The sequence below is a fragment of the Tinamus guttatus genome, unplaced genomic scaffold (genome assembly GCF_059628265.1).
Source record: "Tinamus guttatus ecotype Peru unplaced genomic scaffold, ASM5962826v1 Tinamus_guttatus_pri_ptg000314l, whole genome shotgun sequence".
NCBI classification, from domain to species: Eukaryota; Metazoa; Chordata; class Aves; order Tinamiformes; family Tinamidae; genus Tinamus; species Tinamus guttatus.
Window position 1 is genome coordinate 2956154 of NW_028288848.1, and position 136533 is coordinate 3092686.

Sequence of the window (136533 nt, forward strand, 5' to 3'; positions counted from 1 at the left end):
TCAATTTTCTGTGTTCTGCCACTTTCTTTTATATGATTCTTTGCCAAATTAGACATTGCAATCTGGTTACATGCTTTTCCACTAGTAATGCTGTATGGTGCTAAAAGCAGAATTAGCTTCCCAGCATCTTGGATCAGAGCGTGGAATTCAATATACCAGAGAGAATTCCCTAGGGACGATACATCTTACAATGAGTGGATATTTATTTGTTGTTGTTCGGTAACAGCTGAGTGCCAGCAGGACACCAGCCCTCTGCAAGATAAATGCAGATATGTTCCTTGCCTTGAAAAGCTTAACATTTGAAATAGTATTTTTCTTGTGCAGTTTATTTGAGCTCACACAGATTGCTACATATAATGCTATTTTCTCCCTTAAAAGATCATGGTTTGGTGTATTCACCAAACACAAGGAGAATCTGCATATTTTGTTGCTTGCCTATGGCACCTTTACGTTTCTAAGGGCCCTTTTGTGCAAAAAGTGCCACAGCCCTTTTGCATTTGGAGTTGGAGAAGTATGTACACAGCTGGGTGTATCATGCATTTGTTACGGAATTCATCTCCATTTCTACTTGCTTCACTTTAAAAAACAAGCTTTGAAATCTAATAAACCCTTGTAGTCAAGAAGCTTGTTTTGCCCTTTGCATGATGAAACAAAACTGAAAAGTTGAAGTAAAGCAGAACCACAATTGTGACTGGGCAGGGAATCATCCAGTTAATTTCACACTGATAACTCTGCCCTTCTCTTCAATTCCTTAAATAAGTCATATGAGATTAGGCTAATGACTGCCCTAATACCTGTGCCAACAATCAAAACTAGCAAACTTTTTTTTGGAAAGGCAGAATTTATACACATGGGATTTGCTTTTAATCTGCACAAATGGAGTAATTTTATACCTTCATACTGGATGTTGGGGAGCTAAATTCCATCCTAAACTGAGAGCACAATTTTTCTCCACATCTTTGGTATCACATGCAGTGTGGAAGATGAGAATATTCACTTTTCTTAGCAATATTCATTAATGGCCTCTTGTCAGCCCCAGGAGGCTACACAGACAGGCCCCTATTTCAAACCTTGTGGGATATGACTGCATACCTTTCCTTAAAGGAATATCCACAGAGAGTAAGGCAGAAGTTTGTCTCCATTTCCTTAGAAAATCTGTGAAATTGTGAGAGGATCTTGACTTACTGCCATTCAAACTGGGATGAGCAGCATGTGAAACAATTAAAGAGTATTTCATAACCTACGAGCACGCAGGATCTGCATTAAGGTTTCACGGGCGACTTTCATTTGGACATTGCCTAACTTTTAAACGCTTGGCTTTGCAACCTTGCTAATGTTCCTTTCATATGCGCGGTGTTTTATGTGCTGTTAAAAAGGCAAAGCATCCGTGCGGGATCGTGTGGCAGCCCAGCACTTCCATGGGTTATCACGAGCGCTGACCCAGACCTCTGCCCCTCTTGCAGAAACAGAAACAGATAACAGGAGCGGACTGTAACCTTCATCCAGAGCAGCACTGGAGGGGCACGCGTGGAATTCGGGTTATTTGGTGGATTCATAAGACCATTCCTAAGGCTATTTTGTATTTACACAGTTGTTTCAAGCATGTTTCTGCAAAGCCGTGTGATTTATTAGGAGCCAGCTCTTACACAATGAACTAGAAACAATTAATTTGTTAAGCTTGCCTAGGCTGACCACAAGATCAGTCCAGCAGCTTGAGAACCATCCTCAACTGAATTCATGTACCTCAAATGTACAAATACGTGGATCCCTTGCTCTTTCTTAGCAAGGGAATTGATCCTTTCTCTCACAGCCTTCTCACCTGGCTTTTTCGTTTCCTCTTCTAAATTGTAAATTTTTAGGTCAGCTACCTAGACGAGAGTCCCCCCCACCTCCCTCAGGCATTCAGCAGCTGCCCTTTTGTCCCAGGACACTAAATTCTTGTCATTTCTCTATGAGGGGGTATGGTTGGGGGCACAAGAGACTGCTCTTTGGCTTGGGATTACTCACGGATGGGAAGCGGGGGTCAGGCAGAGGGAATCCCTGTCCCACTGCAGCTCCGGCAGGAAGGGTGTTCTCAGGAGCTGCCATGCCCCTTCCCACTGGTTTTCCCTTTGGCTCAGGCCTGTGTGGAGCGGCCTCCCACAGCACTCGTTTTCCTTCCTTTTTGCTTCTGCCCAACCTCTGCTTCCAGGCATTGATCACCTGCTCTGCCACTCTCCTTTCTACCTGCAAGGTGCCTCCCAGCTTCTGCGCTTCTCACCAGGTCCAGTCTCCTCTGTTTTTTTTTGTCTAACTTTCAATTCTCAGTGACCTTCCTGTCTCTTTTTGCTGGCGTCTTCATCCCGGCACACTCGGTTCCTCAGTTCTGCTGTCTTTTCTGTCCGTCCCCTGCAACATCCTGCAGGTGCCCGCAGACCTGCAGAGCCTGTAGGAGCTGGTACCCCAGGAGAGCGGCCCACGAGACGACTGGCCACGCTGAAAACCCTCGTGAAACTAACCCAGCCTTGCGACAGCTTCTGCTGAGGGTGAGGTGCTGCTGCGATAGGGAGAAGGCTACAAAGAAGAGGAACCTCCAAATGTGGTTCTCCATTGAACCGTTCTCCGGCTATGGTGCAGTAAAATGTTGCTGTTTTTACCATTAGTCTCCTTCGTATGTTCAGAGTCTGATCTGCTTATTGAGTGACAAGAATTTTTTTTTTCTTCCTGCTGGTTCTACAAAGCAAATAGGCACGTGAGAGAACAACAGAGTTTGTTTAAGGTGCCTCTGTTCTCCAAACTCAGCAGCATGAGTTAGGGTTGTAAAACTATCATGTTAAAAAAAAATATCTGGTCCTGCCAGCTTTAGCTTTCAACTCATTAGAACATGTCTATGTGCGTCAGGCCCTTGGCATGTTTTCCAACAGGCTCCCTAGGTCCTACAGGGGCTCTTCCAGTGGAAAAACAGGACACCAACTCTGAAACAGCACATCCAAAACGTCATGCATGATATTAGGGTTTTTTTTATCTACTAACACATACACAAACTCTTCCAAGTATGTTCTGTGTCCTAACCACCCCATGTTAGTAATCTTTCAGTTTACTTAGGGAAAAAAAAAAAAAACTGCAAATCCATAGGTTTCCAGGGAAGTTAATCTTCAGTTACACAAACCGAGTCAATCAGTTCAATCAGTTTATCATCTTTCAAAGTCAACATTCAAAACAATAGAAATAAGCAAGAGATTTTTGTTCATGAGAGAAAATAAATGTATACATTTTTAGTGTAGTTTTTCTAGACAGAGTAGTCTCAGCTGTTATAAACTCCTACTTTCCTCTACAGTGAAAGTCAGGGCAAATTAAAGGCTTCAGTTATCTCTGTTCTAAAGGGGAAAGGCTGGAATGGAAACTGAGTTAAACAGAAACAGATGACGGTTATTCCAGCTCCACCAGGCTCTCTGTGGAGAACCCAACCTGCCCCAGCTTCATTTCGCTCCTCTCGTACTCGCTGGCATCCCAGGATAACCAGAAGCACAAAGCAGGACCCAGCACAAAGCCCTCCACAGGAGCAGCTCGCCTGAGCCGGGCCCTGCAGCACCCGAATTTCATAGGCAGCAGCTCCAAGAGGAGATTAACTGCCCAAACTAAGGAGCAGGAGCTAGTTCAAGCCCACGGAGGTGCTAGGCTTCCTGTGGAGACCATAGGGATAAACCTACGCTTAGGCGCTCTGCCTGCAGACATCTCCCTTTCCAGAGACCTCGTGGGGGCCCTGGGGAATGGACCATTCCATGCAAAGCACCACCTGCTCCCCTGGAAGGTGTTTCCAAGCCGAACGTGGCCGTGGCTTCCCCGGCACCTTGGTCGCTGCGGCTCTGTGCGGGTGCCGGCCTGCGCGCGGGCCTGGCCGCAGTCGCGCGCGGGGGTTCCCTTCACGCAGCGCCTTGCATCCCACCTTGTAGGGTCCAGGAAGATTAGTGCCAGGCAGACTGGCGTGTAGGAACGCCAGGATAAAAGTAGCCTGGATTTTTCTACGCTGAACTTCGTAAAAGGCTCCATCCTGCCCCTGTTGTAGAAGGAAGAGGGGGCAGGTCCCTCCTGCAGGCCCTGTGGTGTCTGCAGCTGCGTAGCCAGGCGGCCTCTCGTCCAACCAGGCCGGTCTGAAGCCGGCACCTCAGCACTCTTATCAGTTGTAGCTGATAAAGGTGTGAAGCAGGAGAAAGGAGGCTCCCACGGTAGCCAGGAACGGGGAAAGGTCTCAGGGAGGGGCGTAGAAAGACACAACAATTTTATTGCATGTTTTGCTTGAGGTTACTACAACCAGCTCCGCTGCGTCCAAGCAGCGCCTGGGAGCGGCGGCACCTCCGTGCAGGGCGGCTGTGACGGCCCCTGCCCCGTGCACGGGGGTGGCCACCGGCCAGAGCCGTTTTACTGGCGACTGCAGCCGCTCATTCCCTGCCCGACATGGGAGAACGTGCGGATCAGCGAGCGGGAGAGGCCCCAGGGAAAACCAAATACAATAAAACTGCACACTGACCCAGAACAGCCCAAATTTAAATTAATTTAAAGATGTAGTTTTTATGTAAAGGGGATATGGGAGGGGAAATAAAACATTTGCCTGCTGGTCTTAAAGAGGAAGACTGAGTCTTCTCCTGCAGCCAGGAATGGAGTTCCTGAATGGTGACAAATAGCAGTCAGGCCTGAAGTCAGTTCCACAGCGAAATCATTATGTAAATTGCTCTTTCCCGCAGGAAAGAGATGGGTGAAAAATCCAGAACATAATGTGAAGTAAGTCTCTCATTTCAGTGATGGGAAGCCAAAAGCACAACCCCAGCAAAGGTGCTGGCCCAGTCCGGGCAGCGTATGAAGTCCAGCTGCAAAGGAACATTTCACGAGAGGATCCATGAGAAAAAAAAAATCCAGAAAAACTAAATGTATTCAGGTGTGGAATGATTTTCCAAAGGGACACCATGAAACTCCATGTGCCTAGAGACACGAAAACCTGGACAGGAGAGTGCTAACAACCTTAATAATCATTATTGCTGTGGCCATGTGCAGCAGCCCCATCCTGATCTTATACGCGAGGTGATGTAAAAATAGATTGCGCTGCCTCCAAGAGCCTGGAAGCTAAATGTGAGACCAGAAAAATGTCACGCGCTTGTCGTAGGCAGGGGCCGACGCACGGCCACCTTTGTGTAGGCCACGGGGGGAAGGAGAGTGTTGGAGAGAGCTGTGAAAAACTCTCAGGTTTGGGGGTTTTTTGTTTGTTTGATTTTTTAAACACCCCTTATTAGGGTTCCTTGCAAGCGCAGCGGTGTTTGTGAAACAGTGAGGAGTGGGCAGTGGAAGGGGTCTCTGCAAGGCGATTGCAAGAAAGAGGTGATAGCCCTGCAGTGAACTACACCATCAGCAGCGATGGGCGAGGGAATGAAGGATCTCCAAGATGAAGGCATCGAACACGGCTGAAAGGGGAGGGCTGCTAGACAGAAGAGAAAGAAGTGACACAGACAGAGTGACAAGCCAGGAACAGTCCTGCATTGTACGAACAAGGACTTGGTTATTCAAGAGTTTTCTTTCCCCTCCTTGTTTCCCAGGGGGAGGAGGGGTGTTTCAAAGGATAATAATACAATCATTTCACTGTGTTAAGAGATTTATGGCCCGAGTTTACCATGTGTTAAAATATTGATTCTGTTTCTAACATATGCTTTAAATATTGACATTATTGACTATATAAAAGGCTGGCTTCTGCATACAAAAGCTGGGGCTTCGAAGGAGGATCCAAAGATGGTGGATAAATACAAAGTGACGTAAGTGAAGCACAAGTCTCCGCTTTTTTCCACTCAATTAAATAAAGATAGCAAGAGAGACGCTAAGCAGTGTGTGGTGCTGAGAAGCTGGAATAATTAAACAATAATATGACAGACGGTGCATTTACGGGCAATTACAGCATGCCTCTGCTGGCAGTTCACGGCACCAGGCCAAGGACTCGAGCGATTCAAACCGCACGAGCAGAGCAGTAGCTCCTAGAAGCGCCGGTCTGGAGCAGCTGCCCGGGCAGCCCGGGAGGGGATGGAGCCAGGCGGCCGGATCGCAGCATCCACCGGACATCGCGCGTGGAGAACGGAAAGAGCAGCCAGGCCAAAAGCTGCTTCTGCATTGCCAGGCACTTGGCACCAACGGAGCAGTGAGGTACGAATCTTTGCGCTGAATAAGGATTTCTCCTTCCACCTTTTATTCTTGCATCACACATCAAGATGTGTGCAGCTTGAAAGTACGGCTTGAAAGTGCCAATAGATTTTAGAGTAAGAATATTTATCACACTGAGCTCAAAGAAACCCACTCGTCTATCAACCCCCTCTCACAAAACAAGGACCGTTTTTAATTCCAAGCTCCTCTGAGGCTGTGAAGACACCTGCAAAGTGTCCTCACAGGAGGCCCCAGGAAGCCACCCCTGCTATGTCACCCAGAACAACCTTCCTCACGGCCTGTGCCCAGGGCTGTCAGCCGCTAAGGAGACCGGTGCATGGAAACAGCACATCTCCACGTGCAGCTGTGAAAGCGCAGGCTGTTCTGTTCAACACGGCACCAAGTCACGATGCAGCGCTGCATTTCTGGCCTCCCCAGGCATCGCAGAGGTGAGAAGACTTCTAGATACTTGAAAAACAAAGCAAGAGAAAGATACCTGCTTGAAAAGCAGACACAGACCAGGGGTTATTAAAAGTTTCTTAGAACTGTCAGCAAAGTGTTTACTTAGGGCAGAAAATCACTCACGAGATGGGCAATTCTCATGAAACCAGCTTTATTTTTAAACATCTCATGTCCAGAGTTATGTGTTTATACAGTACTCTCAATAAGGTTTTTGTTTCTAAACTAATGACCTGATTCCAGACTTTCTTGTATGAAAAAAAAAGAAGAAAAAGAAAGGAAACATGAATTGACAAACTCAAAAAGCAGAGTAAAAGTAAAAAGCACTTATGTGTTTAAAAAACAGCCTCACACACCTATGGGACTAGAAATATTGCTTCACTTAAATCTTTTTTTCCCTTGTGCTTAGTAGAAGATGTTTCTCAAGACTTAAAATAAATGTTGTTTTGTGTCTGCAGGGCTTTCAGTGAGTGGCTGCCACATTATGAAATGCTCTGGATTCCAGCAGATTCCTCTCCTTGCTACCTGCCGTACTGCGAATATCTGGGAAAAGGAAAACCAGCTTATCAGTTATGAAGGTAGTGCTGGCTGCGGGGCTCAATGCAGCCAACGAGCACGACTTGTTTGTGACACCAATAAAATAAGGACAAGACCTGAAATTTTGTCACACCTAGCCCAGCTCAAAGCTAAAGTCAATTCTGTCTTCGTGAGGCTCGCAAATAAATAAACAAACAAACAAGCAAACAAACAAGCAGCCCGCACGGTGTCGGTTTGCGGGCAACGCCAACTGCCACAAGCAACGACCACAATTCCCGGCGTGCCCCTGGGCAAGCCGCGGCCTCCGCCGCGCCCCATCCAGGACTACAACTCCCAGCATGCACAAGGGGGGCGCGCGGACGCCTGCGCGCGAACGCCTGCGCGCGAGGCTCGCTGGGAGGTGTAGTTTGGTCCCGCCCGCCGTGGCGCTGCGGCGAGCAGTGCGCGTGCGCGCCGCCGCCATGCCGGAGGGGAAGGCCGCGTTCCGGGAGGTGCTGCCCAAGCAGGGTAGGGGCCGGGGCCGGGGCCGGGAGCGGGGCCGGGCCGGGCGCGGCGCTCACGGGCGGCGCCTGTCTCCGCTGCAGGGCAGCTCTCGGCCGAGGACGCGCCCGCCATGGTGCTGTGCAAGCCCAAGCTGCTGCCGCTCAAGTCGGTGTCGCTGGAGAAGCTGGAGCAGCTGCAGCGCGCGGCGCTGGAGGCCGCGCGGCGCGAGGAGGCCGCGGGCGGGCGGCCCTGAGCGCGCGCGGAGCCGGAGCGCCCCCCGTCCCCGTTAGCGCCCCGCCGCGTCCGGAACCGCCGCGTCCGGAACCGCCCCGTTCGGAACCGCCCCCGCTCCGTGCCCGCCCCGCGCTCACCGCGGGTCGTGTTCTTCTCCCTGCTGTAACGCTCAGGGCTTAGCGATCCCCGCCTTGTGAAAAAGAGGTTCAATAAAGAAGAGACAGAACGGACAGCGTCCCAAAAAACATTACTTTAATGTGTTCGACACCAGAACTTTTCACTTTTCCAGTTACATAAAAAAGACAAGTCTGGTAAGTGGTAGCTAGAAAATCTAAACCTAGAGCTGTTCTCCCCTGGAGCAGATGAATGCAGCTTATGACCCAATCCCAGTTTCCTGGGCTCTTTAAAAGAAATAAACAACTATTTTTTTTTCCTCCCAAAGCACAGTATTTCTTCAGCAGCAATGTAAATGGGGTCACAGCAGCATAACTTGACCCTTCTGTAAAGCTTTGTATAAACCAGTGATTTTATAATGAAAACACTGTCCTTGAAAGAAAAAGCGGCAGTTAGACATCGATGCAAACATGGAATGATTAGGTCATAAACATATGGCACTTATAAAAAAAGATAGCTTATTTGAAGGCACCACCCACCACAGCAGAGTGGCCAGTTGTTCTACTGCATGCCCAAAGAAAGTTTCTTCCTGAAAGTTACAAAACTATTTAAAAAATGATTTGTACCCAAAACATGTGCTTTAAAAAAATATGAACTGTGCTAAGCAACTCTAGAATTTTGGTGTAGTAGGTATATATGTGTGTCTGTGGGTATATACACACATACACTAGAAAAGTGTGTGTGTGTACACATATATACAGACACACACATATGTGTGTGTATATTTATATATCTTTTTTTCCCCTTTAAACTTTTAAGGCTTCAGGAGTTGGTTTTCACATTCAGTAACTTTCTAGTTTAAGACGACCTCCATCTCCTTCACTCACAAAACGCTTCCTGCCCCTGTAAGAAAACAGAAAGTACCTTTCTAAGAAATTCATAGTAGCATCAGTTGTATTTTCTTACCTACTTCTGAAAATCTTCACATGGTCTTGGGAGTTAAGCACAAGATGTACAAGTTCAGCAAGATGAGCTATTAAATAGTCTTCATCACTTGATAAATTACCCAAATCTGTCAATATTTAGGTACACAGAGTTGTGTTTGTAAGCAGCTTTTCAAAACCTGCACTTTCAAATACTTTCTGCATTGCTGATCTTTTAATAGCCAATGTTATCATTAACACGCACAAAAATATGTTGCAGACCTAGGAGTGGCATTTTCTAACCCAAGCAGAAGTATGCTAGTCACAAAGGCAGTTACTGGTGCTCCAGTATAATCACGCTTTTGTTGCCGAGATGACCACTTGCTACCCTCCCACACCCCATGCATGAAAACATTTAATAGCGTAACGACGGACACAAGCCCAAAATCCACAAATAGAGGCTGCCTTTGATAAAGTCAAGAAAAATTCAAACCTGAACTGAATGCCAGATGGAAGATGATAATGCTTAAGATGGCTAACAACACAACCGAACTTTTAAAAAAATTGTTTAAAGTAGTATTTCTGACACACAGACGTGAGAGCAGAAATATTGTTAACATCAGTTTTAACAAAACAGTGTTTACTTCCCACAGAAGTAAAATTTATGGATCTGTAGCAGCCAGTAAGGAGAAAACTGAATACCCAACACTTCTGCAATAGCCATCATTTGCTATAAGTAAATAATAACAAAACATAAGAACACTAAGCAAACCACATGATAGACAGATAGTAAAGGATTAGGTATTTAGAGCTTATACCATGTAAATTGCCTACTCCCTTTGATGTAATCAGTCTAATCTGATTTTAGAGTTCTATTAATGCACTTTAATGTTTACTTAAACAGTTTTGTAAAAGCAAATTACAAATGGTTGTCTGTTTTCCTACTGACACTACGTGGGTCATTGGGATGCCCGAATCTTGCACCTTGGGACTGCACTGATCTCTGTCAGCACAGTAACAAGGGAGCGAAGCAGCAGCTCTTCCTCCTCTGGCAAGGAGACAGGCACACGCTGCCCAAGACTCTCTACAGGTGGTTACTTTCCTCAACTACTTACCCCAGTGCCCTGAAAATAGTTTCAGATCAAAGCACCTTTGTAACAAACTCTTTCCCAGTCCCCTATTCCTCCATCCTCCTTTGCTCCCTATCTACAATACCCAGGTCACAAGATCCCCCCTTTCTGTTACTTACAGGGGCAACAAAAAGCTGCACCTTCACCTATGGATAATGAAACAAGTACCTTGAAGGACAGAGGTCTCTCAGTGGTTTGGGGATTATCCCAGCCTGGAAGCATTCTTCTACAAACCGCTCAAGCACAGAATAGGAGTGTGGCACATCCAGGTTAATATCTGGGATTTCACAGTAAACTCGTTCATAGCCCTGCAAGGGTAACAATTTGAGCAGCGATGTGATTATCCTGTGATTATTACAGTTTTTCTGTAGGATAAGTTTTCATGTACTTTTGTATATCCTATAAACAGTTTCAACAAACGTAAGCCAAAGGAACTGTAAGTTTGCAGAAAAACAAGGTACAATATCAGGATCATGGGATTACAGTTGCATACACACATAAAAACACTAGCAGAACTTCTAAGATTCCAGAAAGGTTATAAAACCAGGCAGGATTAGCCTAGTGGTTATCGCATGGAACCAAACTTAATATTTTTGCCACATAAATTAAACACATATATACAGGCTGCAAATGATCACCACTATGCAGCAAGTGAAGTACCTGTGCCAACCAGAGAGGACTTCATCACTTCCTTCCAGCAGGAGGATTGGGAAAAACTGGCCACGAGTGTGGTACCCAGTTTGTCCCAGGATAGCACAACTGTCCAGTATTCACAGCTGGAAGCAAAGTCATGAATCATGCTACTTTAGTAAGACATTTGCTTCTATGTACTACTCTAGTTGATACTTCTAATTAAGTGGATCTCATTATACTTCTTCAGTTATGAAGAACTGCTGATAAAAAAAAACTTTAAGTGAAGCATTAAGTGTACTTAATGTGAACTTTTTAAGTGTAGCATTTTAAATGATTCGTTTTTAATCAGTTAATTGCATAAGATCAGTTGAAATTTTTCAACAAGAACAACAACATTAAGTATCCCAAGCTCTGCTATGAACTAATGGCCAAAATTAATCTGTATTTCCTCCAGTACGTGCTAAGTATCATTACATACTGCAAACATCAGCGACTGTTTTTGCATGAGACACAGGAGTGTGGGGAAGGGGAGAGTGGAGGGAGCAGAAACAATATCCTGCCAGGTTTTTACCTTAAGAAAAGACTGCACAAATTTGGGGAGATCAAACCCAGTATTCTCCAAATGACACTTACCCTCTTCATTTGGTCCACAGTAATGACTGAAGATCTCCACAAAGATTTCAACAAATCCAGTATCATTTTAAAAGTCTTTTCCCCAGTTGATTCCAAAACCATCACCACTGCCTGAAACAAATTATGCAAGCTCTTTAGCTAAAAAAAACAGTGGTTCAAGCACATCTCATATAAGCATATGAAGTGCTAAAAGGAACAAGAGATGCAGTACTGCATATTTTCAGGGGCAGGAAGGCCAGTTGTAAGGAATCGCAATTCCGGTATATTAATTTTTGGAGGAAAAAAAAAAGACTGATGGAAAGATACTGGAATAAGGACAGAAACGGTGAAAATTGAAAAACTAGAAGACACAGTAAAGAGCGCTGCCTGACTTGAGATACATGGCCATACTCATACGGTTGCTGCACTACAGATGGAAAATTATGTTGTGAAATTAATTCTTATCTATGACCCAAAACAATGTGATTTTTTTTTAATCCCCCCAAATGCCAACAGGCAAAATAAATTTTTTACTCCTATGAGATTTGCTTAATAGAGTCAAGTTATTCAAAAGGAAAAAAATCAGCCCATTTCAGATTCTGGCTGTTCAGTTTTAGTGGTAAACAAGCACTTCCTCATTTAGCAGGTAAAAAACAAACAAAAACCCTACAATTTAGAATATCCAGTTATTTGAAATCTGTTGCAATAAGGTTGCAACTAAAAGGAAATAAACACCAAGTATGTTTTTGCTGCTATTCCTTAGTGGGGGAAAAAAAGGTTTATTTGTTGCGCAAAGCGCACACAAATGAACACAGACTATTAACTTCACTTTAGTTATTCAAGTAACATCAGAACTTGCAACCTGAGCTTCAGATCCAAGTTACAGCACATACACACCCACATCAAAACAAAACACAGTCTCCTTTTATTACTGACAGTCGTTAAAGGGACTCTAATGTCTCCTTACTTCATATACAAGTTCATGGTGGAAGTGGGGCACTTCCAGCTCCTGAAGACAACGTTCAGCTTCCAACACGTCTCCAGAAAGCAAGTATTCCTTCAGCAACATATCAATCTATTGAATTTTTAAAACAAACAAAACACAACGCTAGTTAGTTATTAAAAAAAAAAAAAAAACACTTTTAACTGTTGATAATCTGCAACCCACTTAGCAGCACGTTAGTTCCCCAAACTTGCATCTAAATTTTAAAAATAGTATTAAATTGTATATAAATTACATATAAAAAAGATAAATAGCATTAAACGCAGTATTTATCCATGCTGTAATACAGATACCAAGCAGCATTTCTAGTGCTCATGTAAGATTGCCATTACAATGAAAAGTTAACATAGCTATGATAAAGTTCTCCTCCCCAGAACTCTTCCTCTCATCTGTTATGCTCACTATCTAGATTTTTTAACATGACTGTTTCCTTTAAACCTTTCCCTCTTTCTTAGTATGGATCTCTAAACTTCCCCGATTCTTCCTCCTCCCATTTTGTTCCTACTGTGCTTTTACTCAGTGATGCTACAAAACAAACTGCCAGCTTCCCCCTTGGATCTTTTCCTCTACCTTTTCAACTGGAAACTCTTAAAGCTGTTAAGCAAAAACAAAGGTATACCAGTTCATGGTCTGTATTGCCAGCATCCTTTTCAATCAATAAAATAATAATCCAAAAACCCAGTCTGACAACATTTTGTTGCAGGATCCATGCACCTCTGCACCATCCCAAAGATGATGGGCTTAAACAGAAAACTCAGGAGTTCTGTACAAGTCAGCTACCTCTTTCACAAGGTGTTTCACAGACTGCTGGCCACCTCCTGACCCCCACACGTTGTCTATGCGCTTTCCACCCTTGGTCATGCTCAGCAACACAGTAGCTCGGTCGAGTGCAGCTCTAGAAAGCAAAATTGGGGCTTTAGGAAGCTACAAACCAAAAGGAGAATCTGTAATACCTACATTTTCCCACCATTTTCCCACTTAAAAAAAAAAAAAAAAAAGGCACAGTGCTTGTGCTAAAGTCACAGGGACCAATCTCTGGGAAAACTTCACCAGTAGCAACTTCACGCCGACTTCTTGATCAAGATGTCTGTAATATTGGTCCCAAAGTTTTCTTTCCACCCACTTAACGCTTTTGGTTATAATGTGCACTCAGGACAGATATTGGTCCTGCAATGATCGCAGGCCTTAGTCATCAGTGTAGAATCTGAAACATTTGTATGACGTAATTTAATATTCCTATGCAGAGATGAATTCTATTTGGGCTCCTCCACACATGCAGTTTGACACGTGCATCTCAAACAAACAAGGCTTGAATTGCTTCTGAGCTAAAGAACAGCTTCTCTGCTGAAACATTATTTGCTGTTTTGTGAAACCTGGGCAATATAAGTCAAAACACCACTTTGGAAAAAGCAAATACATACTTGCAAGAAAACAGAGTGAATTAAGGAAGTTGGTTGGATCATTGAGAAAAGGAAGAAAAAAAACAATTGAGGTGAGAAAAAAAAAAAAAAATCAGACCCAGTTAAGTACCAGCCAAGCATAGAAGGAATAGTTGTGTGACTATGCTCACACTAGGGCAAGCCAGTAAGAACTGCTATATGCAGGAACAGAATTACCAAGCAGCAAAGACTGTCCAAGAAACAGTAAAGGCATGAAAGCACCCCACATGTGCACTTCCCAGGCTAAAATGCTTAAAATTGCATTTTATTTTATTATTATTACTAATATTTTTCACACCTTGAACCCTCAAGTTAGGCAGCTAACTATAAACACTGCAAACAGAATAGTTTCACAACATATTTAAAGCAGTTGTCCTGATGCTATATTTATTCATTAGTCACATTAAAGTCTTTTCTAAGACAAAAACTTCTATAGTAAGTTCTTTCAGGTTGCTCCCCCCTCCCTTTTTTTTAATTAAACATAAGTTGGACAACAAACCTGACTGACTAAACTCAAATGCATTAACATATTCTTCAAGCACTTTAACATTTCTCCTCTTATCCGAGTCATTCTGATTTTTTTTGGTGATGCTCTTGGTGTATTTTTTTTCAGTTCATTTCTAACTAAGCAAGAAGAATTAATAAAGAACCACATGGTTTATTCTAAAGTCCCAAAATTACAATCTTGTTTGGCCTCTTAAACTGAAAACTGAAACTTGAGCAAGTAAGTAAATTACCGAGCTTGGGTGCAATCCACGGTGCCTTTGTAGCCATCTATGTAGGTACTGCTTAAAATCCCATCTCCAACAGCTCTAGCAATAAACTGGCCCATCAGCTGCAAGAAAACAGAGGCAATTTTGAATAAACCTTGAATTTCAAAGCAGTTCTAAATAGACAATTATACTTGGCTTTCAGGTTTCATTTATTAAAATGAATCATCTCAAAGTAAAAACATAGGCTGGGAAATTGGATAAGGGATTTTAGACACCAAGAAAATCCACGCATATTTTCCAAACATGAAGTCTTTTTCAGTCTACTTGATCAATTTAACCACAATTTAAAAGAAATAGCTTTTAAATACAGGCAGAAAAAATATATCAGATATACCTGTGGTGCTTTGGGAGAATCCAAAACCAATTCAGGTAGATCTTTAAGTAGTCTATCAAATGATTTTTCCACGTCAGTTTTGCTCACTACTGTCCCACAAAGGTCAGAGAGGAGCTTAGAGGTCATTTCCCTGTGACTAGCCTTCCCCTCCAATGCCAAGGAAACAGCCAGCACTGGCACACTGTATTTCATTTCACCAAGATTTAAATCCTTCAGCATTTCCTAAATAAGATTTGAAAAAGAAAAAAAGATTAAGTGTGAGTGTGCAAAATATATATAAAAACAAAATCATGACTTCTATGTATATATACACACACACATATATACATACATACATCTTTATTTTTACGGCATGAGCACCAGCAACTATTTAGGCATTCTAATTGCACATTCTTGCCATCTTTATACATCCAGTATCAGCTAGCTGTTAGACTCCCATGTACACTACAGGGCTGTCTCCCAAAATAAACAAACAAATAGCATGTGACATACCGAAACTTCATTAGTATCTCCATGCTCAAAATATTCCTGTATGATTGGTGTTAGAGTTTTCTCAAATGCTCTTTCATCCAGAGGCAAAACTACTGTTTCGTAGACACAGTTCTCCTATTTTTAAAGGCAAAGACATACACACTTTTTAAAACAATACTGTATCTTCTTATATGTTACGCAGTTTTACTAGCACAAATATCTTCTAAATCATTCCAGCTTTATGCACGCTCCTGGCAGTCAAGATTCTCACAGAAAGTAATAGATTTATGTCTCTACACCTAAAGTGTGGGCAGCGAGTAAAGCTAAATGTCGTGCTCCTTATAGTTTGGGTTTATTGCCAGCTGAAGTCAACCAGGAAGCTGCATTTGCACTTACATGACGGCCGGCACTGCACAGTGCTCCCAGGGCCCTGCTGACAAGGCATGGACACAAAGTACCCACGGGCCCTCCCTGCTGAAGGGAGGCAGCAGAAACTCCCGAGAGCTCAGCAGATTCAGCCGTGCCCCAGCGCAAGACAACTTACAGCACCTTTCCCTGCAAGCCCATTCCAGCTGCTGCCAGCAAGCCTGACGTTTTTCCCTTCCCTCAGGACTACGTGACCAGACAGGCACAAGCATGCCCGTATCTGCATGGCAGGGAAAAGGCATTTTCAGGATATTTGTGAGTGAAAACTTTCCCTAAGAGGAAAAAGAATCACACAGCAACTGCCCCTTGTCCTATGTCTAAGACCAGAGTTCCAGCACAGCCACCTCTCCCACCATAATTCAGTTCCCCATTCCTCACAGAGCACAGCAGTGACACTGACAGCAACACTACAGATCAAAGACATCTGAACACGGAAGTTCCCAGCTGCTTTTTTGAAAGCAGCCTTCCACAACCGAGAATTAAGAAGGCAAAATGCCTGTTCTTCCACTACACCAGCTTCTGTTTGCAACAGACAACAACCTCAGTAAAGCTAATCATGCAGAATTCCCATGGAATACTCATTCAGGTTCCTTTTACGCTATCAGCAGCTTTAATTTCAGCAGCTCTCTCTGCTAAGGCAATCTTCTGAATTGCTGGAAAAAAAACTGTGAAGTCCACATTCTGATGTACCCATAGGCAACCTCTTGGCAGTCATGGCTGCAGTCTCTGCTCAGGGGACATCGACGTTACTCTGCCTTGGCATAAAGCACTTATTTACAGCCTCACAAATGTACTGATCTTAAGAGATTTCAACAATCATGTTTGTAATTTTCCTTTCCTCAATCACTTAAGTTTTTGAGGCATCATTTGCCCAGTAACTTCTACTCCACCCATCCTCTCTCCGACCCCTTCCAATATGGCTGCAACAGACAACCTCCATGAAAACAAGTAAGTAAATAAATACATCTCGGCTATCAACTTTACACTAACTGAAAGTGTTTTTATGACAAAATGTAAGATGTGGGGAGGGATGAAAGTAGACCAAAGAACAAGTCTGTAAGAAGCTCCCTCCACCCAGACCAAAATCTCCCCTTGTGAGAAAGTCAGCTGCGTTTTTAACATGGTGCTGACGTGCAGTTTAGGGCAGCATTGCAACATTCACCTTCGCAAGAAGCAGCACTAAAAGAACACACCCTTGAAAAGGGTGCTGCCTGGTGAGACAAAGAAAGAAGAAATAAACTTAAGATCCTTGAATGTTACACTACTGCACTTTATACAGCAGTCTTGGGAGTCAATAATCCATTCTTGTACATAAAAAATGAGCAATTAGTCTGGCCAGGCCACATCCACATAACTCGCAAGACCACACTTTCACTAGTATGAACATAACAGCAACTGTAGCAAATAAAGAAAAATCAAGATGCACATTGTGCAAACAAAGTACTTGCCTACCTGGTCATCATCATAATTAGGATCCTTAATATCTACTTCTTCCACATCATACACTTGACCTGGTGTTCCCCAAACTCCTTTACCACCTGCTCCACCTGGCAAAACACAGAACAGTAAGAAGAGCTAGCTTACAAATAATGCTTTTAATTGAAAACACTACTCCCCATAGGCAAAGGCAATATATCACAGCTTGTACCCACCTCTTATTTCCCAGGGTATATGCTGAAGAGGGCAGAAGTGTTTTTATGACACATTCTCACTTGAGCAATTGGTGTTTAATCTCTTTCCAGTAGGATACCAGCAATACAAAACAACATAAGAATAACTAAAGACTGAAGCAACTACGCTTTCCAATATAAGCACACTTTTACTTTGCATTTGTGGTAGTCCATGTGAATCTATGATACTCATACAAAATTCTAGGTACTATTTGCTACTGCTGGACCTAGCAAAGAACTGAGCGTCTGCAAGAAGATCGTTGCTTACGAGAATGATGCCCACACTATGTTTTTGGGCAGAATCAATGGCACTTTCTTTGCTGGGCTACACCAACCTTTCTTTGGCAGACCCCTTCCCTTTCCAGAGCGGGATCGCCTATCCAGGACTTTCCCCTTCGGGCTTGTTGGTGCAACCACTCCAGTCTTCAGTGTCTCTCCATTGTCACTAACAGAGTCTCCTCTTCCAGAATCTCGAGAAGAATTTTTCCTCAATCGTCTTTTTGCTCTAGCATTTATTTTAGCTTCAGTAATTGAAGTTGCAGGAATCCAATTTCCATTGATTTCAGTCTTGTGATCCTCAGACCCACCATTTTCTTCATCACCAGAAAATGGAGCATCGCTTAGATTATCGAGTTCTTAAAAGACAGACACAGTAAAAAAAATCTCATTTGTTGCTTTAAACATTTTTTTATGTTTTTAAACATATTCCTTTAAACATTTTTTTTCAATTACCAAAGTCATGATGTGTTTAAAATGGATTACAACACTAAAATTAAACAGAACTCACTTATACTTCAACAGTTTTGACAGACTTCATTTTTAATAAATATATTTACACATAACAGTTATAAGGAATTCCTTATTCTCCAGCAGAGGTTATCCACAAGCTAAACATATCACAGGCAAAGAGAGGGAAAGCAAATAAACAATTTACAAACGAGTAAACCACAGAAAACTCCACCCTTGTTGAACAAAATTTATCAGAATTCCTAAGTGCTTAAGATCTAAGTGTCTACTTATCATGCCACCCACTCATCTCTTGATTTAGAAACAAACAAAACTGCCAATGCAGAGAATTCTGTAAGAACGCGCTAACGTTAACAGACTATTCACCAAACTGAAATTAATTTCCTAAATCATCAACCAACATTCCTCTCATGCACAGATTTTTAGCACAGCCCGTCCGCTGGGAAAGCAATGACTTAGACCCATAGGAATACATGTGAACACAAGTTCACTCTGATTTCTCTTGTTATCGAGGCCATGAAAAAAAAATGCAGTTCAGTACAAAGCCCAGAGGCCTGGTAAGGAAGACTCATTACAAAAAAAGAAACAGAATTGGTTCCTAGGTTCTAGGCCCCCAGCCTCAGAATCAGGAGATTTAACAGGATTGATTCTTCCTAGCCTTAAAAAGGAAAGGGAATGACAGGGAGAGAAATGAATGTGTCAAACAGTACAACAAATAAGGCCCAAGGCTACAAGCCTTCATGTAACGATTCCACCTTAACCTCCCCTGATACCCCAACAACCTGTGGGCTGAAGCCTCCAGTGTTTTTCAGTCTGCCACTTCCAGCAAACCCCAAGTACTTACTTATCTAGAAAAGGCAAACACCACTTCATACAACAAATAAGATTTGAACAACTGATGTAACAAATGCTTACTCTACAATTTCATTGGAGTTATCTTCTTAAAGAGAACACAAAACAAAAAACACCCCCCATACCAACTACATTCCTTTTTACAAGCCCAGAAAGAGCTTTGTCCTTTATTGTGGGCTGTGTGAATCCTGGTTCTAAAATTGCTGTTTATTCCCTAGCCCCTACCACAAATAAAATGAAACAAAGTAATTGCCTACCAAAAGCTTCTTCCTACACTGTGAAAGTATCATCCCTCTCCCCATCCCCCAAATCTACCTCTCACAATGTAAGGACCTGCAAGGATCTCAGGGCTTTTACTTTACAGAAAAACTCACAGCATCAACTCAGAACATGAAGAATAATTTAAGCTTATATTTGACCTTAGCTGAAATGTATTACCTCACCATTTCTATAGTGGTTAACAGTGTTCACTTAGCCACCTTTCTCAGAACTGCCTTTTTTTTTTTTTTTCCCAATTCAAAAGAGGTTCATGTACAGTTTTGAAAACAAGGTGCACTAATGAAACATTTCCAACCTCAAAGCGCTTTGCAATATCAAAGAGGACACTACCACTTTACAAAACAAAGAAAGCTTTAAGCAGTTGCCTTCTTTATGATGAAAGAAGTAACATTTAGATATTACCGTTCACAGATGTGAATGCTACAGCTGAAGAATCATGCAGTCATTCCAGTCGAAGTTTCATCTTTTTACTCATTCCTCCCACAAAACATTCATTTTATGCTTGTAGCAAGCAAAATAACGTGTGCATCATGTCCAGAAAAATATACCCACAACAAGTTTTCTCAGTTCGTCTATTATTTTAATAAAATAAGGATAGCTTTGCATAAACCAGGGGAAAGAGTGCTAAGATAAACCGAACAGGTTTCCCTCACTCACCCATCAGCGCAACCAGCTCTTCACAGAGAACAACTGAATTAAAATTGTTCTTCATGCCCCATCTTAACTTCCCCAGGTTAGACCTGCAAACTGGCTGTCCAGGATCTACATTCTCCAAAGACCAATCTCTCTGTTTTCAAAAATGCAAACTCCTACAACTAGCACAAGTCAGTCCTCAATCTGACTACTAAGTAAAAAAGGCTTTGGGTTTTTGTTTTGTTGGGTTTTTTTCCCCCAAACTGAACAAATAGATTAAATGGTCATAGTAGTTTAGATGTGTGCCACTGACACACATTTATTCTGAACTATAATCTTCCACCAGGAAAAAACTGTATCAAGAAATTAAGCAATCTTCAAATTATTTCTTTACATCATGTTTTTTTATTGTGAAAAGTTTATAAAAATCAATAGTCTCATAAAAATCAAAAGTACAAATAAAGGGAGGCTGATCTCCCCTTCCATTTCATGTTTTACGCCATGTAACATATATATAAGCACATATAAATTAATGCTTTAAGGCTTTGCTTGCTATGCATTGAAGTTACTCCTCCAAAATCTTACTAACTTCCTAAAAGCTGGCAGACATACTTAAAATCTGTGCTTATGCAGAACTACTTTAAATAACAAGAACAACATTCAGCAAATATTTATCTACACAGAAATTTCATTTGGCCAAATTAGGTGAATTTAGATATGTAGCAGTCTCACATCTTTGAACAAACGTGAGCTAAACCATTGGGAAGCAAGACATCTTCCACAGTATTTAAATAAATTCTAACAGCAATATTAAAATAACAGGCCATCAACAGCATGTTGCAGCTTCATTTGCATTACATAGTTGCTTAAAATACTTGTTTCTTTTTTTCTGAAAAAACACCATAAGCCACAAGAATTCTTTGGTATAAGGAGGCCATTGCAGATCACTATCACCCTCTGAAGGCACAGAAACATGATACTGCAGTAACACCACCGTGTTAGAAAATACATCAGCAATATGAACAAAATAGTCCATTTCAAAGCAGCCTCTAAAGTGTACTGAGTAGTTTCCCACTGAAACCTACTTCCAGTCAAATCTCTCATCATTCTATTCCTTTAATTTTAAGCTAAATTGCTAATTAAAAATGGACTTTATCCCTCTCAAATGCACCCACACATTTTACTTTTGAATTTATTCTTAAAACTAAACTAAACCAAACCCCAGGCAATGCAACTTAAAACACACAAAATTACCTGACTGGCTTGAAGCATTAAGTACAAAATACTGAATACATCACTTACCTGCAGGGTTAACATAAACTTGCTTGTTTTCTATTTCCATAGTTGCTTAACTGAACTGAGAGCAAAATGCAAAGTCTTAATGTTTTCCTTTCAAGGCCTAAAGAGAAACAGAGAGTCTCAGAGTAAGGATTAAATTCTGAAGGAGTAAAAAGCTGCAGAATCTTCACTTATGGAATACATAATTAACTGAGAAGTTCCTGGGAAGGCAATAATGTAACACAGGACAGTATCACCCTTAAACACACCTATCTAGATACCAGAATTAACAGCACAAAATTACAACACCGGGAAGAGACCTTGATGTCTTTGCAGTACCAGTTCTGTTGCTTATAAAGGAGGCACCCAAATGAAAGACGTTATTTTATGGGTAAAAGGCCTCTGTGGGCAACTTTAGTTGATAAGTCACTTCTATCACCTTAGCCTGTCCTCTTCTGCAAAGGAATTATACAGATAAGCATATAATATCAATGTCACATTTGAGAGAAATATTTCTCGAGTTTAAGTACAGTGATAAAACAATACCTCTTAATCAAGTTCAGACAGAACCTCAAAAAAGACATTATTTTTGTTCCTCTCCTCTAGGACACAGCCCTTACATTTCACTGCTTATGTACCCACAGCTGTCAAGCTCTCCCATCTGTGCTTCTGCACACTCCACCCCCATTAAGAAATGCCCATCATTCAGTTAGGAAAGGATGAAGTTGGCAACTCCTCTTTCTATGCTACTCTCTTCCTCCCTCTCTTCCTAGCAGCTGCTGTTCTACAGAGCACCATAGGTCAATGTTGGGATCATCTGTCTTTGTTTCTGCTGTGTACATAAGCAAGTGGCTCCAGCATCCATCACACACTTTTATCTGCAATGTTTACATGAACCACTCTGTAGTCCAGGGAATACTACTGGGATATGTCCCTACACTATGAGCATCCAGTGGTTCCTCTTTCATATCTATTGCTGCCCTGAAAATAGCTCACTGAGGGATGCGTGGCAAGACTGTGACATCAAGCAACATCACTCCCTTCTGCTTTTCTCCTCTTCCCTCGTTTCTCCTCTTTTGTCCATTATACCACAGACCTATTAACTGCAAATGATTCATCATATGTGGTCAAAAGTGAAGAAATCCTGGTTTGGAACACAGTAGCAAGCTGTCACAATCTTAATTTCCTAATGTTAACCCCAAATCCAAACAGTTAACGACTTTGTGTAATACAAAGTCCTTTCTGGCCCACACCATTTTTAAGGACAGGTCCTTCCTTACGTTGGTCATTCAGGAGTCCAGGTGTTCTGAGTCACTGTTGTGCAGAGGGCTTTTCTGTAGGGACCTCAGGCTGGTCTGAGCAGACTACCACATAAGAACAGTTTTATTCTCCTCACAGGAATGTGCCATCCGTTGTCCCCTTCTTTAAAAAGGGAGGAGAAAAAGGACCCAAAAGTGCATTAAGTAACAACGAAGACAAAGTATTTCCCCATCTACAATAAAGTCAAAGAACACTTTTTTCCACATAGGGCTCTACCAGTAATGCTCCACCTAAACACCACACAAAAACACCACAATGTTCCTCCATTCTCCCAAAATCCACGCTGCTCCCTACATAGCAAGGGGCACGGGATAACTAGGCTTCACAATTCATGGGCAGGCATATCTACACCTCAGGAATGCATTCTCCCAGCCTAGGATCCCATTAATACAAGGTAAAAGGCCCACTCAAACTCCAGATTGCTGGTGTGTCTCTCTGTGCGCCAAAAAAAGGAGAGAAAAAAGGAGGGAAAAAAAAGCAAGCAAGAAAAAACACTTCATATTCTGCTACACTGCAGCACAGTATTACTGATCAGCTCCAGAATAAGATCTAAAAACATGTTTAAAAAAATAAATAAAAGAAAAAGGAAAACCCAAAGCTTACAAGCTTACATCAGTAGAGGTGTAATTGGCCCAAAATGAACATAAGTGTCTGCAGAAGGAGGAGAATGGTACAACAGAACCCTGGATGAACCAGCGCTCAGGAAAGCGTTTTTAACAAAAGCGGGAGAGCCGAGCCCTCCTGGGCGGCCCAAGGCCACGGCCGAGAGCCGCTGTCGCGGCTGTCCCCGCAGCAGCAGCAGCACCCGGGCCGCCACACGCAGCCCTGCGGCACCACGCGCGGCCCCGGAACGTGCCCGGGCGGCTCCCCCGCCGCCTGCACGGTGCCCTGCCCCCCGCGCTTCGGGTCGCCACGCCGACAGCCGTTACCCGCAACGAGACGTGGCGGAACGCGACAAGATGGCGAGCGCCGGTGCCCGCCACCGTCAGCCCCGCGGGCTCCCTCACTAACGGACGCGGGGCAGCGGCGGGAGGGGAGCGCGTATCGCGGGAGGGGGGGAAATGCAAGGGGGATGCAAGGGGGATGCAGGGGAGCCGCTGCTGCCGCCGCCGCCGCCTCCCCGGGCGCGTCCCGCGGAGGGGGGTAGGGGGGTGGGGGGCCCAGCCGCCCCGCGCGCCCCGGGCGCCGCGCGCAGCGACCGTTACCGGCGGCGCCGCCGCCCGCTTGTTTGTGTTTCCTTCCCCCCAGCGACACGGCCGCGGCGGCCGCCGCCGATTGGCCCGCGCCCGCTCCGCCGCAGCCAATCGGCGGGCGGGGACGGCGGGGGAGGGGGCAGCCCTGAGGAAAGGGGGGGGGGGGCGAAACCATCTCAGCCGCGTGGGCGGGGGGGAGGGGAAGGAACCATCCGGGGCGGGGGGAGGCGGGAGCGGGGCCCGGGGCGCTGAGGGGAGCGCGGGGCCGCGGCGGCCGTTCCGGTCCCCGTCCCCGTCCCCGTCCCGATGCAGCCCCCTGGCCCGTCCCTACAGCTGCGCCCGGCCAGCGCTCCCACCTGCCGCCCGCAGGGGCTCGCCAGCGTCCCTCAGCAGTGCCTTTAACGGGGTTTAGGTTACACCCGAAACGGCAAAACGGGCAAAACCCGGGACGTGGGAGAGCGAAGGGGCTGGGGGGGTCCAGGGGCCCGGCACGTTGAGCTGTGAAAGCTCCGGAGGGGGACGGAGGCCTGCACTGAAACTGGTAGCAAACACGGTGCTACAGAGCCTTGGGCAGCCCTTAACACTTTAATTAGAAATCCTTAATTTGAAATACTTTTTTTTTTTTTTGGTAGGCAAAAATGTGTATTCCATGTCATATAGGCTACAGCAGTGTTCTGTGGGTTCTATACATGATGATATACATTGCCACTTCCTTTTGTTACTGCAGACTAACGCACAGGTGTCCCATCTCTCCCGGCCCCCTGCTCCGGCGCGGCTGCTCCCGGCGCTCGGTCACGCTCGGGGCCATGGGCACCGGTCACGGCGAGCGGCTCGCGCTCGGAACCGGAGCACTGGTCACGCAGAGCGGCTCGCACTCGGGATCGGGGGCACCGGTCACGGTGAGCGCCTCGGGGCCATGGGCACCGGTCACGGCGAGCGGCTCGCGCTCGGGGCCGGAGCACTGGTCACACAGAGCGGCTCGGGGCCGGGGGCACCAACGCGGCCTCCAGGCTGCAGAGGGGACTCGCTGGTCGCAGGGAGGCCGCAGGGGGAGGATGCTGCAGCCAAACTCATGCATTGCTAAAACAGCGCCCGTTTTGGGCTCAGCTGAGCCGTGCGTGGCCATCCAAAGCCCTCCAAATTTTCTCCTTTATACCATTTTACACTTAACCCTGTTTATTCTACACACACTGCCCAGGGACACCTGATTAAAAGTGATGGTCCCATTTCATTGTGAAATGTTTGGGCCCCATTCACAGTGTCTCTTGAAACTGCAGCTAATCCCTTGTTTTCCATCTAGTTTCTCACTCCTGAGAGCCTAAGGGGGGAATAAAAATCAGTTCTGCTTTAGCACTTCTGCACTGCAGGATTTTTCATATACCTGCAAGAAAATCCCCCTCAGCTCATATGTTATGACTTGACTTTTATAGTATCTTTACATATTACTCCACTGTAATTCTACTCTGAATGAGTGTAGAGTTGAGTGAATAAAGAGCTAAACTTTCCTTGAATTAGAGCCTATAAATTCATTTATTGGCCTGGCTCTGCATGAATCACCATAAGCAGTTTTAATAATGAAAACAACAAATGAGACTTCGCTAAAACAACTCTGCAGCATAATATTTTTACTCAGCCATCTTCTTTGCTCTATTTTAGTGATTGGAAAAAAAAAAAACCAAAACCACTCCCCCAATCAAAAAAATAATAGAAAATCTTTCTTGTTCACGAAGAGACTTAAGTCCCAGACATTTTCTAGTCAGGGAAGTTGAGCACGTTCATACAAGACTATTTTGACATAGAACCTAGAGGCACTCTCGAAAGATGTTGTTTTCCCATCAATCAAAAAATAATTTCCAGTTTGTTCTTTGCACGTCCATGGATTAACATGTGCGAGGCAAAACACCACAGTAACATCACTGGAATTGGGAAAGTAAATTCTGCCCATTAACAAATAATAATAGCATTAACTTTTCCCCCTGTTAGAAAGAAGATAAGCCTTAAAAGAACTTCTCAGTGAGGAAGGGAGAGATGGCAAAGATACCGGACTGAAACAGTAAAAAGAAACTGCACAAGAGAATGTACAGCCAAATACCACATCCGTACATCATGTGAATTGCTAGTAAATAAAGTGCAGAAAAAAAAAAAAAAAAGTGCTAGAGGGTTTTCTGGTAAAATGGGGCCTGGATCACTTCCAAGAGGCCCAAAAGTGGGGTCATTAATCAAAAAAAGATGAAAATCCCTGAGCCCCCCAGCGCACTCCTAACAAGAAAAAAAAAAAAAAAGTTGTATTTTTTAGTTCTTTGTGCTGCTAAATGTCCTTTAGCAGCTTGGCTATCAGCCACTGCAAATCCCAGCCCGGTTTGCCCGTGTGGTTTCTGAAGCGCTGTGACCTATGAGCCCCGGTGCACGATGTGCGCAGGGCTCTTTGTGCTTGCCGGCTCTGCCAGCCCGCCCGGGAGCGGAGCCCCCCTCTTGGTGCCCGTCCAGCCTCGGCGCGAGCCGCAGCCCGCGGCCAAACCGCGCACCCCGCTGCGCTGCGCGGGGCTCCCTCCGTGCCGCGTCCCGCCGCGCTCCCCGTGCCAGCAGAGCGGCGGCAGCTCCCCGCTCCCTCCGCAGCCGTGTCCCGCACCGGGGCACCCCCGGAGAACCCGCGTCCCCTCTCCCGCGGGCGGCGCAGCGGCGGCTCGCGCGTTACCTGGGCCGGGGCCGCTGCTGCGCCCCGAGCAGCGGCGAGCGGGGCCGCTGCGCAGCCTCCTGCCTCGCTCGGAGCCTGCCGGGCCGCTTTCAAAGCCTGCCCTGGCGCTGGCCAAGCCTCCCGGAACGCGCAGGGGAGGGACCCGCGGGCCGCGCTCGCCCCGGCCCTGCCCCCGGGGCTCCGGGCGGCCCCGCCGCCAGCCCCCGCTCCGAGCCGAGCGCTGCGTGGCCCGTAGCTCGTGTCACTGGCCGAGGTCGTCAGGCCTCCTGCACCAGCGACACCCGCAAAAAGCAGGAAAACAAAAATGCTCTGCAGTGCCCTAGGGCATTTTCGCTCTACTCCACCAGAGATTGATTTTTCCACCTTTTACTCCCTGTTTTAGGTATTTGCAAAAGGCAGCACCTGCGATCCCGACACCTCAGTTCTGTTTGATTAGCTGGGCCGTTACTGTGTCACTTACAATATACACTTCCACACATAAGAGATACAGCAAAAAAGGTATCCTATCTGTTAAATCAGCCTGCTCTGCTCACTTGCCTGGCTCTTGGCCCCTTCTGGTTCCTTTTCCTTCAAAGTACTTTCGTTTTGCATCTTCCACACTGGCTTCCAGGTGCAACCGTGAAATGAACTGCAAGCACAGCAGTCTCCTCATGCTCCAGCCGCTCCGGGTTGGAAGGGTACTACAAACTGCCTTTGCTCTTTTAATGCTCAGGGATTTGAGTTGCTTTTGAGCAGCTTCCCGCAGTTCCCTCCACGAGCTCCGGCCTGGGCTGCACTGTGTGCTGAGGATGGGCATTCCCATGGGATGGAAGGGGATCAGCTCCGGTTTGCCTGAGTGGCAGAACTGAAGTGCCGCTCGCTGAAAGGGATTCGGACAAGAAGCCTTTCCCAAATCACAGCTTCCTTCTCGCTGTGTGTGTCTCTCGCTCATCTTTCCCAGACTTGCTACTGGCAGTGCACAGAAACCCTTCCCTCTGCCTATTTCTGAGCAGCCCTCCTGCCAGCAAGTTCAAAATGGGGTTTGCTTGGCAAAATTGATGCAGCCTTCTCTCCCACCGTGTTACACTGGTCCTCTGCTCAATCTTGCCTAACTGAAGGCAATCACACATCCAAAAGGGCTGAACCGGTCAAATGTGCAGGAAAAGGGACTGCTCTGTTTGGCTGTACAGAATTCCAGACAGTGAGTTCATTCAGGAGCTAATAATCAGATACACGTAATACCGTCTTAACCTCAAAATAATTGTCCTTTTTACCTGTTTTACTGTGGGAGAAAATGTTAGCGAGTCGTTTATTACAACAAGGTGTGTTATTGCCTTGTAATTACTGTTTGACAAGCTGAGGTCCTGTGATATATATGTAATTAATAAATCATGTGCCTGCTTTTCTGTGTATGTACAAGCACACCTCTATATTCACAGAGGGTTACAAAATATTTACCTGTGTGCATAGGACTGGCAGGAACTTCTGGGTCACTGGGTCTCCTATCACATGCACCATGTGATACAACCCCTTTTATAAACTTATCAAGTTCTGTTCTCAAAGTGATTTCGTATTTTGCATGTGTGAGTACAACTGGGAGGCTTGTTCCTGCACCAGATAGTCAAACAGTTAGTAACAATCTTCTAATCAAAACATCAGGTACCTCTTTTTGATCCTTGGTTCTGCACCCGCACTGGCCTTTAGCATCATTAGCTCTTCCTCCTCCCTTCCTGGGAGATACCCTGAAGTCTTGACAGAGAAATCCTGGTGCTCCCAGTGCTCACTTTGCAAAATGCACAGGCTGCCTCTCCTGCCACCCTGTCTGCACCTTTCCTGCCATGTGCTAGGACCGGGTTCAGGTTTTCTCTTGTTTCCATCCTGTTGGTAACATGGTGACTGTGAGTGAAGCATGAGCTGCTGCCCAGCTTGTTGAGGGCTTTGGTTATTCATGCCTTTGACCTTCCCTTTCTGCTGATTTCTCACTTGCAGTTGGCTTAGTCCTGATGATGCCTCATATTTTCTGTCATTAGCAATTTTACCAGTTCCCTGCTAACATTTTTGCCAAGCTCATTTACAAAAACAAGAGTGATCTTTCAACACTGCCCCAGTAACTTGTTTCTTACTTAATAGCCTTTCTCGCACTGTGCTCACAGCAGCTCTTCACTGACTTAAACCTTGCTGCTAAATCACTGCTCCCTTTAGCTAAGAACTTTCCACATGAAATGTGTAACTGAAGTCCAGCGAGGTGAGATTCACCCCATTTCCTTCACTAGGCAAATCACCTTATCCAAGAAAGATAAATGGATGTGATAAACCCATTTAATGCCATGCCATTTACCTCCCTCTCTTTAAGCATCCTTCCTCCACAATTTATTCTGCAGGCTTCCATATACTATTAAGTTGAAACTTTCATGCCTGTTCTTGTCCAGATCGGTTCCTTCTCGCTCCATCTGTATAAGGCCCTTGCTTGTTCTTCTGTCCCTGAATGAAGGGATCTACTAAAGACATCCAGGCTAGTTCTTCCAGAGCTCTGGCATGCGGATTATCCCGTTCCTCTGCCTCCAGTGCAGGAAGGCTCCCTGAGATTTGCTTCCATCCTGGCTGTGCTTGTTTCCATATCCCCATCCACCCCATTATCCCTCTCATCTTCAGCCTTGTGATTAACATCCTCATCCTCTGCAAAAGTTAAGGGAAAGTAGAAACCTTTTGTGGTTTTTGCACATACCTAATTTAACACTAGCCTCTATCCCACCCTTACTGTGTAGTGACCTCTCTTGTTCTTTCCCCATTAAACTCTGTGCATGCAGGAAAAGTATTTTCTATTCATACTAATATCCTTTAGAAGCCTGAAATCTGCCTGACTTATGAGACAAAGCTTTTCTAACTGATGAATCCTACTGCTTTTTAAAAAGAGTTCCTTCTAATCAATATTAGTTCTCAGTATCTTTTCTGAGGTTGCAGTTGATTCAACTGCAGCCTCTTCATGCAAGTTTTCCCTCTGCTCGTGTTTTATCCAGAGGGAACCTCGCCTTAACTAACTGGCAGTTTATTGCCCCTGGCCGTTTATGCTGCTGGTTCTGGAGTTTTATCCCGGTGAAATGCAAAGAGCCTCTTCCATGTGCAACCCCCCAGGCTCCCAGGGAGGGCTGACTCTATTGACTAGTTCCTGATCCTTATTTAAACGTGCCCCTCGGAAGCCCGAAGCTGCGCGGGTCGCACGGCCCTGATCACAGGGCTGTGATGTTTTAGGCCGGGTTTAGACCTGCCCGGCGTTGGGCCTGAGCCTCAGAGCAGGCCCAGGGCGCCCCGTGCTCCCGAGGAGAGGCCCGAGTCGGCACCTGGGCCGGGGCTGAGTTCCCAGCTCCGACGCCGGCTCCCTGTGTGACCCCAGGCAAGTCACCGAGCGGCTTCCTCCGTTTCCTGACTCTGCTAAACGCTGGGATAATAAGTAACTTTGTGTGAGTGCTACGAGGCTTTGAAAGCTTTAGATGAAAAGACACTGTGTAATTGCAAGGTGTTTTTAATAACGCTGAGCATCTGCTCCACTCGGCCTTGCCCTTCAGTCTCAGGGAGGCTGGAGCGCTGCGAAGGCACCAGCCTGGGGCCAGTGAGCACCAGGCTCCTGTTTTCCTGAGTTTGGCTCCATTGCGACCTCGTCCTGGTCCAAAGAGGACCGTGCCCTGAGCCCGTGACCTGACAAATGCTGCAAACTTGGAGTAGCACCTGCTCCTGGAGAGCAGGGGCATTTGGGGGAAGGGTTTGCAGCGGCTCTGTTTGCAGCAAGGGCACCAGGGAGCTGATGCAGCTGCAGGGCTGCGTGAAAGGCAGCAGAACGCCGCAATGCGAGCAAGATTTGGGAGAAAAGGGAGAGAAAAGCAAAGATTGCGGAGGCTGAAGCGCTCCCCGCTGCAAACAGGCAGGCACATGTCCCGGGAGGTGCCTGGCTGGAGCCCCGCAGCTCTGCAACCCAGGGAGCCCGTTCCCAACGGGGCAGGGGCCTTCTGGGGCAAAAATCCTGGATGTGGGGATTCATCCTGAGGGCTGCAGCAACAGCTCTTCTGTGCGGTGCTGCAGCGAGAAAAGGACGGGCTTGACATGGTGAGTTAGGCCTGGAGAGCTTGTGTTTAACCACCATGTTATTTTTATTTGACTCACTAAAACAACAGTAGCCAGAGCTGGTGCCTGCAACTGAGCGCTGCCCAGCGGCTCCTCTTCCAAAACAGAGGGTACTCTGTGCCCTGCTGGCAACATCTGTGATTTTATCAGGACTGCAGCGCTTTGGGAAATGTATCCTAAAACCCCAGCAACTTGGAACAAGGGAATTGCAGCTTTCAATTAAAAGCAAAGTGTGTTCTTAGCCCTCAAGGCTGTGGATGAAAAGTTTGAAAACATGCAACTAGTGCAACCCAAGTGCTGAAACACTGGGAAGTGAATAAAGAGATCCCAGCAGCAAGAGCAGCAAAAAGCTGAGAAAAGAAATAGCTGTCAGGCTTCTCCTTGGGAAAGGGAGCAGGGTTTGGGGCCTCCCACCTTTCTGGGTTGCCAGCCTGCCTTTGAACCTTGCAGCCTTTCGGGAATCCTTCTGCAACAGCGGCAGCCGCAGCGCTTTGGAGCTCTAGAAATGCTGACAGGGGAAAGCTGTGGGAAAGGATGGTGTTAGCAACGTATGACAGCTCACACAGGAGCATTAACATTAATGCTTTTGGGGGCTGCCTTCGTGCACAGAGCCGCACTTTCTGGCAAGGGCACATCTGGGAACACAGGTACCTGCCCCCTGCACGTCTCAGTGCACTCAGGGTCTGGGTGTGCAGCCGGGCAGTGTGGTTGGTACCTACAGCCACAGAATGAGGGGAAAGAAGGGTGAAAAGGGTAAGGGATGAGGCCAGAAACTCAACCTGGGCACACACCAAGAAACTGCAACAGTGCGGACTGTAGCGCTGGTGCAGGGTGTCAGGTTGGCAGCTGTGCAGTCAGTGCAAGCGGCTCATGCACACACACACACACACACACACGCATGCACACACATGTGCACAGACACACATGCACACATGCATGCCTACACACTGCCTTCCAGCATGCCCAGTTCCTGGGAGTCTGGAGCACTGCTGAGCGCTCCCCAGGAGCACTCTTGGGAAACCAGTTTTAGCATCTCAGCAGTGACACAAATGGGCATTTTTTCCTCTCATTTCCCCTCACAGGTGTGCAAAACATCGTGTGGCGACGCCTCCCGAGCTCAAGGTGAAAGTTTGCTGCCAAGAACACGTTGCTATCTGCCAAAGATAAACTAGCTGCAGTGCAAACACAGCCAGGCCTGAGAAGAAAACCACAAACAAAACTGGCTTCCTGTGCCCTCTAAAGACACGAAGACTGTGTTTAAAGCAGGGGAACACGTCCTCAGACAAGTCTGAGGAATTAGGTGAAGACAGTTCAGAACTGGGATGTTTGCTTTCTGAGGCTCCAGGAGGAGATCAAGATAGAAAAGCTGCCTGGCAGCCCAAGGTGTCCTGCTAACACTAATGGTCTTTGCTCAGGAATATTGGCCCACGAATTCAGTCTGGCAATTATTTAAACACTTAATGGGCTGGGTTCACCCTGCCCTGTGGAGCTCACAAAAAGCTTCTAGTCATGCCCACTGTGAGCAATTCACTTGTTCAGATTTGAACCAGCTAATTAAAAACTCACGTACACTCCCATTTCTGCTTAAAGTAAGTTTTCTTCAGGTAGCTAAGGCTTGCTCCTGGCAGAGCGGTGTTTAAGCAGGACAAGCCTGGTGTAAACTGCAACAAGAGCTCAGCAGCTTTAATCAGCGTATCTGCCTGCGCATCTCGCCCGCAGGGAGGCTGATGCAATTGTGTGCAGAGGAGCCCGAGGTAACACCCCCCTCCGTGACACACGGAACGGGCCTTGCTGGCCCAGCGCCGCCCCGGCCCTCTGGTGCTGCCCGGCTCCTGCGCGGTGCCCCCGGCCGGCAGGGGTGGAAGCAGCTCTGCGGGTTTCTCTTTGCGCCAGGCAGGGCGCAGCTCGCAAGCCCGTGTTTCCATGGCTCCGTTTCCTTCGGAATCCCTGTGCTTTCCAAGGATTCGGGGCAGGTTTTGGTGCTGCAAATCACCTCCGTGCCACAGAAGTCACAGGGGACGCGAAATAGCACATGAGGAGGAGCAGGTTCCCAGGCTCAGAGGAAGGCAGGGGCTCTGCCATCCGTCCCCATGAGGCCAGGTCCTCCCGTGGCCTTTGCCCTGCAGCGAGGTGACTAGTTCTTACAGACACTTCTTTTCTGCAAGGGTGGGAGGATTTTTTTTGTTTCGCCTCTGCATTACCCAGCTACAGCATTGGTGGATGAAACACCCTGGCTCTCGTCTGGGCCCACTGGTCTCGACAATCCGGGATCGTTTCTCCCCCTGTAGCCAGCGCGTGCTCGCACGGCGTGGAGCTGCCGCGTTGCGTCAGGCAGGCCGGGCGCACGGGGAGCGCTCAGCACGCGGAGCCTGGCGTAGCAAAGCCAAAGCTGTTCTCTTGGGTAACCCTCACTGCCAGCTGGGCAAACAGCGCCGAGTCCCAGCCTCAGTCGACACTCGCAAGCAGGCGAAGCTGACCTGAGATAGCCCCCTTGGCTGAGCTCGCCAGCCCTGAACCCACCTGTGCATCGTCTCAAAACGAGACTGGTACCGCGATCCGTGGCCACCTCTCTGGCTTCCCGCACACACGGCCCTGCCTGTGCTCGTCTCCTCTCCCGTTTTGGACAGGTTTGACCTTGCTTGCAGTGCCAGATCAGACAGGATGGCTCAGAGATAACCCGGCTCTCAGATCAGTCACAGCTCTGTGGATGGCAAAGCTGGTATTTGGATGTGCCTTGTATTTGCTTTTGAAGCCTTTCCAACCTGGGAGTTTCCCGTTCTGCCAAGAAAATAAAGTGAGGCAGAATCCTGATCAGAAAGCTCACTTTGAACACTACAATTTGGATTTTTTTTTTGATTATGTATATAGGATGCAGAGGTAACTCTTACAAAAATAATTTTCCTCATTTTTAGAGCAAGACAGATTCCTAGCTGCAATGAGATATCAAAATTGCACATGTGAAAGTTTCACAACACGTGGGGCAGAAGAACTGAAACCATTTGTACTTAAAATATATTGCATGTGCACCTCCGCTGCAAAGCACTTATTTAAATAGGTTAAAGCACTGATTTAAAGACCCAGGCAGTCAGAGAGCCTAAGTTTGGGGTTTTTGTTCTGCCCGTGACTGCCGTCCCCAGCTGTGCAGCGAGGGATGACAGACTTCGCTCCCCCGCTCGCGCAGGAAGCTGAACGCCCTCCTCGAGGGCACCTTTCCCCTCCCTCGCCTCCTCTCCGGCCTGGACCTCGCTGTCTCTCCTACCTGGATTTCTGCTTTTCCAGCTGCCAGAGCTCAGCGCAGCTCCAGGGCTCCTTCTGGAGCTGCTGCCTGCAGTGAGGCCGCTGCAGCCTCCGGGAGCTTCCCGGTGGCCACGTCCTGCGGGAGCGCGACAAGCCACAGGCCGGCTCGCTCGGGCAGCTCACGCGCAGACAACGATCCCGGCCCCTGCGCCCGCTTGTTCTGCCGGCTCAGGCCTGGCCTAGACCTGGAGGCAGAAGCCTCCGGCCAGCGCAGACTCACCACATTGGCAAAGTCCTTCCGCTGCTGTTGGTTGGTGCCAACACGGCAGCGCATAAACCCGACTGGCCGTGGGTGCTTGCCGAGCCTGTGTCCAGGCTAGCGGCCGCCGCGGCCTGCGCAGGCCCTGGCTCTCCCCTCCTCTCGCGGCCGCCCCTCGGTGCTGCCCCGCGTCAGCGCCGTCCTGGTGCCCTCCGTGAGGTGACTTCCTCCCGGCCCGTGGCCCCCGGCCTCGTGGCACCCTCCAGATATTTAATGCAGTTAATACAGACACCTCTTCACACCGCGCTCGCCAGCGCTGGGCACGGGCTGGCTCCATCGCGGTTCAGGTGCCGGAGGGAAGGAGGGTCAGGAGGGCCAGGGGGAGGACGGGCTGCCAAAAAGAGGAAACAGCCCCCTGGAAAGCTGGAAGTCGCTGCTGGGACAGGCGCCAGCCCATACAGAGGCTTCATAGTTCTCTTTATTAAAATCTTTCTTTTTAAGAAACGCAAATTGAAACACTTTGCGGTCAGTTACACAGATCAGTTAATAGTGGTGACAGGTCCTACATAATTAAATAAGTACTACAAATTCCAACTGTTTACAAGCCAAAACTTAAATTAACGAGATGATAATAAGCTCAATAAACAGTGTATCTGGTCCAGTTCAAGTATAATTCAACAAATCACAGCCTTAATCCTCAGAGAATAGAAAAACCCTGAATATAACCAGCCTAACACTATTTTAGTGTTAAAGCCGATGCAATACTTTGTGAAATCCTATGGGGGAAGTATTTATGTTTATTTACTGCTACCTCAAAGAAAGTAAATTGCAAATTAAAGACATTAAAGACTATTTGAGATCAATACAGATTTTACACAGATGAAAAACACAGTCCCTATTCAAAAAGTGCAATCTTTGGTTGAGATGTGTTGAAATGATTTGTATATATTAAGGAAGCTCTTTTTAAAATATCAGTATATTTTTGGCTAGACCTGAGCCTGCTTTGTGCTATATATATATATATATATATATGTATTAATAAACAACATGTATGATAGTGATGATGAATTACAGCAACTAGAAAAAGATTTTGAATATAATAGATTGAAAGAAACAACACATTTTTACATGAACTGAGAAAGTGAAGAGGCTGCCTGCAGGGGTGTCCGTCCTCAGCAGCAAAGGTAGTAGCGAAGTGGAGGAGTCGAGTGCCCGCCGGCATTGCCCGATGGCCTGGCCGAGGGGAGGAAGGAAATTTTCTCTGGATCTCAAAGTGCATCAGGCTGACAACAGATCACAGGGATCGTTAGGAGTTGGTCAAGACTTGGGATTGCTTCCAACTGCTTTACAATGTTGGATTTTAAAGGGAGAAAGGACCTTCTCAGGAGAGCTACCTGTGCAGCCGCACGCAAAACCGTGCGGAATGCTGTCATGCCCAGAGGAGAGAGCCCAGAGGAATGAGGAATCCAGGTCCATCCCCTACAGATGTCTGAATTTGATCTCGTCTGAGGGCTGGACATCGCATCTGCACCACCCCCTTGAGTCACCTGCTTCCAGAAGAGGATTCTCCATAGAGAGAGCTGCTACCTGGAGCTTCTGGCTACCTCCAGGGCAAGGCAAGGGACTGACAACCCAAATGAGATAACTGGAGCCTGGACACTTCCCGGTGAGCCCTGGTCAAGACTCCAGCTTTTGGAGACCAGGATGGAAACACAAATTGAGGAGACCAGGATGGAAACAGAAATTGAGAAGAAAACTTCAGCCAGGGTCTGCAGGATAGCAAGGCCCACACTGTCAAGAAGAGATTTTTTTTGCCTGTCTAAAGCAACTGGTCAGGAAAAAAAAGGGGGCTAAATATGCAAGTTGTGAGTGATGGGAGTCAATCCGGTGTCAGAATTTGAAGAGGAGGGAAGTAGTTTGAATCATCTCCCTTCCATCCAAAAGCGAGCCCCTAGGCAAACACTCCTTTTCATAATTCTGCTGCTGCCAGTCAGAATCCCATGGTTTCCTTGGCTTCTCCTGCCTGCTTGTACCCAGCTGTTGTCTGTTTTCTAAAGGGCTGATTTAAAGCTCTTTGGCCTGGGAAAGTCTTTGTTGTGGATTTGTGCTGTGCCTCTAATAAAGGCAGTGGACTCGTAGCTTCTACTGCAATACAAATAAAGAATAATAACAGTGATACTTGTCTCATTTGAGGTTACCTAGGGATAAAGTTGCTGGGGGCGTATGGCTTTGATCCATGTCTCAGATCCAATTAAACTTAACCACATGGTCTAACGAGCTCCCATTAGGCCAGTGAGAGACCCAGTTTCATGGCAGGGTCAGCTTCAAAGACTGGGCGCTCGCATTTGGAGGGATTTCCTGCCCTTATGCTCACGTTGTGCCGACGGGCACGAAGGGAGCTTCACATTCACATGACACATGACCACCTTGAGCTGTGCTTTAAATGACAATTGCACAAGTTTTACTGCCACTTTCGTAATCTTATACCTTGCAATACAAGCTCTGGCTTTGTGCTCAAATTTCACTGCAATGTGAAAAACAAACTGTCAAAGAAAAACCAGTCCTTGAAGGAAAAATAACTTGTTTTGCAATATTTTTTTGCACAGAGAAAACCAAAAATAGCTGTTTAAAATGACAGATGGGCCCAAATTTTAACGCTTTTAAAGTCTGGACAAAGCAGGGTTTATGCTGTGATGTTTTTCATTTCCCCTTTTCTTTCAAAGAGGCTGTGTCTGAATTTGGGATGCAAAGAATCCCTGAACTTGTGAGAAGTACGAATTCCAGCTATGAAACCTGAACCCACCTCTGGTAAAAATGAACGGAAAACACAGGCCATGAATTGGAACAGAGCCTAATACAACAACATCAGGCTCCCAGGGGAGACACTGCCTGGCTAAGAGGTATTTCAGAAAAAGAGCGTGGCTCCTGGCACAGGTAATAATGGATCAAATACTTTGGTGAAGGCAACTTTGGCAATTTAGTCACTGTGCAATATTTTTTGACATCCATGTCATCCTTAGGGATGGCTAGAATCTCCTGGAAAACTATTTCCTCCACGCAACATCAAACAGGACATCCAACAGCAGCAATTTGCACAGAACATGCCGTGATGCATATTAGTCAGGCAAAGAACAGCAAAACGTCTGCAAATCCCCATCTGCCCAGGCCACGCAGTGCGTTTTATAAAGCCTAACTCCAGGATCAGCTCTGGCAGGGGTTTGCCTGCGTATTCACTTTACCACACAAAGCCCTACTGACGTGAACCAGAAACTTGTACAGTGAATTTCAAAGGGACTTTGCAAAATACTAAGCAACAACTGTTCAGAAACAATAGCTCATAATAATTCCAGAGCTGCTGGTGCATCCTGTGTTCTCAGTGAAGTGCTCTGTGAGGCATCAGTTGTTGTATTTGCCCAAAAAATTCAGGGAAGTTGAATACAAAAACAATATTAAAAGTCTGGCATCTTTCCCTTCGGACCAGGAAAATTCAAGGTTGCCAAATTGAGGAAAAGCAAGCTTGAAGGAAAAAGAAGAAGAAGAAAAAAAGATCCCCAAAGCAAGTACCCTGACTAATTATGTTTACAAGTAACATGGTCCAAACGTGGTACTTTAAAAGCCTCTTGTGGGAGTTGCAAGTCTGTAATACTCCAAGTTAGCACCCTCTGGATGATCAAACAGAGTTTTAAACACAAGGCCCAAGGGAGCACAGCTCAGTCACAGCACGGTAAATCCTGCAGAGCCGGTTGGCTGCCGGGGCGCACGGAGCGGCGCGCTGGGCTGCTCCACGCCGGGAGCTCCCCGCGCCAGGGCCGCTGGCTCCCTCTGCGCTCCGAACACCCGCAGTGCAGGCAGTGCCCAGCAACACACACGTTCACCAGCTCTCCTGGCTGTAAGATGGATGCTGATGGGGTTTATATTATGCCATCTACTGATTAGGCTTAGCAGCAAGATTTTAGATCCTACTTCTCACCGGGCAATGAGCGGTTGAAATATTTTAAGCAACATTGAAGACTATTTATAGTCGCGTTTCCTTTCCTTCCAGCATCCACTGGAGGATGCTAAGTCCTTCTAAATACTCTGCCTGATCTGATGTGCCACATCAGAATTAAAACTTTAAGAATCCCTGAGAATTCTGATTTAATCTAGGACACCACTCCCAGCTCACAGTGTGAGAGATAATTGCTCCACTCGTTACAGATACGCCAGCATTGCTTCACCGTGGGAAACTGTTTCAGGCATTTGGGGTTTTAATGGCACTCTGGGCATAGATGCATGGAACATGCTCTTTATTTCCCCTCCTCTGTACAGTGCAAATTGACAGTTATATCATAGAAATAAAATTAGAAAAAAAAAAAAAAGAAATATCAGCATTCACTCATTATGGCTCTTCCAGTTCATCCACGTCATAGCTTTTTCTTCTCGAAGTGAGGAACAATTCCAGCGTCCTCCTGCTGCAGACTGCCACCTCCTTCGCTCATTTTCAGGCTCTCTTCTGCAAGCTGGGATAGGTACTTCTGCAATCACACCAAAAACAAAGCATCTGCACCAAAGCTGAAGGAACTCGGCCCGGGGTGCGCACACCTCTGCAGAGCTATCGCACTCTCCTAGCAACTCACAGGGGAGGAAAACACACAGAAGCCCCATTTTGGTGAAAATTCAAGCCAGGTAATACAGCTGTGTCAGGCCATCTACTGTAATAGAGCCTAAGAAGTTCTGTGATTAACTCTGTGCCATAAGAGGAATTGATGACAGAACCAGGAGGAACACGATTCCTCATCGATCTGTGTAGCTAGACCTCACCTTTTTGTCAGGGCAAACATAAATTGACTGCTTACTACACCCCCATATACCACAGGGCAAGCACTAACACCATTAAATCAAGTGAATTTTGTTCAGATAAAAGTGTGTGGCTGAGTAGATGGAGTTTCTGAATGATATATTAAAGCATACAACCCACATTTTCAGACACACATCATGTGAATGACAGCAATTTAAGGGAAGAATTAAACTCAGTAAAATAATTAACATGGTTTAGAAGCCTGGCTCGAGTATTTACATATATTCTGTTGCTTTAAGATAAAGCATTTCAGAGCTCTAAACACCCAGTGTGATTTGAAAATACAGAAGTGTAATCGCAGGACTCCCCAAGCCTTCACTCTTGGGCATCCATGGGGAAGTGGTGAAATGAGAAATGGGTATAGAGAAAGTAGGGCCTTTCTTGGTGTGCTCAAACAGGTTGTCTCAGGTAAATACAGGTCTCGGAAGTAAGAGGTACATTGAAAGGCACTCAGGAAAGACACAAGGTAGGCGTACCTGTGAGCAAATGATGACTACACCCCTGCTGCCCTGAATACAGAGATTTGGCTATGGAAATTACACAACTCTTGATCTTGGCCTCAGAGTACAAAGTTCCACGTGGCTGAAGGCCAGAGTAAATGTTACTGCAGCACACCGAGATACAAAAACTGCAAAGCTTGGGAGGAGTGTTCCGTACTCCACGGGCTGCAATAAATCACCAGCACTTGTCACTGGACCAGATAACCCACACCTTTTGTTTTTTAATAATTATCCACCAAAACAGGATTGAACTTTTCAAAGACAATAAAGGGTTTAGCCACCACTTTTGGTGGACCTTAATGTCAGCTATCATGAGTAACACACACATACCAGTTTTGAAGTTCATAAACCAGAAATTCAGATTATAGCAAATGGCAGTAAAAGAAGAAATACTTATGTTTAAAATATAAGTTTTTGATGAATACTGTATAAAACCAGAGAAAAGCAAAATAAAATGCTGCACTGACTTGCCCAAGGGTAACTTATGCTAGACAAATCTGAAAGCTCTTTGTAGGAGACATGGCTGAATGGTGAGGTTTTTTTTGGACACTGAAAATACAACAAATCTGTAAATATGAATAGCACCTGGGAAATTATTTGTTATGCTGAAGAGAATGAAAAATTGCAAAAAGTCTACCAGACTGGTGAAGAAACAGCTGCTTCTTTGCTTGCTTTTTCCCCAGTGTTATTCTTCAGGAAGACCATACACAGATGAAGATGACTGTTCTACCTCAAGACAAAATCCTCACCTTTACAAATGAGGGTCTTGGAAAAAATCTGGCAAATGAACTGTTCAGTTTGTGTTAAATTGCAAACACTTATATTTTGGATGTGGTTCTAAGGAACCCATATGAAGGGTAACATCAAACATGAAGACTCATAGCAATGAGAGCTCTTGGGATTATATTATTGTCCCAAGCCAAGCTGCGGCAGCAGTCCCAGAGCTTAGGATAAGGTAAAAATTAGATTCCATAATTCTTAAATTGTGGGTAGACTAAGACTGAAATTTCTTAAGAGTGTATAAGTGAGCAATATTACAAGAAAAAGGTTCTAGTAGAACAATTATTTAAAGTTTGCTGTTCCTACTTGAACAGACAAAAGTCAGATGGTTATTTACCAGACATTTAACTTCCTCAATTTAGTAAGATAAGAGCTACAGCTCCACAGAACAATGTTTCATTACCACGTTTGACAGATTTAGTTTTAACTGGTCTTGTAGTCCTTGTGCTTTTATCTCAGGACAGTTTTAGTATCACAATGCTCACACGAAAAGTCTTAGAAAGGAGATTTTTTTTTCATACTGACTTGGCTTTAACTGGATTTTTTTTCCCCGTGATTTTAACAAAATAACTTAGAAAATAAACAAATAAATGCCTCTTCTACAGTGCCAATTGCCAGAGCTGGAAGTAGACTGGGAAGTTTTCCCTAAGTGCCATAAGTTTCTTGAGGACACGCTCACATGGGACACATGGCCTGCACCAAATAGCCCTACCTCTGCTGAATCCCTCTGGATTTTCTTGCATGAAACACAAAAAGGACATGCAAACTGGGCACCTGCTCTCCAGGCTTATGCTTGGAAGATCCATTACTAGCACATAGCAGCTCTTCAGGCAACATCTTCAAAAACCAGAGGCCTTTTTATGATTAGAGGAAAAGTCGAGAAGAAAATTCTCCCAGATAAATTATTTGACTTTCCATCACTTAAAGAAAACTATTCACAGAAATGTTAATAGCTACTAGCCCGCTAGGGAAAGATGGCTACTGCTTGAAGAGAAGATGGCTACTGCTTGAAGAGAACTGCTTCCACGTTCACACCCCTGCACAGGCCTGGGGCTGAGGAGATGAGAGGCAAAGTTGCCTCTTCTGACGAGTCCTCCACTCCGGGCAGCTTGTGCTGTCATGAACAGCAATGACTGATACTACCCGTGTGCATCTGAAAAAGCTGCCAGCCACAGCAATGTCTGGAGCTCTCGAGAACACAGAGTTAAATGGTCCGAGCTGCACACCATGCTCCTGACAAGCTTCAAATATAAATGGAATGATAAAATGATTTCCTGGACTCATTTTATTTATGATCCTTAAGCTGATTTCAAGGATCAAGGAGTGAGAGACTAGTGTGTAAACATTCGCACCCACTGCAGTGCCTTGCTTATGTATGCCTCTTTTGAATTCTGCCCACACCATAAAAAGTATTTTTTTTTTTACAGCACTGTGGAACTTCAACGCATTCCACCCCAACAGCTAGTTGCCAGCTAGTTTCAAGACTGATTTTACCTGAAGATTTTTGTAGTGAACAGTACTTCTGCAGTGACTTGTCTTCGCTGTCTCTTCATTTGTGTAGAAGAGTCCACAGAGCTTACAGTAAAACCCTGTTCTGGGCACCACAAATTCCACACCTATAGAGAGATTTTGAATCACGTTAGGATGTCGGTCAAAACTCTTCCCCCCCAACAATAAACTTGCTTTTAGAGAAAAAAGATGCTATTTAGTTAAGTCACATAGATTTGAAGACCGTGAATACTGGGTTCTCTTTGATTTATCTGATTTCGCAATACTGACCCACAGTTTAAAATCAGGTATTGCAAATACATCCTGCACATCTCCTCTTATGGATATAATACATATTTTAAGCCGTACCTTCTCCCACACACTATTTGACTGGAAACTTCACTGTGCAACTTCGAGGGCTGGAATAGCTAGAGTACTTATTAGTATCAAATTCCTGCTTAAGTTAGGCAAATTATCCTTAAAGACGCAGTTCTCCTAGGTTTTTCACTCATGATTGGTATTCACACAGTATAACCAACACTTTTGGTTATACTAAAAAGTCTAACCAACACTTCTATGAAAAAGACTTTTAAATTACTACGTATTGTTTATACTATATATCTTAGACTTATATTCTGTAATTTCTTAAGCGTTTACAGGATGATCCTCCAACTCCCAACATTCCTTGACATGGACCAAAGCTTCAACCAAAGTGTCACCGTGGATTGTGCTTGTGCTTGCCCTGCAGTCTCAAAGGAGTTAACAGCAGCCAAAACAACTGGGGTTAAATTAGCTCCGACAGGCTGAATTATCCTGCTCTTTGTTATTGTGGATATTCCCTGCATTAGGCCCAGGTCAGAGACAAAACTCAGTCCAAGGCCAAAGCATTTCGTGTCATCACTGATGTTAATGCGACCATATACCATTCTTTTCCTGCAATGAAATTGCAGAAATAATGATCTAGGATTGAAATGCTGGTTCTTTCATCCCCCTCTCTTATACACGCTGCCCCTCATCCTCCTCACACGGGAGCTGAGGAAGCAGAGCAAGCAGCCTTCAAGTGACATCTTGTTGTAATTCCTGGGTATTGCAGCAGGCGGCCTCTCCTGCGGCTGCGCGTACCCAGGGGAATGCTGAGCTCCGTGAACACGTCCTCTTGTTCCCAGCCTGGCGGCGAATGGCTTCGCTTGGCGTCCCCCTCCGGGTATTCCAGAGATCTCATCTCCAGGTACCTAGAATTTGCTTAACAAAGGAATAAATGCATTCAATGAAAACAGTTTATTAGAGACATTTGTAACCTTCTCAAAAGTAATTTACGGCTCCACCCAGAAGGTAAGTAAAATCTGGAAAAAATGCTTTTCTGTTCAAACAAGACGCCTCCTCAGCGCAGCTCACAGCAGCCATCCCACCCCGATGCTCACACCCCTCTCTCTCCCAGTAGATCATTTTTCTATTCCTAACTGCAAGCTCCCTATTTTTCCTGTCTTCACGTTTAAGGCTCTCTGCGGATCTCCTTCGCACAGGCCCCCGGCAGAGCGTGCTCAGCCCGCAGCTCCGCGGCCACACGCGGCTCCGGGGACAGAGCTGTCCCAACGGGGCACCCGCCGAGGACACGTCCCCCAGGTCCCCGCAGGGCAGACCCTGCTCCAGCAGCGCCCTGGCCACGCAGCTCTGCTCCCGGCTCAGCTCCCCACGGTTCTGCTGGATGGCTCTGGCCCCTCGCCAAGGTCTGGCTCGGTGGCCAGCGGGGACGGGATGTTTGCTCCCCGCTGACCCCAACGGACAGGCACGCAGGAGATCCCAGTTATGGCAAACAGTGACTCAGTTTGCTGAGGAGGATGAAGCCAGTTAAATGACAGACCTTCTTCCTTCTCAATATGAGAACTGCTTTTATTATAAAAAAAAAAAAAAGGAAAGAAAAAAGTCACTATCACAGAGCAACAAAACTGCAGATACACTTGTCTGATTCCTGTTCTTCAGTTCTTACATCAAAGAACTGGTTTCCTTACCCTCACAAAATCCCTCTTGCATTGCAAATTTCACCTAGATGAGGAATATGTTTTCTCAGAAAACAAATATATTTTTGCCCAAACCAAACCCTTCTTGCCTTTCAAGCCTGTAGTTCAAAGATCTGCAATTTCTGGCTATGAGAATTCTCTTCATTGTTTTAAATACATCTAGTACACGATTTATAAGAAAATAATGTAAAATCCAGATCAATTTGCTCTGAGGTTAACTTTAAACCAAGTGCAGGTTTCCAGCTCTGCAGAACAGATCCTAGAAACCCTGTGAGCGAAAGCTGGGTGTTTGCAGGACACCCAGGGCCTTGGTTGCAACTCAAGTCCTGCCCAGGTTGATGCCTAGGGCTCCTGAGCTGGCAGCTGCATTAGCAGAAAGCCCGGAGCCCAAAGACCCTGCCTTGCACGCAGGATCCTAGATGTCAACTCTGGGCAGAAGCCTGGGAAGCACAAGCTCCCCTGGAGCTTCCAGGTTCCCTGCCAGGAAGTTGGGAGTTTAGATGCCAAAAATGCCCAAGTTACTGTCTCTTGGGATACCCAACTCGCACGTCAGCTACTCAAGTGGGCAGCCCAGGAGAGCCAGCTGGCCCAAAGGCCTGGGGACGTGGTAGTCCCCAGTCCTGGGCAGTTTGCAGGGCTGCGGTATCTGCAAAGGCACAAACCCTGCCAAGCTCTTCTGCAGGCCAGGCAGGTGAGGTGTGAAAGCCAAGTGAGTTTCAAACCTGTCCTGGTGGAAGAAGTTTGTGCAAAGGGGGACATTTACGTAAAATGTTTCATCATTTTCTGATGGAAAATGGTACTCTCAGGAAATATTCAAAAACTTATATTCACATTTTTTTTTTCTACAGGCTACAATGAAAACCAAAAAACAACATTCCTGGCCAACATGGTATATGCTGTTTCCACTTCGTTACATTATCCCCAGTCCTTTCACTTGCATTTTATTTGAAGGAGTGACAGGGAACTGAAGTGTATTTTAGACACACAAGACTTTTTTTCTGGCAGTAAAAATACTAACAGGCAGCTATGATTACAGTTATTTGCACTATCTAACAGCACATCTTATCAGTTATATTAAAGGCAGCATGCAGAAGATAACAGAAAATGATAGGGTAAGTCCTGAAAAAAAAAAAAAAAAAAAAGCCTGTGTTTGTGTGAGGAGGGACCAAGAGGTAACAATGTGCACACAATTTCCATGATACTAACACTGCTGTACCGTGCGTAAGAACACGCAGCCAGCCAGACATGAGAGACACCTCTGTGCTGACCTTCAGAGACTGTCACTCATTTCATTGACAATTCAAAATAAATTTAGCAGGGCACTGAGAGACTTCAGCTAAACTCATGTGAACCTTGGTTTGACAATTATAGCACCTTATGCCTCGCAGAAGGCTTGCAAGCTGCTTATCATATTTCCTTTACACTATTCAGCTAAAAGCCTCTAATGATTTAGCTTGGCGAAAGGCACTGGGGTTCTTTTACGGAGCTGCTCCAAGGACAAGTCTTGATTCTATTAGCAACATTTATTCTGGTTAGCAATAAATTTCAATCTACTGTCAAAGAAAACACACGGGGCTCTCTTTGCAAGCGGGAAAAAAAAAAAAAAAAAAAAAAAAACACCGCGGTAGTTACCCTTGGCCTCTGAACACTCCTGGCCTCCACATCTTGTTTCTTCACCGGCATTTTTAACAAGCATTTCCATGACTTCTCTGCTCTCAGTTCCTTGTGATCCCATCTGTTTGTAATCATCTATAAATGTGTCAGGGAGCTGGAGGGGCTCTTCTTTCAGCTGAGCAGAAGGTATACGGCGATCCTCGGGCTCTGAATGAACGTCAGAGCTTTTATCACTTTTTCCTTCCTTCTGCTGGTGATCAGACTCCCTAGCAGGTTGGCCGTCTTTTGCCTCCTCCGGCTTCTGCTCAGGGTGCAGATTTGGGCTCGCTGCTCCAGTAACCGCATTGTCGTTCTCCTCACCCCGACAGCCACCAGAAGTGGCTACGCTGCCCTTTGCCGACCCAAAGTTTGTTTCTAGAGCCTTATGGGCAAATTTGTCTTCACTCCTGGTTAAGTGGCTATGATCGTTTTTCAGTTCTAACATAGTTGACATACAGGGACACATTTCTGAGACGGCTTTATTTTTCTGATCAACGGGGACTATTTCTTCAAGCTCAGTTATATCAGGCTCCATAATCAGATCATCCTCTCCCACTTCATCCACTGTCACCAATTCCTCCATGTTAGCAGGATACCAGGTCTCACCTTCTATCTCACTTCCACTCTCCCAGTCTCTTTCCTGCCACAAAGAGGTAAGAAATTTGAGAAATCAGTGATTACAGACCGTCACTGTTAGAAGTGGGCTTTGAACATCAGTAATCAGGGAAACTTTTGACCTGGTTATACCCAACCCCTCTTCTATTCTAGTTCCAAAGAACAACATGCCCGGTGCTTTGATTTTAAACCTTACAGGAATGAGCAAGCTTTTAAAAATAACTGTATAAACTTCACTTTAGGGAGATCCTGTAACTGCTTTGGACAATAACGTCTCTCCAGTTTCCCCCTTCCTGCTTTCCTGCAAACAGCAGAACAGGGCACAACCTATCACACTAGTCACACTCGGCTGTGTGATCCCGAGGAAATTATCCTCTCCCTTTGCTCTGCCTCCATCCCAAGGTGCCCAGAAGTAGGTACCACAGTGAGAAGATACTGAGCCCCAGTCTGGCCATTGTAGCTTTTACTTTGCTGGATTAGGTCCTTTAATTTCCTACAGTGACTGAGAAAACGTGGCTACCTTCCGTAGTCATTTCCCTCCACCAGCAAGAGCCCTCTGCCAGGGATTGTGTTGGTAGAAGTTGGCCTAGACCTTGAGAAAAGCCAGTTTTACAGTTATACTCAAAAGTTTATAAGCCGAAATACCTCACGCATGCAGTTATAGACTTAGGATTCCCAGATACTACTATTGGATTTCAGAAGAATTAGAATTATAAGGTATATATGTCTTTCAATACAGACTTGGTGCAGCTTAGATTTCAACTCCCAGAATCATCATGTGCACATAATCTATTAATAATCTATATTCTCCCTCTGTGTGGTCATTCCCACACTTCCCCTCCTAGAATCCTAAAACAGCACGAAAACTCTGGGAGTCGACACCGTTCTTGCCAGGAGATCAGTTTTCTACGGCCACAGATATCAATAGCTCCCATATCTGACCATCAACCCATGACCCTGGAGATATGAAGCTGGAGGAATTCCAAGGACATTGCTGTGCCCTACTGCGATGCTGCAGCAGGGGTGCTATAAAGACATCCTCTAATTAAAAACAGAAACAATTAAGAGAGGCTACTATCTATAGTCTACTTAGTGCCCATATTCTGAAAAGTTTTCATCATTAATCTCCTCTTTGTCTGCTAAGTGACCACGTCACCTGTTTTGAGACACAGTTTTTGCAAAGTTACACGGTTCATTTGGGCATACGTTACTTGCAGTTGGCAGTGCCAAGGGCTATGCATGTGAAGCAATATACATGGGCAAAGAGCAACTAAAAAAAGAGCTCTGAGGAGTTCAGAAAAAGCTGCTCCTGAAAGCAGAGGTCAAGATAAGGCAGGCTAATTTAGACAACACTCTTCTGCAAACTGTCTACATGACTTTTATTAGACGTTTAATACTTCAGATAGGAAAATATGCTACCAAATCTGGGTTTTCACTCATTTTATCGTCAAAGGCAAAACAACAATGTGCAACTAACCTTCTCTTTCCTTGTGCTTTCCACAATCTCTCCAGATTCTTTTCCTTGCTTATTAGCTGAAGGAGAGCTCTTCTCGGGAACTTGCTCCTTTTTTCCAAGCTAAAATAAATATAACATATACACGTATAGCAACACACAGTGGTGCTCTATTATGTTTCTATTCTGGGTTTGCGGAAGCAAAGTCACTCACAAGGTCACATTCTTTTTTTCTAAAGTTTATGCAAGTCAACAGGGCTATGGGAAAAGACCCAAGAATTGGATTCCATTAGCAAAGCTGCACAAATAAGAATTAAGAAAAAGAAATTGAAATAAAATTAGAGAGATGTAATTTATATCATAGAATTGGCTGGAGGACAGGTGGGGGGAGAATGTGATTTTATTAAAATTTCCAGACTCCTCTTTTCTGTTCTCTATTCACATTTGTTATGTTGGCTCTGATATGGCTAGGAGAGCATCACTGTTAAAACTCTGCAAAAGACCTCAGCTCTTTTGTTTATTAATGCTGGATCAATCAAGAATGCAACTACTTGCACAGTTTATGCTTTGGAAGAACAAAATCACAGTATTACCTAGCACGTGGTAAAACAGGGATGGTGCAAAAGTGTGAGTTCAAGAGCAGTCATCTCGACTGCTCCATCCTGAATTATTAGCAGTCATCCCCAGAGAGGTTTTCCTTTAGCAATGCCAATTCCAAATGTCTGGGAAAATTTACAGAGGAGTGTGCGGCCCTGGTGATTTGGGAAGCTTGGTCTGACATGTCTATACACTAGAGAGAAATATCCTCCCAAGGAGCTGTGCAGCACAGTGAAATACCAGACAAAAGAGAAAACTGACAAAAAGTGATGCAGACACATGACGGTGGCATGAGACTGGCATTGCCACCCATTACAGACACTAGCTGAGTTACATGATCTAGAGCTTTCGAGAGTTACATGATCTAGAGCCGCACGAGAAGCAAGAATGCAAGGTCAGCTAATGGCAACTGAGGACAGCCCTGACAACACCAAGTCAAACACCACGTGGACCCTGGTCAGCGCAGCAGCTCCGCAGCCGCCTGCGCCCACGGCCCCGTGGGCGGGTGGAGGGAGAGGATCCCCAGGAGGGCCTGGGGGAGGCAGGGTGGCCATAAGCCAGGAACTAGATCTGAGCAAAGCAGGGACACGAGCAGGGGCTGTGCTGGGGCTGAGTGAATGAGGCATCCCTGACCTCACGCTCCTTCTCAGAGGAGAATCTGGGATGTGACACGCACTGATACTTCACCAACTGGAAGTTTTATCCCAGGCATCTCCTAGCCTTAGGGTTAAACCAATTCAATGCTTCTGCCAAGGGGTCTCTTCCACCACTCCCTTCACTGTGCTGTTGAGGGTAGGAACATACAATTATCAGGTACCAGCTGCCCTGCTGAGCTGACTGAAATAAAATGTGTCGCATTGGATTTAAAAGTTCATTCCCCATTTTGGAAGTATGACAACCAATTCCCTCTATTTTCCTACAAATATTTCTTATCCCTGTAAAGCACCACTACACACAGGTTTGGAAGAGAGAACTGTGAGCCAACTTGTCCCTACAAACACAACCTGCATGAAAGCAGTAGGTTTTGATTTGGTTTTGTTCTGCCTTCATTATCTTACTGGTTACCTGGAGACTCTCTGCATAAAATGTGAAGATAACATCCAGCTACCCAGTCCAGGAATGCCGTAAGAGACCTGCACAGTTGAGCATGAAGAGGTGGGCGAGCTGACCTCCCACGGTGTCTTTTAGGAATATATTCCCTGATTGCATAATGGTAAAACACTGCATGCCTCCATCACCGTGCCAGTAACAACTGGTCTGAAATACTTCAGAAAATACGTATTTCAGCATTTACTTTCTTTCTGGCTAGTTTGGCATCTCTACTTACCTCATTCTCAGAAGGTCTGGTTTCCTTCGCCTCACTGCCTTCAGCAGCAGCGCCTTCCTCTTGGTCTCGGTCAGCCCTCTTAGCTTTACTCCTGTCGCTGGGTTTCTGCCTGGAGCCCTCGGGTGCTTTGCTGTGCCGTGGCTCGGCCAGCTCCTCCCTGGTGGCCTCCTCGCTGTGCGAGTGTCTCCGCTCCCTCGACTTTGCCTCTTCCTTTCTCTTCGATCTCCCAGGGAACTCCTGCTGCTGCCTCTGGAACTTGTCAGATTTTGACTTGGAGGTCTTCCTGTAGTAGTCATCTTCCCTGCTTTTGTAGCCAGACAAAGGATGTAGGGAGCCAGGGGAACCGCTCCTTAGATATTTTTCCCTGTGTCCTCTGCCTCCTTCAATCCGTTCATCCAAATCAAACTTGTCCAGCTGTCGGGAATAATGTTTCCTCTCATGTACCCACATGTCAGTCCTGTCCCTCTTCTCGTCCCCGTTCTCTCGCCAGTCTCTGCTGTCTCTTTCCTCTTCCCTTCTCGAATATGGGGACTGATCCCACGACTCCCTGCCGTTGCCCCAGTCTGTCCTGCTGGTTCCCAGCGGGCTGTGGGGGGAACTGCAGGAGGTGAAGCTGGGAGTGCGGGACCTGGGCGACAGCGAGCGGCTGATGGGGCTGCGAGAGCGGGGCCGCTCGGCGCCGTACCTGCTGCAGAGGGAGAGGCAGCTGTGACCGACCCGCTGCGGCCCACCCCGAGTGCTTGTGCTTCGGGAGGGAACCCCCGGGAACCGCACGGGTCCGCGTGGGTTTGGGGCCGTCGGGGAAACCACGTCAACACCCCAGGCCTCTCAGGTGCCAGCCCCGCAGAGCGAGCACGAGGAAAGGCAGGGCCACCCTCACATCCACAGAGCCTAACCAGCGCCCCACGGGGCCCCCAAGGACACAGTCACTCCTATAAAAAACCTCTAATAGAGGTTTAGCATTAGAAGCTTAGAATATGTGAGTAGCTTTACAAAGACAGCCTGCTTGATCATCTAGAACATCTCTGAGGCAAAAGTGACACAGGGATGTGGTAAAACGGGGATGGAGCAAAATAGTGCGTTCAAGAGCAGTCATCTACTCAAACACTGCCTGCTTGAAAAGAGGCATTTTAGGAGGATGATTTCATTCCATTTCTGCTGGAAGGTCCAGAAACTACTAATGAAAGGAGTCTGATCAAAAACACACCCCAATATATTTTAACCTGAACTGGCTCCATCTCTCTAGCTCTTCCAGAACCCTAGCCTTTACACTGCTCATTTGAGGGGGAAGAGGGGAGAATAACTTGATTTGTGTGTTCTTCAAATATTAAGTAAATTTTCTGATTAATTACTGTTAGTAGCAATAACTGGCAAAGAGCAGCGAGTAAAATATTTCATTTGTTTTCGTATCATGCACAGTTTCAATCTGATCTTATTATGCACGTCCCACACCTACTATTCTACCCACTTGTATCTTTTCAGTGACTGGAAATGAAATCCAAAATAAGAAAGAGAATGAAATGGAAAGGGAAGCACATAGACAAGAGTTATTCTATTTGCAGGCTTACAGACTTCTCTGAATCCCAGTCCCAAACTATGCAGGAACCTTCTGCATTGCCCTGACTTGCAGCCCCACGTCCAGAGAGCAGGGATACCCCTGACCAAGGCAGGAGAGCTGTCACTGCAGAGTTACCTGTCTGCCTCCCGGAGCAGGTCCCTCTCCCTCTGTGAGTGGATGTCCTGGATGATGGCGGCCACGTTCTTACCTGGTTTCTAAGCAAGACAAAGGCACTGTTTAGCATGCTGCACTACTCTCCAAGCTATTTTAGGTGATGCATCCTGTAAGAAACAGCATTCATGCATCATTTTGTTATACTACTAATGTGAAATATTTGGATTTGGTGTTCTTGTTACAGTCTTCTTTACAACTAGTATCTCAGTAAAATAATCAAAGCAGTAAAATGGCACAAAATGCAAAAATTCCTCTGTTACATTGCAACACCATCTCCATATACTTCTGTAAGAGAAGAAAGTTGTCTACCAGAGGCTATGAAAACTAGCTGGCACATCTCTGTTAGGCATTCACTATAGTATGCAAGAGGTAATGAACAGACCATTATTCTAATACCTGAATAAAATAGACATATCAGCCTCTCTCTCTGTCCCTAGGAATGAACTGCCTTCATCCCATCTCAGGGTTTAGCTCATTCTGGAGTATGGCACTAAAATAGTATGTTTAAACATAGAAGCTTCAGAAAAAACAGGTGCAAGGAAGATGTGTACAGGAAATGTTGATTACCTGAGACTGAGGAACATTTAGAAAGGCAGCACTACTCCAGAGTGGAGCCCATGCAATTCATGGAGCACTTGGAGTGTCCACAGCTGAGCAGCACAGTCATGCAAGAGCTCAGAGCATCCTGCAGCAGTAAACAGCTCATGCATGTTCCCCCTCTCATGTTTTCGTCAGTGAAAAAAAAAAAAAAGGAAATATTTCGCTAATGCAGAGAAAATAACACCATGACCCAAAAAACTGCTGTTGGAACTCTTGAAAAATCTCCCTGAAGTTTAGCTGAACTCTTGCACTCAGCTGCACAATTCCTGTTCAGCCTCTGCTCTAACATGCACAGACTCCACTGCCTTACATCTTGATGCCTCAAAATACCAAGTAGGAAAGACTGCCCTGTTTACAGACTTCTGGCAACTCTGTTAACTCTCCTTAAACTCTTAGGTGCATGCAGGAGACACAGAGATTTTCTTCTTAAGGCGAAAGCAGATTTTTCCGAGTTACTTATTTTTCCTCAAGGCTCTCGGAAAGGCTCTTAACCTCTTAATTTGGAGCACGACAGGGTTATTTTATACAATAACCTTATGCTGTGTTTGGTCCTTTCAGTTCTGCAGCACGAGTTCCAATCCAGGTCTTCATGAGCAACATTATTTCCCTAGCATTATATATAAGAGTACATAAACTCCATAAACATGCTCTCAAGAGCACAGATTTCTGGAGTTCGTTCAGGTGTTCACATCACAGAACGTCCAAAGACCAAATATTCCCCTGTTTTGAATCTGTAAAAATCCTGCTTTTTGCGTAGTTCAGTTACATCTTTTTTTTTCCTGTGACTTAGCAAAAAAAACCAAACAATTTATGTGATGCTGCCACCTCTGCCAGGCATGCAGAGTGTATTAACAGCTCAGCATGCAAGTAGGGAAAAGCACTGCATCAAGCTTATGCCTGTCTGGGAGGATAGCACCCTCTTACTCTTGCTTACCTATGGTACTTTGTACTTGGCTCCGGTTTTAGACCTTTGCTAGCTGAGCAGTTTGGGGAGCCTGCTCAGAAGAAGGCTTGGAAGGGAAGTTTGAAATAATGGTACGAGGGAACCAGAGAAAACGGGATCTCTTCAAATAGTTAACATTTGGAACAAGAGCAAGCAGCTAAGTGTATAAGATCATTAGCATGCATTGATTAACTTATCCTTCTTCATTTCTTTTTCCAAAATATTAAAGCATTAATAACAAGTCAGTGTTCAGCAAAAAATTTTACATGTGTTCTTATGGACGTGCCATGGTAATTCAGGAGTCTGATCTTACCTTCAGCTGCAACTCCTTGTATCTTTTAGACATCCTAATAAGTAATTTGTCATCATTTATCATGGCAGGTTTTTCTTTGTAGTATTGCACCATGGCTTGTGCTGCTTCACTGTAAGCCATCTCCAGAAAGGCCTAGCACAAAAGGAGAGAGTTTTAAAATCTACTACTTGTTGAAAACATGGAGTATAAGAGATAAAAGGTTGTTCAACAATTTTCATTTGGACTCTCCTTACACAAAATCTGCTGGTAGTACAGAAGTGGAGAGTTTTTTAGTCCTGGAACCAAAATAACACACGATCCACCACTCATCTTCCTTTTAACTGAAATGATTGGTTTCAGACCAGCTATGAAAGCTGATAGGCAACTTAAAAGCACAGGTTGAAGAAGCCAAAGCCAGTTCAGTTAAAATCTAAATGACTGGAAAAGTCTTTCTTGGTAGATGTAAACGTCACCAGGGGCCAGGGTGCAGGGCTGCCACGCTGCAGCACACACTGCTCCCGAGGCTGCCAGCCACCAAGGATCTGGGGAAAAGCAGAACACGAGGAGCCAGAGCAACAAAAACCAAGAAGAACAGCAAGTCTGAATGCTGTTAACTAGCACTTTTGTAACAGGAAAACTGTGTATGATATGACTTGGTTTTAACTGACCAACGAGAACTCACAGCTGTGTATTGACTGCGTTTGGAAACATTCTGGGATCTCACACGTTTCCCACTGGAGTGAATTCCACATCCATCTGTTCTGCCTGCTGCGAGTATATGAGAGAAGATTTTCCAGCTGCCATTGTGAGTAGACTTAACCTCCTGGGATCTAAAATCATCCTGAAGAGAGAGCTCTACCACAGCCTGGTGCAGAATAAAGGGGCGAGCGGGCATAGCCCTGCTCCAGCACGTGTGCTCCAGGGCATGCGGGCTGCTGCCCACCTCTGCTTTAAGAAAAATAGATTTTTTAATTCAGAGGAGTATATATCTCCTCTTAATTCAGAAATTTTTTCCTAAGCATGTCCTAGCAGGACAGTGGTCACGTTCATGCCATTACGACAGATTTGTCAGCCCTGTGGCCCCAGAGGCGCCGTACCTGGTTGGTTGATTTCATGAGGATGTAGTTGGTTACTTTCCCAAAAGGAAGTCCCAGATTAATGACATCGTTCTCTGTGCAGCTTCCCTCGGGGAGGTTGCAGATGTGAACTACTCGACCCAGGGCAGATTTCCTCTGGGGAAACTGAAAATAAAATAAAATAAAATAAAAATACAATTTTACCTTAGATAATCCAGCTCCTCAGGAAGACCTTGCATTTCTTTAAAAAAAAAAAAAAAAAGTTCTGTTGTGCTCTGCATAGTTGTTATTAAAGCTAAATATCCTTCCTTAAAATCTGACAGTTTAACATCCTAGTTTAAACGTATCCCTTCCCATCTGCATCTTTAACTGAGGCACAGCTTGCAAAGGAGTCTCCGTTCCTGGACTTGACAAAGACTGGATGGGATTTCTAGAAGAGCAGGATTAATGACATTTCCATAAGAAGCATCTACAGAGGTTTTCAGGATATCAAGGGCTGAGTTCAGGTCCTTCTTCTGTTCTCTGTCTAAACATATTTTCTTTGTTTTGTTGCACTTGCTAAGAAGTGGTATGCTAAGCACAAATACAGGATTAGGAAGATTTACCTGCTGTTCTCACAAACACTCGGCAGTGCATTAAATCAGATCAGTGTTGAGATGCTACCACCTCTTCAAAACTGGCAATGACTTAAATTAAAATGCTGTGCTATAAAACTGCAATAATTCATGATTCGGAAGTGAGCAGACACTCACACTACGGGACTGGATGAGCTGTACCAGGCAAAAATCTTGTCAGCTGATTGCAGCTAAAGGGGATCCATTCATTAATTACAGCTGTAAATAACAGCCGGGAAAGGAATACCCACCTTTCAGATCTGCCCTCAGTGAGTGAAAGGAGCTGTTGCATGTTGCGAATTGAGTGTAATTTTTAACAAGATTGTAAGTTAACTTTCTTTGCAAACAGTTTCTATGGGGGCTTTCTGCTGCACTCAGGCAGCTACCGCAAAAATAATTTGTTGAACAAATTATTTGATGCATAACACAGAAACGCACCTCTAGCTTGCTGTACTAATTCACCCCTACAAATTTTTGTTACCATTTCTTGCTTTCTTGTTATTCAGACTCCTTATCCCTTTCTTGATCTTTGCATGAATCTTTTCTAAAAGTAATGAGAAATTTGACAGTCCCATGCCCGCACTGCTAATGGCCCTCCATGCCTGTGAAGGGTTGTATCGCTCCGTTTGCTTTTTGTAGCAGGAGTTATTTGCAAACGGATAGCAGACAGCAAGCCCTTCCAGAAATCTGAATACTTTGTTTATGACACATGCAGGGTCAAGTATAATCTCTCATTGCTCAGTTAAATGGCAGCAGCTTAGCTGAAAGTGAATACTGCCGTGCAAAGGTGTAATAAATTATAAACCACCTGGGTTGTGGGGTGAATGGCAGCTGGTAAACTCAATCTTAACACCTCCAATATAGCTCCCTGTCTCCCCAGTGAGCTTCTGAAGAAAAAGGGAATTTACAGGGCTCAGAAAAATCAAAAGCTATTAGCTCTTCTCTCCCATAGCGCAGCAGATCATTCAGGAGGAGGCCTTCTGCCGGCAGCTTGAATGATAAATAGTGACAGATTCTAAGGAGAAACGATACTGGTATTAGCAGTAATTTCATTTGTTGCAGGCTTGACAGACACAATGAAAAGGAGCGTTCCTCTGCAGCCGCCACTCCACCCCTGACCTCGGCGGTGCTGTTGGATCCTGCAGGTTTCCGATATATCCTGAGCTTCATATTAACCCTAACATCTTCGTACTTGTGTGTGAGAGGAGCCCTTATTCTTGTGATTTCTATCCTTTTATAATCTCTCTGTTCCCTCAGTGTAAGCATCATTCTTAACATTCGTTTCTGTCTGGAACTTCTTGCTCCCTGGGATCTCAGTGCAAGCGCACACTAGAAGGGAGGCACCACTGTCAAACCTGCAGGGACTTCTAAACTGAAAACAGGGAAGGCTGTAAACTGCAGCAAACCCAAAGGACAGACAATCACATAAATAACACACTTAAAAAAGGAAAAAAAAAAAAGAAAAAGAAAAAGAAAAGCTAGTCCAACATAATGAACCATCCTTAATTGAACTGGGAGCCCCAAGCAAATAACAGTTAGAGAGCTGCAGCCACTGCCTTTGCTGCTATTACTACCAGGGAAAAAGATCCCAGCACAGGGGAAGGCGACAGAAAGCAACTGCTACAAAACAAACAACTGGAGAGATGACAGGTTGCTCACTGGGATCAATACTCTTGTGGGAAGGGGAAGGAGAGGGGGAAGTAAAACTACACCAAATCTTCACTTCAAGCTGAAGCTGAGCCCCTTGGGTCAAAAAGTCTCAGAAAGTGAGGAATAAAACTGTATGAGTACACACAGAGCAATATGTCCCCTCCGCCTCTACTACCAAGCAAACAACACTCAGTATGGAAAAAAATCCACAACGAAGTTCTGATATGACCCAGACCAAGAGCATAAAAAGGCTGTAGCTAAATTTAAATAATTACCTAAATATTCAGATTATTGTCTAAAAGGAAGCCTAAAATAGATGCAATTTTAATTCAAATAGTCAAAAAGAGGCTTCTACAAGGATGTAAACAGGGAGATCAGCTTGTTTAGGTACTCACTCTTACCCCTGATGGAAGAGAAGAAAAGGTAGAACCTGGCTGGCCAAAGGATCTTGCTGATGTAGTGATAAAAGATGAGCCGACATTTGGTGGATAATCTAAATAATGGATTACACACATTTCATGAGAATCTTGACTCATATTAGCTGCATTAATGTGCTCAGTAGGAAATGCTCTATTTATATAAGATTTCATTTTCGAGTTTTGGTACCAAATTATACATTGCTTTGTTATTTGAAAGAAAGATAAATTCACACTTTAAAAGGCATAATCTTGCCTTTTAGTTTCTCTGTACACATCTACTAGATGTTTATCTTGAAAGCTTTTATTACACTCTATTTAAAATGTCCAGCCAAAGACTGGATTCCTTTTAATTAAACAAAGTATTTTTAGTCATTGTACACACAACCATTCACCTTCGATACTAGATGGGTTGAAAACTGATGCATTATTTGGAGATAAATGCAATGTTCCATCTGCTGAACTTAATACGCACCGGATACCAGTGCTGAAAAAGAAAAAAAAAAGAACTTTAGGAATACGCATTACGCACCATAAACATCAGAGGCTTAATTAGCACAAAATAAATCCCTAGTGTAAAGCCACAGAAATAACGGATGCTCCATCAGAAATTCAGCTGAAAGACTGCCTCTAAAATAATACTTACTTGTCTGAAAAAGCCATACATTTCTGGATGTGAAGACTTCCCTTAGTGTGCTGATCCCAGTCCTGTGTTGAAACAAAGAGATGATGGGCATAGGGAAAAAGTCCTGAGACAAATTTACAAGCAACTCCTTCTCTATGCAGCTTACCTTATTCTATAAAAAGTACTGGTGTGGTGGAGATGAGACTAAAAAATCTTGGAGTTAAGCACACTTTCACCCAACACTTTTACAAATTCAATGCTGGTAGGTTAAACTATCAATTATTTTACAAAAAGGGTGATATTTTCTGCATAAGATGTTATCAGTTATTTTACAAAAAGGGTGATATTTTCTGCATAAGATGTTAAACCAATGTTTATTTCTATTAAATCAGTTAATTTATGATAGCTGAAGACCTCATCCTGCGAGACACTGATCATCCTCAGCTCCTTTAATGTCCATTAAATGGTATCACCCCCTGTTCATTTCAGCTGACAAGGAAAGCTGCTAAAGGAAATGTATTTAGCTTTTTTTTTCCCCCTTTAATATTTCTATGAACCAAATCGATCACTGAATTAAAGATCATCAAATGGTGCAAGCGAGCCTCCCCATGACATCCTCCCCACTTTTAAAACACCGATGGAGCAAGAAGTCCAGCGTGCCCCAAGCAGGGGGATTTCAGGTCAGGACCTGGTCATCTTCCTTCTTGCTGGCTTCCTTCCTTCCTAAATGGGTTATCATAACACACTTCTGTCAGGCCACTGTCAGCACGACAAAGAACTCGGATAACGGCTTGTGCCACGTGGCTCCATAGCTTGTGGCTTCCCTGACCAAGCTATTGAGGAGCCATGGATCCTGCATTTTCCCCAGGACTACTCCTAATTCCACAGGACATCTCCACAGGGGCGTTTTATCAAAACGTGCGATTTGGTTGGAATGAGCCATTTCCAGGAGGGTTTTCTAGGGAAGGTTTTTGGACTAGAAACACAAGGACGCAGGCAGAACCTGATGAGATGGCAGATGTGCAAGCACAGCGCTGCCCTGAGAAGCTGAGGATCAGGTTCGAGCCCCTCCCCTGCTGACTTGGAGCGACTGGAGACAAGCAAGCCCAGACCTCACGTTTCTCACACCATGATCATACTCTCCCAGCCAGGGGCAGACCCCACACATGCACATTCCTTCTTTCACGCCCCGTCCGAGCCCATTATACGAATCACCTCTCAGCGCCTGCTCCCAAGCCTGTGAAAAGTCACCCACCTTGAGATCAAAGGTCTTCTTGTCGCACAGGGCGCAGACGTGCGGGAAGTGCAGCGGGGCGATGCCGTGCAGGTCGTTGAGCTCGTGCGGCTGCGGCGGCCGCAGGGGCAGCTCGGCCCCGCTCGCGCTCAGCTCCTCGCCCGGCCGGGCGCGGGGGCTGCCGAAGTTCTGCTTGCTATTGTGCCTGCTAAACGGCGGCGCGGCCACGGTGCCGCTGAACTTTGTGTCGGGTGTCGGTTCTTCGGGGTTGTAGAGCTCGTTTCTTATTTCATACTGCTGACTTGTTGATGGCCACATGCTGTCACCGGGCAAGAGGTCAGACTTGTTTTGGCTGGCGAAATTAGGGAGGTTTTCCCACTGGTTGTTTGTACCTGTGCCATGTAAGACGGGGGCTGGATCTCCTTTCTGATGGGAATTCACGTGCAGGTCTCCGGGGAAGGCCAGTGCCGCTGTGTGCTGCCCCTTGGCACTCGCGCCATAGACGTCCTTCTGGAAGCCAGGCTGCCCGTCGTGCTTGGGCTGGCCCGAAGGGCCAAAGTGGCCCTCGTAGTGAACCCCGGCCGAGGAGGCGCCGGGATGCGGCGCACCGGCCAGGAAGGCACGCTGGCCGGGCTGGTCGGCATCGGCGGCGTACACCTGCGCGCCAGGGACGCCCTGCTTGTACTCGTAGAAGCCGCCGGGCGCCGCCGGGTGGCCGGCCTTGCTGAGGCCCATGACCACGGCCTGCTGGCTGGAAGCGGGGGCCATGACGCCTCCGAAGGGGTTCATGACGAGAGCGCCAGGCGTCTGGGCCGGCACGCTCCCCACGGGCGCCAGGCTCCCCCCCGGCGCCGCCAGCGCCGGGCTCTGCGCCGGGAACGCCAGCCCGCTGGAGGGAAACCTGGCGTTGGCGATCCCCGGCCCTTGGGGCGGGCCTGCGGCGTGGCCCTGCGGAGCGTTTATCATGGAAGGGTGTCTGAGCTGGTTAAAGAGTGGCTGGGACATAGCCACTTTGGAGAGGACCTGATTGAGGACGGTGGCAGCTGCTGGGTTGTTGGTCACTGCCGTCTGGGCCAATTTTAGCCTGTGCAGCGTAAGCTGAGCCTGGAGCTGGGCGAGCTGAAGACTTGCTGGAGAAGGAAGCAGCGGGTTCGGAGTGCTGACAGAGAACGGCGTCTTCTCCAGGAGCTTGGCAGCGCTAGAAAGGACCGGAACACGGATTAACTAAATTAACCTAATTTTAACAGTAGTCGCTTCCTCCTGGCATGACACTTCAGACACTTCTGGAGATCGGGCTTACCTGAACCCAGAAAAAGCAAGAGGGTGATTAAAAGCAGAGCTTTAGCCCGCCCCTCTGTCTAAGCACCCGCTGCCATGTCTTTGACCTATTTATCTCCCTGTAATATTTTGGTTCAAATGGATCTCTTGAAGTCCCCATATCTGGGCAAAATAAAGGTCTCTATACTTTCTAGAAAGCAGAGGTGCATTAAGTGTTCTTCTCTAAGGCTCTGAAGTGGGGTGAATACATAAGGACTACACTGCCCACTTAAATCCCGGAACCAGGAAAATAGGAGATGATGTTTCCAGCATACAGTGGTTCCCAGCTTCGGGAAGAGCCCCTAAGAATAGCAGGGATATCTCCCCACTTCTCTGCCTCCCAAGAAAGCTGCCTGTGGACATATAACAGAAGAAAAATTCTACCCAACAAAGCTATAGCAAAGCTATAAGCAAACAAAATCTTACAATGGAAAATATCAGACAACTGCCACCTCCAGGCAGCTGCAGCCACCCTCTTTGTGCTGGTGGTGCCGCATCCTTGGAGGCTGCCTGTGCCAGTGTGGCCACCCAGCCCACCCTGGGCCATCTCCATCCTGCTGGCCACCCGCTTGTCCTGACTGGGAAAGTGTTGGCCATCGCTCTCGCCATCCTCAGGAGCCGCTGCTGACGGACGGCACAACTGCCCGGCACGTCACGAATGGCCACTCGGCCTTGAAACGAGAGCAGGAGTACTCCTGAGTAACAGAGATGTGGTCCAAAGCTCAATTAATTTATATTGTAAAAATGTATTGGGTTTCCACTTAGGCCTTTCAAAGCAGCAGGAGCTAATCAAGCGCCACACAACCCTCGCTGTTAATAATTGGCCAATTTGCTAAAGCGCATGTATAAAGTTGTAGCTAATGATAAATGTCTTGTCAGCATGCTACATTTGAAAACCACAAATTAGGAAAACATCTGCTTAAATCCAAAGTATGACTAAGAGAAAATGAATGGGTTTCATATTTAACGTTTAACTTCGACGAGCAACTGCAAGGCACATCTGTCTCCCAAAAAAACCACAAAACGCCCTTTGGATAACGGTGTCATTATGCAACGACAAGGTCCCTGCCAGCGCCGCGCTGAGCTCAGCGCGCTCTGGCCGAGGGGCTGCACAGCACCTGGGGCCAATGGTAGCCCCGGCTCCCCTCAGTGCATTCCCAAGGTCAGCACCGCAGAAAGTCATCCAGGATTATCCCCCTTGCTTGACTATTTATTTAGCATTTGGGGGCACTTGGGGTACCCTAGCAAAGAAGGACAAGGGATGCTCTGTCTCTCCTAAAAAAGTGTCTCGCCCACATGCTGTTTCCATGAGGAAATGCACCAACCAAACACGTTTTTGCACAGCTCTGGGAGCGAACGGCTGCAGAAATCCAAAGATTGCCACGCTCCGAAGGCAAAGGCAAGCACTGGCAGAGCTGCATCGCCATAAATCAGTTCGGCCCATCTGCCACCCCTGTAATCCTTATTATGCTTTTAGCATCCAAGTACAGCGAGTAACACACAGCGAGGCAAAGCATCTAGGCTGCCAGATTACTGGAGTAATCCTGTCTGTGAGAGTGATGAAAAGGTTGCACACAAAACATGTCTATTAGGGCAGGCAGATAACTTGGGCCCTGAGTTTCAGCCGACAAAGTTAAGGGTTCTTAATTGTTGCCTGCCACCTTCCAAAATTAGGAAATAAAAAAGCAACTAAGAAAAATATGATCTTAGCTGCTACTGGTTATTTAGGAGGTGCATATATACTCAATTATTTGAAATGCTGTATAGAGGTATGAATCTGAAAACATAAAACAAAACAAAAAAAAACCACAGGCTAATTCAAAGCTGTGCAGTATTTGTATTTTAGTTTCCTGCAAAACTTGCTTGCCTTCCAAGATTTTTCGTTCCCACTTCACATAAAACATGTTTGGCTTCACATTTAATTTTGCTTTCCTGTCCAAATCTTTGAAAAATAAACTTTTTAATATTTTTCATTCCAGAAAGTTTCAAAATATGCACTTTCTTCCAAGATATATCTATGACTCTGCCCATTTTTGAATTAAAACAGCCAGGGCTCTTGAGATACTTAAGTATTCTGAATGTGCGACTCCTCTGCATTAGCATGCTCTTTCTAGTAGATTTATGATACTCTATTTGTTTGCATGCTGATTTTCATCTATTAAAACCTTTTCTAAATCAGTTTATCTGGCACAGATAGAAAACTTTTAATTTTTATTTCAGGACTCTTGAGCACATCAAAGATTCTCATTTTCTAATTATTCAAGCTCAAAATCAATCATATTCTGTCATGCGGAAGTGTGAACAGGCCTTCCCGTAACATATCATTTATTCAAAACACTTGGGGCTGCATTCTCTAAACTCATTCAGAGCAACTGCTGCGGTACATTTTTATGTTTTTGATTTGCTCTTTAGAATCAATTGCATCTTATTACCTTTATTTGTACAACTGGGATAACCGTAGCCTTCAAATAAAAAGGCACCATTTTATTGTACTTCAGTTAACTGCTTGCACATGAGAACAGAATTTGGCCTCTTGAATTAAGGAAACCACAAACCTCTGTTTCAAACACGGGTACAAAGGCACAAAATTTGCACTCTCAGCAATATATGTCTTTGTTAGAATAAATTAATTGTTTAAACGCTATTTTATGCTACACTTTTGCCAATCACGATAAGAATAGAGGCTTCAAAATTCATTTTTGCCTGTTGAATAAAATCAGCACTTAGATCAATAACGACCATCCATTGGGATCCTTTCCTGTTTGGCTAGATCGTATCTGGCTGATACTGAGTGAGTATTCTCTTTCTCTGCAGCTCCACAAGAAGTATTTTCTTTGGTCTTAGTGAAATGACTTTCTGGGTCCAAAAAGCTTGGAAAGTCTGCTGAAAGGAGGAAAATATACTTCTATATTTTACATAGTTATCCAGCTTATAGCTCTGAAATCATCTGCAGAACTTTTCCCCCACCACCACTTCCCCCCTTCCCCATCCCTGAGTTCTGGCTAGAATTGATTAAAAAAACTAGATCATGTTTCACAGGAAATTCAGCTAATGATGGGGAACACTAAAATCCTTAAGCTACTTTAATACATTTATAAGCTGGAAGTAAAACCCTCCTTATCCCAAATAATGGTTTTTAAAGCCCTCCATTACATTATAGACGGAGTGAAACAAAACCCCAGCCAATGTATACACATCCTTTGCCAAGAAAGTTTTGCATATGTTTGGCAACGATAAACTCTATTATCTGAACAATAATCCAACCTGAGCATCAACTGGGAGATGAAATGTAAAATATCAGCGCAAAGAGCTTGAGATTTACCAAGATGATAAAGGAGTGAAGAGCTCGAGTCCTGTCCAGAGTCCCTTCTGCTTGTCTGAGACTTCCAGCCAAGCTGCTCTGTTGTTTTACAGGCATTGCTGCTGTAAGGGGACAAGGCAAGGAGGCGAACACAGCATCTCCGTGTGGAGAATGATCTCTGAGGATGACTGGGGTGGCTCCTGGGGTCGGGTGAGGCAGAACTCAGCCACTCCTGACCCATTTCTGTGAACAGCTGTGCAGACCCTCCAGGGTGGAAATTTCACACCCTCCAGGGGCAAATCATTGCTCAGCCCTCCCGACATTCAGAAAGTTGTTCCTAATGCATATTCCCCATCTCTGACAGCAGTTTAAGCCAGTCACCCAGTGCTATCCTCTCCGTGCACACCAACACTCGCTCCTCTTGTCCTCCAGCAGTGTCTACCATGTCTTCCCTAAAAGCATCCCAGGTCCCTCCATCTACTTTTCTGCACATCTCATATATTGCATGTGTCCATAGTGCCTGTGTGATTGATTTTTTTCCACAGTAGCTCCATCCTGAGTTTCACTGTTACAGCAAGCCCCTTTCCCAAAGGGCTATCACCCAGTCAAGAACAATAGAGAGGGGCACCGTGATCCCTGGAGGTTGTCTGACTTCCCCAGCAAAAGCTAGCATGGACCTTTCTCACTTTGACTGCCCAACAGAATTTAATCACTGTTTCATATACCCTCATCAATGGTGCATCCAGGTTATTTCGGATCCAGTTCGCCAGGATTCCTCTGGATTCCTCTGCTGCCTCCGAAGCACTTGTAAATCCTCACTTCTTGGCACTATCTGCAGAGTTAATGGATGCATCATTCAGCCAAGTCATCAATGAAGGTGTCAACTAGATTTAAGACAGTTCCCAAGACTGGCTGCATTATATGCCTTTCCACTCTTTCTCAAGACATCAGCAACCCAAGGACATCTCTTCCACCCCACTGGTCTCAGTTTTTGAGCTGAAGAGAGCAGAAGGCAGCAATCACTTTGTCTAAGAAAAAAAAAGCAGCTGTCCCACTTGCAGCTGCAAGAACAAGAGGTTGGATCATCTCTGGTGGATTTCTTATAAAGGATTCTTGTCACGTAGTTTTGAGAGGTGAGAATCAACTGTGTTTTGGGGTTCTTCATGACAACACTTGTTTCTTTTTGGTTTACTAACAAATGTCGATGCTAGTTCCATGGATGACAACACCAGTCTACAACATGAGAACAACAGAAATAGGCAGCCCAATCCACAGTGGCCTTCGCACCTCCTCTCCCTGTTGCTGAAGATATCTTTAAACCCTGGAAATGTTTCTTGCATTGCTATTTCCAGGCTGTATGTTGGGCTTATTTCTGCTTTCCTTCATCTAATGCATCTCCCCATAAACATTCAGTCAGACAAAGTTCAACTCCTCTGAAGCAGAGTACGTAGTCTACTGAAGGAAGGCTATCATGCGTAAAACCAAGGTCATGGTGACGGTTTTCAGAGGCTGGGAAGCTGTCATTTTGCTCCGTGACATTTAACATGTTGCGTGTTTTCAACGAGAAGCCGCAGCCGGGCGCTGTCTCTGCGGATTAAGCCCACGCAGGAACGTTCCTCACACGCTAGGTCACGCAGCCGCCGGCCGCCTCGGCCCCGAGCGGGCAGCCAAGGGCCCCGGCTGCCTTTGGGGTGGGCGAAAGAGGAAGAAAAGGCCAGGCTGGCAGTAACGTGACCCGTCAGGGAGACGGACGGCGCAGGGACAGGGCTTGGCGCGGTGGCACCGAGCGGGACCCCCGCGCCCCACTCGCGGGCTGCTCCCGGCTGCCCTCCTCACACAGCCGCCGGGCGAGCAGCGCCAAGGGCAACCTCAGCCCAGCTGAGGGGAAAACGGGAAAGTGCAGCCTTTAAAGAAAAGGAAACGTGAGAAAGAAGGCAGCAGCACTTGTAGGGCTTTCTACGCCGTCAACAAGGAGAAACGCCAACCGAAAAATGATCTTCACCATACACTGGGCTTAAGAGAAAAGGTCCTATCTCCTTATCTCTATCTTCTGCACCTTCTGCTAAAGCATTTCCCATGTGGCACTGTTACCCACTGCAAAAACAGTACATTTGCGTGTATCGAAAACCGCGGTGCCTGCGGACACGGCCGGTTTTGTTTATATGTTGGAGGTAAAAAGCATAATGCAGTAGGCAGACAATTCCTCATTTGAATAAGCCATGTCTATTACTACTTCATGGTTATATAAGACAATCTAAAAGCACTTTTGCAAAGGTAATATCTTCAGTCTGTAGACAGGCAAACAACATAACTGTAGAGAGGCTAAAGTGCTAATACGGATTTTTATTTCTAAGTGGCTTCATTTGCGTTCAGAGAAAAGATTGCCGCTGCTTGAGGGAAAAAATAACTAAAATATCACAATGCGGCCTTTAACCATTTGTTTCTAAATATTTGAGTGGTACATTTGAGAAGTTCAATTAAAAATCATTTTAGTTATTTAATCCTCAAAAGGAAACCTAGTTCATAGCGACAACGGCCCAGGCTACCTAAACCGCGCACACAAATCTGAGCTCTTCTGCTTGCCCCCTCGGCCAAACCTGAGCTCTTCTGTCTGCCCCAAAGCACCAGTTCAGGACTAGGAGCTGCAAGGGAGCACCACAATCATTCCACATTTCATCCGGGATCACCAAAAGTTCCTGCCCAAGTGGTACAGACAAGGCACACTGCAGAGCACCGCAGCCGAGCGGCGCACGAGGAGCTACGCTGGGATCACTCCTACCACCAGCCACAGATAGGATTTATTTTCTCTTTCCCACAAATATTTAAAAGAAAAGCAAGAAATCTGGAGCAATAAGATCGGTTTAAAAACAAAACAAACAAACAAAAAAAACCCCAAACAAAACAAAAAAACAGAATTTTGATTATAAGATCAGAACCACTGTGGTTTCCTAGGACAAATATTACATAACCGTATACTTACCCCTCTTTTCCATCTTTCCTTTAATGAATATTTTAAAAGTATATAGATGTTAGAAATTCCCATTGTTTACACACCCACAGGCATTGCTGGTGTACATCCATTATACATGACTCTCAGGAAGCCCAGCTCGAACTCCGCTGCTACCAAGCGTGCCGCCGCAAAGCGCTCCTGCTTCCAGCGGGGCAAGAGCAATGCTCCTACGTCCCTTTTTGGTCATGTTGAATTTAAACATGAAACATCAAAGAACACCACGCTCTTCTCACGAGCTCTCTGAAATCAGACTTCAACACCGAGCCTTAATATCAGTACAGCTACACAGAAGAAATATGCGGCACATTTTGGCCTAGGGGTTTTCAGTATTTATTTTGTAATGAGCGTTCTTCGCTTTTTCTTGAACGCATCCAAATCTCTATGCTAAAGAAGTTTTAATGGGCCTCCAAAGATACAGGGGAGGTTTTATTTATTTTTCTTACATTAAAAAACAACAGTTGGTCCGAGTCAGACTTGAGCGCGTTCCTTCTGGCACAAAATCAACTGTTCCAGAGTTACTGGAACTCCCTGGCTTTGGAGAGCTTAATTTATTGTCTTGAATAATAAAATGCCACTTGAGCAACCTTTTGAAACAAAACATAACACAGGTCAGTGCTTAAATCCTGAACAGGGACCAAAAGCATTTTCCACAAAGGAAAGAAAATGGGGATAGACGCTCTGTATTGAACACTGCTGATTATTTTATTTGCCCTCTTTGTCTGCTTTCAGTATTAATTAGGAGTAACTGACAGTTAATACGCGCCGAGCTCTGCATGGCAAAATCGATTAGTACACTAAGATGGAAAATAAGAATCACTTTTTAATGAAAAATATCAGGTTTCACAGAATTGCATGTGGCAGCTGTGAGAAAGGAAAAAAAGTGTGAAGATATTAACCCGTGCCCTGCACTCCAAGAAGGACCCGTCCAGCCCCGCTCATAAAACTGCCAACACAAGTGGAGAGCCGCTGCTGTGGGATTACGCGGCACGTTATTCCCCATTAAATCTTGCTTGCTGGATTTGTCTATTTTTACTTTAAAGCATGCTTCCACCTGTTACCTGTAGAGTCTTGCCATGAACATGAGCTACCTATATGGCTACCTATACCATTTTCTTTGATACTATATATTATTTACGCCCTAGACTTTATTTCTGAAAATAAAACGCCACCTCTAAAATACACAGTGCTGGTTACAGAAAATTTTCTTATTCTTAACAATGTCGCTCTGATTTTTTTTTTTTTAATTTCAAGCAACTCTGTTCACTAATAACATTTCCCAATTCAACTCTCATTCATATATTTTGGTGTTTTCGCTTTTTTCAGGCTTTGGAAATAACTCCATGCCCACTGGTGGTAAACAAGGTTAACATAATTCTGCTCTGCGTCTCTGCACGCAGCCCCAAAGCCTTATTGCAGTGGTGTTATCCATAGAAAATCAATGGGACGCAATTTGGCGTGGAATGCCTTTGCAAGTCAGAAAGCCGCGGTGGGCGCAAGGCTAAGCGCTCGCAGCAGCGCTTGCTAAAAAGCAGATTAAATTGTTGAGTTAAAACGAAAAAAATCAAAGCTGACCACTACCACTAGCCCTTCACGCCCTGCCTGGTCATTCTGGGGTGGGAAGAGCCCAGTTTCAGCTCCAAATTCCCAAGCGCGCCCGAACACGGTACCCTGCTCGGCTGACCACGCGCCGTGGCGGGCAGGGGAAGGAGGCTGGATGCTACGGAGGGAGGAGGCGCGGGACGTCCCGCGCTCTTACCTTGCGGCCGCCGGCGGCCTCAGCGGCGCGCCGGGCTCCTGCTACCTGCTGCCCGCGCGCCGCCTGCTCGTCCGCTGCCTCCTGCAAAGGCGCCACTCCAGGAATGAAAAAAAACGCCCCAAAGCGAGGGCTGCGAGGCGGTCACGTGCTCGCCGGGGGCCATTCTTGCCGCATTACACGCAGCGCACCGACATGGCAAACAATATCGGTTGATGTTTATGCCATATGTTCGTGGGCCCTGGCCAGGCTGGCACCCGAAGCCACCGCGGAGGCCGGGCCGACGAGCGGGGCGCAGCCTCAGCGCGCAAGCGCCAAGAAGGCCGACGCGCTAGCCGAGATCAGGAGCGCCCAATTTCCACAGAACAAGCAAGAATTCCCCATGTAGAGCCTTAGCGACCTCTTTACCGTATGGTAAGCTACTCATATTTATGTATACACTTATGAAAGTCCTACTCTCATCCAGGCACGTACAGTTGCAACTCCTAAGCTCTGCGCCGGGGCTCAGAAGAGTTGTTGTCTCCCAGCCGCCGTTGGGGTTTTGACGCAGGGAAGTAGGTTCGCTCCTGCCGAAGCCACGGCCATCCGCCTTCTTGGAAAGCGCCGTGTCCCTCGGCGAAGGGAAATACGCTGTGCAGGGCCGACCCAGCGCCCCGGGCTCGCCTCAACGCCGAGGCCAGGGCAAGGGGTAGCACAGAACCCCCTGTGCCGTCCTCAGCGCCCGCGTCTGCCTCAGGAGCAATCAGCAGCTCTTTCCTCGTGGCCGATCCATCCTCATCAAGTCAAAGTCATCTAAAAATAAGTTTTTCTCCCTTTTCTAAAGCAAAACTTTTTATAGTTTACGTGTGGACGTCCAAAATTATCGAACTCCCCCAAAATTTCACATTATTCAAAGATTGACATCCCTCCTCTGCTGACTGAGGGAACATGCTAGCTATGGCATGTACACTGCAGTTCAGAAGCCCATGGACTGTTCTCCCCAAATAAGCCAGAAACGCCTGTTTCTGCTTCGGGTATATTAGGCTCTTCAGCGAGTCAGATCACTCTCTTCCCAGCTGTTCAGCTAGCCACTCAATTAACCTCGTGGGAAAGAGGGAAAGTTTCTTAGACTTTCCTTGAGCCATAGCGTCAATCTAGGAACCTTTCGCAACAGCAACGGCATTTCGATAGGCGAGGAGATTTTTCTGTGTAAGGCGCCCTTTCCAAAATTGCTTTGCACTGACGCAACCCACCGACTAAAAGAGGCCCTGCAAATGCATGCAGCTTACCTTTAAGAAATACCATAATTCTGCAATGCTTCACACGCACACGAAGCAGAGCCCTATGGTGTCTTTGCGCGGGTTTTCTCATTCGCTCCCCTGTCTTCTGGCTTTCTTTGCTTGAGCGCCGCTTCGGCACCCTCTCCCCACCTCTCCGAAGGAGAAAACTACTGTTTGCGTTTCTGGCTTTCTTCCAAAAAAGGAGCCATATCTTTAAGGGATGGCGAAGAGTGTGACCGAAAGGGGAAAGGCACTTAACAGGTGGCCCAAGGGTGTTGCCTCACACATGCAACTCCCATCAGGAAACAGCGGAAAATTCTGGGGTAGGAGGGGGAATTAGCAAGACCTACGGGGCTTTGCTAAAGCCTGCTGCATCTCCCTGCTGGAACGGGCGTCCTCATGCCGTCCCCTGCATCTGTGTTCTATTAAACAGGATGAAGAGACACAAATCAACTTGCATTTTGACCTCAACTCTCCGTTTCATGCAAAGCCCAGCGCAATCACGTGAAACACATATGGTAAGTTCAGCCTGGGAACGGCGTTGAGACCTTTCCAGCCAGGACCGAGCTAATCCTTACCGCTGCCTGCAAGCGGCTCGGGACCGAAGGCTGCAGGTCGCTCCCCGCTTCCAGCTGCCGAGTCTATGGGCGGTACGGGCGACCCCGGCAGCTTCTCTGTGTCCTAGTCCACAGCTTTACTATGTCAGCAGATGCAGCCGTGTTGCTCCACCAAGTCCGGACAGGCCAGCGATGAAGGAAAGTGAGGCAAGTAGCACTGGAGATTTGATTTTAGAAATTGCTAGCTCCTGCGTAGCCTGTCTGCTCTTGGGTCTCTCCGGAGAGGACAAAGATTCGCTCTCTCAGCTCTACAGTTTTCCCTAACCAACATTTTCATCTGTCATCAAATACTCGCGTTTCGCTTCACAGCCAGGGAAAGAACTTGTCCCAAAACGACTGTATTCCTAGTAATGGGGCAAGTCTCATCCCCGTGGAGTGTCCTCTCTGCATCTATCTGCTGTGCCAGAAAGAAAGAAACCAAAGGAACCGGAGGCTGGAGAAAAGACTTGTCATTCAACACAAATCAGTGAAAATCCATTATAATGTGCCTCCCCAGTCTTTTTGCTGCCTTCATTAAAAGCGATGAAAATCAAATGTTATTTTTGGAAGTAAAGTCAGCTGAGAGGGAGATCAGAGATAGCAATGCCTCCTGACCTGTTGAATTGCGACTGGGAGCCTCCTCACTGCTTTCAGATGAGAATTATCTTCTAGTTTTGGTCTCAGTTTCCACACATAAATTCTCCTGACTGCCTAATATGCCCCTTCAGGTCATGTGATGCTTCCACAGGCTGGTGAGATGAGAAGGATCCACTAGCACTCTTTGAATAGTAGTGGGGTAAGAGGAAAAAAAAATTCATTCAGACCATTTGTATCATGAAAAAATGCAAAAATGAAGTAATGCAGCTGAGGACAAGCTGTAACTCAGCAGATGGCATATGTGGGGAGAAATCATTTAGTCAAAGGCAATAATACAGGACTCGGAGCACTTCATCGGATGTAAGCTTTTCAGGAAATTTTGCTCACTAACACTACTTGGGATTGGTTAGACACGATTTCCTGATCTGGAGATCAACCATTTCATATAAATTGCCTTGCAAATCCCCTGGACGCATAATTTCTAATGCACTTTAAAATCTCTTTCTAAAGAGAATGCAAATTCTGCCCCTATCCGTGGAGTTTCTGGATGACAGTATTACTCTCATGGATAAAAATGAGTACGTCATTTGGAAAACATGCTGAAGCTCAGATGCACCAATGCTAGAGAGCAAAGCCAAGCAGGGATGTGACGGATCAATTTGAGTATTTCTTACAGCAGATTGAGGGAAAAACGAAGAAGAAGAAGAAGAAAAAAGGCCATGAATGTAGACATCCAAATAATAGGAGCATCCCATTTGGACTGTCAAATAAAAAACATACCCTGAAGTCTGAATTGAATCCCAGCCTAAAAACATCCTGCCATAAATCACCATCTGCATGGTGAGGGTTAGAAGAAAAGTCTCTTTCTATGTCACAAAAATGAGCTTTCTAGTCATATTTTCTGCAACACTCCAGGAAATGGGATCTTGGCACACACACAGATCTGTGGTTGGACCCGCTATGATATAAAAAGTCTGTATTTCTACACCAACCGATCAAGTTGTTTTAAAGGAGTAAACCCTTATTTATCTTTAGGTTGCCATTAGGTTTGCTAAACCTATCTCAACTTTTATAATCAAATATACAGTAACAGAGAGTATCTTCTTCTTCCAAGAAAGAAGCTGCCACGTCTCATGCAGAAAACTTGTGTGTTTGTTCTACATTTGCCAGCACTCATCATGCTCTCTCTTGAGCTCATATCCCCCTCCATAAAGCAATATTCAAACAGATTATTTAAATAAATAAAGCTACAGTCTTGCTGCAGTCAGCGTTATAGCCTAATTTGGTCCAAACAGCAAACCAGCTTCCTTAGTGGAATTGGAAACAGCTTCTTACCCAGCTTGTCTACAACAGAAAGGAAGAATGAAAATCTGTCTTATGCTTCCATATCTCATCCACTAGATTAAAAACTAGAAATACTCCATAAAATCATGATTCCAAAAATTTGGGGAGCCTGGTCATCAAACTTTTTGGAGGACTAACAACGCAACTCAAAGTTCATAAGCATTTTAATATGACATCAAGGAACAGTGACAAAATTTATCATGGTCTTCTAGGATTGCAACTGCTCTTAGTGAGACATCAAACTAGCCCATACCAACATTTCAAATTTGGGAATGCTCATGTCTCTGCCTCTGGCACTGGCTTCAGTGCGCTGTGAATGAGAACAGTTTTCCCACTATACTCTTCTGCCTTATGATATATTGGGCAGCGTAAGAGGAAAACTTAGGATAACCTAGGAAAACCTAGATGTTCTTTTGAAGACTTAGGAATCCTTAGTCAGGTTCTGTCCCACTTGGCCATACATCTGGGAAACATGGACAGGCTCAACCCGGCTTTCAGCAGTGCATGACACTGCTAACTGCAAGACTCCTTGTCATGGTCAGCAAGGTCCATCTGAGACAGACTGTGCCCAGATGAAGGATGAGAAGGGCAGAGCTGTTATTAATTTGCAGCACAGGGGAGACTCCGGAGCGCTCTGCTCAGGAACAGAAAGGACCAAGGAGGCAGCACCACCGCCGCCCGGCCCCTAGGAGCTGCCGCTATGGAGACAGCGGGTGCCCAGGGCCGCGCGCCACGTGAGCGTCACATTCTGCTGGCCCTCCGCATGCCTGGATTAGTCGGTGTCATCAGGATAGTTACAGCTGGCCCTACATGGGCACGCGCAGCGCCCAAACCGGCCTCGCCGAGGGGAGGGACGGGGCGGGCCGAGCCTCGAGGCCTCACGGAGCGGCGCTGCGTTGGGTTTTGGCTCCTGCGCAGGACCCGGGGCAGGAGGCAACGGGGAACCAAGGTTGTCTCCTGAGTGGCCTCAGAGCTTGTCTCCTGCGTGGCCTTGGTGCTCCCCTCCTAAGAGGGCTGCCACCTCATGCGAGGCCGTGTTGATGGCCCCCAACTTCAAGTCCTGTGGGAAGGAAGGAGAAACAGGGAAGCCCAGGAGGTCCACAGCTACCTCAGGCTGGATCCATTTGCCTTACTGAGAGGGGTGAGGCATGTTAAATAAAGCTTAAGAGAGAAGAAAAGCTGCTGAGCAAAAAGTTAACATGTCAGCAGGAACGCGAGTGAGGTGGTTACTTAAGAACATGTTCCTCCATCTGAGAAACAAATCTTAGGAGAAAAAAAGATTTTTTTCTACAGAGCAGCTGAATGTTAATGTGAAATGCCAAATTCAAAAAAAATCATGGAAATAAGCCTAGGATTTAAATATCAATGCCCATATATAGAATGAGCCATTTTAATGACATATCTACACCCCTTACCCTCAGGAAAACATGCTGATACGGGCTGGGAAATCTGAGGAGCAGCTCATGTGACGCAAACTTCTGCCATTCACCCAGACGTGACTAAGCTTAAACAAGCAGCATCCCCTGGCACATTGGAAAGCGAGCTACAAACAAGGCATGTTTTGGGTACCACGCAAAATGTTCCCATTTAGATGGGGTTTGTGGCGGGCGCTAGGAATAAGTTAAAAATTTGCCTGTACCTTTCACAGCTGCCTGTGGCTGTATTGCAACGTGACCATAAAGAACAGCACTTCTCAAGAAATTTGAGCCACAAAAAGGTCACCATTCTAGTGCAAACACAAGTTGCCCTGGAGCTTCAGAATAACTCCTGCTACATCAACACAGCAGTGAAACACCAGCTGACTATTTAAAGTCTTTCAAAACACGTGGCTGTTTTGATAGTAGCTATAGGGGTAGTAACCTTCCAAAATATGAAATATTTAGAAAGCTGATTTACTTTCTTACTGGTTTTGTTCTCACATTTCACTACCTTTGGACCATAAAAATCACAGGGTATCCTCTCCCTTTTTGGTTAAAATTCTGGAGGAAAAATATTTAAAAATAAAAAATACGGTCAGGTTCCTGAAGCTTGCCTACAGCTCCAAGTCTGCTTTGAAGTATTTCATCCTCTGGTTTATTATAGCAAAGCCTCTTTAAATGCAATGTGATTCACTCTCCCATAGAAAGAAACTGGTCATTAGAAATCCTACCTCCCACCTACACTTTGGCACTCAAGTCTGCAGTTGAGGCTCCCGGCTGATACTGCCACCCAATGGCTACCAACAGTTTAAAAGAAGATGCTTGATCACATGAAACCAACTCAGCTTCTGCTGCGGGAACAGAAAGTGCCTGGGTACCTGCAACACATCCATCCAAGAGAGCTGATAAATGGTGACTTTAAGGAACACATTAAACATATCTCTGTAGACAAATCAAAGGGCCTTCAAGAAGAGAGGTAACTGAATTAAAGAACATAGACTGAAGAGGAACACCTAACTCTGGCCCTCAAATCCACATGAGAGTTTCTCTGCCTGCAGGAGTATTGCCTTCATCAAAATGCTCTTCATACTGATTCAATCACTGTCCTAAGGTAGGTCTAAGGGTAGGTTAGGTCTAAGCTAATTATTTGACAGCTGAATATGTTACCTGCTTGTTAACCTATCTTTTGGTCATTTGGTTGTTAACAAAACACCTTGCCATCTCAGTCTACATATGCTCATAGGGACAAACATTTTCATGTGAATTTGGTGCATCAGAAACAATAGTAAAATCATTCCTTTTAATACAACAGCAGTTTAATTTTCTGTATCAAAATCGTCACAAGGAAAATAAAATGCCGATGTTCCTTTCTGAAAATCACTGTGCATTTTTATTCTGTGTTCTTGGAGGTATAAGACATCAGCAAGGAAAACGATGAGTTAACAGAGGATTTAGTACTAGGAGGTAATGTGTGTGCGTGCAATGCATCCCGCTCTCCAAACTGGCACGAACGTGCATGCAAGGCATCATCCTCCTCTCCAAATCGGCATGTGAATGAAGGCAAAATAACCACTAGATGGGGACGTTTGACTTCAGAATGTAGCAAACCCAAGGGTTCACTTAAACATAATCACCCTCTTCAGTAAGGTTTTGATCTCATAGTTTAAACAAAACCAAAGAAAGAAAATGCACGTGCCTCCTGGCCTTTCTCTGGATCTAGTGAAAACAACAGATGAATTGATTCATATTGTGCAAGGGGTGATTAAAGCTGATTACGAGGGAAAAGGCAAAACGGTATCAAGCTGATGCCTGTATTCCCCAAGTGATTTGAAAACAGCTTCAACAACTGACATAGCAACTTAGACTGATTTGCTACTGATCTCCCTTGGCCTCCTGGCAGGTTCTCACACCTCCATTGGACTGTGTCCAACCACGAGTCTTTTAGGACTCACCCTGTTCTTGGCGCTCCTCCTGCTTGCTTCCCTCCATAGGGATTCCCTCCTCTCTGATCCAGCTTCCCACACCACATTTTGCTGCTCCTCTATCCACAGCTCCTTCCTTCCAAGTTACCACAAGAAATTCAGTGTGAATCTCCTGCCCAATTAACCGGACACCCAGGACAGCCCTCCTGAGGTATGTGCCTCCCTCTGCAAATGCGCCAGTAATTCCCAGAGCATAACAAGGATGCTCCCAGTCATCCCTCCAAACTCCTCACAGCACTAGCAACGCTCATTGCACTCCTGACCTTAGACTCCTTCTGCTCACTTGCAAACTTTACACAGTACTGCTCTGAGCTTGCAATCACAACAGATTTGGACCACACTTTCCAGTAGATGTGGACGATCTTACAAGGGAAAAAAAAAGTTATCCAAGTATAAACGCTTCCGTGGCAAGAACAAAGTAAAAGCTTTTAAGTATATAAAAAGTTTTTGTAAGCCAACACAAGACATTTGGGAAACCCTGATGGAAATACAGGTATATTGCGAGTTATTACAAATAAACTAGATCTTTTTTTCTAGTTGAAAACTATTTACTCTCAGAAAAAGAATTTTAACCAGTATCTGCATGCACTGAAGAAAGAGTTCCATCTTTTTTGTCTTTTTACAAAATATTTTCCTTTGTTCCACTACTGTTTTTGGCCTTGAAAGAAAAAAAAAAAAAAAAAAAAAAAAAAAGCTCTTGCATATAGGAGCAAAAAAAAATGAAGGAAGAAATGGTGTAAAACTTTCCTAGGTGCAAGGACTAGATTTTTATTTTCAGACTTCAGAAGTGCAGGCAAGTTTGTCAGGTTTTCAAACATTGTGAAAATGAGAAATAGTTCCTGCATGATATGTTTTTGCCACAGCTTTCAACTTGCTGGGAAATACAGGTGAATACTGGGAGCTCTGCAAACCCCATTCCTGATCCATCTGCACCAAAGACAAAACCCTTCTCAATTCCAGCAGTCCAGGCTCAGCGTCTGGTGGGAATTTGCTATAACATATTTGAGATGTGAGCAGATGCTGTTACTGTTCACACAGAAGCCTCAGTGTATTTACAAGTTATTTAGTCCTAAATGGCACATAAACACCTCACACAGCAGCAACAGGATAAAAATCACCTAAAGCAGTTATGATTCTCCCAGAATTACACTGAACTAATTGATCTAGAGTTTTAAATTTTTTAAAATATGTTTCCAGAAAGAAAGATCTCCTCATTTTAATGAGTTTCTCAAACGCATCTTCAAAACAAACTGCAAGACACAGTCACTCATGAGCTGGTTGAACCCAACCAGGATGCCCTAAGTCGCTCCTGGGCTTGTTTGCAGCTACATGTGCTGTTTGCAGCTCCAACACGTCCATGGCTGCGGATTTGCCCCGGTAGACACGGGGACAGGGTCGCTGCGGATTTGCACCCTTGCCAAGGGGCTTTGCCCCCGTGGCCGCACCGCGCTCCGGGCCTGCTCGCCGCCCTCGGCAGCGAATTACGCCGTGGCATTCCTTCCCACAAGGCAGGGGGGAAATAATTCGGTGTGTTCCGCTGGAGCATACCAGTACCTCGGTGGGCACTCCGGGTTCAGCAAGAGAGCAGCTACGTGCGAGCCGCAGACAGCGCTCGAGCCGCAGCACCGTGGAAGAGGCCGCAGGGAGATCTCTTGAGGAACGGCGGACAATGCTCCCCAAAGGAAACCCGAGACCGTCCTCGGAATTACAACATCATCCACTACAGCGAGGAAGCATAAAACAGCTCATTAGCAGCCCTATCGAGTGACAGACCTAAAGCCAGCTCCGACGTGGCCCACACCTGTCTGTCTCCGGCGCCTGCCAAAAAGTCAAATTCCAGCGGGCAAGGAATCCTTGTCCCGTTCCTACATCTGGATGTTGCAACACCCAATATGCTCCAGGGAGCCGCAGGTTTTGTGGCAGCGGGGTGCATGGCTAGGAAGCAGAGATGAGCCCAGGGCTCTCGTAGGCTCCCCCAGCAGTAAATGCATTTCACAGGACTGCTCTGAGTGGGAAAATCCAGGTTGCCTTTGGAAATCTCTGCCAGTGTTAAGCAGCACCAGGATTAGCCCATCAAAAATTGCACGGTGTCCTGAAACAAGTATTTCCAATACATCTTGTTCACTTAAAACCTGAAAATGCACGAGCCCTAATATTACCTTAGAAATTTATATGCAGTGCAACAAGTACCCTGAGTTGTTCCTTTGACAAACTAAGAGCAAATTGTAATGATAACGTAAGAGTTGATGTACAGTTTTATAATGTAAACGTCAATCCCAAAGAGAAAAGCCTCAAATACGACACAGCTAAGCCTTAAATATGACACACATGCTTAAAAGCATGTCAGAAAATCAATCCTTTCACATCACCCTCCAGGAAGCCCCGAATGCGTCACTAGCTGCACAGGATCCGTTCTGTAGGAAGAGGGGGATTTCTGTTAACACGCTTTGTACACGGTCCTGGGGAGCCATATGCCTAGAAAAGCCATAATCAAAGAGAAGATGTTAAACTAACCATCCAACCATCCCACACATGAGGATCTGTGCAAGATTTTTCCTGGATTGCAAGGAGCATATTCACATCATCCTATCCTGTGTGGAAAATGGGAAAAGCCCCAGTTAGGAATTGGACATTTTTATCCTTGTCAAAATCCTACATCATTGCAACCTGTCAGACGAATGATAATATAAAGATGGTAGAAAGGCTTAGAGGATGCAGGTGTGATTCTTTCACACAACCTAAAGAGCAATTTCATCCCTCTGTAACAGCATCTTGGGAACGCGAGAAAGAAATCTTCCTCAGTGCCGTTGTTTTGTTTTCCTTCTTGCTATAACCAGTGTTAGTATGCCAGAATTTACAGCAGCTTTGCAGTCAAACGTGTAAAAATAGATGTAGTGGCGCTATAGTGAATAAAAATTTTAATAATACCAGCACCACAGATCCTATATAGGAGAAGGATATGAAACAACTGAAAATTAAACTCCTCGTTCTGCCAAAACGCAGCAAGGCACCGAGGCATTTGCAAGCCTACGCAAAAGACTTTTGTTGAAAAAATTACGATAATGTGAGAAGCAAAAGGCTGATTCTTTCCCTAAGGGATTCTCACCATCACTGCAGGATATAAAACTATATTATTTTCGGTCTCTAAAACTATGTTTTGTAGCCTGATTCCAAATAACAATGCACCCCAAAATAAGGACATGTCGAAAGAACAAGAGAGTGTGTGGATTTCACAATAATAGTCCTGGTTCTTTGCTTTGGATTTTTATTTTTTCCTCTAAGAAATCTGCTAAAAGACACTACCCACACAGCCTTTAGAGCAAATAATGCCCTACCTTATCAAGGGAAAGCAGACGCCTTAGCAGGGCCTGCAGGCACCTTTGCAGAACCCGCAGCACCTGCGGCTCCCGCTCGGCGCGCCAGGACCGAGGCTGCACCCGGCCGCCTGGATGCGAAACCCAACGCGCCAGCATCTCCTCACCCAACGCGCCAGCATCTCCTCACCCAAGTGCCCAGCAGCCACCGAAATGGAGCTTCAAAACCCACCGGCTGTTTGGGACAAGAAACTTAAATTCCAACCAGCATCCCTCTTGCAAGCAATACACACTACACCTTTTTAAATTTTTAATGTGTTTTGCATAACAAGCATCCAGCTGCACGGTAGATGGCAGTAAATCTTCGCTTGTCAGATTTGGGAATCCTCCTGCCCTGGCTCTGGAATCGCGGGAATTCCGGAGCGCAGAGAGGGCCCTCTCCAGCCTCCAGGTCGGAGGCAGCTCCAGCTTTGCGACATCCATCGCTCGCCTCCTCCCCAGCCTTCTCCCTAGGCAAACACACCTATGGTTTTATTTCACACGCAGGCCCTTCTCAAAACTCTTTCCTTACAGGAAAGCACTGGGATGTACATGCAGCCTAGCAGTTACCAGAGGACAACTGGGTTCTTTCACTGTAACACAATCCAGAAACATATGAAATTTAAAACAGAGGATTCTTAATCACAGCTGTAAACGTGTTGACACATACAGGGTGAGGACGGGAGGAAAGCATACTTGGTGCTGCTGACAGTATGGCCAACAGCAGTACTAGAAAGACAGGCAAGCTGCAGCTTATGACTGGGCCAACACTTTGGGGATAGGATTTTATGTGAAATAATATTTTTCTGGAGAAGAGGAGAGGAGCGAGGAGAGACATCCTCTCCTTGCTGTAAAGGTTCACCATCTAACCTCTACTTCCACAAACGCTGTTCCAAACTTTTATGTGCTCCCTGCCTGATTCTGGAGAGCTGCATCACTACATCAGGTGCCCTCCCTAAATGGCAGCTCCTAGCAGTCTACAGACCACAAGAAACCCTAAAAAACAAGATGAGAAAATGACTGTCAAAGAATTTGTCCCAGAACACCAGGAAGCATTTTCAGGTCCCTGGCTGGGCTTTGGGGTAGGCCCAAAATGAACTAGGCTTTGCCAGACCAGCTTTGGGATCAAGCTTACAGTGGGGTAAATGACCATAGCTTTAGTGAAATTGTGTCACTCATACCAGTGAGAAAGTGGGTCTTTTATAAACACCTTCACTATCTATTCACACGCCATCAAGGGCACAAACAAAGCTCATTTCTGAGCACACTATGGTGTCTTTTTATGTTTCAGAAGCTCATAAAAAACAATGAGAAACCACAAGACAATTTCTCTTTAAATTGGATGATATTAAATCAGACTAATACTATGCTCCTTGTAATAGTATATAAACAACCTGTTTGATATCACATTCTTTGTAAACACTGCATTTTGCTGCCAGCTCTCACACTGAAAGAGCTGCCTTTAAACCACCTTGCAACCATCTGCATAGTCTGGTAACTTGTGCCCAGCCAGCACTCGAGCTGCGGCCCTCTGGGAATCCTGGGCTAGCATTCAAGATCAGCATCCTGGCATTCTGTGCAGCGCACTGTGGAAGTGTGAAGTGACCAGGACTCAAAAGCCCAGCAGAATCAGCTTCTGACCATGCTTCGTTTACATGAAAACCAGCCAGACAAATAGCTGCCGCCTTCTCTTCCCCACAAGCAGCAATTAAATTGCTTGCAAAAAGCCTTTTGCTGCAACGTTGCAATTCCCTCTGCATTGCTCCAGGGGGTTGGGTGATTAAGGACAGTGATTTATGCCGTGACTTGCAAACAATACTGCCCTTGTGCCCTCTCTGCCCAAGCGTGGGACTTGCACGCAGCGAGCAAAAGCGCTTCCAAACAACACAGCTTCTCTTCAACTGAGCAATGTTTCAAACATTTTTCTTTATATTTTGAAATATTCTATGCACATATTTAACCTTTTCCATTCCTTAAGTGCTCATTGGTGAGACCTAGCAGCAATTTACTGTAGAAACAGAAAGGGAAGGCGAGGGGGAATCTGCTAACACTACTATCAACACTGAGGTATCAGGTGCCACATGGATGGTCTGGATGCAACATAATACATGGTTTTAAATACGAGTTGGATATGCTTGAGCCCAGACAGCAGAAATTAAGAAGGAATTATCAAGGGGCAGAGAAATGATAGACATTTTCAGAAGTCACCTGATGTCAGCCAGGGCAAGAACTGCAGAAGCTCTTGGAGTAAGAGGTCTTTGAGGATGTGAAAGAGATGAATTTACTTAAAGTTAATACCAATAGTATGTGTGCAGATAAAGTGACTACTAGAAATGTTCTACTCAGAAACTGTATTAAATATTGAAATTTAAAGTTTTTCTTGATATTTTTCAATGCACATGAAAGTAAGCAACCAAAATTAGGATAAGTACCTCTAAGGAACTGGAGAAATGGATTGGAAAGGAATGGTTAAAAAGTCATAAAGATTAAATATGTGCATGCACGTGCACCTAAACAGATATGAACATAGATATTAACAGCTACAGATAGTATACACATGATGTTAAGCAAGAGCCACATACCCAAAATACATTAAAAAGGCTGCATGTTCAAAATTATGTTAATGTGTATAGAAGACCTATGAACATGGTAGCACTGTCAGTGCATTGTCCTCACAAACAGCTTCACCCACTTCACCCACTTCGAGGACCTGCTGAGAGGGCTTCGTAACCCTGTGACGTGCTCTGGAGCTCGGGGACTTGCACAGTCACCACTGAAGCCTGCACGACTTACGCTCCAAGCCACTCGCTACCACGGTATTAGAGACCATTACAAACTTTTCTTCTTCCACATGTTCATAGTATTGTCACGAGAAGCAGTTGAAGGAGCTTACTCAAACCCTACATATTAAGACCCTATGGAGAAGTTCTTCAAAAATCCTTAATAGAGCATGGAGGTTGCAGCCACTAAAGTTCTTGGAAGCCTGAATTGAAACTTCCCCATCTGGTCAATTGACAATGAAGGTTTCACCTCCCATCCCCTGGGCCAAGCCCATTAGATTCACACTAAATCATAACATCCACGTTCCCAATAAAAGCACAAGCTCCTCTCTTCCTCTGGCACCATTTCAGGCCAAGATTCCCATTTGGCTCTACGTAACCAGCTTTATCCAAAGTACCCAGGGACCTTGCTAGCAGCGATCTCATCTTTCACAGGTCACACACAAGAGCCTACGTAGTGTACGCTCCCTTCCAACCAGTGCTGAACTAAGCATCACGTTAGTCCCACAAGCCTAAAAATTTATTGTCAAGCTTTTATAAAATCCCTTCACAAAACATTCCACTGTCTCCCGAGCAGTATTACTGCTTATGATTAAAGCTGAAAACTTGCCAAAGAAATAACTGCAGTAAGCTTCAATAAAAATCTTGTAGTTATTTGCTTACTCATTACTTCTTCCAGGGCATGCGTTGAATGTTCAATGGGTGACTCACAGGTTTAAGCCAGTGAAATAACTCAGCCATTTATATTGCTTTCAGTATAAGCAATACTGAAATTCTTGGGTGGATTTAAGGCCTGAGCCACTACAAGTCAATGAAGTTCTGCGCCGTGGTGTTATATTTACACGATTACTCTAGAGGAGCATTTGCTCCACTCTTATGGTAGGATAAAGTGTTCAGGAAAGAAAGTAAAAATCCCAGCGGTGACATGCACACACACTCAGTTTAGAGGAGCTAATCTTTCAGTATGAACAAAATGAGCTAGATAAGCATCTCTTCACACTCTGTTATGAGCCTCCTCAATATCAAAGACAACATACGACAGCTGAGTCGTACGCAGTATTTATGTGACATCCACTTGCCCAATACAAATGCCCTCAAGCACCTAAAATCTCAGGTCTGCGAGGAAACTATAGACAAGACTCTGGTCCATAGACGCTGAACACACATGATCCAGACAAACTCATGGACTTGTGACCTTTATCATTACACCCTATCCATAGCAGCTCGCTCCTCTGCAGATAATTCTATTTATGGCAGCAACAAATCAGTGCAACTTAGCTGCTGTCTGAGAGCCGGGAGATTGGCTAACCCAAACTAGCAAATATTCCTCACCCAGTGCTTGCTTAGTTCTGAAAGGACAGAAAAAATGGGGTCATCCCCAATCTGTCTAGGGTTTAATATTGACAGCAGGGCAACACACTGTGCCATGGCAAGAAGAGCCAGTATTCAGTTCTGACTCCTGGCGATGAAGCAATTTTGGATGACTCAAAAGAGAACAAAAACAGGATTTGGGAGAAAAGATTTGCTTATGAAGTAAATGAAGGAAAAGAAAATAGGGGAAAGAACAGACTGGCTGGTAATAACAAGAGATTTCAACTTCTGTTTCCTTATGCTGCTTCTCACTTTCTAATCCTTTCCTGCCTCCCTCTTGGATAAATTAAATTAAAAGTTTCCTGAATTGAAATTACAGTCCTATGAAGTGTAATCTCTATGCTGCTAGTAAATTTTTAAATTTCAGCTCATTAAATATTTACATTCTTCCATCAACCATGGGTTTTTTGCTGCTGGCTTTCATTTCCAAATCAGAAAGTGGTTTGAGCCCCCTCTTGGTTATCAGTTATTTGGGGAGCAGTTTGAGAGCATGGTTGCAGTAGCCATCTTATAAAGCACGTCCTAACAAAATCGCAGTTCAATTCATCCGTTTCTAACTTTATTTTCCTTTCCTTTATTTTCCTTCTGGAAGTAGGTCACGCTCCCCAGTCCCCAGGCAACCACCAAATTTCATTCCCTTGATCAATTCATCTTCACCACTGTCAGTGGCATCAAATGGATTCATCGGGTATTGTGTGCAGAGCCCTGCATCATTAAAGATGATTATCTGTTTTTAGCAGTGTTATCAGCCTGCTACTAGCGGCTGCATCAGACCTCCAGCATACCAAATGCCCCATTTTTAAATACTCCATATACGTTTTTCCTTTCTTCTCCCACATTCTACTGCCATACAATGGGCCAGTTCCCATTGGTCTCTGGTTTGACTCAATATAACAGATTATTTCCCAGAAGTTGGTTACCAAATTCAGCCTGATGCACCCAAGGCTCAGTACCTATAGCGATTTTTTTTTTTTTTTTGGGGGGGGGGGGTGTTGTTTGTTTTTAAAGTTCATCCTTTCTTAGGCTATGGGTGGACTCATGAGCAGGGGGGGAGTTTCAGAGCAGGACCTGCAGCCGACCGCACTGCACCAGACGCACATAAACAAACACTGCGTTTGAAATGGATGGCATCACTTGAGAGGCAGGGACTAAAAAAAAAAAAAAAAAGATGGATAGAGATCTAGCGTCTGCAGCAGTGAATTCGATACCATCAAGGCCGGGTAAACTTCCTTGCAAGAGTTGTATCTAGTGCTCAAAGCTACCGTTCAAACCAAGGTAACCTGAGTTGGCACTGGTTCAACCAAGCAAGCATCTCTTGATTTTTATAAGGCCTAATGTGCAAACAGTGGCTCAAGGTTTTCGCAACACACTTCTCAAAATTACTGCAATTATCAATTCCCTCCTCATCTTCCAAGGACCCATCAGTGGCACATGAGCAATTTCTTTTTTATGTATTCTGCAATATGGAACCAATCTGTCCACAAAAAACTGAGCTCAGGATTGTACCTTTGATTTAACAATCTGGCACAATCTCATAAATTAAATGTTAATTCAATGCCTTCACATTTTTCCCTACCAATGTCCAGACAAGCTTTGCCTTCCAGTTTCTGAGCTACCAGCTGTTGCATGCAAAGCTCTGCATCTCCCTGGAACATGGTCATCCTTATGGGGATATAAGCTGAAAGGTAGGAAAGCCCAATCCACAAACCTAAAAGTAGATGGAACGAGTTAAATGAGCTACCAGAACTAAGTGGAAGTTATTACATAAAGATAAATAATCCTATTCTATTGTAACATAATTACTGTGAGGACATCTGTATGTTATATAAAAGGCAAACCTAAAAATTTCCTGCATAAAAAATTCCTGTATTTTAGCTGGAAAAAATGCTGGAAAGCAAATACTGAACAAAATACATGAAATATAAAGGAAAATGTGTATTTAAGGCAGCTTGGGAGATGAGAAAGAACAACTCCTGCTAACAAGATCATAGAGAAAAATATTTCATTTTTATGTGCTCTTGTAGATGAGAGTTAGGCATGAATCAAAACCCTCATTCTGAAATGAAAAAATGCCACTTAAAAGCAGACACTTTCTTCATATGAATTACAATTAAAGGATTCTGGGAAGTATTTTTTCTGGGCAATACTGCCATCGTACCCTATTTGTGTGGTTCACGTTCACAGAGCACGTGCCCTGCGGTACCTTAAGACAACCCAGAAATGGGAGACACATTCGTTGCAATGAGCGGAAATTTGGCTTGACCATCCAAGGCGGCAGCAGCCCGTCTTGGAGATCTTCAGCCACAGTGCCTGAAAACGCGTGTTCTCGAGCCAGCGCCGGGCATGCAGCCCTTAAATGTTGCTCCCTGCATAAGCTATTCCCAGTGTGCTTGTGACCGTGCTTGTGAGTGCAGAGTTGGTGCCTGGAATACTGGAATAACAGGAAGTACCTGAAAAGCTCTGAGGATTGCAGCCCAAAGACTACGCTAACCAGCTTTTGGTCACAAAACCAGCTTCCCAGGACAGGCAGGAGGCTTCTCTAGGATGACAGGAAACTGAGGGTACTTGGGCCGCAGTCCCGCTGCAGGGACTGGTAGGACCATCACCGGCCACGACCCACCAGCCCAGAGCTGCCCGGCCCAGGGCCAGCCCGTCCCACGGGAGGACACAGTAGGTGTCCCCGACCAGCAAGATTAAGTGACAAGAGGTTTCCTGACTCAGCAGCTGGGTCCAGAGCAGAGGCGAAGTAGAGAGAGGCTTATTCTTCACTGGGGAAAGAAGACTTGGTGTATGATACATAGGAGAAGCGCAGGAAGCAAAACAGAAATGTATCTAGACCGCATTTCTCACCTTTGAGCGTGGCTGCTGCAAAAATACTCCCTTCCTCACTAACGCAGCTTCGCTTATTATTAACATCTTCGCTTTAGCTCTTCGGAGCAACGAGCCAAGGAGCCAAGGAGAGCGGGCACGCAAGGAAAGCTGCTTTCATCCTGCCCCGCGCTCCGGGCTGCCGTTCACATGGCCGCAGGCGGCGAGCGGGAGCGCTGCAGACACAGCAGATTCCCATCTGTCTCCGAGACCAAGCTGTGGCTGTCAATCCCACCAGCTTCACGGGAAACCCTGGTGTTACCAATCAGCTTAGCCTACTGTGCGCATGGCACGCAGCAATAAAGCATAAAATTATTGTTTTTACAAGGGCGGCGGATTTCAACTTGCCCCTCTAAATTCAGGAAACACAAGGCCACTGGACAAAAAGAAATGCATATGTATAAATAAATGTGATAAGTATGTATGTATGATATGTATAGTAAATATGTATGATGGGTAAAGTGACAGGCACCAGTGCTTTGGGATATATCTGAACCCGGAACCTACGACATTCTATATATCTGCAGAAAAGAAAAAAAGACATCTTGTATTTCTTACAACCTGATACACACAAGAACTGTCCTTGGAGGAGCAAGTTGCCACATGATCTCTAAAGCAATGGCAGCATCGTCGTCTATGGGCACAGAGAGACAACAGGTGGGAGAAGCAGACGAGACAAGTTTTCTTTTAGGTGTATGAAGTTTGTATTTCATTCATGCTATTTGTGAAATGGAATAGCATCAGCAAGTAGTCATAAGGCCGCAAGTTAGGAAATTACATCATATTTTTGGCAATCAGTGCAAGATATAAATAACCTGGAACATCAAACCTTTCACAGAAACAGATGCAAAAAGGGATTCACTTGCCCCTTGGCAATTGACAGAGTGTAGCACATACATGGATGGACAAGCTCTTCTTTTTAGCTTCCAAGGAGTCCACAAAGCCAGCAAAACCAGACTGCACATAACCACAAGAACAGTGGGTGATTTCTACAAGCAGCAAAACATAGCCAAGTTGTTGGTCTGGTACACTAAAAAAGCATAAAGCCAAGGCCAAAGTTGGGGAAGGCAGTAAAGATCCTGCTCTCTTTCTCTCTCTCTTCATCTACTAAGAGCAGTTACAGGAACAGAAATCAAACCGCATTCAGCCTAAATAATCTGGATCAGAACCTGTCTATAGCCAACACTTCAAGAGAAAAAGTATCCTTCCCCTCTTCGCTTTTGGGCATTTAAAACTCATACACAAGCAGTTCAACACCTAGAGCTTGATCTGGCAGCTGGGGGATAATTTTATTCATGTCCTTATCTTCAAGACCACAGATACACCACCCAGCTTTCAGAACAGGGCACGAGCAACTCCAAAGAAACAAATTCTACCCAAGGCAGCATCTGTTGTGTCTCCTGCTTCTGTGATAACATGAGGTGACATCTGTGCACAAAGGCAGGTACAGGTCACTGAAATGCACAGGCACATCCCAACGCACTGTCAACAGCCCCTGGCACCTATATGCTGTCCGGTCAAGGGCACAGCACGGGCATCACACTCCTGGGCACATCCTTCCTTGCCTGTGGGCAGTGCTTTCCAGGGAAATAATAGAAGGGATTCCAGGCAAAACAGTTCACACTACCTCAGTGCCTATAGCCAAGACAAAAAATTGAGATTTGGGCAAGTACCATGGAAACATATCAAGAACTAACTCCTGTCTGTACTGCTGTATCATCAAAGGTAATCAATTTGATCTGGATTTCCAACATTCAAGATCTGGATTACCTGTCTTGCCTCTCCAAAACCATATTTACGGTGTTTCCATCACCTGCCAAGCTTTTCCTTTATTCAAGCTACCCAAAGTCCTTCAAAAATATCGCACAATTACATGGTTTCAGCCTGTGGAGTACAGTGAGTGTAACAAATTTTACAGGTGAGTAAAGAGAAGGAAGACAGAAATTGAGCAAATCCACCATGAGTAGAACCATGACATTGCTATTTTTCTTAGACAAACCAGTTGAGCAGACATGATTAACTGGACAGGAGATTACCCACATAACTTTCCTTAAGCCTTCTGCAAGTTAAATAAACAGTGCTCTAAAGTGAAGATGTTCCAGTATGCATTTGACCTCATCTAGATAGTGACTGAAACAAATACACATGACAGATGACTGCAAATTCCCTGACGCATTCCTGAAAATGAAAACCACTTACCTGCTTCAAGGCTTGTTGCTTCCTTGTTTTAAAACTGTACATAGTAACCACAAAGAGTACTTGCAAGATTTCTGATTGTTAAAGTCATGATCACAGAAAAAATGACTAACCTGAAGCATAAAAATAATTTAAATGCAAAGAAACAACTTAATGCAGCTGAGAGTCTTGTAGGTTGAGGTTTTACAGATGTGACAGGGAAATATATTGTTTCTTTGCTTCTAGAACCACCATTATTTTAAGGTACAAATATAAAAAAGTCTTCATACTGTTACACATCAGCTTTTGCGCAACTGCTGCAACATCTTTTCTCCTAGACTTTTCTTATTCATCATAATATTTAACCTATTTTGATCTCCTCCCCTTACTCATTCTCTGCTTGCAGTACAGACAGTACAAGACAAATGTTATTTAAGTTCAGAAATCCTTAAAGTAGATTTCTCTGGGGTTAGGGCTATTTTTAGCCAAGATAGCACAGAGATGCACTAAAGTGTTTACTAGCTTGGACATAGGTCATAATCCTGCATTTGTCATTACCAAAGACCACCTGCAGTTTGGATAATTTATTATCAGCGACAACTGTCCAACAGACAAATAGATTTAACCCTTCTTGGCTAGTCATTAAGCTCCTGAGCAAATAGGACAGCAGTGACCTTTCTGGTGCTTCTCAAGTATGACTTTTAATCCTTATGCCTACAGGACCGTACAGCGGAATTGCTGACCTGAGATTTACAAGCTTTTCACGCTGCTCAGAGCATCCAGCGGGAAGTACCAGTTACACACAGAGAGCCAAAACATCCCAGGGAAAGCTCCCAAAGACAGTGGATAAATTATCCAGAAAACAAAACAAGCCAGTCTGCAGAAGACAGCTGGACAAGAACCCAAGCCTGAAAACCAAATACATTACTGACTACCCACTACTGTAAGTTTTGTCCATATCAATATTATTATTTCATGTCAAATTACACCTGCAGATCATTTTAAATCCCTGTGAAATGTTCAAATACAAAATGCAAAGACATTTATTTTACACAGCACTTTCAAACATAATCTCTACTGCCTTTATTACTGGCTGTGTTCATATTAGTTTACCTGTTCTCCATCATCTTCTCCCTGTGTTCCTACCACAAATTTACAAAATACTATAAATAAAGAGCTCTCCCTGACCTGACGCTTCAGTGCTGACTGCTTTGGGGAGGAGCTGAAGGGAGGCTATAAAGGGCAGCAATTCCCTAATTCAGCTGGGCTTTGGGAACACGCAAGAATTGATCATAGGAAGTGACTTCCAGGATCCGTCACTCCAAGTCCTCGTGGATCTTCTATGCAATATTAAACAGCAGCTGCATTTCAGCCCAGAAGAGCAGCTCAGTGGCTCAGCCCAGTAACAGGCACCATTCTTTCCTCCACTTCTTTGCATTTTGTCAAATTAAGTCAATTCTTCCATTTTTGTGTTGGCCACCACTCTACAAATGGTAAGCCTAGATTCATTATCGCCTTTGGCTTCCTCTATAGTCAACAGATAAAGCTGATCATCAACAAATAAAGACACTGGATTTTGGATTGCCTGGAGTAGGGAACAAAATAACATTTCTGTATGACCAACAATTTTGCAATAAGCTATAATTTTGATTTCTTCTTTGCAGTAATGAATAGAATTTAACTTGTTACAGACAGATTAGTTAAATTCCTTCTGTCTTCTCTTCATAACAAATTCATGTCAAGTAAAACACACATCATATTGTATCTATGCCAGGTAAAAACCTCATCTGGAATCCGTTGTCCAACCACAGAAACCAGATATACATGGAACCAAACTTCTAAAACAAAACAGACTCGTCATTCTCCGACATAAAATATTCTTGATGATTTCTCATTTGTTATTTGTGTTGATACAATTTTTTAGCAATTAATGTCTAGAGAACTCAGGCTTGGCATGTATCAGTTGTTACGCTCAGATAAATACAAATGTAAATTTTACACAGTAAATAAACATTTGCCATGTAAATAATTACCATGACCTCTCAAACATCATTTCTTAGAACAAACTCAAGGCAATTCAAAACAGCTGTTCTAATGTTATCCCAAATTTGAAGTCAAGAGAAAGATTTCTTTTTCTTTCCATGGGAATTATTCAGGTCTTTTCATCATTAGCAGATGCCTTAGAAAGTGTTGTCTGAGACCTGAACATGCGACTCATTTGCAATCCAAATATTCTGTGCAAAAGTAGTGGGCATGACAGTGGCAGGTCTCACAGGGTGTCCTGCCAGACTACCAGAGTTCGTAGTTCCCAGGCTTAAGCTTCTGGTCCCCTGCCACCAAGCAGCAAATGTGGCAAGGCCCTGGGGGAGCTGGCCAAGGCTGAGACCAAATCTAGCGCCCACAACAGCAGGAGCCTGAAGCCCTGACAGCAGCGAGGCTCAGCTCCTGCTCCGCGTCAGGAGGCTGCAAGTCCTGCGAGCCCAGGCCAGGGCTGCTGAGGCTGTCACAAACTGCAGCTTTTGTGCACAAAGCTCCTCCACCTGAGCTCCCTGACCAAAGAGCTCGAGCCAACTGCACAGGGCCCAGGGCAACGGGGCGATGTGCCCAGAGCCCAGGCCTCATTCATAGAGCCACAGCATCGCTGTGCCGGGAAGGAACCTCTGGACCATGAGAGGAAAATAAAATAAATAAATAAGCACATTTCACATTCTAAACCCCAGCAAGCAAAAAGGCCATTAGTTCAGGTTGTGCAATACAGGGCGCATTTTTTCCTAGCGGGATAGTGCAAGCTGACCCATTCAGCCCTTATCTTTGATAATCAGATCAATGGAGGGTTCTGAGCCAAGCCCACCACAGTATAACAATCTCATCTTGGAATGCCACATGCGAGGCTTTAAATTATTACATATATTCATCTATGCGCACTCCCCTTGAAATGATGTTTTCACATAATAGTAGTTGTGACAATGAATATATTAATGGCTTATAGTTTCCCTCTGGTATGAAAATAATCTCTCTCTGCTTTCTGGCAAGCACTTCAGGTTGAGCAACAGTAATTATCACACATCATTTTCACATACTCTTGTGCCATGGAGTTGTATATGCTCACCAAAGCCATGTTTTGATTTTGTTAAAAAAAATCTTTTTAAAAGGTACAAGCCAACTAAGTTTCTGCATGTTAGATTCAGCTCCTTATGGATAAAGTTAAACATTCTCAAAATCCATGTTCCAGTAAAATCAGCCTGAATAGAAGCAGAACTCAAAAAAACAAGATTTCATTCACCGAATGGCATAGAATTAACTTACGCTATTGAGCCACTGCAGCACAAATTTCAACCTGGTTTATACAAAATACATGTAATTTAACTTAACGATGTTAGATTTACTGCTGGGTGGAGCTCCAGGGAGGAGCATCAGTTAAGAGCAAAGGTCACTTAGCATCCCAGTGCACCCTCACCTCCTGAAGAGCTGAGCTACCATCACTGCAGGACTTCCCAATGGAGATTCAGTGCTAATGCCCTTTCATAGATGAGATATATCACAAGAAATAACAGAGCACATTCTGCTAATCTCTTTAGGCTGGTAAGATACTATTCAAGCAATACAATGATTAGGAACATTCACTTACTGAGGGACAAATCCTCCATGTTTGTCACCAGTGACAGGTCAGTTCTTCAAAGGAAGACTAAGAACTCAGAAAGGAAGGAGTCATTTCCAGAACTACAGAAGGTCAATTAAAATGCTAAAGCATGAAATTCATACAGCACAAAGTACATAAAGAAAAACAAAATCAAAAACCCAAAAGATCAAACCTTTCCACCCTTTTTGGAGAAAGTTGTTGCTAGGTTGAAGGGGCCCACCTTACACAAAACCTTTCTCTTACCTGGAGCTTCCACTCCCCATCTCCCTGTGCTCCAGGTACAGTTTGTCTGGGCAAAACATATGTAACAGAACTAAAAAATATCCTAAATGGGGTGCCTGAGAACACAAACACCTCTCTCACTCAGTGCAACCAAGAGGTATGTTGGGTTTCAGAACAGCATCAGCGATGGGTCACAGCTATTCTACAACAGGCCACTGCTTCCTTGGTCTGTTTCCGTCCCCAAAGCCTGCAGCAGATGAGCTTTAAGTTGTAGAGGAAATTCTTGATACTTGTCTGTGAGTGCACACCTACTGCCTTACTTCTAATTTCTCTCTCTCTTCCCTCGACAGATTTATTCACTTAATCTCGGTTCTCTGGATTTTCAGTGAGTGACAGCATGTCATCAGCGAGTTTTACAAGCACACACTTACTTTCTACTTTCAGCTCTCTATAAACAGATTAAACCACGCCAGTCCCCACAACGACGCTGAGGACCTGAAATCAGCGGGTTATAAAGGCCGTTAGTTGGCTACTGTGTGTCTTCTTGGACTATCCAACTCACATGATGCCTGACAGACTCGATGTCCTTTTAGCAGTATGATCTGTGCACACGTAGGGTAATCAATCTCTCACACGTCTGATTCCTACCTACGCTCTCCCCTGAACTCTTTTTCAATCTTTCGGGTTGCTCTGCCAAAGGAGGGCACCCAGCTCTGCGCAGGAGGACGCGCTGGGCGCCTGCTGCCTTTTAGGTGTGAGCAGAATAGGAGCGCGATTCCCACACACGCACACCAAAAACCCTACGAAAACTGCTGAAATTAGGGAAAGCCGCTGTGGCGGGGACAAGATGCATCTTGATGAATTTTGGAAAACCTCACAGCATGAGGTCCCCAGGCTTCTAGAGCTGTCACATAACAAGACCCCAAACTTTGGCATACTCAAAGTAAGTCTTTTCATTTTAGAGTCCTTAGCAAACTGAATGCCAGAAAAGAAAAGTTTTACAATTCAAGTGCAGAGCTAGTGCTGTGATATAATATACCGTGATTAAACAAGATTTACCAATACTCTCTCTGATCAAAGGAATGGTCCTTGTAGTTAGCCTAAGATTTCATTCTTAAATGATATAACCCTGTCACAAGTGTGCCCCATTTCTTCTCATCATCTTTTTTTGATAATATCTCATATCCTTTTTGCAATGTCAAGAATATATTCCTAATTTCCAGATCCCTTGGGAAGACATCCCATCAGATCTTAATGTACCACTGTCAACCCACATGGGCTTGTTGTATAACTCGCTGTCTAATGTACCCACCAGGGAATGAAATAGAATTTATCTGCCATTCCTGTGTTACTGCCCTGGAGCAAGACAATCCAGCACAGAAGATTTTCAGATTATCAAGGGAGGGTAATAGGAATGTCACAGCCTCTGTTACTCTGTGTAGGGACATTTATCAAAAAGACAGCTGCTCTAAGATTGCTATGCTCCTTTCCCCTGAAGCAACCAGAGATCCTTTAAAAATACTTAAAGTAATTAATTTGAATCTTTTTTTCAAAATTCATCAGAATTCGAGGACTTTTTTCCCCCCAATTGATGAATTTGCTCTCTTCTTGCACTCTATGTTGAATTAGCCTTAGGACCATAGTATTATTTTTCCTCCTAGTTCAACGTAACCAACAGACATTCCCTCCAGGTATGCTACTCGTTAAGTCCTCTATGAAGGCCAGAATTGAAGCTTAATGCCCCACTGAAATGTGTTGTTTCTTTGAGGGAAACAACAGTCTGTTTTCTTGAGGTCAAGGAGACTCCTCTCCTTGTCTGGTCGGGTGGAGAAATCAAGCAACAAAACAACGAACTGACCCGTAGTTTTGTGGAGTGCCTCTCAAAATACACTTAACGATGCAGGAGGGAAAAAAAAAAAAAAAAAACACAGTGGTGAACTTGGGATATCCTTTAATATTTTGTAAGACAAGGGACTTGGGGACCTCCAGAAAATACAGGAGCAGAAAGTTGCAAAAATGTTTGCGAGACTTCAGATTGCAGTCCTTCAGTTGCTACCCAGAAATTGCACTTTTTAATCTAACGGTAGTTCCTCACAAAAAAAAAAAAAACCCAAAAGCATGCACTAGAAAATCAGCAAGAAGAAAAACTGGTCGGTAAACACTTCATTCCTAACGCACTTATGTATCTGGCATGGGCAAAGCTCAAGAAAAGCAGCATGAAGAAGGCAGGCTGTGACGGCCATCCATCTTTCCAGAGCTCGGGAATGCGGCAGCCCCTGTGCGGCTCGCGGGATCCGCACGGCACGGCGCGCACATGGTGCGCAGCACGGCATTATCCCGGGAGCGGATCGGAACAAGAAAAACATCTGCAGTCCCTCTTATTTACAGAGCTACAGTTTCCCCTTCACGAGGGAATTAGGTGACCCATCCGGGTTAAAGCCAGCACACCGTTTTCCTTTGGAAGGCATTTTTCTCTAAGGATATTAGAGAGTTGGCCTTGAAGCTGTTCCGCACATGGGATGCTTCAGTGACACTAACCAGCACAGCTTTCCCAGTGGAAGCTTATTAAGGCAACATTTGCAGTTATTCAATATGTTTTCAGTGGTGGAGACTCAGCAGAAAGTGAGCAAAACTGGTTATGCCTATATAAGCAGAGCTCAACACCCCCGATAAAAATAACACTTACCAACGGGCAGACGCCTGCAGGACAAATGCATGAGTTACATGTGGGTTTATTGATTTCACTGTGCATGACTTGGCCGTATGATACATATTTCACAGCAGCTTCTACCCTGACTTTGTTCATATCCAACTCTTGTAAGAAGATCAACAGGCTCTTTGGAGCATATGAGATTATTAACAAAACCACTGAACCCCCACATGCCATGTTTAATTCAGCTAAGATAGCCCTATCTTCATGGCATATTTTCAATGTCAACAAGCTTTCTGAAAAGCAAGAGACCAATATTTAAGAGCTAGTAATAACTCCACTAGAGATTTACATTATTTGCTTCTATATTTTTATTGATTTTTTTTTCTTTCTATCGGGTTTCCATTGGACAGAGCAATTATTCTGCAACTGATACTACTGAAATACATGACTTTGCATACATTACCCACTATGGTGCAGCACAGGGATATCTCAGGCTAGCTTAAAATAAACTGGCTTGAGCATGAGAGGTGTAGATGTAACAACACAGAGCTCTGCCACGGCTTCATCTATCCCAGCAAGGACCAAAACCAACTGGCAGGGCTTGCAAACACGCTAGGCTTGGATCTGAGCCCACCCCTGAGCTCAGCTTCACGTGCAGGCTCTGCAGCCTTTATCCCATCTCCAAGCCTGGATTTTATTCAATTTTAACAGAACATTTGCAAAGAAAGCTTAGGCTCCCGCTACCCCATGTCCTCAGCTCACAGACGCTTGTCACTAGCCCCTGCAGCAACATCAATAAAGCCAACATGAAAGAGGCTAGTGAGCTCTGAGCGTCACGTACCACGACAGCAGCTGCGGTGTTTGGGAAGAGCAGGAGACTAAACCCTCCCCGTAGAGCTGCAGAGATGCTCCGCGCGGAACAACGGGGCACCCTGCACTGCTGCCCCCCGGCAAGCGCCGCAGCGCTTCGTAAATCAAGGAACAACGTTGTCATGAATCTTCAAGGAGATTTAAAACTCAGGAAGCAGGGGAAACAAAAATATACATGATTGCGCTCCACATCTTTATGATACAAGAAATTGCTTTTTTGAGAGGGATATCTGAATATAAAATCAGAACAACTGGCAAAATGATATGAGATGCAACATGAGAGACATGCTGAGACAAGAACATCTCAGCAAGGAATTTTTATTCCTACTTACTTGTTTTGATCTAAATTGCAAAATTATATTAACAACTTTGGATAGTGTTTTGTAAAATACCCAATACCCTCTCCTTTTCTGTTAGATTAAGTATATACTGAACATTTGTTATGCTGCAATAATCCCAAGGGGATAAGACACAACATTTCTGGAAAGACAGAAATTTCTGGACCAGACATGAATACCTGGAAAACATCCAAAGCTGAAAGAGCTAAAGGCTAAGCGTTTAGTTTACTTTTAAACATGTCTGTATTCAACAGCTCACTGAGTTGAGCTCTTCCCAGGTCCAGGGATTCATTTTGCTGACTTCAAAGTACTTCCCAAACACAGTGCCCAAAGCACCACCTAAACAAGGACTCACTTCCCTGCACAGAGCAGATCTTGCAATCCACTAGACCTGTTCTTCTGGGGCAGGTTTACAAAACAGACCACATGGGAGAGGATTTCTTTCCACATGCACAACCTAATTTAATTTTCAGTTGCTTCTGTATTTTAATATTTTTGTGGTTCAGTTCAGCTTCTCCTGCTTTCCCTCCCCCTGGAAAGGAATCTAGAAATATAAAGGATAAGTCCAGGGAAAACTTGCAATTTATTACAGATGCTTACTTGAAAGAAAAAACAGCCGCAACGGATTAATGTATTTCCTTTCCCACAGCTTTTTCACTTAAACCATAACTGGGCGTATTTACTGCAAGGTTTCCATCTGCCCGTGGCAGGGTGCTGACACGTCCAGGGCACTGAGAAGCCAGGACCCCCTATTCCGCTCAGACTTTGCAACTAATATGACATAAAACATCATGGAAAGACACCCTTACTTATGTGCACTGCTCCACAGTGACCAAAATCCTTGCTATTCCCATCATTACCCTAATCACAAGTCAAGTCATTAATGACAGAAAATGCTTATGAGCAAAAGCCAAAATATACAATATATATAACATACACACACAATGACAATATTGAAAGAACTACTGATAAATAAATGATACAGCCTACTATAATCACCTTTAAAAATTATTCTTGCAATCTTGAAATGTCTGGAAGAAATCAAGGAGCCTCCCTGTCACTTCAAGGACCCAGAAGTGAGGACTTCATTAAGGAAGGATGTCCCAGCAGTTCCCTCACCAAGGTGGTGGCCCAGCCATCGCTCCGCTCCCTCTGTCTCAGCGATGATCTGAGTAAACCCAGCTCCAACCCCTCTGAAACAAACCTCACTCAAACCCCCTGGGCTGCTCCCACCCCATGAGCTTCCAGCAGAGGTGACGTTTCTCTTCTCTGAGATGACAGGCCACCTTTACTTCTCGCTATTATTTCTATTATTAATTAGTAATAAGCGCATTAACGTACTTCTGACACCCGGCTTCAAAACTCCAGCTATTTCAATAGGAGTTTCATCCCTTGTACTTCTCTCATATTCCTTTTCCGGGACACTCTCCATGGAAATTATGGAGAAACACCCAGCAGGGCTGCAAGAGGCAACTTCAGAGTGAAATATGGCCTTCTCAAGAGCTTGTGAAGAACATGATACCAGCATGTAAATCCTGGTTGTCCTGAAAGGATGAAACGCATCGATCCTCAGGCTACCATGACACACAGCACGCTCGGATGCCCGGGTCCTACCCAGGCACCCAAGAGCAGCACCACCAGCAGTTAATTCTAGCAGCTCTCACAGCTGAGAACACCACCTCCTTCTAGAGCTTTGGCTAATTTGGTCTTTGCTGAGACCCATAACCAAGATGCTAATTACAACATTCACTTTGTCATATACATATTTTGTCACTAGGATTCAAAACGAGACCTATCAGTTTGCCATTAAGAGGCCACCAAAAATACCCAATCCAGGTACCACCAGCAGGGCCTACACTCGAGACTGTGCCCTGAATGTGAAGTATCCAGGCAAGGGACCATTCCAAGGGTTGACTATTGCCATTGATGGCCCATGTCAATGCTTAAAGGCAGCAAGTCTCCCTAACCACCTTCATTTCTCCCTACTCATTTCTTCCTCTTTGCACCATCGTCCCCCGTGCAGCACGTTAGCCTCATCTGTCATCAAGCAGCAACAAAGTCCACTGCTCTTGACAGGCCCAGCGGTAAGAAAGCAACTTTTGGTCAAGCGTGTCAGACGATACATGGATCTCATCAAGGAATCCCATAAGAAATATCACCCACCTCTGTTCATAAACCCAAGCCTGGTTTTGCTATATTCAATTACAAGCAGAGAAGAAGGATAATTAAACAGTTCATGATATGGAATGACTAAAGCATGTGCAACCTTATTTATGTTCCCTGCACCTGTGTTTTCTACGGTTTAAATTATAATACTGATCTTTTAAACTGCACCCAGGGAGTATCCCAGTTCATTCACATGAGGGAGCGCGACACGTTCTATTTTTAATCAATACGTAAGCAAAAAGGGATGCGCAACATTGCAGAACTTCACCAGCAGCCAAAATCATGTTGGCAAATTGTTATTGTCTCAAACCAAGGCAAGTACATTCAGGGCCCTCCTGGGCATTCACTTTGCTTGTTAGTGCCACTCTGCTCCTTTGCTCATCCCCGGTCTCTGCTCTGCTTCCACTCACACTACTGAAGTCGGAGTGTTACGGCAACCCCGGGGCTCATCTTTCAGCTCGCCCTGTGAACTCAACCCGCTTAAGCCAAGACCGAGTTTTCCAACGCTCGGAGCAAGGGAAGCGCCCAATCCTCGTCAAAGCCCTTTAATCCTCGGCAAAGTCTTGGAGGTGGAGGCAGCCGCTGGATCCGCGCAGCGCCTACGGGAACGGCCCCTCGGGGAGCCGAGACGCCGCACGCGCATCCTGATCCCTCGTCCTCCTCCCAACGCCCACGGGCGCCTCCCGCCCCAAACCGCAGGGGAAAATTAATGCCTGGAACAACACGCTTTTTCTGTGCACCCCTCAAGGGCCCTCACGTTGTAATAGCGGATTATTGCCCTGCCTGCAAGTTCAGCCTCTAGCTATACTTCAATTACGAGTCCTACAGATCCTATGGGAAATACCACGGATTTCCTGGGTATTTTTATTTTACATCCCCCTGAGGAGAGAGGAGAAAAAATATTCAGTTTGGATAAAAACAAAAAGGTATCTAATACAAACTCTGTTTTTCAGATAAAAACGTTAGGTTCAAGATTCTCAAACTCATCTCCAAGAAAAATACCACCTAGATTAAAAAAAAAAATGTACAAGAGATTGATTGTATGTGCATCCTGGTACTTGTGATGATCGCTGTTCCATTTTAAGAGGTGCATGTATATATATATATGTATATATATATATGTATATATATATACACACACACATATCATACCCTACCTTTTTTTATATGGAGAAGACATTCCCCTAATTGAAGGGACAAAAACTGTGACTCTAAAGAATAGGAACAACTTTACAGTTAAAAGAAAAACAGACTGACGAGATAGCAAAATGTATGCAAAGAAAAACAACTTTTTAAATAATCATTTACAACTTAAAAAAAAGCCTCTACAATAACTTTATATTAAATGTTAAAACACTGTAGGACTTAAAGTTACTAAATTAAAGTTATAATTACATTAAAGTTGTTACCTGACCTGTGGATTATAATACGTCTCACTGTAATAATGAAATGTATGTATTTGTATATATTCAAGAAATCTCATGCCAAACACATCAAAAAATTGTTTGACTGACATGAAAGGCTTGCATTTTTCAATTGCGCTACTAGATTGAAAATTATTTATAATATTAAAATGTTTTCATATTTGTTTCTGTACACGTTGGATAAGATACGATATTGATTGAGGTACTTTGAATTTCAAGGAAACCTACTTTCTTTTGAGCATTGACTTTAATACACTTTACTCACTTAAGAGAAACAGAATTTGGGTAATGTCTTAGCTATTATCAGGTTTTGATGAAATGCCCCAGGCAGGAGAGGCATTTTTCTCCCCTCCCATAACGTAATGTTACGAGGTCCTTCATCTCTTCTACGCTTTCCTTACAGTGTGCCTCTTAGAGCCTATTAAAAACAAACAAACAAACAAAAACCTCAAATATTTTTGAATTAAAAGCAATCAAATAATATACTAAAAAACTACGAAACACTGAAAAGGATAAAAAATGCAACTTGAGCATAGCATTGGGGTATTACTATTTTTCAAAAGAATGTTTATATTTAAACAATTAATTTGCTTCTAGAAAGCACTCTGAGAAAGATATTTTAAAAATATATGTAATAATGTTTCTGCTATAAGAGACAAGGTTTAGGGCAATTTTCATTCAGTGAGGTAAATAACAACTTCTAGAAATGTGTGTGGTACATAGAGAATTAAATAATAAATTAAATAAATATTAAGTATTATTTAATAGAACTGCCAAGCAGCATGGCAACAGAAAATTGTTTTAAAAGTTATGTGTTGTTAAATTATGAGCAAATTTCTTATTTGTTAATTTGTTAATGTGTTAAGTTATGAGCAAAAAAGTTATGAGCAAATATGACGCACTCTCCCATGTAATTTGAAAAACTTATTTTTACATATGGATTTTTTCCCTCCAACTGTTATTTAATTTTTTTTTACTAGAAACTTATTTCTCAGAAAAGAAAAAAAGAAGAACAAAGCAAAAAAATAAAAATAAAAAATAATAATCATATCCTGTTTTAAATTCTGGAGAATTGCACCACGTTCAGACAGCCAGAAGAAAGAGTGAAGGCAGGCTGTGACGCAGAACAACATGAACGCACTATCCCCAGGATTGTCTTCATGTTTTCATCAGGATTTCCTTCCCACCACCTCGCTTTACCTTTTTCCCCCCATTTAAAACGCTCTGTATTTCTTCAGGGTATAAGTAACTCCTCGAACACCAGCCTGTCTTTACTCGACCGCATGGAGTAGCTATATCCAGGGCTGCAGCTTGCGCGTTTCGCAGAGGTCTCAGTTGAAAAGGATGTAACCAACACACCTGACATATTAGGACTATTTTAGTTTATAGCAATTAAAAAAAAAAAAAAAAGGGGAAATAGAACCAGACAAGAAATGAAACTGAAAGTTTGTTTCTAGCAATTAGACTTCCAATTGATGACTTTAAGTGTTCCGTCTCAAATATTCACACCTTTACACAATTAAATGAGTAACCTGCCCATTAAAAAATAAAACAGCAACAACATGTACAATATTTAGCATTTTCCACAAGCATGAAATAACAACCAACACAGATGCCCATTTACCTGCACTGCATATTCTCCTTACTGGGAAGTTTATTACCATTTTAAAACCATACAACAATTTTAAAAGCATGATTTAAATTTCAGGCAGAAAAAGTAATCATTAATTATTAATCATCACACCCATCTGCTAATTGCACAAACACACAATTTCAAGTACAGCTGACAATCTTTCTATTTCAGAGATTTTATGTATTAAAATTCCAAAAATAAAGATCACTGGAAGCTTCAGTTTGTACTAGTAGGCACATTTTTATTAGGATTATCCTAAAAAAAAAAATACTACTTTAAAATGTATTTGCTATCTGAATTAGATTCTTGAAACTCTACCCTTTCTTATTTATATATCACTAATTAGGCCACTCATTTAAACTAGTAAACTCTAAAATACAAAGGAGAACCTCTATAAATTGCCTGGACAGGCTTCGCTTACTGTTGCCCCTGAAATCTAGAAGTGCTTTAGAGCTTAGATCGTATCACAGCCCGTTACTGTGAACAAACGAAATAAACACAAATAATAGAAACCCAATAAAACTTTTAGCATAATATGCTGACACATAAGATAACCCTAATTAAATTTAATTTATTAGAAGTTATTGACAGAATTCACCAGCAAATAGCAATTTCAGTTGAAAACACAGATAGATGAGTGAACAGTAAGAATTAAAAAGGCATAGAGAATTTCCTGTACATAAACTGTTCATTAAAATATTTAATTTCCTTTTCATCAGTTAGCCAATTATATGAATAACTGTTGAATTAACTTGTTAAAAGCTGGTTGATAATATTACTATTTTACTGGGTCTGTTTTCATAGCACATCGCTCAGAAGAAAAAAATATGGGGTTTTATTTAAAATGCATATCGCTCTGCAATGCTTTTTCAAAAAAATCATGAGTTTTCCTTAAACCACCTGCTTATTCTTTTTATTGTTTTCTGTGCAACTGTATATTTATACCATTTAAATCACCTTATATTGTTTTAAATCACCTTATATTGTTTAACAAAAGGACAAATATTTGATGCGTTTGCTTATGGAATTCTGGGTGGATATTGCAACAGATTTTTTTTTTTTTAAGTGCAGCTAAAAACACATGGTTTTGTGTGTCCCAAGGGAAAAAAAAAAAAAAGAGCTTATAAATAAATAAATGAATGAATCGGCTGCGGCGCTAAGCTGGAAATGCCGGGGCTGGTGATCCCCGGTGCTGCCGGGCGCCCCGGATGGGGTGGATTTCCCCCCGCAGCCGGGGTGCCGGCACGGATGTGCTGGGGGGTCCCGGGGACGCACAGGCAGCTCCTTGTCCCGCTGCCCTGGAGGACGTCCGAGCCTCGGGCTATGGGGACGGGGGTTTCTACGCCCTGCGTCGCGGCCGGACGCAGCGATTCCGCGCGGGTCCGAGCCGAGGAGCCCGGCCCGGTGGGCAGCACCTCCCTCCGCGGGCTGCCCCCGGCCTCCTGCGCCGTCCTTTTTGGGTTGCCTCGCTCGCAAGCCCAATAAACCAACCCGAACAAACCTGCCCAAACGTCACAGCCCTCACATTTAAAACCCGTTTGTGGAAATTATTTAGGCTTGGGCTTCAATTGCCCCTACATACATTATTTATACAGGAGTATTTGGAATGCAACGAGACTATTTTCCTGCTCAACCAACCTAAAAATTCCTAGTCTTTATTCATTTTACTGAGCAAGTCAATATTTATTCATGGGTATCGTGGGTTGATGGAGAGTGCCTAATGCTGGCCATTTAAACCTGTTTTACTTAAATGGCAGGAGCACGCAGAGGATTCCCCGACTGCTTCATCATGCAAAGACTCAGAGAAAGAGCAGAAAAGAGGAATTTTCTGGCTCCAACACTAAGCAAAACCTCAAGCAAACCGTAACTTTCCTTGCTAGGAAGATTATAAAAGAGCTACATATGTCTAGAAATTTGATTTTTTGGTACAAGCCTATTATTATATACATGTATAGTGAAGAGACAGAAAGGAATATGAAATATTAGCACGTTCCTCAGAAGTGTTTCACATTCACTGCTGCACTTCGGCAGTGGCAAGATGGAATATATCCACTGGTTTATTAGGATTTCTAAACCCACACAATTTGCTTAGTGACGTGTCTGTAAAGTATATGCATTGAGTAGAAAGCTACAGGTAAAGAACTGTTCCAGAACTAACGGTTCCTGAGGTCAATACGGTAGTTTAGCAAAGACTTCATAATATTTAAAAAAATATTACATCAACCTTGCTGGTCCCAACAAGGAGATATCCAGTGTGTTTTGCACATAAGGGCTTTTCAGCTTAAATTCACTTACTGGTTGGCTGCAGTGCTGCACGCAGCAGGTCGCTGTCAGAACTTGAATATTTGACTCACGGTTTAGCAGCTCCACTCTCCTGATACACAAAGCTGCATTAGTAACAGGATTATTCGATTTTCCTCAAGGCTTCGTTTACTGAGAATTATCATATTCAAATCACACAGAGGATGAGCAGTAAAGACTGCTAAAAATGCTTGTAAAGTTATCACTCCAAAATTAATTATAAAGAGATAGTAAGATCTGGGTCACTGTTTTAGAAAATAAATCAAAACACTCAAAGAGCAACAGGAATGTTAAAGTAGCAGTCAAATATATATTGAAAAAGATGATAATTATGAACAATTAAGCTAGCTAATTAACCTTGAAATACTTGTTGTTTCTGAGTCAAAGGATAATAAATTATCCACTGAAGGAATCTATTAAATTCAGCTCTGATACTGCTCTGCTGACATGTCACCAGGTTGTTGTACGAACTGCCCAAAACGTGGGGTTTGGAAAAATTAAACAGTTATCATGAAAAGATTGGTATTTTATATACCAGAGTGTTGCCAATATTAAATCGTTTCTACTCCCCAACTAGAGCATTTGGGCTTTTTTAAATATTTGGAAATAAATCTCTTACAGGAAAAAAATAATGCCAATTTTTCAACTGGAGAAGTACAAAAGGACTTGCCTGAGACCAGAGCAGCTCGTTCTCTGATAGGGTAGGTTCTTTTTTGTTGTTTTTTTATTTTTCCTCCTTTTTCCATGACAGTTTCAAGACAGGTGAATAACACTATGCAGACTTAAATGCTTCCATATGGCAACTCAGCAGATCTCCAAGAAGAAACTACAGACAGGCTATTGAACAACAGATTATCCACTTGCAACAGGTAAATGTTTTCATGGTTGTTTATGTTGTCCTGGGAGGCACTAGGGATCAATCTATACTTAAAATCCATAGGATTGCCAAACACTTCAGAGCAGCTGTCTTTCTCTAAGACTCTCTAATGGTTTATGCTGCCAAATTCACACTTTTAAATGAGTGTCTAATAAATCTGTGTAGCCTGGATTATAAATTCCCGGAGGGGCTGAGGTGCTCAATTTGTAACTTTTATTTACTGCAGCAACTAGGACCATATTTATTGCCTCCAGGAGTGACACTAGATAGGGTGACTGTATCAGAAACAATTTATCATAATAGTAATTAATAAGATACATTATCAATGTTTTTCTAAGCAATTTAAAAATCTTTGGCATTTCAGGAAGAACAGAAAGACAATTATGTTTTAAATTAATTCCTTTTTTTTTCCAGCTGAGTCAATAACTGACTAATTATCTATACTGATGTAAGTACTATATCAAGGAACATCTATTCAGCTACTCTTACTACTTGTTATTTTATTCAGTACAAGCCTGTTGCATTTGATTACTCAGAATATTTCTGTAGCCAAGAGAAACATGAGAATGGTTTTGTAAAATTGCTTCCAAATATTTAAAACCAATTTTCACAAAAACCCCAGAGACAGACATTGCAAACAACAATTCGGATATACAGCAGTTTGGCCTATTAAAGCCATCTAGGGAAGACCTCATAAATGTGCAGCCAGACTTAAGCATCATGATCATGGTTCCTCTAATTAACAATTTATACTGAAATAAGAACAAACTCAGGTTTTGCTTTGTTCAAAGCAGAAAGTTTTCCTCACATATGCCTTTATATCCACTGCCAAACAAGATCGCATGGATACAGGTATAAAACACTCGCGTCTGCCAGGCTTCGTTAATCCAAGTTCAAATGTATATTATTTGTCACCTTAGTTCTGTTTTATTTATCCATCACCACTATTGCTCACAACCTGGTGTTTGTTTATGGGAGTAGGCTTAAAAATATCAAAAAAGGTAATTATGAAACAAAAAATATTTCATGTTGCCAACCAAAGGAAGTATTCATACAATATATTCTTCGCAGTATGATTAAGCTCAAAAAAAAAAAAAAAAAAAAAAGAACGCCATTAAGGATTTTTAGCAATTAGATTTTATCCACAATGTGACAACACTGAAGCTTTTTTTTTCTGGTAATAGGTAGGCTGTGCATTTTCACTGCCTCCTTTAAAGTTTTGCTTACACTTTGCAAATCTCTCTTCAGCTACGGAGCCACCAGCTAAAAACCAGGACTTAATAAATTGTTTCCTCTCTCTCTCTCTGCCTCCTCCACACAGTCAAGGAGAGTTATTACTACACGAAGAGGACCAAAAGCAGAGGGAAAACTACTGTTCTGCCAAAACCAATCATATTTATCCAAATTACTATTAATTATAAGGTCCACTTATTAGTTCTAAGTGTAACTAGGAGGCTGAGCACAGTTTTTCAAAAAGATTAAGCCATACTTATTTCTTTTGGAAAACTACACATTCTTTATTGCCACACAGAATCGGCACAATCTTTCACAGAATTCCATTTTGCTTACATTAGCTCACTTCATTTTTAAAGTCCAGTATAACTAAACCCATTAGAACATACACAAATTGTTAATTATATGGTTCTGGGTAACTCACAAATGTAGCCGCGCTGAGCACCCTGCACTTGCACACTTTGCTCTTTCATCACTGCAAGGGCCAAGAATCTGGGGGTGGGAGTTAAATCAGGATACTGAATGTCTAAACAAAAATTCATTTAACACAACATGAGGGAAGCTGGCTAGTGCCAGACTGCAACCCAGACCAAGCATGTTGCATGTTACTAGTTCACACAGACTTCAGTGCTCTGCGTATTCGTTATTTGAAGATATTCTTCCATTTTTTACCTTTATGAGGGTGCATAATTGTGTTTTAGATGCTTATCCAAAAGGAAATCTTAAAAAAAAAAAGATATATATAAGCAGCTTTTTCCTCAAATAAAATAGTGTGCAATGCAGTGGTCCTCCTCAAAACCTGCAAAAAATCAATTAAAAATTCCCAAATGTGCCATAAAATATACTTTCCTTGAAAGTATACCTACTAAATAAAACCAATCAATGAATGAGGATATGTATACAATATTTAACACGTACAACTTTGTCAGTGACCTTACTTAGTCTTAAGGATGCTTACTAAGTGAGTATCCTTAAAAATAGGAGAGGCCGTTCCATGACTTCTGCTATCTAGGTGTTTTGAATACCAGCAGTATCAGCCAGTCACCCGAGGACCCAGGAAGGATAAGAGCATGTTGTCAACAAAGGGAAAGAAAGAGAAGATAAAGTCTTCAGTGCCCACCTCTTGACCTGACAAAAACCACTCTCCGAGTCAAAAATAGATCGTGCATCTGGGAGTAACAGAGAACATTTCCACAGTTATCTCGGAGTGAATTGTTTCTCAAGCCCTGTTAAGCACTTCATACAACGGCATCTGAATCCTCCGCAACCCTTTTGACAACAACAACTTCTGAGTCACCCTGGAGTAAGAACACGTTCGGCAAAGGCAACAGGAACAATTAAAAAGCAATAAATCATACGCAGAGGTCCTTTCACTCGTGCCTGCGCACTACCCTTTCAGCACGAGCAGATGGTCTCTAAAGAGAGGCCACAATCCCATTTACCATCAAAATCCAAATGAAAACCATATAGACCCTCCTTTATCTGCCAATCTATACAGTAATGCTACATACTGGAAGCATAAATGCTCTTACGAAAGATCTAACAGTCACAAGACAGTCAGATTCTCTATCATTGTTTTCATTTTTTATGAACTTACGAGAGATACATTATGAATTCAGTATTAAATGCTGTTCTAATTAATTATAACAAGCCAATATCATTAAGTTAAATGAATACGCTACCTTTTGGGATTCATTATCTTTGCTTTTGCGGATTTCTCTTACTGATAAAAAGTCAGTAATGCCCCATGTTCCTGTTGAGCACTCACATGAGTTAGCAAGGTTCAACTGCACGAGTTGTTCAAGCCAGTAGAGCTTAAATCTCAGTCAGTCAGGAAGAACGGCCGATAAGCACCGGCCTACCCAAAGTTTATCTTCAGAAAAGGAACAAGGTGCTTGGGGGAGGAAAAAAAAAAAGTCAGAGTAAATTAAATTTTATGCCATGGTTTAATCAATGAATACTTTGAATTATCTAATAAATAAGTTGACAGCAAAGATCACCTGCCAGGCACCAGCAGATGTTCCTCACTACTAGGAAATTCTCTCAATCTTCATTTAAAGGCCACATATGAAAACTGCACCTTCCCTGCTGCGGAAAACTAGAATTTCCTGACAAAGATTTCCAGCTTCCGAAACACTCAGTTTTATTAATAAGAAATTGAACATTTTAGCTGAGACAGAGTTGTTTGCAAAACACTAAAAGAAAGGGTTTTTTTTTCCCATTTTTAAACTAAATCTATCTTGCCTAAGGAACTTTTCTTAGAAATAAATCTTTGCTTTTATTTTAAAAAGTTCTATTCTAGTTTTAGATTCTATAAACTGAGCACAGATTAAATTTGTTCAAGCATTATTTAATTTCTAAAATGCTTTTGAAATTCAGGTTCAGAGATTAAATTTTAAAACCACTACCAAATACACAGTAGGAATTCCGCATTTAGGATTTCTGTAAAAAGACTTTCACTACTAAAATAATGTGAAAGGATGATTTTTTTAATTTTACAGAAGAAAAAAATCAATTGTTTGCCTTTTATTTAGATTTTTTATTATAAGAAAATTTTACCAACTCCCTAGAAAACTTTAAAAAAAAAAAGCTGTAAGAAATAATAAATATTTAACTTCCAAAAACTTTACGCATAATAAGATTCTAGGATGAATCTAGTCATGGAACCAAGGCAGGGAAAAAGAAGAGCTAATAGTAGCAGGAAGGACAGGTATTATTTGGACACAATTTACAAGTTAAATTGGAAACAAATTATCAGCATGTAGTACAAGAAAAAAAAACTAGGGTCAGTTATACTTAATTACAAGGAATTCATTCCTTAATCTACATTTGCTCTCATTTAAAAGATTTGTCTTCACAAATTAAAATGATTTTAAAATAACCTGCTTACTTAAAAACAGCAGCAACTTCAACATGGATTTGAAAATTTGTTTTAAGGTTTTTCCTGCTTGTGACTTTGAAAGTAATTCAAAACAGCCCTGCAGAGATTCAGACACATCTAAAAATTTGTCGTGTTATGTATGTTTAACTTTCACGTGATAAATACTCTGACCTGTCAGTCTCTCCCCAGGCGTGCAGCCCCCAGGGACTTCCATTGCCTGGAAAACAGTCTGGCTTTTGGGAGGTGGAAGGGTTTTTTTCAGTGACACGCTGTTCGTATCTCTTGATGAGATATGCACAAAAGAGCGTTTTCTTTTCTGCGCTGTACATATAAAAAAGAATGTAAAGGACTAATTAAAAGAAAAACAGGATAGCTTGGAATATAATACTCATGCTAATGATCTGAATTTCTGCATTTAATGTATCTGAAGGAGAAGCGCCGAAAGGGGCATTTTCTAATCCCTGCCACAGGAGAAACACTCTGATCGGTAAGCAAGAAAAGAGTAATCTCGACAAATGGGAAACTATTTCATTTGTATCTAAAGAGACTGACACAGTAACATTCTGACGTGCAGCAGTTTGTTCTTGCTGACTGGTGGGTAATCACAACTGGAATCCCTGGTGCTTCTGCCCCATCCCACAGCTCCCTTCGGCAGTCACCAGCCTGCACACACAGGACACTGTGTCCTGCACACACCAAGACAGCAGCTCACCCTGGCTGCATTCTTATCCAGTATCGCTGGAAAAAATATATATAAATAAATAATATGCTTTCAGAATCTATGGGTTCTGCCAAAATTGCATTTTTTTTCCTGTACGCACTGGGTGCATCAGGTTATTTAAATGCTTATGCACTACATCCTCTTTGTATGAGCATTATCTGCACTTTGAGTTTTGCTGAACGTTTTTCACTTGTGTCGTTTTGGGGAAAAGCTGCCCAGTTGCAAATACAGAGGGGGCATTTTGCCACACGGCTGCTCAGGCAAAGCCTGCACCTTTAATAGGAAAAGATACCAAGGCCTCTGTGTATCACCTGACATTTAATGACCAAGTAAAATCAGTGATTTACATAAGGAAATTGCTCTACAGCTTTTTCTGAGGCTTACCTATAAAAGTTCCTGTAAAAGTTACTTTCCTACAGAAAGGCCAAGAGGAGTAAACTACTTCATTCTGCTCAACTGCCTTTCACAGTGTCATCTTTCCCTTTAAACTGTTAGGGAGTTGTAAAGAGCTGTGCTGATGGACCCAAATGAAACCCGGGATATCTCAACCAATTTCTCAAGTTTCTGTGACTAATGATGTGCCGTGGCCGTGGTGGGAGAGCCTAAATCCCCTGGTGACCTTTGGGGCTCCTCGCGACCTGATGCCACCATCCCACTTGCTCCGGCCTCTCCCGGGGACAAGGCCACGGGATGGCGGTGCTGGAATCGGGAATCACTAGGGCTTTCGCAGGGCTTCCACAAGCCTTTCCTCTGTGCAGGGAAAGCCTCTGGACTTGCTCAGGTCAACAAACCCTGTTTTCACTTGCTGGAGGCTGGGCTCCCCAGCGGGGACCTCCTGCGTGGCATCTCTGGGTGATGGGAAGGCACAACGGAGGCTTCTCCCTACGCAACGGTGAACTGTTGAGGACGAAGCCAATCCATAGGCCAGAAGATGGGACCCAAAGGAATTTTGGGAGAGGGGAAACTGGGTGTTGGCACAGCAGGACATGAGACAAGGTCAGGAGTCCCTGACAGAAATTGTTGAGGAGAAAGCCACAAGAGAAAGCTGCTAAGGAGCAGGGGAGGAAAGACAGAAGGGCAGCAGGAGAGAGGCATGAAAATGCATCTTTCACAGCTCTTCTCCCCATTCCCATCCCCTCTCCCTGCCTTATTTCAATGCCCCTCTCTCCTTACTTCAATGGCAAGACTGTTTTCCGCACGCATTTTGCAAAAGCAGCAAGGAGAGGCAAACAGGCTGCGCAGCACTGAGGCATCCCCATCGCAGCCTCAGAGGAGCATTTAATGAAAAATGTTATTAGCTCTCTGCTGTTTTCCAAAAGCCACCATCATTAATTTTGTTGCGTGGGACAAGCCATACAAATCTGAATGGCAAAGCACATTAATCAGCAGCAATGCTGTGGGGAGCAAAGACAGCTTGAGTCAATATGCAAGCCTGCACGGAGCGAGTATGAGAAACAAACGCTCCTTGCAAGGAGCCAGACTGAACATCATCCGGAAACTGTAAAACGAGACATGTGCATCATGTAAATCTTCCCTTTTCCCTCCTCCTGTGCAAGGAGACATTTTAATACTGGATTGTGGAACTCTCTGGAGACATGATAAAACAAGAATAAAAAAAAATTACCAGCCAGGCAATGCTGTGCAGGATAAAAACCATATGAGGAAGTCAGGGCGTAAAACGGTATTATAAGCAAACACGGCAGAACCACTGAAGCCACAATTATGTTAGAAACTGCTCTTCTCTCTAGCATGCTTTCAGGCACAGGTCCAGCTAATAGCATGTATTTATGGCTTTCTTGTTTTTCTTTTCTCCATCCCTTTTTTTCCTGGGCTTAGCCAAAGGATAAGACACAGGAGTACCTCTGAAACAGGCTCTCCAGCTCCCCATAGGATAACTGCCAAGAGCTTGAAACCTCCCACCCGCAGCCCTAATCTCCCTTGAAGGCTTCTTGCGTGTGGGTTCAAGTGAGAAACCCCACACAGCTGGATGCCAGGATGCACGGGGAGCTTTCGCTCTCCATGTCCTCCTCAAATCCTGCCTCTGCAGAGCAAAACTGCACCTGTCCCAGGGCAGTACCCCCGGCGCCTTCAATTAATGCTGAGAAAATCCTGACCCAAGTGCCTACTTAAAGTCGATGGGTTTGCCATTCAAATGATGGCCTGTCAGCCTAATAAAAGCACTGGTCGGTAAACAACATTATTGCACGGCCGCTGGCAGAATTACGAGCAAATGCAAGCTGCAATTAATTCGACCTTAGCCATCACGCCCACACAATTGGCAATGCTGGGCCGAGGCTTCGTTTGAATCAGTGCAAACAGCACGCACACAAACATTGGCACTGCTTCTCCTTTGGAGGGTGCAGAGCTTTGCTAGAGAAAGGTAAAAACGAGCAGGCGCAAGCTACGTTACAGCCCTTTGTGAAATAGGGTTCATTCACTGAGAGGACCCTCTGAGCTCAATGGTACAGGCAGCATAGCTAAATCTTTGAGTGCTTGTGATAGCAATCAATCTTCCTGCATTCACCAATGAGCAATTTGTTAATCTCCCATTTTCACACTGAGGTCAAGAACTCTTGGATTAACTATGACCATATCAGCCCTATGGGCTCCTAAAAGTGCCTTGTCACTTCTGGGTGCAGCAGTGTTTGCACTGTGGTGAAATGAACTGCAATGTACGTATTACATTGTATTTTGCCATCTGAAAACTGTCACTGAATAACCACTAATACCGCGAAGCCTCCTGAAGCCATTCCTCATAGCTGCCTGAGCTCCAGCAAGAGCATCCAAAGAGGGATCTGTAAAATATGTTACTGAAATCCTAAGTAGGCTATTGTTTTAAATAAACCCCATATCTAAGTACACATTTAAATTCCAGCTTACTTCCCTAACCAATTAGATACTGCAGGAAGCCCTCGCTGACAGATTGTCTCGTAAATCCATGCCTGCGGTGGATTGCTGCGTGCAGAAAAATCTCCACTGAGAGGTGGTTTTCCAGGAGCAGCAAGGAGAGCTGAGGACCCCCTGGGCCAGGGTAACTCTTCAGGACTCTGTGGGATTCAAGAGTGGACAAGCGCTCAAGAGCAATACCAAAATTTAAGGTCGCTTCTCCAAGCAATGCAGTGCTGGGAAGGGACCTCAGGGCTATAGGTTGTCCCTGTGCCAGCAGGGACGAAGTGACAGCACATGGCAGCCCACCACAGGGAAGCAGCACACACAGCTGCTCCACGTTGAGGACGGGGGGCAGATCCCAGCACGCTGCTCTCCACCTTGCTCTTCTGGAAAACAAAGCCAAGACCCTGACGGGGCGACCTGCCCATTGCTCAGCAAAGCAAACCTCAGCACTGGCTTTCCCATGCAGCTCTGTTTGCATTTTACTTTCAAGGCCTCAGTATCCCTAAGGACACTGACAGCGGAATTATCCATGGCCCAAAACATAGGCCAATGCACAGTCATGCTCAGATGACATTCTCGGCAGCTGAACTTTCCACAGTCCCCAACCTGCAAACAAGCCAGTCAGGCTAAACTAATCACATGTTTAGTGTAAATGCAGTGAACCTAAATGACTGAATTTAAAATAAATTTCAAACACAACTTAAAATTAAAAATTGCCACCTTGATAGCCAGTGCGTGCTAGGCACCTTACAGAAGTTGCTGAAAAATGGCTGTACTATGCAATGGGCCACTCAATTAGTGGAAATCTCAGCTAAAAAAGCTAAAGCATAGGGGGATTTGGAAGAGTTCGAGCCTGTTTGTTTTCAGAACCACATCCTGCAAATATAAAGTCAGTTTCCATTGCACTGACATGCATATTTCGACCCAGGCTGCATTAAGAGCATGGGGCAGAACCACAGGATCATTCGGCCAATATAACTTATCACATAAAACGTCACTCTCTCACAGCAGTCACCAGTGGAACCAGCACAGCTTTATCGAGAGTGGGAGATCACACTGGATTATTTATACGTCAAGAAAGGTTAGAAATATCAGTAGTTTAAAAAGGTGAATGTTTGCTAAAAGAGTTGCTATTTATTAAAAAAAAATGTGCACATACATACTTTATTAGAGGACTTTTCTCCTCAAAGAAAGTCAAAAAAGAAAGAAAAAAAAAAAACCATCTGTGATATGATTATTGCCAACACAAAGAAACAACCTATTTTCAAAATGTAGAAAAATGATTTAATTTTCTAAGTGACTAATGAGCATGAGTTAAAACACAAAAAAAAGTTGATATCATTTAAATTAATACCAACCTCCCCAGTGACTTACCTGCATGAAAAGATGCATGGTGATTTAAATATACGATCTCAGAAAACGTGGAATAGTTTTACAATTTCAGAACCTCCTCTGTTTAAATTAGTGCTAGCAACTGCTTTCTGCCTTAAAACTCAAGCCTGTAATTCTGGAGAAAGTGTCCTGTGCCCCCTGCCACCAGCTCTGCATTGTCCCCTCCCTTTGCAAAACTGTCACATTTCTCACGATCTGATCCCGCACGAATGACGACAGTGGATTAGAGCATTGATTCCAAAGGCAGAGGGGAAGGCAAACATTTTCTTAGTGACAGACATTGCGTGGATGAACAGAACTGCAGGTGCTGCTCTGCTTGGCTGGTGGGAGATTGTGATCAGCATCCACAAACGTTTCAACTGGGTCTGTTGGGGTGCTTGACCAAACTGCTGCTAAGCACCTTGATCACTACAGTTAAAAAATAGCACTGGTTGGAACGGGAGACTCCCCAAAATTGCCAGGCTGCAAAGCCAAAACGCAAGTAAACGGATTACAGAATAATGGTCTTCCACCCTACAAGAGAACCTTTCTTCATCTCTTGATAATTATATTTATATATATATTTAAAAAAAAATCTAAGCACTGTAACATGAAATCTGTCGTTACAGTCAGAAGTCTTATACCCGCAGTCAATATTAAACTCTGAGCAAACTATGCAAAAATTCCTAGCTGCAACAGTGGTAAATTAAATATGTTACAGTCCCCTGAATCTGAATGTCAGAGATGATTCATAACACTTCTGCACTTTTAATGACACAGTAAGAAGAAAAAAAAAATTTATAGCGCAGTTTTAAACGAAAATGCCTAGCTCCGCTAATAAATCTATTCATGTAAACTCTAAAGCATTCAAATAAATGTATAATTGCTCAAGCTACTAAAATCCAGATACAGTTTCTAGTTTTCTAGTAATTTAATACAATCCTTTATCAAAAAGGACGTTAGAGAATTTAAATGTCTGCTTTATAGCCAAAGCTGGTGATTTTCAGAACAGATGTAGCAACTACATTTGGCCATTTGAGTAACACACTTAAAGAACTGTTTAAAAGCACAATTAGCAACTCCATTAGATTTACACCAGAGCCATAAAATTCTTCTCCCCCCCCACCACATTGACTAGAAATATGTAGCTTATTTGATTTAAACAACTCCAGTTTTAAGTTGTTCAATTTTGAGAGTAACTACTGCACTGACCTGCTTATCCTCAATAGACAAACACTACTAAATCAAAAGCTAAGTTGCCTGCTGTGGATTAAGGTGCACATAACAACTGATTGCCACGAGTGATAGCTTAATGCCAGGTGTGTCATTTCCGGGGGCAAAGGCATAACATGAGATTCTGTAGCCCAAATTCTACAGGCTTCAGCCACAGATGTGCATAAAAGCCGTTATTTAATAAATAAATAATAATAAACAGTTACCGCTCTGAAAGCTAAAAGCAAAAGATGATGCAGGCAAAGCTGGCAGCGGGTAACATCAGTGTAACATTTCCAATATTGGCCTCCAGTCTGCAGTTGGAGAAGGGAACACCTATGAATGTCATTAGCCGTGTAAAGCTCCATTGCCTAGGTGAGCATCATGTCTATATTTAAGCCTTAAAATGCACTTTTCAGTTCTGGAAGAATCGCGTTGCTTGCAGGTGAGAACACCTCTCTCTGTGGGACATAAAACGCCCACATAAATCTCTGCGTGGAAAAGTTTTCAATGTGAAGCCAACACTGGGCAACGGGACAGGACGGAGCGAGCAGAGGGCTGATTCGCCAGCCCAGCCAAAGAGATTTACAGAACAGCTGGTTTTCCAAGAGTTTTATGGAGGGGGTGGAGGCTTGGAACAAATTCATGGGCAAACAGTCCCAGGCACACAGATTGGCATGGAAAGTTGTGTCCAGAGGGCCGTGGCTCTAGGTTTGTGTTACTTAACATCACCGTCTAGCTATCTGACTATATTGCTATTTAACACCATGCAGGGCAACGTGTTTCTCAGCAGCAGCAGCAGCGTGCTATCATACAAAACCCCGGTGCAGAAAGTCTCAGGTATTTCTGGTGAGCAAAAGGGAAATATAGTGGAAATATCCTCTGCAGATCAAGAGTCTGCAGCATTTGCTCAGGGATATGCAACCAAAGCTGCTCTCACCAAGTTGTGGCCACCCTAAAGCAGTTTGCAACAAGCAGCTTCCTCATTTTTCTGTCACCAAGAGGACCAAAACCACCCTCCCACACACACACTGCAGAGGTATTTGGACACTGAAGGAAACACGGTCTTCTCCAGCCTTTGAGTTGATTGACCGGGCCCGGCCACGGCTGTGACAGTGACGGGAAGCCGCAGGAAAGCCTCGTCAAAGCTCTCCAACACCTCCGCTGCTCTCACCAGCAGAGAGGGAAAGTGGAAAAAACCCTGAGAAGGAAAGGCCACATCTCACCATTTCATACTGGGTTTATTGTCATCCATCAGGCCTAAAAGAAGAAGCAAAGAAAGAACATGTGCTCTCAAGAGTATGGTTGGACTAGATCTCCAGAGGTCCCTTCCAACCTCAACCAGCCTGTGACTCTGTGATCAACAAAATGCATTCAACAAGAGGTGCCACCAACCAGGGTGCAGGAGGAACGGTCGCAGCCTGTGCTTCAAACAACTGCTAGGCAAAGAAACCAGGGGACAGATGTCACAGGGAAAAGGGCAGACAGATGCACTTTTTCCTTCCTAATTCTAGGGGCAATGACGGGTTCACAATACGCTGTTTGTCAGGCAACGCGTCACCAGCACGACACGAGGAGATGGTCAGAAGGAGCAGAGTACACCCTCTGCAGGCTGAAACCAACCATCTGGAGGACATTAGTGCTCTCTGCAAGTAACGAGCACTCCGTTTCATTCCAAAAATTGCTTCCCCCCCATCCTCACAGATTCACTGAAAGGCAGGGAGCAGAAATCAGTACACTCAAACCAATATGCAAGGAAGCATCAAATCTATGGGGCACAAACAGTCCAACTGCTGGGACCTCCATCCGTTCCACCCAAACACAAAAGAAAAGCCCTACAAGTAAAATAAAATAAGAATAAGCTTGCACAGAACAAAAGATTTAGATCACAAAAAGAAAGCAGATTTTTTTTCCCCATTCGTATATAATTTTGCATTCTTAAAATAAAAAAGATTTGACTTTTTTTTTACTACTTTAACTCAGCGCAATATTTTCTAAAAGAAATCAGATATATACAAAAAAATAAAAACACTGTTGCTAACTTTTTAATCCATCAGAACAGCTTTTAAATGTATACCTAGGGGCTTTCCATCACTAGTAAATAATTTTATAACGATAAATTGAACATAAAAATAATTAAACAAACAGTTAAGTAGCTAAAGAAAATTATATTTTTCCAGCATGTCCACAAAAAAAAGACAAATATAGCTAAGTAATTTGAGAAAAGAATATTTTGAATAAGTAGGTAATTGAGTTAAGAGAGGCCTAAAGAAAGATTTAACACTCACATTCATATGCTGAAGCAGTTTAAAAATAGAAAGCAAGAACTGCCTGACTTCACCTTTTAATTTTAGCTGGGTGATGAGCTGGTCCCAAAGACAGAGAGCACAGCACGATTTTTTTCTCCGCAAAGTGCCCTTCGTATTTTTATGTGAAGGAAATGCAGCATGTTCTATTAATAGCCTGCTCTATCCTGAGATAAGTCTAGACAGCCTTTCAATCAGGGAAAAGCGCTGCTTTGTCTCCTGAGGTCACTTCTACCCCCAGAGGTAGGTGTAGATGTCGTCCAACTCACCAGTGCCCGGGCTGGTTAGGGGTTAAATAACCACGGCACAGCAAAGCTGCAGCTTCTCCAGTTTTCCCACCCACCGCCTCTTCTGATCACTAAATAATCCAAACACAAGCTTACAAAAAGCAAGTGAGCAAGTCTATGTTTTTAGATCACTAACTTCATTCTCACCCTAATTAAAAGCAGGAAGAGAAAACGTTTAAAACGGCTAGACTCAAAGTAAACTGCAAAAGGGGAAAAATACTAGAAGTTGCTTGCCACAACACCAGCGTGGCGCCAGTGGGATGCCTCAGTTGAGGGTCTTTCTGTATCCCGGAGGAAAGCACGACAGGGCACTGCAGGTTATCACCATTCAGCTTATTTTCCCACCACGTTCTTCCCCTAGTGACAGGAGCCGAGGTCAGATAACCACAGATAATGCGTTAAAAGCACCTTGTTAAGTAAAAAGCACAGGTCTGATTTGTACACTGTAACAGCCTGAGTTAACAGAGCAACAAAAACAGTCAAAGTCTTCCAAGCTCTTCCCTTGGCCTCTCCATGGCCGCATCCCTCCTTTGGATTTTAGTGCAATGACCATCAATAGGACTCTAGATTCATTCTTCCCCCATCATGTTTTGTCTTCAATTATAGGTTCCTATTATGTAAAATGTTTATGGTGCAAGCCTATGTTAAGCACTGTTTTAATGTGTTCATAAATAAGCTTTTGCAAATTTTAACCTGCTGTGCAGATGTACTGCTAGCAGGTGCAATTTCACACCAACATCCCACTGGTCAGTAATTACTAAGCAAGTATCTTCGGCCCTTCTTATCTCCATATCTCAGTAAACTGCCCCAAAATGTAGGAAGCTCCTAGTGTCCTCTTAGTGACCTGCTTCCCACTTGTTGAGGAAATAAAGCAGAGCACAAACAATATGGGTAAGCCTAGGAAGATGCAATTTTTGCTTGTATCCATATTCTTGCAAGTATATTTTGGGTTTGATATTAGGACTGTTATACGGTTTTAGATGCTCTATTTTTCCCCTCCACTCCACAATCTGCTAAGTCTGAGTTTGCTTCCAGCAAGATCCCAAATCCAGGGAAACTTACTGGGCCTCCGGATGAGGTCGTAACTTAAGAGAAACATTCTCCACAGTGCAGCATAGAGGCAACGTAGCCACTTGAAAATTTGCCTTTCTCAAGCTGGCCAAGCCTTTTTCAAGGCCTATCAGAGAAAACCTTTCCCCTGTTTGCATTTGTGTGCCTGGCACAAGCTTTACTGCACCTTGACGGAGCAGCTAGGCTAATGTCCACGTAGCCTCCAAGCCAGTCCTCTAATGCCACCAGAGCCACCGCAGCGGGCACCGATGGAAACGCCGGCGGCTCTCACTGCTTTCACCCGTGCTGGAGCAAGCAGTTCTTTTCTTAGAACTGCGCTCTTACAACTGCCAGCTTTGCTGTAGATAAATAAATAAAATTACCTCAGGGATTTTAAATTAAGAGCCATATCTCAGCCTCAGAGGGTCATATGCGACTCTGCCACAGTTAAGCAGGAGGACACGTTTTTTCCTGCCTCTCTTGGTCGCCCCGTGGTTTGTCACAAGTCGCGGCCTAGGACAGGCTCTGCCTTGTCCAGTGGGAATCACCCAGCACATCCAGCCCCACGGTGCTGCTCCTACAAACGCCAGCTCGGAATAAAACGTGGATACAGAGAGGATATACTAGTGTACTCCCAGTGAGGTCGGCCTGGCATCCAGCTAGGAGGTGAGAAAGCTAAATATAACAAACTTAAAACTACAATTATTGTAGGGGAGCTTGCCAGTGTTGCTCTGAAGCTCCTAATGGTCCGTCAGGGATTTATGGATCAGCTGTGAAAATTTACTCAGAGCTAAAACTTGCCAATCAAGACCTCAGTCTTGGAACACAGCTACTTTCACCTAATATAACACCTAATATAGAAGCGCCAAAGCAAAATGCTAACCTTTAGTGACTGAAAAAAAAAAAAATACCAGAGAGGAAAATCCTCCGTGCTAAACAGTCAGATAAATAAGAAATGGCAGGGGTCCACGTGCTCAAAATTTAGTAGCGGCCGTTTCTCCTATAAAACCAGAGATTACAAGCAGCACAGAACTGTTAAAGAACCCTGGCGGGGGAAAAAAAAAAAAAAAAAAGATTAAAAAAAGGAATAAAAAAAGCCAAGCAGTAAATATTCATGAAGCCTTTCAGATTCAGATGATAGGGTCTGATCCTCTAAAGCCTTAGACACATAAATAATCCTCATGTGTATGAATAAGGCTTTGCAAAAGCAAGCTCATACACTATATCCAAAGAGGAATTTAAGTATTATTTATCACTGACGATAAACTGGATTGGACACCTAACATATTTATGTGATGTATAAGACAGGTGTTGCTTTCCTTCACACAGATATACTTTGAACATCTAAACCAAATGCAGTAAGTAATTTCTAAGCCTTACACATTTCCCTTTCTCTTTCACTGAGAAATTGAATTCTATGGTTTTATACTTTGCAACTAGAAAAAAAAAGGAAAAAAAAACACAGACTGAATAGTAATAATTTTGTCCTTCAGAAGAAATCTGATCTACAGAAGATATGTGACTCACTCAAATTTTACTACCAGATATGAAATATTTAGTTATTAGCACTTTTTACTTCTCCAGGAGCTGGCAAATGAAGGTAGGTTCAAAAAATGCAGCTGTCCCACTGAAAGCAAAAATGTGGGAATAACCTTGGATTTGATCAGCATTTTTTTTTGATGCCACTTTATGTACAATCCTATTTGACATTCCACTAACAGAGGCATCTAAACACCATCCCAGTCAATCCTAGTCTTCCCTACTATTTACAAATGCACTTAATGATGGACACTGCAAGGACGCTTTCCTTCCCATTGCACCTACTGGGGAAACCAAAAGCCATTCCAGGAACAGTCAACAAAAAAGGTCACCAAATCGGAGAGCCCGGCTGTTACAACGTGGAAAAAGTGTTGCTACAGGATAGACCCATGACCTTAAACGAAGCAGTAAGTAAAGCAGTGGGCCCGGTGCTTGGTTGCTGGTTGTGGGGACAGCGGCAAGCTGTAGGTGACCTGGCAGGAATGCGCTGCGTGCCGGAGCGGAGAAGGAGCGGAGCGCAAGCGGATGGCGCGGAGCGCACGGATGGCAGGAGCGCGGCCGTTCAGATGTGTCAATGGAAGAGCTTGGAAGATAAGAGGCGCCTAAGGCTCAAAATAGCTTAGCCTAATTTGCTAATATCTCCCTGGTTTTAGGGGACAAAAACGCATCTTTTCTTCAAATCCCACCCTCAGTCCAAGTTGTGCACGATCCTGGACAAGGGTTTTTACGCAGGGGGAGGGAGGAAACCTTTGCCAATTGCTGGAGCAGCGTCCTGACCCGCGAGCAGGGCGGACACGTCGCGCTCTGCTTGGCAGTGGAGGGAATCGCTCCGTAGCGGCGGCTACTGCTCCCCTCAAGCACCCGGAGGGCAAAAAGCAGGGCAGAAAGGATCCTGCAGGTTAATGCTAATTAAAGTATTAACAGGCACCGCATTCTCTGCGGTATTACTCTGCGTATTTACTGCAGTAAATAGTTTGCAGATTTTATTTTACTTTTTTTAAAAAAATCGAGGCCCAAAAGTAAACACTAGGAGTTGACAGCAGGGTGCCTGGTGCTGCCCAGCAACCCAAAGCTACTACTTAGTCCCCTTCAACCGAAGGAAGAACACGTTAATTTGCAGAGAGAAGTACTACTACTTAGTGCAGAAACTTCTACTTAAAAAAAAGAGAAAAGAAAAAACAAAAGAAAAAAGAAAAAAGAGAAACTTTCAAATGCGAGTTGTGAAAGCACAATAGCAGCTCCTGCACATTTCCAAGGCTGCACGCCCTGAGGAACGACCCTAGCTTGGAAAAACCCTCAGCTCACAGCTCCTTTTGCTCTGGGAAAAAAATAAACAAAACAACAACGCACAAAACCATAGCCTTTCGACAGCACCAAACCGCAGGCATTTTACATTGCCTGAATTCCAATACGCTGCAGCCTGCTGCATAGAAAATCCCAAGCTGTGTGCCAGGCTGAAGGAAGCTCTGGCTAAGGAGCCCCAGGCGCTTTTGCTGCCTCGGCAGCCGGGAAGCAGCGGGTGACCCCGCGGCGCGCGGGGCGCTCTCCGCTGCCCACAGCACATTCGCTCCCTCCCCTGCAGCCCGCAGAAGGGACCGCTCACAAGAACAACAATTAAACACTTCCTTTTCCTATTCCTTTTTTTTTTTTTTTCCCTAGTAAGAGGTACATCCAAAAGTGAAGCAGCAGAATACTGCCCTGAGCCTCTTCAAGCAGTCACCACCATTAACATCTCATGCAGCCCGGGCAGATTTTAAAGTTAAGGCTACACGAGCTGAGCTCCCCTTCAGAGCATTAAAGCTGCAGATCAGTGTCACTCCCAGGCTTGGGCAGGCCACACAGCATCTCCAGAGCAATCTCCCAAATGTTGCTTGCTACCAAACCTGCACTTCTTCAAACAGCAGCTTAGAAGGTGGAGCACAGGTTTGGGAGGTAGAGGGCAAAATTTGGGCAGAATTGGGCACTGCAGAGTACAAGAGCCGCACAGCTCCAGCCAGTCCCTCTCTATGCTGGCTCCGCGCGTCCTCCTGCACGAGCAGGACGCTAACAGCAAAGCTGGTGTCCGTGTAGCACCTCGGATGCATGGGATGAACACACAGTATTTGGATATCAATATCAGTTAAAGCCACATTTCACAACTTTGTATACAAAAGAGGGAAAAAAAAAATCAACAATAACCCTGCAACCAAATAACTGCTCCTGTCTGCTTGCAAACACCCTTTCAGTAACAGTAGAAGACTTTGCTGCTCGCTCCCCACAGCGCAACGCACAGAGTCTTTATGTGGCATTTTCCCTAAGCAGCTTTGGTGAAACGGGCTTGGCTTGGGCCCTCAGAACAGGGCAGATATTACAAGTTTCCAGACTGCAAAGGGGCAGGTTTTCAGGTTTTACCCTGTATGTGAAGTGACAGCTTCATAGTGACGGGCCATTAATGTGACAAAGAGAAAGCAGCTGGATATAAAAGGGGCAGAGGCTAACAGCGTGATTACATCCTTAAATCAACTGCAAAATGTTACAAAGAATGAAGTAGGGGAAAAAAAAAAAAAGGCGAGGGGAGGGGAGGGAGAGTATATCCAGAGGAATAAAGTCAATTTGATAAAGTGTCTAGCTGCAAATCAGAGCACAAGGGTCACTTAAAAGCAAACTCAGCCTCCCTCCTCTTTACAAACGTCAGATTCAGTTTCAGAGAATATTTTAAAGGGACTAAAACTATTATTTCACATGAAGAGACCATTTGTGACCCTCCTAAGCAAATCTCTGCGGGCCTCCACAAAGCGAAAGCTCTTCCTAAGGCTCCAGTGACGGAAAGGATGGGAATCAGGAGGCGCGGAGGCTTCTGCCACCCCACGGCCGCAGCCTCCGCGCGCGCCCGGCAGGTCCCTGCCGGGACGGGTCACCCATCAGGCCAGGCCAGAGCGACAAGGACCAAGCAGGAGGCAAAACAAAGACCCAACTTCCCAGTCTGCTCATCCATGGGAACAGGAGTATTAAATTCCCAATAACAGAGCAAGATCCAGGCAACTTAGTTACAGCAGGGAAGACTCCACGTGCTGGCTCCATAAAACCCTAATTACGTTGCTTGTCATGAAGCAGGGATTATTTCACTCCATACTGGAGTTTATACTACTGCTGCTATCTAGGCCTCCACTAAAAGCCAGACAATAATTTCCCAAGTTTCTGGACCACCCAGACTTGGCTGATAGTGGATAATAAAGGCTGGATTGGGCGAGACACTTGCACGCAGGGATGTTCTTCTGGAGTCTCCCTCCTGATTCCTCTCCAGCCTGTACCTCTGTGCTCCCTCGGGTAAGTACAATTTTGCTCCCAGCAGGCTTTTAGCTTTTTTAAAACTAAAGCATATTTAATAATAATAATAATAATCCCCCAAATTTCAGTCATTTTTGTTTAAAAGAAATAAATTTATGTAATGATTGCAGACATAAGCAAGATAATTTTTAGAGGTCTTATTACCAACACTGACTAGACCAAAGGAGAAAAAAGGGGTGAGAGAAGATGAGGAGCTTTGGGTCACATCTTTCATAAAGAAATGGTGACTAGTTCTCACATGGTCATAAATAGTGGGAGAAGGGGCAGATTTTTAAACTTACAAAATTAGGAAAGAACAATTATTTAACTTTTGCTTTTTTAACTTTTTCAAAGCATGAGCTTCAGACTAGAGCCCCCAAGGAGCCTCCCCACATCGGGTGCAAGAACTCGGAATCCCGAACTCAACGTCTGGCAGGTCTAAGCAGCTGCTCAAAGAGCAAGGAGGCTCCAAGTTCAGAGGAAAATAACATTCCTGCATGGGCCTTTTCAGAGGATAACGGGACACTGAAACACTGACAAGCTTCATAATGCAGGTTCAGATGGTGCATTTTGTGGCCAGCTCTGCGAAGCTTGCATTGCACAGTTTGCTTTCTTAGCTTCTTTCCCTTGTTTTCTTAGCACTTCTTAGCTGAGATGGCTATAGCAGTTTCAGCTTTTCATTTCCATTGAGACATGAGCAGTTATATTTGCGACATGTGAAACAGCTCTGCAGAATAGGAAAGTAATTCAGATTCTGAAAATGTACTTTAAAAGACAAATAAGTACAGAAAGACTAGATCAGTAAGAGGAGAAGCAGTAAAACCAGCATTTCTCCAAGTGTCCCCTTGTTAAGTATCCATTTTGCCTTTGCCATAAATATTTAGCTATATGCCATGACTAATGTATATAATGGGAAACATTTTGAATTTTATCTCTCCTGAGAGACACTCAGTTTAAAAAAAAAAAAAATTACTGATAATAAAAAAAAACAATGAAACAAGCTGAAAAATGGAAAAGAATGTGTCTAAGTGCAATGGCTTTATGTTTAAAAATATTATTTGGCACTTATTTTTCCCCAAAACGTTTCCTCCTCACAGCCATAGCGAGAGGAGGACTCCGAAAGACGCGCAGCATCGGCCCGCTCACTGCTGCGTGCCCCCAGCGCTGGCACAAACCGATGACCCCCGAGGCGCAGATGTTACAAATTCCATCTTCCTTCCAGAGGAGTTCAGAAATCTCAGGCTGAGACTGCAAAACCTTTTGGTGATGGTGTGTGCGGGGGGGCTTTTTCTTTCCTCCCACTTTTTTTACAATGTTTTATTCAATTTTTAAAACAAATATATTCCCTTAGATCACCATAGGAGGTTTAACACTGCTCAGTTGCCACCAGACGTGCATTACCATAAGAAATCATTAGAATAGGAAGCATGAAACTAATTATCAAAATATGCAAAGAAACTACATTTCAATACTATTTGGTCCCCTGTAATTATGAAATTTATTTATGGCATGTTTTAAGAGAGCATCTCCCCAGAAAGAGTTCTTCACACATCCTATATACATATATATATATATGTATAGACAACCACCAACACTCAACCTTTTCTCAGTTATTTCCAGCTATATGCTCCCTCTGACTGAAGTAAATCATACACCTGGAATTAATAACAGGAGTCTCTGCTCTTTCGGGCTTGTTATACATTCCAGTGACTGGAATGTATAAGCAGGTGATAAAATCCTTGAAATTTTGAGCTGTCATCTAAAAACTGCATTTTGTAACACCACTTCCAAATTTTAAGCAAAGTTTTTCTCTTAAGAGCAGACTTTCCTAAAGGAAAAAAAAATAGCACTTCGAAAATAGAAGAAAACTTCTCGCAACATATTTAAGGTCTTTTAAGAGATTTCCAGTATCAATTTCACCCTTGCTGGTAAACAGGCCCTTCCTTATATTTCCAGTCCTTCTGCACAACCCACAGTGGAAATCAATTAACATCAACCAGCACCATTATCAGAATCGTCCTTTCCCTTCGACTCAGTTTTCAGCTTTATTTCATATACAGGCGTGTGTTTTTTAAAGTCGTCCCCAGAAAATTCAAGCGTCCTTTCCCCACCAGCTTCTCACTCTCAATTCTACAGCCTAACGAGCAGCAATGAGGTTTTTATTTCCAGAACGTAAGACGTATTTTCTGATCAAACACCACTACAACATGCTTACATATGAAGTTCTATAAACCACTCTATAAATCTTATGTTTAGACCCTTATCAACTGCAGTGACTTCTTCACTCAGAGGGGGAAAAATTGTTATATAGATGACACACTTCAATATATATCTTACATTATTAAAGTAGTATCAACAAAGCATTTTAAACTAGGGATTCAGTTACATTTCAGTAGTAAAATTCCATTATGAATGTAAAATGTGAAAACATTTTTCAAGTCCTTTAAAGTACGGTATATGCTATCTGCAATGCCAGAGTTCAGTGACTGTAGTTGCTAGCAAAAGCATTTTAGATCTGCAGTTTTGCTGAATTTTAGTCTTTCGAGCAACATTCAGTGCTTACAGTGAAAGCCCACATAATTAGTTACTTTTTAGATTACACTGGTCTTGTAATATGTATGAAAAAAAAGTCTAACAAGTATATTGAGGGAAAGATGGAAGGGATCCAGAGAGCTTTGTAAGTTGAAATGCTATAATGAAAATAGAAGCTCTCAGACAGGAATAGCCAATTAAGTAAAACACCATATTCTGAATTACAGTGCCCAAAATTAACACTCTACAACTGCCCACTTATTTACTGCTGCTTGCAAAGCGAAAGGACAGCAGTTGTTAAAAAGGCAGTGAGGAATATCAAAATCATTGGAAAATGAGATATTGCTGTCAGCACTTCCTCTCCTAACACAGAAACTACAACCTCATTTTGTGCTGAGAGAGAAGAATCACTACTTCCCTTGGCCCAATATTTTCCTAGTCATATTTCTAGTATTCTAGAACAGAAATTCCAAAGAGCAATTTAAGATACTCCATAATAAAAATCATAAAATGTATTGAATAGCCAAGCAATCAAATTTTGAGTTGTTATCTGTAAAGCAAAATATGATTTCCCCATGTTTCTCAATTAAATGCAGAGGAGAGATATATTAATTATAAGGCAAACAAAGAGCCTACCACTAATTATTGCAGCGCTCTCACAAAACCGCGCAATTGAGTTGCAGTACCTTAGATGGAGACGTTCAGCAATTACCGTCTCACATAGCATTACCACAACACAGGGCAGCAGAATACGGCACCTTTTCTAAATCCTTTCCTTAAACACAGACCCAAACGGAGACTCATTGCACATTTTCCTACCTAGGATTCGCCGTCGGGCATCACCGCAAGAGCACGACGTGTCCGTGTATAACACGCGCCATGCTAGAAATGTAATCACAAAGTGGTCTTGACAGCTTCACCTATCTGACTTACGGTATGCATCTGCATAAAGGCTTGATAAAAATTAAACACGGGCCATCGTTAAGGACCCCAGTTTAAAATTTCAGACTGATTTTGACTAAACGCAAATGCCCTTCCAGGTAGCTTCTAATCCCAGGTAGCTCTTCCCTTACCCTGCTGAACTATGAGGCCACCATTAACGACTCAGCGCAAACTTCAAAGCTGATATTTCCGATGAGCAACAAAAACATGAGCAACAGAACAGTTAACATTCTCACAGGCCGAGTTATACAGCCTAAATTGAAAGAAAACACACAAACCCCCCAAAACTTGAAGAAATTTAGGGAGTACCCTGTAGAGCGACTACAAAAGCCCAGCGTGGCATACACTTACAAATGGTAATGCAACCGCTAACCTAAAATGTCCACATTCGGTTTGCTGTAAAGTTAAAACATATATGCGTATATATATATATATATATATATATATATATGCATTTGTGTGTGTGTTTTGCAAATACAAGGAAAGCAATCGAAAGCGCTTCCTCCCTGAGCTCCATGCTGCTCCTTTCTTGTTGACAAGCGCCCAAGGGCCGCGGCTTCGCTGGGCGAGCGGCTCTCGCGGGACAGGGCGCAAGGGGCCTGTTTTACAAGGCCGGGTCACCGGCGCGTCGGCTTCACGGCCGAGCACAAACCAAGCGCTGCCGGGGCCCGGGACGTGGTGTCAAAAAGCGATTCTCAACCTACGCTGCTGCTTAGGGCCCAGCCTCATTTTCACTGGTCAATTCATGCGCCCGATCTTAAAGTAATAGAAGACAATTCTCATAGCTCCCCAAGCTGATATTTTATAGGAGGTTTTCTGCTTTATTACGAATCAGTGTCTCTTTCAACGCATTATCATGAGTCAAAAATTAGACATAGTGCATGCGATCGCCTTGTATTGGCACGGACCAAATTATGGTTTCTCATGCTTCATATCCTAAGCACAGAGCGTCCAGTTTGTCTCTTTTATCCTGAAAAAACACCGCTCGCACCCCTGCACCCGCGCGGCGCAGTCGCTTTTGCTTCTCTTTCGGGATGGAAACCGAGAGGGAAACATCCCCAGCATCCATTTTACACCCAATGCCGCCCAAGGGCGCGCAGGTTCCTCTTGCCGGCGAGCTCGGAGCAGCCCGCCCCGCGCCACACCAAGCGGCGGCGACACCAAGAAGCCAAAAAAAAAAAAAAAAAAAAAAAAAGCGGCGAGAAGTGGAACTTTCCGGGCTGAGCCGGCGGGCGCAGCGCGGAGCCCGGCGGCCCCCGGCCCCCTCCCGGCCCGCGGGCGGCTCTTACTTGTGCAGCAGCTGGGGCAGCCCGGGCGGCGGCAGCCCGCGGGCCGGCGCCGCGGCCCCGCTGCGGGCGGCATCGCCCTCGGGCCGCTCGGCGCCGCGGGCCGCGCGGCTCATGGTGGCGGCGGCGGCGGCGGGCACCATGCGGGGGTGCCGCGCGGAGCGGGACCCGCCGAGCCGGGCGAGCCGCCGAGGGAGGCAGCGAGCGCCAGAGCAGGGAGGGAGGGAGGAACGAGGGAGGGAGGGAGGGAGGGAGGGAGGCGCCGCCGCGGAGGGGGGCGAGCACCGGCCCGGGGGCAACCGCGCTCCCCACCCCCCCCGCCGCAGCCGGCGCCGCGTTGGCGACAGCGGCGGGAGGGAACGAGCCCGGCCCGGTGCCACCTGGCGACACCTGCCCCGGGCCGCGCGGAGGGCCCGGCCCGGCCCGGCCCCGCGGTGGTACCTGGCTGCCCGCGGCAGCCGCGCGCGGCGCCCAGGTGGCTCCGGCCGTGCTGTGGCGGGGGGGAAAGCAGCGTTTTAACGAAAAAGAGCCGCTCTGCCGCGTGCAGCGGGGCGCCCGCGGCGCCTGGCGAGCACGAACAGTGCCCCGACCCAAGGGGGAAAGGAGAGGGGAAAAAAAGAAAAACAACGAGGAAAAAGAGCAAAACTGCACGCACGCTTTTGATCCCGATCCAACAGCACCTTGGCAGGTGCATCTAACTTTTTTATCAGGTGCTTCTTACTCGTTTATCAGACCCAGGCTCCGGCAGCTGATGCTAAATCAGATTGGAGTGGATGCCCTAGGTGCAATACAGGTAACAGAATTACCCCCACCACAAATTCCCTTCAGGGCTTTTAATAAAGGACTGGTCAAACTCAGGCTCCCTGCTTCCAAGAGCAGCGCTGCCCAGCATCCCTGGATTGCTGCTGTAACAAGGTGCAGTTAGCTATTCAAGTTGAGGTACATGATGCCACACTATAATACAAAAGTTTTACCTGTGTGTATTTGGGGAAGATGTTTCAGGTGACTGATGGAGCAGAAATTGTGCTGCTTATACCAAATAATAATACTTAAAATCCTTCCTTGCAGGTCCTCCTGACTCCCTTGGAGCAGGCTCTGGACAGAGAAGACTTGCTGAGCCAAAGGTCATTCCAGTATTTGCTTTTGCATCGCCTCTGTGGCGGATGCTCTCACCCCTGCAGCTCACACTTGTTCACACGCACAGAACAAAGCAGGAATAGCCTGGATTCTTATAAAAATTAATCGTAATTCACAGGGAAGCTTAGCTTTTGAGGAGGTCAGGTTCTCCTCCCCTCTGCACCTGGCAGTCATTTACAATCACATAACCTAGTAAATGGGCACAAAATACTGCCACCAGTGAGTGACTGGAAAATTTCAAGGCAGTTGCATTTAACACGTACTTTGCACTTACTTTGCAGATGCAAAGCACTAAACCAGGTGCAAGGCAGCGGAGAAGTGGCCGTATTTCAGCTTCTTAGTTGGCTGGTAGTAATCCAACACCCGAGGAACCTTCTCGAGATGAACTGGCAACCAGGATTTGTTTATACGCACCACTTTATGCACACAATACTCTGACAAATGCAAAAAGCAGGGATTCGCATCCTTTTCCCCAGGAGGAAATTTTGCAGTGCTTGTTTTCTGTTTCAGCGAGGGCCTCAAGGTGGCCAGCACCAAGTAGCTAAAAATTGCCTTGTGCTCCGCTGGTCTTAGCAGTGATCTCAGAGACAGGTAAGGCAACAGAGGGAAACAAAGTGCAGGAAGCAGCATCTTTCACAGGAAAAAAGTGGCTCATCTCATTACAAGAGCAGAGGAAGCCTTTGAGAGGGACTCAGGGACAGACACTTTCTGCTACCTGCAATTAAGTGCGGAAGTGAAAAACAGTGACTTATGGCTCAGAGGGCAGCAAAAGCAGCTATGATACCAGTGCCTGCTCGTGGATTAGAAGCTGGTAGTCACAAGAGCGTGTTACTTCACACAGACAGCTATATTACCTCACGTGTAAGAATGGATCACGTGTATTGCATTAGGCGCTGCTGCTGCGGTCGATACCCTCGGCGTTCAGGCTCCGCGCTGGGGCTCAGAGCTTTTCCAAGATGTGCTCTGTAAAGCGGCTGTCCTCACCGCTACGCGCCTGCTTTCGGCCAGGCCTTTTGCTCCTTTCCTGTCATGCTGGGTTGGCTGCAGCGCTGCTGCTCTGGTCCCTTGGCAGCTGGTCACGATCACTGGAATCCATGGGGTCTTCCGTTCAAGAAATCAACATCAGTGGGTTTTGGGCCAGGCCTTGTGGTATTTTGGGCACACTGCCATAAGGGAGGGGAAGGACAGAGTAACTGGGCCAAAAAACATCGTTTTAGGGCCTGACTCTCAAACTAGAACTGCACAGGTGCAAATTGAAAGCCCTATGAAAGCCCTTCCTACTCTACTAGTCCCTAACCCAGTTATTTATGCACACATAGAAGTCGTTTCCACGCTTTCTTTCCCCCTCAACTAGGCTATCAAGCTGTGCTAGTGTAACTCATCACGAGCAAGAATCTTGGCAAAGCACCAACTTTTACTTTACCAAAATCCAATTTATGAAAATTGGTATCTATGATTTTAGAGGAAACTATTTTCTTTATCAACACATTTTAGTCATAACCGTCAATAGAGGTACACGTGCAAACCCCACTAACTATTAATTTGAATTGGGATAAATATGCTTACTGTATCTCCAAATGCGATCAAAAATAAATCCCACCTTTTACAATGCCTTTTTTTGGTTTCTCACGTGTAGAAATCCAAGTACTAAAAGTGAAATCCTGATCTAACCACTGTTAGTGTAAATCAGAAGCAGCCCTCTGGCGCACATGAACTCACAGACTATTTATTTTTTTAGGAGGGTAGACTAGCAACGGCACAAGCAGAACCAGGAAAGAGAAAGGGGCCATAAAGTAGAAAAGTGATGGAGCCAGGCACACAGGATATTGTGTCCCCAGATAGTTCCATATCAAATAACAAAAATAGCTATACTTTCATTGCCTGAAGAGCTCAAGTAGCCATAAAGTTTTACAGTGGCATAGAAACACACTTAGGAATAACACAAAGTCAGTGCACGTATTAGCCCAAGCGAGACCTTTCTTTGATTCGTGCCTGAACCTGGTCCTTCCTCTGTGACCCGAAACTTAATCCCCTGTGAATGTAATACCCTGAGCGTAATCCTCTGTGAAATTAATATACAATCAACCCTCCATTTTCTGGGGACACGGGGTGGGGTTGGAAAACTGAAAGATGAATAACATGGATATTACTAGTATTTCTGGGCCTGAATTGGCTCTGGAAGAAACACAGTCCTGTGGGTAATGGTGGTATCTTAGCAGAAAAATCCTCTTGATTAAGCTGGAACGTGCACAGCCAGCATAGGCACCTCTGCATGTGTAGCAGCGTGTTCCCAAACTGGGTAAGCCACCCAGGAATGGTGGAGAATAAACTGTGCTTTTCTTTACTATTTTTGCAGTGTACAAGACATTTTACTTCATATTTCTAAAGTGTTTTGATGTAGGTAGTGTTATGATAGCATTACAAGCAGCGATAAAATCACTGTTAAAATACAAAAATGATTTCATGAAGAATAAGATGTCAGGTCTTAAATAGGATTGAGGTAACAGAAGTATCCAGTTGCAGGAATGAAAGACTTCATCTAGGAAGAATGACAGCAACACTGTGCTCCTTAACACACTGTGGAGGCAGGAAAGCACACTCTTACTTGACTTCAGTTAATAAAGAAAAATGTCTATCAATTTCAGAACAAGAAAACAGATGAAAACCACCTCAGACCCAACGGCTTAAGATTATTGGCACATTAGCTTCTCCTAAGCTAAACTGGACCTTATTCCTGGAGTTTGCTACGTGTCCCTGGAGCCTGTTGTTCTTTCCAAGCACCATCTGGATGGAGAAGGTGAAGGCTGAAGCAGACATTGCCAGTGCCGGCGTACATGGAATCTGCCTTCTGAGTAAGTCACTATTCACTTTTATGAGCTGTTGTTATCAGGTTCTCCTTTTTCAGCTTCCTGAAAAAAAAAAAAGAGAGAGATTTCAGGCAGCATTATTTCTGAATTGCCCCTTTTCAGTAATTTTCATTTCACTGCATGTGAATAGAAACAGGTGGCCACAAGTGGTAGGGTGTTTTTGCACATACTCTTGCTTTGCCTTTTTCCTGCACCTGCGCTGCTTCCACTGCCCTCAACTGCATTTCAGCCGAATGGCAACGTTAAGAAATATTCAGGGCACAGAGGATTAGTTAAAATTTTGCTCAGGGGTGCAAGCTGCTACGTAAGCAACAGCAACAAAAATGTTTTCACATCTCAAAGCATCATAAAAATGTCCTAATGTTTGTAAAGGAGAATACAGGGGAGAGCTGCTGCTTAAAAATATTAGTCTACAGTGCTGATGTTTTTATAGGTTGAACAGAATCATCTGTAGAATCTGCCTAAACACATTAGCTTGGAAGCAGGATAATCAGTTGTCCACAAATAATGAAAAAAGGGAACTTAGGAAGTACAAGGCAAGAGAGAGCATTTTGCCAGGTCTGTGAAAAGGAGGAAGACAAAACTCAGAGCCAGACTGAGTGCCATGGCATGATCAAGTGGCCTCAAGAGTTAAGCAGATCAAGATGGAATCAGCAGGGATAGCAGAGACTCTCAGTACACCAGGGGTGGTCTGTTGATGAAAGGAAAATCCTGGAGAAGTTCAGTGCTGATGCAGAACAATGTTCAATAAATTAATGTTGTGCTTTGCATTTACTGTGAGAAGCTGTGCACCCCCTCAGCACCTCGAGCTGGTGATAATGTAATCCTCAATCCACATATTGTACATTTAGAAAAGATTGGAATGTGCAACTGATCATACCTAGGATGCTTATGCATGCTCTTTGATCCCAAAATACTGGCTTATGTCATTAATGGCTTGTGTCATGCTCCTTTCTGACTTTAGAAATGACAAATGTTTGCCATTTTAATTACATTAGCCATCTGCTTAAAGAAATGTGAAAAGAAAGCACAGCAGGCATTGTAAAAACTAGATTTTTAATTATTTTGAGGAATAAGTATGCTTTTAAAAAATTCTTGATGTTACTTTTTACTCCTGAGATAACCAAAACATGCGTGTTAAGAGTCTAATTTATCTTTCTGTGCTTTCACTGTTACATATTTCATTTCATATCATGGCCTAGCTAATCTGTTTCCAGTCATCCTCACTTCTGGTTCTCATCAGCCACTCCTCCATAAGCCACTACAATATTGCTTATTCATTTTGTATTTTCAATGCATGCAATAAATAATGCATTTAGATCGAGAACTTGTTCCAAACCTGTGGAGAATAGGTAATTGCTAGCATTCATTTAATATTAAATACCAATAGTCTAATATATTTATAGCAGATTTTATTCTGGCTTTTTATTCTTATTATTATTTTTAAATATATTAAGCTAGGAACACTATCCAGTCCCTAAAAAGCTTATTTTTTAGACCCCTTAAATTCCGGCTGTTCTTCTCGTGCATGGAAATTCTATTAGCATATGTCCATTAGCTGGAGGCAAAGACTGGTCCTTAATGGGTTATTTCCTCATGGAAATATACTGCTTTTTGCAAAACTGCTGCGTACTATTCAATAAAAACGAACTACTGACGTAGCATAATTTAGAATCCAAATCAGAGCGTAATTTAGAATCTAAACGTCACATGAAGACAACCAGTTTTTAAAAGTACTTCTAAACAGTTCTGTACCAAAATACTGACTATCTTATGCTGCCATAATTGGTGTTTGGCCACAGTGATTTTATCAACATATAGAGCTGAGCCCTTACTATCCAAACACAATAATCATTTCATGTAAAACTCCCAAATGAACTATGCTACAAGTCATGTTAATATTCAAACCAAACTCCCCTTCATATAATTCTTAATAGCTCCTGTGCTGATGCTGAGCACTAGCAGGAACCAAGCTGAGTCTTTACAGTACCTGGGTTCCAATCAGGAAAGAAAAGTGACTAGCTACCAAGAAAACCTTGTATTTGCTTGTGAAGTATCGTCCATGTGGGTACTGTGCTTGGTGTGCTGCCATGAACAGGAACAAAACCCGATTTTTTTTTCAACCCACGGAGAAGTTGCCTTCATCTTACAAACCTTTGCATTACTTCTTATCTCAAGAGCAGAGTGGCTCCTACCGTCTCATCCCTCAAATAATTCCCAAGAAACACCGAAAATTGGAAAGAGGCAAGGGCATGAGGCAGACTGCCATCCATACGGGCATCACATCACAGCACCAAAAGCCAGTGCAAACATTTAAATACTATGAGAAAATTCAGATCATGTTGCCCTCCCACCCCCAAAATCTCCTCCTTGGGCTTCCCTGGTAGAGCACCACCTTAGCGAGAGGTCCTTCCTCTCCTTCCTTTTTCAACCAACTGTTGCCACGGCTTCCCCTCATGGTGGTCAGAGGAGTCCTAGCTCAACAGTGACTGCAAGACAGGCATATCCAAAAAAAAACACCTAAATCAGAAACCTCTATTATACAAAGCTTTGGAGTGCCTTGCATTAATGTTGATGCTTAATCTCATTCCTGCCCCAGGAATTTTAGAACAGGAGAATTCATTTATAACTCTACAAGGCATCTGGTTATACAGCTTGCCATAGCTGTAAGCATAGCTATGCAGATACCCTTTGGCTGCCTGAGGAACACATTCATATACAGCCAGTGGCTCCTTCTGCACATCTCAAAGCTGATAGTCTCCTCAAGGATCTCAGACTGAGTTGTCAAGCATCACAGACAGTTGAATGAGTCCTAAAGAGCCCTTGGCTTCTCAGCACTGTAGGGCAAATTGATTATTTTTCATGATGAAAATCTTCTCAGATCTACACACCAGAAATGTGCGGCCAGACCAGAGCTATCATATCTAGTTTCTACTTTGGTGTGTCTTAAGAAAAGATACACATCACTGAAAGTATACAGGGATTAGACAAGTACCCCTGCCAGGACAGATCCTTACTAAAAGACCGACGCTCACTCTTCTGATCTACAGTAAACAGATCTATTTCAGGGACTCCCCACTTGCAAGAGATATTCTGCAGGACTGAGCTCCTCACAGGCCGCTCGTTGCAGGCTGAGGATCGCTGCAGCTGTGACCGGCCTAGGTGCTCGCACTCCAGGAAGGTGCAAGGCCAGGCCCAGAGCTGCAGGGCCTCCCGCCGGCGCAGGGAGAGCTCCTGCCCCCTCCTCTGCTGACAAAATGCACAGCTGGGGTGTGACATGTCAGCACTCGCATTGTGGATCTCCAGAGACAAACCGGGAATGTCCTGCATGCCAGACGGTGGCTCCGAGCCATTACACTGAGACAACCTTCTTGAAGGGACCACAGGCTAAGACGAGTGGGGAATCCACTGCTGTGGTGGCCCACAGCGGTGTGAAGAGAGACAGCCTCCTGCAGAGAGGCCAGCTCTACGGCTGAGAGAGAAGAGGGCGTCTTGCAAAAACGTGCCAAACCCATGAAGCATCTGCTGAGTGGATGCTGCACCGATTTCAGACATTTTGCACGACCTTTAGATAACGTGAATGAGACTGTTCCTGCACGTCTAAGGTATTAATTCAACAACATTTGTGGTGAGCCCAAAGTTATTTGATGAGGTTTATCATCATCTGGAAGGTTTCCAGTGGAAAACATGATCTTGCTGACCTGGAATCTAAATCACCTCCTGCAACTATATATTCAGAGTAAGAGACAGAGAAATTTACACTGACATTTAATTCAGAGAAGCGAAGGACTCTGGAGTTACCTGAAATGAGCTGTTCATCTGTCGAGGTCCTCTTCTAAAATTAACCTTTCATTGAGATGTGGATAAAAAAAAAAAATTAAGTGAACTGCCACAGCTGCTGACCTTTGCCTTTCCCTTTAGAAAAGCTGAAAGGGCATAACCCTTGCTTGGAAAGTCATGTTCCTACTGGGAGTCTGAACAATCTCCTGTGGACTACAGGCATAGGTTTCGTATGTAAAAATCATAAAGCAGTCTTGAGAGACAACTACAGGAAGCAAAATAACCGTCATTAACTTGAAATGGCAGATAAGTTAAACATCTGGAGTGGGGAAAAAATAGGAGCGAAAATCTTTAACTTGACTTCTAGAGCATTTCTCTCATTTCTCAGTTTAGTAGCAAACTTACCTATTTACATTTTGGGTGGAAAAGGACATTGAAAGGGAAGAGGACAACTATTAGGAAAAAAAAGGAACACAGATTGAAGAGTACAACCTATAGTCATGGATAATACAGGAAAAGCTTTACTGCCTTGGATGATATTCAAATGGAAACTGATGATGTACTCCATATGAGACTAGAAGAAGATGGATGTTTTGGAAAACTTCTCTCACAGCTGGTATGAGTGGATTCCTGTCAAACTAGAAGGAAAATTGGGAATCTGTAAGGTTTAAGTCCTATGTTGTTCAGTATTTTCACCAGTCTAGGTGATGCTAGATCATGGTTTTGAAATCTGCATGCAATGGAAGGGTCTATGGGCATAGGGTAGCAGGGAACCAGCTTTGATTTGAATGGATCAGAGAAGGTCTGAAAAACAGAGATTTTCAATTCAGCAAGGACAGGTCTGGCAGTTATATTTTAAGTAGGATGTGGATTGAGTAATCCAAAAGGAAGGAAAGGACTAATCCAAACTTTGCAAAAGGAGACCCAGAAAAAAAGACGATGGAACTGATATTGTTCAGTCTAGAAAAGAGAAGACTGAAGACAAGCCTTCAGAAGAACCTTCAAAGAAAAGGATAAATTGTTTTATATACTTTGGGTAAAGATAACAGAAAAGAACAGATCTAATTAGAACAGGCTTAGATTAGAACTAAAGAACAGACTCTTCTGGCACAGGATCTGTAGGCAGCATGAGCTAAGGCTGCCCATCTAATACTGGCTGCTGCACCTGCAGACACTGTGTATCCCAGGGAGCTGGGAACAAGGTAAGGAAACACAGTGACTTTTAATCTGTTTTCTGTCATTGCTACCAAGGTTCAACGCAGTCATCACCAGAGATGCATCAGAGTTGGGCAAGGAACTCCCTAGAAAATTCTGTCTCACCGGCACAGAAGATTTAAACTATTACACATTGCAGTATGATAGTATAATTATCCTTGACCATATTTTCCAAGAAATCTGTGCTGTTCTGTTCTTGATGTAGGCAGGGGAGGGCAAAAGTCCCTATTAACTTTTGACTGAACTTTGATTAACATCAGTATGTGGGGCTGGAGGAGCTATCAGGGCTGGGA

General features: G+C 44.3%; 3 protein-coding genes across 3 annotated transcripts; 1 reads left to right on the forward strand and 2 right to left on the reverse strand.

The window, feature by feature from the left end:
- Nucleotides 1-7588: 7588 nt before the first annotated feature.
- BBIP1 (BBSome interacting protein 1) lies at nucleotides 7589-7894 on the forward strand. Its single transcript, XM_088528867.1, has 2 exons — nucleotides 7589-7659; nucleotides 7737-7894. Exons 1-2 carry the CDS (start codon nucleotides 7614-7616, stop codon nucleotides 7886-7888), a joined length of 198 nt encoding a protein of 65 aa, XP_088384993.1. The 5' UTR covers nucleotides 7589-7613; the 3' UTR covers nucleotides 7889-7894.
- Nucleotides 7895-8106: 212 nt separating this feature from the next.
- On the reverse strand, nucleotides 8107-22608 carry PDCD4 (programmed cell death 4). The gene is made up of 12 exons (XM_088528631.1): nucleotides 22467-22608; nucleotides 21211-21307; nucleotides 17733-18032; nucleotides 17180-17274; nucleotides 15323-15436; nucleotides 14831-15052; nucleotides 14461-14558; nucleotides 13065-13179; nucleotides 12249-12356; nucleotides 11303-11413; nucleotides 10205-10344; nucleotides 8107-8886 (listed from the first exon to the last, which is right to left on the reverse strand). Exons 2-12 carry the CDS (start codon nucleotides 21248-21250, stop codon nucleotides 8826-8828), a joined length of 1404 nt encoding a protein of 467 aa, XP_088384757.1. The 5' UTR covers nucleotides 21251-21307; nucleotides 22467-22608; the 3' UTR covers nucleotides 8107-8825.
- Nucleotides 22609-38254: 15646 nt separating this feature from the next.
- Nucleotides 38255-67982, reverse strand: RBM20 (RNA binding motif protein 20). Its single transcript, XM_088528846.1, has 15 exons — nucleotides 67965-67982; nucleotides 67820-67900; nucleotides 58457-59659; nucleotides 57223-57284; nucleotides 56972-57063; nucleotides 56562-56653; nucleotides 53918-54061; nucleotides 52842-52973; nucleotides 50947-51026; nucleotides 49254-49941; nucleotides 47354-47452; nucleotides 45241-45901; nucleotides 42713-42832; nucleotides 41597-41718; nucleotides 38255-38499 (listed from the first exon to the last, which is right to left on the reverse strand). The coding sequence occupies exons 1-15, from the start codon at nucleotides 67980-67982 to the stop codon at nucleotides 38389-38391; spliced, it is 3705 nt and encodes a 1234-aa protein (XP_088384972.1). The 3' UTR covers nucleotides 38255-38388.
- Between the last annotated feature and the right edge of the window lie 68551 nt (nucleotides 67983-136533).

Coding starts and splice junctions, on each gene's coding strand:
- PDCD4 (XM_088528631.1), bottom strand. CDS start 21,250: ATGGAAATAGAAAACAAGCAAGTTTATGTTAACCCTGCAG. Junction 18,033..21,210: donor AGTTTATGTTAACCCTGCAG/GTAAGTGATGTA, acceptor CTGTCTTTTAAG/AACTCGATAATCTAAGCGAT. Junction 15,437..17,179: donor CTAATTATGATGATGACCAG/GTAGGCAAGTAC, acceptor CTTTAAAAATAG/GAGAACTGTGTCTACGAAAC.
- RBM20 (XM_088528846.1), bottom strand. Junction 56,654..56,971: donor CAACCCATCTAGTATCGAAG/GTGAATGGTTGT, acceptor TCCATTATTTAG/ATTATCCACCAAATGTCGGC. Junction 54,062..56,561: donor TTTCTTCTCTTCCATCAGGG/GTAAGAGTGAGT, acceptor TTTTATTTTCAG/TTTCCCCAGAGGAAATCTGC.
- BBIP1 (XM_088528867.1), top strand. CDS start 7,614: ATGCCGGAGGGGAAGGCCGCGTTCCGGGAGGTGCTGCCCAAGCAGG. Junction 7,660..7,736: donor GGAGGTGCTGCCCAAGCAGG/GTAGGGGCCGGG, acceptor TCTCCGCTGCAG/GGCAGCTCTCGGCCGAGGAC.